General features: G+C 37.2%; 1 protein-coding gene across 1 annotated transcript; it reads right to left on the reverse strand.

The window, feature by feature from the left end:
- Positions 1-8,147: 8,147 nt before the first annotated feature.
- Positions 8,148-100,825, reverse strand: MEGF9 (multiple EGF like domains 9). Its single transcript, XM_090274640.1, has 7 exons — positions 99,992-100,825; positions 95,005-95,010; positions 53,500-53,701; positions 28,825-28,964; positions 14,090-14,233; positions 13,284-13,553; positions 8,148-11,481 (listed from the first exon to the last, which is right to left on the reverse strand). The coding sequence occupies exons 1-7, from the start codon at positions 100,602-100,604 to the stop codon at positions 11,030-11,032; spliced, it is 1,827 nt and encodes a 608-aa protein (XP_090130766.1). The 5' UTR covers positions 100,605-100,825; the 3' UTR covers positions 8,148-11,029.
- Between the last annotated feature and the right edge of the window lie 396 nt (positions 100,826-101,221).

Raw genomic sequence — 101,221 nt, forward strand, 5'->3', positions numbered from 1 at the left:
AACTAATACATCTTAATCAGAATCAATGATCTTATCCCAAACATCTTTCCTCTCCACCTAATAGAATACAAGAGGGAAAAAGGCTCTCCCAGAGAACATTTAACTCAAGATCTTAGATGACTCTGAGAAAAGCTGAGGCCTCAATGGGTTCAGTGGCCTGCCCTAGTTTAATCTGCAAATTTAATAACAGCATAGATTACAACCTAAATGTGCACACCTATACTCACTTCACTTCACAATACAACGGTCCCCCTTGTCCTTGGGCAATTCTTTCCAAGACCCCCAGTGGAAACCAAAGATATACCAAACTATATATATACACTATGTTTTTTTCTATATATCCATACATACCTAATATACATACATACATGCATACATATGGCACAGTAAGATATTAATAACAATAGTAATAAAAACAGAACAGTTGCAGGGATGGGTAAAAATAGGCCTACAGTTGAAATACAAATAAATGATGCAATAATAAATAATATAAGAAAACTGTTTCACGTACTCACAACTGTAAACCTACTTCTACCAATTCCCTGTATGACAAAATACTGTAATAAAAGATGTGAATATTCTCTCTCTCTCTCTGTCCCTCTCTCTCCCTCTCCCTCTCTCACAACTGAGATGGATACTAAGTGACTAACGGGAAGAAACATTCAGGCTGTGGATATGCTGGACAAAGGGATGACTCACATCTGGGATGGGACAGAGCAGAGTGGTATAAGATTCCAACACTACTCACCACAGCACACCATTTAAAACTTATGAATTGTTTACTTCTGGAATATTCCATGTAATATTTTCATACTACAGACGACCACAGGTAACTGAAACCACGGAAAGGGAAGCCACAGATAAGGGGGCACTGCTATGCCCGCTCCCCACCCATTTCCCGCAGGCAAACGTGGCAACTCTCGTGACTCCCTGTAGGGCCGCAAGAACGCCTACAAGATGCCAGGCTGCCTACCTCAGCCTCCCAGGAATGCTGTGTGATCCCCAGGCCACCCCTGAAAATACAAACAACAGCAGTTCAACTTAGAAAAGCATCTCGTTTCATTCCAAGTTTACCTAAAACTTAGCAGAGGCCGTATCCCAATCCTAGTCAGAAAACAAGCCATCGGGTGCCCGATCCAATTCTCCCCTCTCTGCATTTTTTTAAAGCTTTTACTGAAGATCGCTAAAACAAAAGGCAGAGTGGAAGGGAATCATTCACTGTAGTCCTGACGTGGGCTGGGGTGCTTCACGTACAAGATACCACTTAACCTCAGAAGCGACCCTAAGAGGCCAGCATCACAACCCCTTTTCCAGGTGAGGACAGTAGTATTAAGAGCCATCTGATAACTTGCACAAGGCCCTGTGGTTGTACACCCCGCACTGGAACCCGTGTCTCCGCTTCTGAAGCCCACACGCTCTGTACTGCAAACTATTGTTTTTCAGAACTCAGTTAAAGAGGTTTCGTTTCCGTTATTCCGGGATGCATCCTTTAATTCGATAGTAATAGCTAAGTAATCTATGTTGTTGGTTGCTGGGAAACTTAGCTACATTTGATGCCAATTGCTAACGCGACCTTTAGCCCGGGATTGCTGGTGTACTTTTGCCTCCTGGTTGGTATACTTACCTGATACTTTAACCCTCAATTTAATGGTTTAATGGTCTTTTTTCATACAACCAAGTGAGGTATAGATTATAAGTAAATGAAGTTAATTCTTTACCTGTTAATTCTTAACAGGACCAATACCTGTTAACATTGCTACCTTTTCATTTTCACTAAAGCAAAGTCAAATGTCACTGTTGTTAAACTCTGATCCTTGCTGCAGAATTTGAAGGCCTCTCCATTTCACAAGATTCCTGTGGGGGTTAATGGCCAATTGGAGTCTATCCAATTTGCTTAATTACCCCAAAATTATCATCTCAACTAAACAGAATCTTAATAGACAACCATTAATGTCTTTATCCTTGTCTGGAAGAATCTCATCTCTTGGTAAAAAAAAAAAAAAAAATCTTCTTAAAATGAAGCTCCATAATCCCCTAGCTGTGGTGATAAAAGATAGCAATGGCTCATTTAGAAAATGTTTGGGAGAAATTATGAGGCTGCGCTGTAGGCTGTCGGTGCTGCAGCTACTGAAAATAAAGGCAGGAAGGGGAGGGCACCAAAGGCATCCATATAGCAGACTAAGCCAGCTCCCACCATGTCTGAGGCTACACAATCCAGTCTGGGCGAGATCTCTCTGCACTGAAGGAATGAGCTTCATCAGCACCATTTCAGCTGAAGGAAATGTTGTGCTGTTTGCTCCTAGGGTCACTCAAAAACATCCCTACTTACCAGTGACTTTGGAGCTGCCAAAATAACAGTGTCTTTGTTTTTTGTTTTAGGACTGCTCTAATTCACAGCCTCCAAACTGCAGTACATGTCTTCACCATATTTACCAGTGAAAAACTACAATAGAGCTGATTCAATCACTCATTCATTCAATAATATACTTTGAGCTCTTTTTGGTACCTAGCCTGTGCTTGGCCATGGCGTTATAAGATGGAGACAGTCCCAGCCCTCAAATTGAACAGATAACTTGATAATAGAGAGTCTCTTCTCCTTCTCCTTTCTTTCTCTTCTTCTTCATGATCATCATCATCATTTTATCATCAACGAATATTGGATTTTGTCAAATGCTTTTTTTCCTGCATATACTGATATGATTATCATATGACTTTTCTTTTCAGTGTGAATTACATTGATTGATTTTCAAATATTACACCAATCTTGCATTCATGGCATAAGCCCCAGATGGCCACGAAGTACTCTTTTTTAAAAAAAATAATAATTAATTAATTAGTTTGTTTACTTATTTATTTTTAGAGAGAGGGGAAAGGAGAAAGAGAGGGAGAGAAACGTCACTGTGTGGTTGTCTCTCACTCACGCCACCAAATGGGGACCTGATGTGCAACCTAGTCATGTGCCCTGACTGGGAATCGAACCAGTGACACTTGGCTCGCAGGCCGACGCTCAATCCACTGAGCCACAGCAGCCAGGGCTTTTTAATATGTTGTATTTAATTAGCTTAAATTTTCTTAGAATATTTGTGTCTCTGTTTATGAGGGACATTGGTCTGTAGTTTTATTTTGATGTTTTTGTCTCATTTTGGTATCAGGGTAATCTAAATGGTAGTCCCATAGAATGAGTTGGGAAATATTATCTCTTTTTTAATTTTTCTGGAAGAGTTTGTGTTTAATTGGTATTATTTCTGTAAGTGTTTCATAGACTTCACCGGTAAAGCTATCCAGACTTAGTTTTCTTTGTGTGAGGTTGTTAAACACAAATTCAATTTTTTTAATAGACATAGGGCTACTTGGTTTTTTGTTTGTTTTTGTTTGTTTGTTTGCATGAGCTTGGCTAGTCTGTGCTTTTCAAAAATCCATACATTTCACCTAAGTCACCAAATTTATTGGCTAAACTTCCCTTATTACCCTTTTAATGTCTATAGGATTTATAGCAGTATCACCTCTCATTCCTGATATTGGGGGGGGGGGGGGTTCTCTCTTTTTAAAATTTTCCTGATCATTCTGGCTGGTAGTTTACCAATTTTATTGAATTTCTCAAAAAAACAACTTTTAGTTCCATTAATTTTCTCTTGTTTTCTTTTGTATGTATTTTTGCTCTTTATAATTTCTTATCTTTTGCTTGTTTGGGGTTCTTTTTGCTCATCTTTCTCCAGTTTTTTAACATAGAAGTTTAGGTCATTGATTTGAGATCTTTCCTCTAATATAAACGTTTCCTCTAAGCACGGCTTCAGCTGCATTCCACAAATTTGAAATGTGTTTTCATTTGAGTTCTGTTAAAAATACTTTCAATTTTTTTTATTTCTTCTTTGACTTATGTTATTCAGAAGTATATTGGATTTTAAATATTTTAGAATTCCTCAGATATATTTCTAATTTATCATTTAATTCCATGTAGTCAGAAAAACTTTTGTATGATCTGGCATTTTTTAATTTGTTACTAGATTTTATGGACCAGTGTATGCTCTATCTTGGAAAATTACTGGTATGTACCAGAAGTGGGTTGCATGCATGTGTTCAAAATATCCTGTTTTTCTTCACTTTGATTCTGTTTTTAATCATTCTTATTTATTATTATTTTATATATATATATATATATATATATATATATATATATATATATATGGAGAGAGAGTAAGGGAGGGAGAAAGAAAGGGAAAGAAACATCAATGTTAGAGAGAAACATCGATCAGTTGCCTCTCGTACACACCTTGACCGGGGACCAAACCCACAACCCAGGCATGTGTCCTGACCAGGAATTGAACCCACGACCCTTCGCTTTGTGGGGCAACACCGAACCAACTGAGTCACATCAGTCAGATAACGGCCTTCCTTGTTCTTTTTAATGACTGTATGTTATCTCAACAAGTATATGCACTAAGCCATATCTCTGTTGTTAAACACCTAGAGTTTGTCCTGGATTTTTTTGGTTTTTTTTTTTTAACTTTATATATAACATTGGGAAAAAACGACGTTTTTTGCCCAGAAGTCTCTGCTCTTTAGGTCATTTCATTATAAAGGATTCCCAGAAGTGGCTTTCTCGAATGAAGGCTGAACTGATTTTTATTCAGTGGGAGGGTTTTTATTGCTGAAATACACTACATCCAGTTAGTTATTAATCCTTTGGGATCATAGATCCTTTGGAGAATATGATTAAGGTTATGGACCTTTCTCCAGAAACACACACACAAAAATTGTTTGTATTCACAAACCAAACAACATACAATTTCAACAGGTTCTCAGACCTTCTGACGCCCATGTGCTGACATTGCTATTAAATTAAAAATATTATCCCCTGAACATGATTTTTCATAATACTTCTCCAAATAAGTTCACATACCAACTCTGTATCTGTCAAGTACCTTGGGCTCTAAACTACCATTCACTGAGCACCCACATGTGCCAGCACTATGTCAGATACTAGAGGTAGGGGAATAAATGCCCCTGGCCTCAAGGAATACAGAGTCTCCTGGGGAAGACATAAAATAAACAATATTTACAATAAAATATGTACAATTAGGGAAGTATTCATTGGACAAAATGGAGATACAAAGTACAGATTGATCAGCTGGTTTTTTTTTTTAATCAAGGGGTTGCAAAGAATGAAGAAACATTCTCCAGGATGTCATAGATAGAAGAAATAGCAGCAGCAACAGGAGAGAGACATCACTTAACCTGGCATATACAGGAAATTACACAGGACTTTAACATGACTGGGTCAGAATGGTAGTGAACATAGGAGGGGCTAACGTTCTTCCTTCTTTGCGCCGGAGATTAGGGAAAACAAACCTGACATATAAGACTTCAGCAGTTCGTCTGATAACACAAAGGAAACCACAAAAGATTTCCTTCCAAATACTTCCTCTATTACCCAAACCTACTCTTACTACATACAAAAAAAAAAAAAAAAAAAAAAAATTTTTGACTTTTTTTTCTGCAGCTATCTGAAGTTCAGTGCTCAACATGCAAGGTTTGAAACCTACCTATTAATACAAACTGGCAACACATTTTAAATGTAACATTGCCTGATGGCTTTCATTTTGTAAGTGGAAGTATCAGCAAGCCTGTACAATAATACCAACAACAATTTCTTCATGAATTTGCCTTGAAAAACTAACATAGGTACAATTATGATTTAACTTTCACCGAGAACGTTGCTTTTCAACCTGAAAGTTTACACTCCTAATACTATCATCTCATGAAAAACATTTTGTTGTTTTGAATTTAACTTAACTTTTTAAGTGTAACTAAGCATGCTTGTTACTTTGAAGTTACTGATTTAATTATAGTGAAGCATGTGTAATTTTTTAAAACATTCATCTTATACTCCTGTGGAAAATAAATACAACCTATTTTGATAATGAAATCTAGTACAGGACTTTACTTGATAGACTTTCATCAAAAGTATGACTACAATATTATAAAAATAATGTTTTATCCTCTTGCTGTGGTAAATTTGTAGAATAATTTACTTTCTCTTAAATTTTTAATTTGTTTAGGTTTCTGCCATGCTTATTTTTCTGTTTTCTTAAAATACCCAATTTATGTACATCATAGATCTACATGCATAGATAAAACCCTACGTATAAATTATAAAGTGGGATTATGAATGAACAAAATTTGTTTTCTTGTGTGACTAGAAAAGAAAAACAGTGTTTTAAAGTTTAGATATCAACAACTGACATTGAATAAACCATTTGAAATTTATAAAGCAGTCATTACAAAGAAAGGCCTTAGGTTTTCTTATTTTTCAAAGTACCCCTTAGGTCTCCAAGTGGCATCCCACTAACCACCACTTAACTTTGTCAAAATAGAGGATCTTCAAGGTCACCTTAAAATAATAAAAAGAGGTACTCTCATTATGTTATCTAATAAACACATAGAACGTGGTTGTGGCCCTTCAAATGTATACTAGCAAAAGGAAATGTTTTACATGAATGAAAAAGGAATCCAAAAGGAGCAAGTTTTTTCTATAACATTTCCATGGAAATCCCAATAGATCTGAGAGGACAAGCAAAAGCACAAACTAGAATATATGTTAATATGTTTTCTTTTCTCAGGACATGTTGTTTTCTTTTGTTCTAAGAGAGGGCATCTTCTTCATGTGGCATTTTATTCCCAAGTGGAAAACATTCTTTAAAGGAACTTCTTAAAACAAAAGTATAGTCAACAAATGAAGGGTTCAAGATTTTCACAAGGTGGTTGGAAAACAAATTATCTGTGACATGTGTCAAAAGACTTCCAACCTCTCTGACCACATAAAAAAGTAAAACAGCAAATCTACAATAGGTACAAATTATATACATTTATTTTTAATAATTTTAAATAACACTCTTGTATAAATTCTTTTATATATTCAAATCATACACAAATTTAGAAATGCATCATGAAGCCTAGTACAACAGATGTATGAGAACACATTTTAAAAATTTGTGTTAGAATTTTAGTGACATAAATACAAGTTTAATGTTTCAGAAACATTTCCTAATTGCTTGGGTTGAAATTTAATGTATTACAGAGTGCTTGCGCCTAGCATTACAATTTAACTTGACATCATTTAGCTTTTGCATTAACGTAAATCTGAAGCCCTGGGTTCACATTCTAGGGCTGCTGTTGCAGTTACTGCACGTAAGACAGATTCCCAACTGCCTTCGGAAAAGCATCATTCAGCCACTGACATTTTAATGATCCATAACCGTTAGTCCATTGATATTATTTGACTTCTTCAGATGAATCAGCGTGTTCTTCCTGCTTTTCTCCTTGGCATAGTCACTGGCTCGAGATTAAAGAGAAAACTTGCATTAACCTTCCATTATTACTCCCGCACTCACACCAAACTCATTTTAGCTCCTAAACTCTTTAGTATCAAGAAGATCGTAAGAGACCAAAGGTTCTCCGTGGCTGGGGCCAGAAATGCTTTCCTTACTCTAACCGGTTATACTGGGTTGCTTTTTACTTCTCTGAACTTTTGTCAGAGAACTTTCTTTGAGATGTGTACATACAACTCCTATCCATATACTTCAAAATGTATGGACCAGGGAACGGCCATTACAAGTGGTGTTGTGTTCGCCACATGTCCTACAAAAAAAATATGAGACTAAGGTAAATAACATAATAACCCAACCCCAATTGAGGCTGTCCGAAGGCAGTACTGTTGTTTAGCCTTCTGCCTCCAAAATGACCAACTCGGCTGACCAAAATGAACTCAGGAGTCAGTGAGTGTTGTTTTAATGGTCAGTTTTCCTGGAAATACTGGGCTAGAAAGTAGCCATGTAGTTTGACGCTTCTACAAATTCTCTCCCCCACAAAATTCTCTCCTTCCTCCCATGTCTGCTCCGTTCTCCTCTCTTAAAATTCAGGTGACCCTAAAAGTAACAAATTAAGTCCATAGGACCTTAGTATAGATGAGGTTTAGTTTTTATTATCATTTTTCTTTATAACAGGAGAAATTCATTAGTAGAGGGAGGGAGGGAAAAATAAGAGACCACAGACATATTTAATAACACTGCCTAGGGCATCTAACTGTCAGAAATGCTTAAGTGCTTGCAAAAATGAATGAAGATAAAAGTATCACTTATCATTGTCATTTATCAATAAGATTCACACTAGTCTTATTTGAAAATAAACACATTTCTAATCTTTAGACAAAACTTCTTCCAATATTGATCTTTCTAAAGAGCCGATGGGATCCTCATGCTGAATGCCATAGTTCATGGGATCATGCTTTAGAGAAATGAATATTGTATAATGCATTTCATAGTAGTCTTCTAGTCTGGTTTTGGTGGTAGATCACGTCATGATTGACTTAAATTTTAGAGCAATATTATTTCCACCAGAAAAAAGAGGGGGACATGAAATAAAATTTTAAATGCTGAAGTCCCTAATTGTGTTCCATTGGGAAAAATGGACTGTTCCTAAGTATTTAAAGATAAACATTCTTTGTGATTCAACTTCTGCAATACCTTCTAAGGTCTGTTTCAAGGAATCTACATGGCCAGAATCTGGGCAATTTGGCTTGGCTCTTAGACCCCAATAAACACCCCTTTCTCTATTGGGTTAACTTCTGTTTATCAAACGTTTATTTCTTGCCCTCCTTGATCCCTGGCTTTGAGGGGGTGGTCACTGGAGAAAGGCAGATATACCTTAGAATTGTGCAGTGCACAGTCGATGCACACATGTATGGCAGCTGCTGGGGAAAGGAAGGCAGGTTCTCTCTCCCTGCGTGGGAGGGTCAGTTCACTTTAATGAAGCACGAACTGATATTTTTATTTTCTTGTCACCAATACTGGCTTCAGATAGTAATCTTCCTGTGTTCTTTCCACAAAGTCCTTCATAGCCGTATGGCCCTGAATGACACCTTATAATTAAACAATTAGAAACACTCACAGGTGGGACTCCTCCTCTTAGCCTTCCTGTGTCTGTGGCTAAGCAATTTCTACATTAGCATATAATTGAAAGAATATGTGCTTCAGATTTAGGAGTCCTAATTCCAAGCCTAATAATGACATATTGTGTAGCCTCAAATAAGACATTTAGCCTCATCTATAAAATGGGGACAGCAATTACTTCCTCGGGGGGCTATGGTGAGGAACAAAAGAAGCACATATGGAAAGATGCTTTGCAACCTGCAAAGGGCTATAGAAATATAAACATTTTAATGTAATATTACATAATGTAATCTCTACTCTCATGAGCAATGGCCAAGTATCCGAAGCAGCTCAGGTTGCCATAAGTAGATTATATGCCTGTACATCCTCCAGAGCATCATCTTCAAACCCTGAGAACAACTTAGGGGTCTACAGAGAGGCAGCCAAACTCCAGGTTTTCTTCTGGGGAAACTGGCAAAGTTGTCAGCGTAGATTTCCTAGGTCTAATAAGTCTTTACTCTTTTTCTAACCACTTGATAGCTTGCTGTTCTAATATATATCTCTAATTGTCTTCTGGCTGCTTTTCCTAACTTGTTGAATCCATAATCTGTCAATATAATAATAGATGAGAGCAACAGTGAATGGCCTCTAGGAAAAAACTGCCCCTAAAAACAAGGACTAACCATATCCACTCAACTACAGTGCTACTCTTAACTGGACAAGAAGAAGATAGGATAACTGTAGCACTGCAGAGAGACAGTTCATATCTCATGGTGTATGAGTGACAGGCTACGTCCAAATGTAGGAGATTGGGGGGTGGGGATATAAATATTTCATAGGCATGAAAATGGGATGCCAAGTGATATGATGGCTTTTCTTTTGGAACTAAAGTATTTCTAATTCCTTTGGAAGACCATCTTTTACTTTAAAACATTTTTAATGAGGATATGTCCTACATTAATCTATATAAAATATAGAGAGTGGTTAATGTCTAATTAGGTGAGTAGCTTGGAGAGTACAGTCTGTGTCCCAGCTTAACAATTACCAGCTTCAAAATCTATTGCTTGAATCTATAATAAGTCAAAGAACACATAACTCTTCATTTAGAATGAGAAAGGGAAAGAAAGATTAGAAACATTCACCCTCTTATAAATTTCAACAATGTCCAAAGAGGGACTAAAAATGATTTATGCTCACCAGAGTCCCAGCTCTAGCAGTATTGCCATCTATTTTACATTATTTTAACCAATCCCCATATTTTTTATGCCATTAACTTCTGTACAAATACATTCTAGATGATAAAATATGACATGATTTTTTTTTTTACAAATAGATACAAATACAATGCTGACCAGGTATGCTACATTAACTATATACACCTTATTTCTCTAGAGGCAGGAATATTTTTTATTTTTAGACAATTTACACTGAGACCCTAAGGAGGACTCTATCTGCTTCCTGCTCCCAGATGTTGCCTTCCTCTCTGTACCATTAGAAGCTTATCCCATGCTTTAATCCTATCATTCAGCAAGAATTCTGGAAGAAAAAATCAAACCCTTCTAAAGACCTTCTTGGGATTTTTCTGCTCCATTTTTAGAAACAATCAAGACTGTTTATTGTGATATAGCCCAGACATCAGCTTTTCCTCAGTGATCTTTCAGTACAGAAAAATGAATACCATCCCTGACCTTCCTTTTAAAAAAAACGTTTCAAGAATGGAGATGAAGTCTTCTGGCAGTCCTCTCCCCCTCCACATCCATCATCCTGTTTCCGCTGGTTGAGTGAACACTCCCAAGGAGTCTGTTTGGACGTCAAAGTGGACTAGGGCTGCACTATGGGGTTCAGCCTTTCTATACTTCCATGTGGTTTTGTACAAAAATATACTTTACATCAAGTCCTTATTGACAGTGACTGCTTCAGATCTTCATGGCAAAACTAAAAATAATAGGCTAAGTGCATTATGAATTTGTACCTGAAAACTTTGATGCACTATATGCCTTTGCTTTCTCAGCAAATTCTACCCAGGCTTTGTCTGGCCCAGGGCCTGATGCTGTCCTAGTCAGCACTGTGGTCTAACAATCCAGGAGAACAGCTCTAGCTCCTTAGGCTTTGTAGTTATGCATGGGTGTCGTCAGGGTCAGTTGCCCATTGGGAGCCACTTCGTTGCCATCATCTTCCAACAATCCTGACACGTCTGCATTGGGAATGCTGTCATGGTAGCTGCTGAAACTGATATTGTCTTCTTTTAGCTCGATGGTCCAAAAGGGGGCATTGAGCTTCCGGTTTTGGTACTCCCGGTACATATATACAGCCCCGACAAATCCCATCAGCAGCACCACCACAATGATGATGACAGTCAAAATGATGATGTTAAACTGGGTCCATGATACATCAGCTAAAGCTGATGTGCTGTTTTCGGCAGAGCTTACTGAAAAGATAGTTTGCAGGGTTGTGGGGGTAAGTGTACTATTTATAACAGGGGTGGGCACTGATGTGGTCAAAGAGGCATTGGAAACCAAAATGGTAGAACCTTCAGGTGTTGGAACAATAACTTCTGAAAATAAAAACAGAGAATGAAATGTAAAAGACAAACTTATCTAGTTTTAAGAAACAATAAAAGAAATACATGGGAGTGGAAGTTGATATGGCATGTTGACATGATACTCTGCTTCGAGGTCATGCAAGTTAAAAATAATTTTAAGAGAAATATAGTGAAAAGAATCAGGGTCTAGAAAGCTTGATAATTATATCCATGGCTATTATTCAAAATGTATAATATCTATATTAAAATCTTCAGAAAGATTATCATGTTGGAATTTTCCATCCTTCTTTACTCTTGGGTGGATTCATACAAATTCCTGCAAAGGCAGTAAATATGTCACTACTGAGTTCTAAATCACTTGGTTAAAAGTGACAGGGATAGATGACAATCATTTGAACTAAAATAAGTTCAGCATGTCTGACGGCATTTCATAAGGCAAACTTCTCTTCAAAGGAGGCAAAAACAAAATTTTTAAAAATTATATTTCTAGTTACTTTTAAACAACACAATTTAAATGTCCAAAGTTTATGTCAGTCCAGAGAGAAAAGAGACCCACCCCCCTTTAATTTCATGTGTAGAAATTCTTCCTTTGTGTAGACATAGCTATTTTATAATTAACATACTATACTTTGTACTTCCAATGCAGCATAGCTCAGTGGAAATACCAAAGGTTCTGGAATTAAGTAGAACTGTGTGGTTATATATAAGTCATATAATCTTTTTAAAACTGAGGTTCCTCATCTATGAATGGGAATAATAATATATGTTATCCAAAGTTCTTGGGAAGGATTAAATGAGATAACATATTATATAACATTATTAATGTTAACAGTGCTTGGCACATAGTAGTCATTCAATAAAATTACTACTTTTATCATTATAATTAATTACCACTATCAGCCACATCAATTTATCCTTAAAAGGGGCATGTTTTACATTATTTAGTAACTAGTAAGAAAAATCATCATAGTCCTTACAGCTAAGAATAGACAAGATATGCCTCCGAATGGGAAAAAGAACTCAGTGACAGGATGTCCAGGCCAGTAATAAGGTTCACTCTGAGTCTTTTAGCCTTGGTCACAACAGAATAAAAATATCAAGAAAATGGCACAAGGATAGCCCTTGCCACAGGCCAAGTGTCCCTCGGCCCAGCATCCAGCATCTGTCAGAATATCAAAGGGGGGGTTTATAGAAAAATGTGGTCTAATCTCTCTGTGACCCAGTAAGGCCTGGATAATCTTAACTTATCCTGAATTTGTAATCATTTATTTGTATCTAAACCCTACTGAACTTCCCTGTAAGAAACATTTTGCCATATGAATAACCATTTCTTTTAAAAATCAGAAGGAATATTATAAGTATCTCCCCCGTCACACTTGGGAAAAATTAGGTCCAAAGTTAGGACAGATGCTAGAATGAACTCTTGTTTCCCAGATGGAACTTCTACTCAGGTTATAGTCCCTATTTCAAAAGACCTTTGGTGATCACTGGAAGTGATGAAAATACAGGAAGCAAAGGATAAAAAAAATGATAGGACTTTTAAATTATTAACATAAATATAAAAGTAGATGAAGAGAAAATGTGAAGACACTGCAATGACTTGGTCTTGGTCCTCAAATTTCTGAAGTTGACTTTGGAGTATCAGGAGAGCAGCAGAAATAGAAGGAAATCTCTTTAGGCAAATATCTATCAAAATCTATTTCCAGAAAGCTCCTCTTGTAGGATTGGAAGGTTTTATAAAGCTAAAGGTAGCTGTCCTGAAATTTTCAATGCTAGGCGTAGAGAATAAATGTACAAGCTTAGGTGAAGTTTACCTTTCTTGATGCAATTTTCTTCGACGTCTCGAACATAACCTTCTAGGCAGTTCTCACACCAAAACCCAGTGGTGTTATGGAGGCAGCTGATGCACTCTCCACTCTCGGGCTTGCAAATCTTTGGAGTTTTAATTTTGTCCACGTGGCCATGACATTGGCACTTCATACAGATGCTGTCATAATTGTAATAGCCATTTTCACATTTATTGCAGTTCTGGCCTGTGTAACCATCTTTACACTGGACACATTTAGGTTCCAATTCACCCGATTCTAAAACAGAGAGAACACCAAAACAATTCAGTCCAATCTCAAGCTACAGTTGAAAATGCAAAACAACCACTGGTTCTCAAAAGGGTTATGAGCTTTCTCTACTATCTCCTCTCAAACTTAAGGGACACATGGAATCAAACCAAAAATCTACACCTTATTTATTAATTGTCCAACTTATTGTGAGACTGATGGGGCCATCAGAGAATATATTCAGGTAGAAAACAAAAGAAATATGCTTACATAAGAAATATGAATAATTACAATGGCTAGGCACTCCATTTTTTTATCCCTTACTTTTAGTCATGACAGATGAAATAAAATATGGTTTTAACAAAAAACTTCCTCTTTCCTCCAAGTCTCGTTACACATGTGTACGTGGATATGACTGCAAATTCCGAGAAGGGAAGTCTTTGCTGCTTTTATAACTCCCTTTCACCCACAGCATCCAGAACTTTATTTATCGACACATTTTATACCTATTAATAACTGATTCACTCAGTTTTCCTTTAAAATAAAGATTTAGAGAAAGGTCTTACTTATGATACAACTGCCTGTAGATGTCACTGCTGAACAAGGGCAGCGAAGACATTCTTTAGTGGCGTCAGGACTCTGGTAATATCCTTCTTTGCATTCTTCACAGTGAACCCCTTTGCTATTTCCCTGGCAGTTTAAACAAGCACCTAAAAGAAGCAAATTATTTTAAGAAGTTAAATATTTACTCTGAAAGCACAGTAACCTTATATAAATCATACCTGCAACCAAAAGACCTTAAGAGTCAACCAGAAAAAGTTATCCAGGAGAGATTGGACAGAGTTCAGTTTCTTCCCCATCCCAGTTCTACACTGTAAGTTTGGGGTCCCCTCCTGGACTGTAAACTCTTTAGGGAAAGGTGACTAGAGTTGCAATTAGCCCTCGTTGATTGACTACATACTGAAAGTAGGTCCATGATCTGCAAAGAAAAAAAATTAAAACCTAATCATTGGGATACTGAGTTAAATAAGTGAACTAGACCTATATGCTATGAACATATATAAATCTTAAAAACAATGTTGGTCGAAAAAAGCAAATTGCACATGATGCATAAAGAAGGAGAGTACTAACTTATTTTGAAAAATTTAAAGAACCACACTAAACAATACTAAGCAAATAGATACAGAATACACTAAGCAGATGGATACATACATGTGCAGTAAAAGTTAAACGTAGACTGAGAGGGTACAGGCAAACTTTATGCTCTGCTTGTCTCTGTGGAGGAGAAAAGTGAGACCAGGAAAGAGAACAGAGAAGACTCCAACTTTACCTGAAATTCTCTATTTCAAATGTATAACTATATACACATATGTATACCTATCAAGCAAAATATAAAAATGTTAATATTTATTATTTCAGTAGTAGGTATATGGGTATTTGTTATAGTGTTCCCCATACATTTTCATATTTAAAAATTCAAAAAATAAAATCAAAATAATAAGAAATAAAAAGAAAGAAGACAAGGAAAGTTATGTGTTTTGTAATGATCCTCCTTTGGTGCCCTGTTAGTAGGTATATTCTATAGGCACTGAAGCAGCATAATGTGTGAAAGAAGGAAATGAAAAAGTACAATGTAATTTACATTCCTTCTTTAGGGGCCCATAGAGATTCAAAGGACACTCAGAACTATTACAGAAATAAGTGAGCAGACCCTACATAGAAAGCTAGAAATACAATGAAATTATACATGATATACTAAATACAGTTCAATACAAAACTATTCATAAACAGTTTTTTAAATTTTCCTTTCTAGTAAAATATTTACAAAAGGGGGGAGAAAGAATGAAATTGTGAAATAAAATAGTCTGACAACCAGAGGAAGATTTGAAGAACAAAAATATTAACATACATGTCAAATCTCAATTGTTTTTTATTGACATATAATTGATTACAATATCCAATTAGTTTCAGGTGTACATCATGGTTATTTGATATTTATGATCCCCACAATAAGTCTAGTGACCAACTATCACCATACAAAGTTATTAATAATATTTTAACTATATTCCGTATGCTATACGTAAGTAACATCCCGAGACTTACTTATTTTATAACTGGAAGCCTGTACCTATTCAGCTCCTTCACCAATTTCACCCGCTCCATAATCCCCCCATTTCTAGTAACCACCAGTTTGTTTCCTGTTTCTATGAATCTGTTTCTGTTTTGTTTTGTTTGCTCATCTGCTGTTTTTTTAGATTCCACAAATAAATGAAATCAAATGGTATTTATCTTTCTTATCTCACTTATTTCTTTCAGTATAATACCCTCTAGGTCTATCCATGCTGTTGCAAATGGCAAAATTTCTTTCTCTTTATGGCTGAGTAATATTCCACACATGTATACATATAACATCTTTCCATGCTGTTTATCTACCGATGAACACTTAGCCAGCTTCCATGTTTAAGCATTGTAAATAATGCTACAGTGAACATGGCAGGGGTGCATATCTCTCTTCAAATTAGTGTTCTCATATTCTTTGAATAAATACCCAGAAGTGAAATTGCTGGATTATATAATAGTTCTAGTTTTAATTTTTTAGGAACTCCATTTTACAATCCCATCAACAGTGTACAAGTCCACATTCTAGACAGCACTTGTTATTTTTTGCCTTTTTGATAATAGCCATTCTGACAGGTATGATGTAATATCTCATTGTGGTTTTGATTTGCATTTCTCTGATGATTAGTGATGTTGAGCATCATTTTATTCTTTTTTTAAGATTATTTATTTATTTATTTATTTATTTATAATGAGAGGGGAAGGGAGAGAGAAAGAGAGGTAGAGAAACATCAATGTGTAGGTGTCTCTCACGCATCGCCAATTGGGGACCTGGCCTGCAACCCAGACATGTGCCCGGACTGGGAATCGAACTGGCGACCCTTTGGTTCACAGTCCAGTGCTCAATCCACTAAGCTACACCAGTCAGGGATGAGCATCATTTTATATGCCTGTTGGCTATCTGTAAGTCCTCTTTGGAAATCTGTCTATTCGAATCTTCTGCCCATTTTTCAATCGGGTTGTATTTTTTACAATAAGTTCTTTGTACATTTTTTATAGTAAGTTCTTTGGATATTAACCCCTTATCAAATGAATGACTTAAAAATAATCTCCTTCCATTCAGTAGGTTGTCTTCTTTTGTTAATGATTTCTTTCACTGTGCAAAAGTTTTTAGTTTGATGTAATTCTATTAGTTTATTTTTGCTTTTGTTGCCCTTCCTTGAAGAGACTGGTCTAAAAAAATATTGCTAAGACTGATGTCAAAGAGCCTATTGCCTGTGTGCTCTTCTACAAGTTTTATAATTTCATGTCTTACATTCAAGTCAATACATTTTGAATTTACTTTTGTATATGGTATGATAGTGGTCCGGTTTCATCCTTTTCCATGGTCCAGTTTTCACAAAACCACTAATTGAAGAGACTGTTTTTGTCCCCATTGCCTCATTTGTCATAGATTAATTGAACATTTATGCATAGGTTTATTTATGGGCCCTCTATTCTGTTTTTTTAATCTATGTGTCTGTTTTCATGCCAGTACCATAGTGTTTTGATTACTATAACTTTATAGTATAGTTTGAAATCAGGGAGCATGATACCTCCAGCTTTGTTCTTCTTTCTCAAGATTGCTTTGGCTCTGTGAGGGCTTCTGTGGTTTCATACAAATTTTAGGATTCTTTGTTCTAGTACTGTGAAAAATGCCACGGGTATTTTGATAGGGGTTGCACTGAATCTGTAGATTGCTTTGGACAGTATGGAGATTTTAATGATATTAATTATTTCAATCCATGAGCATGGTATATCTTTCCATTTATTTGTTTCTTGTTCAATTTCTTTCATCCATGTCTTAACAGTTTTAAGAGTACAGGTCTTTCACCTCCTTGGTTAAATTTATTCCTAGGTGTTTTATTCTTTTTGATGCAATTGTAAATGGGATTTTTTCTTAATTTCCCTTTCTTATAGCTCATTATTAGTAATCAATTTCTGTATATTAATTTTGCATCCTGTGACTTTACTGAATTCATTTATTAGTTCTAATAGTTTATATGTGTGTGTGTGTGTGTGTTTTCTCTATACAGTATCACATCATCTGCAAATAGTGAGAGTTTTACTTCTTTCTTTCTAATTTGGATGACTTTTTTTTCTTTTTCTTACAAATGCTGTGGTTAGGACTTCAAATACTATGCTGAATAAAAGTGGCAAGAGTAGGCATTCTTGTCTTGTTTCTAATCTCAGAGGAAAAGCTTTCAGCTTTTTGCCATTGAGTAAGATGTTAGCTGTGGGTTTGTCATATATGACCTTTGTTAAATTTTTTCAGATGCTTTTTCTGCAGCTATTGAGATGATTATATGATTTTATCTTCCCTTTTGTTAATGTGGCTTATTGCATTGATTGATTTGCAGATATTGAACCATCCTTGCATCTCTGGAACAAATGCTATTTGACCATGGTGTATGATTCTTTTAATGTATTTTTGAGTCCGGTTTGCTAATGTTTTGTTGAGAATTTTTTATCTATGTTCATTAGGGATACTGGCTTGTAATTTTATCTGTGGGGAGATGGGTGGATGGGTGATGTCTTTGTCTGGTTGTGGTATCAGGGTAAAGCGTTCCTTTCTGTTCAACTTCTGTGAATAATTTGTGATGAGTAGGTATTAACTCTTCTTTAAATGTTTTGTAGAATTCACCTTTGAAGCCATCTGGTCCTGGACTTCTGTTTTTTGGGAGTTTTTAAATTACTGATTCAATTTCATTACTTGTAATCTGTCTGTTCAGGTTTGCTATTTCTTTGTGATTCATTCTTGGAAGGTTGTCTGTTTCTAGGAATTATCCATTTCTTCTAGGTTTTGCAATTACATTTTAATTCTTAAGTTTTTACAACAGAAAGCCCCAAAACTTCATGAACTTAATGGGAAAGATATCTTCAAAAGATTATTATCTGAACATTTACATTTGAATTAAGTCAAACCTGCATGTAAATATCATCAGTTTTAATCATATAATTTTAAAGGCTTCATAGTGTTAATATTTTCACATACACAGCAACATAGTATAGCCTAATACAATGATAAATACTTAAGGTATTGATTACTTTCTAGATCTTCTTGTATTCTGATTGCTCTTTAGGTATGTAGCTTTGTGACAAAAAAAAAAAAAAAAAAAAAAAAAAAAAAAAAAAAAAGCCAAAAGACATACTAGGACACTCCAGATTCTGACTCTAAAAATAAAATAATCTTAAATGTCAAAGTGTTCTGCAGGTTGGAAAAGTTAAAACCTGCATTATATATAAAACTTGTCTACCTGCTCTCTTCCTATTAAAAATGTCTAATGAAAATAATTTTTAAGGAAAAAATGTTCTGATTAAGTATTAAACTTCAGTTTATGAGGGAGGACCCAAAAAATGGAATTATCTTCTGGAGGGCAGGCCCCTTGTAGTATAGACTTGCCCTGCTAGTGAGTGTTCTAGAAACCCATCTGTCTCAATGTACCATCTGGCATTGTTTAAGAGGCTGTGTTTGGCTTCTGTGAATCTTTTTTTTTTTAAGACTCTTTCAAAGAGTCTGCCCATTTCATGATACGTGATTTAGGGGCATACCTGACCACACCGCACTGAGTGTTCAGCAGTTTTTGACCAAAAATGACATGACCCCCATGCCCCACCCTCCCTATTGACCCGATCTTGCCCAAGCAACTTTTTTTGTTTCCATAAATGAAAAAAAGTCCTCAAAGGTAAATGTCTTGCCAATGTGGAAGAGGTGAAACAAAAAACGACATCAAAAGGCATTAAAAGGCATCAAAATTGACAAGTTCAAATACTATTTTGAGCAGTGGAAAAACATCTTGACAGCTGTATTGCATCAAATGGAGAGTACTTTGAAGAAGACTGAAGTTTAAACATATAAGAATAAATACAAAATTTTTTATAAATAAATTCCAGGTTTTCTTGGGTCCCCCTAATAAATATACCTCAAAAAAGTTAACTGTTCTGTAACAGAATATGGACATTTGGGGCAACATGCATTCAAATGGCATGCCCTTTGTAATGTGGCAAGAAAAGGTCATATTGCTACTCTTATTAGAAAATTGTAAATACATATACTTTTAAAACTTTGTTCCTGCAATGCTACTGGCCTACCTGTTTATTATTTGGGAGTATTTTGCTATTCTAGATAAGACCCCCAAGCCTCGTCTTTGTTCCTATGACAATATAATTTTAAATGATTTATGTTAGGATACTTAAATTTTTTCCAAAAGGATTTCTTATTTCCGTGTTTTAAGACACCCCCTCCAGGCCCCCAGTCAAAATGGAGGTGTAGGTAAATACACTTTGCCTCCTCGCGCAACCACAGAAAGAATTATAGCCAGATCTCAAAAACAAATAATAACCAGAATCATCAGAAAATCAAGCTATATGGAAGTCCACATTCATCCAGACAGGAAGGAGGGGCAGAGTCATGGTGACAGTGAGGAGAGGCATGTGGCTCTGACAAGCAGCAGCAGTGGCAGCTGAAGAGATGATCCCACATTCGCATGTGGTAGATAAAGATCGGGAGGGATAACCTGGGAGCCAGCAATCCCAGCCCCAGGCCGGACCACACAGCCCAGGGTACCAGCACAGGAAAGATAAACCCCCATTGACTCTGGCTGTAAAAGCCAGTGGGGATTGAGACAGTGGAAGAAACTGCTGGATTTTCGCTGCCAAAAGGGCTTGCATGGTCTTAGAATGTGCGCGTGGTGCAGGGACTAAGAAGCATAACTGGTAGGAACAAAACAGACACGGGGATGCTAAGAATAGTACAGAAATGGGAGAAACCAAAGAATTTACACACACGAGCCATGGACATGAACTAAGGGGGGGATTGCTGGTGGGCGGAGAGGGGCAAAGGAGGAAAAACTGGGACAACTGTAACAGCATAATCAATAAAATATACTTTAAAAAAGACATACCCTGCAATGGGAAGCCCATAAGAAAAAAACAGCCCTATGTGGTAAATATGTTATCTCTAAAGTCAAGATGAAAACAAGTATAATAATAAAATTCATCAGTTATTTTTATTATTTAGAGAATACTTTATGAGTTTCTGTAATCAAGCCCATATATTTTAAGACCTTACATATTTACTACAGTGTGTTACCCCTGTACAAATAGAAAAAAATTATATTGAACATTTCTAGACTAATATGGCTGTTAACTTCTGTACTATACTGCTTTAAAAAGAGCATGCACCTGGAACACAGCCATAGGGAAAGAAAATTAATAAAAGACAGACCAGACATAAATACACCAGAATGCTAACAACAGTTGTGAGGGGCAACATTCTCTTCACAGTGTTTTGCTTTATTTTTCCCATCTAATTTTCAAATTTTCTCTGGTATACATCTATCACTTTTATTTTTATTATCTTGATCTTTTTCTGATTACAAAACTAATACATTGTAAAATATATGATATGCCTATTGTAAAATACTTCAAGAACTCCAGCAATTTTCAAACTATTCATGCAGAAACTTGAAGATAGATTTTTATAACAAAAATAAAGATCACAACCTTTAAAATCCTCATACAGTCGGAATTAATAATGTGACTTTGTTTTTGTAATAGCTTACAATTCCTCTCTGGGAGGCAACAAAGCATAAGAAAAATGATATGGTATTTAATGTCAGATCTGAGTTCCATTCCCAGCTGAACTTCTTACCACCTATGTGACCTTCGGTAAATAGCTTCTCTGAGTTTCGCTTTTCTAAGCTGTTAAATGGGATAATAATTCCTTAGCTAATGATTTAATATAATGTAAATATTTCAGAGTGAAAGACTATTCTGTAGGATATACTATTTTCTCTTTATGCTTCAAATTCCTCATATGTAAATTAAGATAGCTGACCTAGATGAGATCTAAGTTTCCTTTAAAATTAAAGATTTGAGGAGCTTTCTTTTATGATAAATGATACATAAAAATTAGCTGAAGTTTAACTTTGTTCATTATTCTCTGCCTGGAGCCTCCCCTATGTAACAATACTGTCTTAAAATTCACATTCTCTTTGCTAAAATATAGCCAAAAGAGTGGATAAAAAAAAAATTTTTTTTAAAGCAGAAGCAGTGAGTGTTTCCTGAAGATGATCTCATGCTCCTTGGCTAAGCATCAAAAAATCTGGTAGTGGTAACCAAGAAAATAGCTGGTCAAAGGCAAGAATGCAGGGTTTCTTTCCAGCTAAATTCAGTGACAAAGCTTTAAAAACATAAATTGCCACCTGTAAAAAGACATTTCCTTATTTATTTTGCCACTTCATAGTTTATATATACACCTGTCAGAAATACAGCAAGTTACTGTGCTGTAGAAAAAATGTCTGATCCTCTCTACAGGACAGAAGGCAAACTTTAATCTGTCAAACAGAAAAAAGGCCAAACTTACATGAACATAGAAGAGAGTAAGGAGATTAGTTCAAAGAGAAAGGCAAGGGCTAAAAAAATGTTAAGTCATCTAGGCCATGGAAAGAAGTTTGAATTTTATTCCGAGAGGGGTGGGAAGCTGTTGGAGGGTTTAAGTATGGGAATGGCATGATCTGCTTTTACATTTTACAATAAAAAGATCACCTGTTACATGGAGACTGGACTGTGGTGGGGTGGAGTTTGGGGGATGAGAAGACACAAGAGATCAGATGAGAGAGTGTCAAAGTAATTTGGAGAGAGGACAGTGGCTTAGACAAGGATGACAGCGATGATCATAACAGTGGTCAGATTCAGGGTGTTATGCTGCATGTCAAGCTAATGGATGGGATGTTTACAGTAGGAAAAGAACCAAATATGACTCTTAGGCTTTGGGTCTAAGCAACTGGGTGACTGGTGCCAGTCACCAAATTGAAGAACACTAAGAGTAAAGCAGGCTTTACTTAGAGGAGAAAACAAAGAGTGGCTTTGGATGTGTTAGGGTTGTGATGCCAATTAAAGCATTTAAGGGAGGATGTCAAATGCACTGTTAGATCTTTGAGAGTGAAGATCAAGGAAGAAACGTAAACCTTGTAATCAACACAGGTGTAGACGGCATTTAAGTTAAATCCAGGGGACTAAATGAGATCACTTAGGGAGCATGCAAATGGAGAAGAGAAGCACGCCAAGGGCTGAGCTCTGAGGGCGGGGAGGGGGGCAGGAAAGTGTGATATCCTCAAGTGAAGAAAGCCATTGAGGAGTGAAGGAGTGGTCAGCTCAGTGAAGCTGCTAAGGTCAAGTTACTCTCCATGGAACACTATGAATACATGAAGGAACTGAATTCTTAAAAAGAAGAACTAAGGGAAATGTGTGTTCAATAGAGAAAATCTAGAAAAATACAGAAAGCGTAGAAAAAAATTATCCTAAGAAATTTGTCATGAAGATTTTGAGTACTTTTCCTTCCAGTCTTTCCATGTATAGTTTAGATTTTGCTTTTAAGTAGTCTAAACATGTTCCACATGCCATTTTATACCCTGCTTCTTTCATTCTCTCATATTGTTATATATCAATCTTCAAAACATTTTAATGACAACATAAAAATAGTTGCCATTTATTGATTGCTTATAATGAGCTCAGCACCATATTAAGGGCTTTATAAATATATTGCATTGACTTTTCACAACAATCTATTAGGCAAATACTATTATTATCCAAAATTTCTAGATTAAAAAAAAAAACACAAAAAAAAACAGGTTACCCCGGCCAGTGTGGCTTAGACTGTTGGAGTGTCCTCTGGTAAACCCAAAAGGTAGGGGTTCGATTCCTGGTCAGAGCACATGCCTGGGTTGTAAGTTTGGTCCCTGGTTGGGGCACACAAGAGGCAACCAATAGATGTTTCTCTCCCTCTCTCTTTTCCTTCCTTTCCCTCTCTCTAAATTCAATAAGCATGTCCTTGAGTGAAGGATAAAAAACAAACAGTCTAAGTAACTTACACAGGTAAAGTCAAGATTGTACTTTCTGTGCTCTAAAACATGTATTGCCTAGATAACATAATTTGTTTCATTCCCTGTTACAAATAGGTGGTCTAATTTTTTTATAATTATGACTACCACTTTGATGAGCATCTTTGAACATAAAGCTTTTTATTAATTGAGAATTACTTCCTCAGGATAGATTCCTGGAAACAAAATTACTGCATCAAAGAAGAACTTTCAAGATTTCGGGTACACATTGTCAAATTGCTTTCCAAAATGTTTCCCGTTATATATTATCACAAAAAGGTCACTTTAAAAATCTACTTCAATCTAAAATACAAGGTATAGAAAAGCCTACAGCAGGGAAAAATAAGGACTACGAAAACATCGTAAGTGGCCACTAGAGGGCAACCGCATCACAGCACTGTTGAAAAAAATCTCATTTGAAACAAAAGACTGATTTTATATTAAGCTTACAGTTTTAAATCAAGAATTGGCAGTCCTTCATGTTGGAGTCACTTTTATTATATTTCAAAACAGAGAAACCATTTACTTCTCTTATTACTAGCTGCTTTTAGAAATCATAATCATGAAAAGGATTTCTTTTGCCTTAAATTATCTCCAGAGCAAGGACAAATTGGAATTTATTTAACATTAAAGAGAGCTAGTTCATTGCTGCAAGGAAAATGAGAAGTGACAACCAGCAATGTAGACTGTTTCCTTGTACCACAAAAGATGCAGGGAGCAATTTAAATCAACTCAGTATGATGAAGTATTTCTTTCGGTACCTAAGATTGGAACTCATCTTTCCTCTGTGTGTATTTCCATTCACTTGTTCATTTACTCAACAAAAATTTAGTGAGTATTTACTATGTGCCAAGTTCCATGCTAAAGATTGTATATAATGGTGAACAAAACTGATGTAGAACTTATAATGTAGTGAATAAGCCATGTATGACTCATAATCACAAACAAATATACAGTCACAAACTGTGGCAAGTGCTTTAAAAATAAAATGTGTATTAAGAGTGTATAATTGGGAATTATCATTACTCCTGGATCATCAGGAACTGCTTTCTAGATAGATAGATAGATAGATAGATAGATAGATAGATTCCTTCCAGAGTGAGAGGAAGAGGAAGGGAGAGAGAGAAACATCTGTTGGTTGCCTTCTGTACACACCCCAACCGGGCACTGAACGTGGAACCTAGGCATGTGCCCTGATGGGGAATCGAACCCATGACACTTCAGTCCATGGAACAATTCTCCAACCAACTAAGTCACACTGGCCAGGGCTGGGAACTGCTTTCTAGTAAAGTAACCTTTAACTGAAGGCCTAAAGGAAGGATATGATTTATTAAGGTAAAGGGTCCAGAGTTGGGGATAGAGGTGTATTAGAAAGGCCATTCTAAGCAAAGAAAAGATCACATATGAGAACCTTGGGACAAAGGAACACAGCTTGTTTCAGAAATAAGAAGCTGACATGATTGGATTACAGACAGTCAAGAAAAAGAATAGCACAAAATAGAACTGGAAAGCAGGTAGGGACCAGATCCCATAATAGGGAAAAAAAACCCCACAATTTCTTCTAAATAAATTTGTTTCACCATAGAGGAGTGGATTAAAATGAAGAATAAGCTTTCAGCACAGATTTTTCCAGGGTACCTTCACATTTTCAAATATTCTGCCACCTTGCTCTCATAAAAACGTTGTACTTGTCAGACTGGTATGTCCAAAATTTTTTGTTGGGGGAAAAAAAAAGATTTCTAAGGAAGTCTCTCTAATCCTTACACTTACAAAAACTAAAGACCAGAAAAGTCAATTGTTTTTAGATTTTTTTTTTTTATAGTTTGACTAAGATTGCCTAAATGTGGTTTTCTTGTTTTTATACTGTTGAGTTTTTTGAATCGAAGAGTTGATATATTTCACTAATTTGGAAAATTCTTGGCCATTATCTCTTCAGATACTTCTTCTGCTCCAATCTCTCTCTTTCCTGTCTGAGCCTCTAATTACATTTATGTTAGACTGCTGGCTATACCTCACATGTTTTTCCTGCTCTGTTCCTTTCATTGCATTTTTTCTCTCTATGCTTTAGCTTGGATATTTTTAATTGAGTTATATTTGAATCTATTGTACTAACCTTCTCTTCACTGTGTACAATCTGCTGTTAAACCCATGTAATAAGTTATTAATTTCACATTTGTATTTTTTTTGCTCTGGATTGTCCTTTTCATTTTTTTTTTCCATAGATTACAATTCTCTTGAAATAATGCCTCATTTCATCTATTTTGTCTGGTTTTTCCTCTATATTTTTAAATTGAAATTTTTAGTTATTTTAAAGCCATTGTATGCTAATACTAGCATCTGGATCACCTATGGGTCTCCTTCCATTGTTTTTCTCTTTATTATTGGTCATATTTTTCTACCTCAGACTCGGTTAGTATTTTTTATTGTTGCCAGATACAGTTTTATATATAAAAGAGCCACAGATGACTCCCCTTTCCTGTGTTAGGCAAATACAATAAGAGGATCACCTCGAGGACTTTCAGCCAAGATGGAGGCTTAGACGGACATATTTGGCCTACCTCTACAACTAGAAAGGAATACAACTACCACAAAACAAAAGATAACCAGAAATTCCAGAAAATAAAACTACATGGAAGCCCAACATATGAAGTTATAAACCAGCGGTTCTTGTCCGGACGGGTAGGAGGGGCAAAATTGGAACCGGAATGCAGAGGTCGGGCGGAGCTGTCTGCAGTAGCAGCGGGGAGAGCGGCAGGGGGAGCAATCCGGGCTGCAGTCGAGTCCCGGCAGCTCGCGACCCCAACGCTAGGAAAGGCAGCCGCCGCCATTGCCTCGGATGGAGAGGCCCAGAGGGTAGGGGGACGGATCCTGGTCTCCCAGCGGAGAATAACGGCAGGAATCCAACTTGGACCCCCGCCCCCACACAAAGCGCCACAGTGCAGCGAAAAAGGTTGTGGACCGCCGCGGGTCACTGGGTAGTGACGAGTGCACAGGACTCTGCCCCCTACAGCCTGCCCAGGAAGCAAAGCGAAACACAAATCTGTAAAAATGAAGCAGACAATGACTGAAATCGTGGTGATGCAGCTCACCAGGCAGCAGATGAGGAACCTGACAGATGAACAAATAGGAAACCTTTCAGGGACTCAGTTCAGAGCTATAGTTATAAGGTGGCTTACAGAATTAACAAAAGATTTGGAACAAGACAGGGAAGGAATGAAAGCCGCTCACACTGAAACAAACTAAAACACATACGAGACAAGTGGTGAGGAAATAAAATCCAGAGATCAAATCAACAAACCAGAACACGGGGAAGGAACAAACAGTCAACCAGTGCAGTTATAGGAAACAAAAAGTAAGGAAAGTGAGGAGAGGATCAGAAACCTCTGGGACAGCTATAAGAGACCGAACATTCAGAAGGTGCCAGAAGGTGAAGAAGAAGAACTAGAAATTGAAAAATGTGAAAAAATAATGAAGCAGAACTTCCCAAACCTGGGGAAGGAAATAGACTTACAGGTCCAAGAAGCACAGAGAGTTCCAGAAAAACTGGACCCAGGGAGAACCACTGCAAGACACATTATAATCAAATTGTCAAAAATTAAAGATAAAGAGAGAATTTTAAAAGCAGCAAGAGAGAAGAAATGAATCATGTACAAAGGGGTCCCAATTAGACTATCAGCTGATTTCTCACGGGAGACCCTGCAGGCAACAAGAGACTGGCAAGAAATATTCAAAGTAATGAAAATCAAAAACCTACAGCCACAAATACTCTATCCAGTGAAACTGTCATTCAGAATAGAAGGGCAGAGAAAGTGCTTTCAGGACAAAATAAAACTGAAGGAGTTCATTAGATCCGAACCACTATTATATGAGATGTTAAAGGGACTGGTTTAGAAGAAGGAGGATCAAAACTACGAACATTAAAATGAAAACTGTATCACAACAACCAACAACAGAAGCTAGGGAACCGAAACAAAGGCAAACTAAGTAGGCAACGAGAGTGGAAAAAGAACTATAGGTATGGGGAACATACTGGGGGGAGGTCAGCAGGTAGGGGAAGGGGGTGAGGGAGGGAGATAGTACAGGAATTAAGAAGCATAGTAGGAGGGAGTGGAGTAGACAGGAAGAGGTTGAGAAGAACTATATGCACAACCAATGGACATGGACTAAAAGGGGGAGGACAACTGGAGGGAGGGGGGCCACCGGGTGGAGGGGAGCAGAGGGAAGGGAAATTGGGACAACTGTAACAGCAAAATCAATAAAACATATTAAAAAAAAAAAAAAAGAGGATCACCTCAATCCAAACAGAAATTGAAACGAGTTAAGATGAACTGCAATATTAGTTCACCAACAGTTCATCACAAGTCCTGGTCATGGCATTCTAAGGCTTTTAACTGAGAACCTAATAAGCCTGAGTCTCCTCAGCCCTGAAAGAACTGCAACAGATTCAGTACTTCCCTTTGTTGATTTGAGCCTAGGTCCCACTCCATGCATCTTCAAAATCTGGCACTGTCTTGAGAGAGAGATGGCTGTATGTTGTAGCAGGCCCTCTCTAAAGAGATATTTTTTATCCTTACCTGAGGACATGCTTATTGATTTTAGAGAGAAGGGAAGGGTTGGAGAGAGAGAGGGAGAGAAACATCCATGTGAGAAACATCAATCGGTTGCCTCTACTACACATTCCAAATGGGGACGGAGCCTGCAGCCTAGACATATGCCCTGACCGAGAATCAAATGGCAACGTTTAGGTCTACACTGGCTGGCGCTCTGAAGAGATTTTTGGCCCCTAAGCACCACAAAACTGAGAGATTTCTTTCTACTTTTCGGGCCACCCTTCCATCTCCTACACAGTCAGCTAAGGCCCTAAGAGAAAACCGGCCTTGTATTTAGGGCTCCTCCAGTTTCCAGTCTGCCCTACAGGCCCCAAATGACCGCCAAAAGCTCTTCTTGTAGCTCTTTCCTCAAGAAGAATTCCTTTGCTTGGGCCAACGCTGCTCCATAGCCTGTGCCCAGAATCAGCAAATGTCCCCTGAAAGGGAAATGGCTGTGATCATCAACTCACTTAGGAAGAGTTCTAGCCTTTTTGGAATTTTAGTTCAAATCATCCTCCTTGTTTCCATAGCTCTCCAACCAATATAATTTTTGAAATGTATGTGTGTTTTTTTCAAGTTGTTGTAGGAGTTTGGCTTGCTATAACCTATCACATCCCACTTAGAGGAGAAACACCTTTACAAACTATGTGGAAAGAATCAACCTATAGATGAAGGACCTCGGAATTTTTTTTAAATGGACTAATTATATAAAAAGGTAAGGAAAATGTGTACCTGTGAGGGCATCACAACTGGCAGACCGATTACTGCATTGGCAGGGTGAGCAGCCACTCTTACTGAAGCCATAATATCCATCTTGGCATCGATCACATGCAGAGCCGGTGACACCCACTTTACACTGGCATTTTCCAGAACTGCAAATAAAAGCAAAGACAATAACCAAAAGTAAATCAGTTTGAAAATTTTGTAGCCTAACATCCCAACATATGATGATCTTAATGTAGAAATTATTTCACCTAGGTTCAAGAAGTACTGAGTAATTTTTATTTTCAATATAATAAAAATTGAACAGTTTCATGACCATATAAGTTCAGTTAACATACTACTAACACTAATTGTAACAATTTAATCCTCTGCACTCAGATAGTTTAAAATAAATGATAAAGGAGCCATGGAGACTATAAGTCCCAGTGCTTAGAAATCTTTGTTTATTAAGCACCGGGGCACAGAACTGATACTACTGCTACACCTCATTCCTGAATGATTCCAGAGTTCCATCAGCATCCACACTGCCCAATCTGGAGGTGAAAAGCCTTCACCCAACCCATCTTCTGGATGAAGAATATGAAGACCAGGATCTTAATGAATGTGTCAACCAATTTCATTTAGATGTTGGAAACTTGATACAATCTTCTTCTTTAGGTACAGGCTATATTAATATATATCTGGTAATCAAACGAATTCACAGCTATGTAAAATGATTATAATGATGACACCTGTCACTTTCTGAATTAAATCCATATAAAAATTCTAGATTGTCAACTCAAAAGGACTAAAAATCTAAAGTAAGAAAAACAGTTTATTTAGTATCCCATCTCTTCCTATTAACATATTTTCTTTTCTTAGATGTTCATTGCATTAATATCACCTCTTTCCAATCAGTGAAATTTAAACCTCTGTTGACATTTTCAAGTCCTCTCTGTCCCATATGCTCTTAGAATCACTCACTCGAACCTATATATGTCACTGATCTCTGTCAAATATCTCTTGGTATTTTTATTTCCTCTACAAACATCTCTCTTAGAATGTCTTTCCTCCTACGCCTCTCAAAACTGTTCCTGCTTTCAGCCTCATCCTTTTCTATGAAAGTTTTCTCTGAGTGGTCTAAAATGATCCTTTGGCTTCCTAACTTCATATTCTCTGCACCATAATTTTTAACCTTAATTATGGCCTGTTCATATACATAACTCTTGTTTCTCTAGTTACTTTGTTAAACACCTGAGGCAAAGACTGTATCATGCAGTTGTTTTTTACTATCCTCAAGACACAGCACAGGCCTAGGGATAGTGCACTATAACTATTTTCATCCCATACATCTTACTGGGTAACTTTGCTGAGTCCAGCGGCCATATCTTAGCCACCTTAATATCCTCAGGGTCTAGTGCAGTACCTGGTTTGCTGTAGGAACTTAATATATACTTGACAAGTAAATGCTCAACAAAAACACAAACTCGGTTTTAGAGTTAAGTACTGGAAAGGAAAAAAGAAAGATGAAGAGCTAAACTCATTACCAGGATTCTCAGAACAGCTAAGGTTCTTGCCCTCTTTTCCAACAGTGTAACCCTTCTTTATATGTTCATTCTGTACCTCAAATTTTAGGCTTCATCTGAGTATTTTGGTACCAGTTATGCTGAACCGGAGACAAGCTAAGGTAAAACTGCTTTTTAATATAATTTTTAAGAGATTCAGCTCCTAATAATGAGCCTCTATAGTGTTGTTCATTTTAATTCAGGAGCCCAAGCTTAGATTGTTAAATACTTACACAGCTCTTATACATATCATCAGTTAAAGTAATCCCCTCCTACATCCCATATTCCTGTTTCTTTAGTAAAAAATAGAAGTTATAAATTTGAGAGTTATTGGAACTTTGAACTTTGCAGACTGGAAGTAAAGCAACTTTCAACTCTGTGTATCTTACCTGTAGTATGCAAACCTAAGGATCATATTTTTATTATGTGAGATATGCCTCTCTCTTCATCAGCATTCCCTGGGAAAAATAATAAGGCTTTTGCCTTCTGTCCCTATAAACGTATTTTGAGCAGCTGGAGTTGAAGTTTATTCTCTCTTCCACTTGTCATGGTTCTCTGCAATATCTCAGGGTATGCCAAAAAGGAGTAGAAAAACAGTTCTACATGGAATATTTTTTAGGGATTTCCTCAAACAAAACCAGTCCAGAAGGGAAAGAAAGCCAAGCTCATGTTAAGAGTAAATACTTAACATACCTTAAAGTCTTATATCCTGAGAAGTAACCTATCAAAATCTGTATTTCTATCTTAAAGCTGCCTAATATATTGGGTTATTCAATTTCTTGACTAATATAATTTTACAGAAAATATAAACTGTAAGCATCTGAAAGCAGGCATCATGATGATTATGTTGATGGTAAAAAACAATGAGCCATCATTTACTGAGGGACTAAGTCAATAAGTATATATTCTCCCTAATCCTCAAAATAACTTTACTATGCAAAGGCCATAATCCTCATCTTACTACTGAGGAAATTCAGAAAGTTTAAAGTTATTGTGCACACCTAGTAATTCTTTATACAAAGCTAGACTTTCCCACTATGTATACCATGCTACCTACCCCTCCCTAAGTTTGGCTCTAAATTTGTACAAGAAATTTGCCTGCCAAACAACTTGATACTCACTTGAGTATCAAGCCTCATAATGTAGATTCCAAGCACCACAATTCACCAATTATTTAGGTTCATACCCCACTGAGCTGTTTCTGCCTTGCCCAGAATAAATTCCCCATCTCTTTTCTCACTGCCAGTAAATGTCAGGTCTTCCTTGACAAAAGTTAAGAGGTCTTACTGTTTGAAGAGAAACTGCAGCCAAGCAAAGTCCAAGTTTCTCAGAAAACACAAGCCCAAATATTTTGACGCTTAAAGCGTAATTAAAATTTGTATTTAGTATAGAAGATGAGCATTGGTTTTTAAAATGCGACAGAAATGTACATTCACAACCATGTCTCTTAAGTAACTGCAAAAAAATTTAAAAAGAAAAGGAGAAAAATCTACCCACATACATATATACAGCCTCACACAAGACTATCCCAAGGTACTTAGAGACCTAGTAAAGTCAATCTCTATTCATCAAATATGAAGTTCAGGAACATCTTCTGGTTCAACAAGAAGGAACTAGTCAATTTAAGTCTTGCAATCTTGCTACACTGTCATAAAATTTAAAAGGATATGATGTACCTTTTATAAAATGGTTAACAATATTTCATTAGCCAATTTTCAAAGCTTTTAAATTATTAACTAAAATATGCTTGCTTCTCATTTCTCTACAGACATTACTCAGTATACAGAAGAAGAAAGTTACTTTTAATGACAGTTTTCCCAACCCACAACCTATGAGAAAAAGGTATTATCTTGGAATACATAATAATAAATATTAATAATTGTATTAATAATTAATTTTATTGTTAGTTGTTAATATATTGACAATATAAGATATAGTCAGTGTTCTCAAAGTAGATGCTATTCTTTTTTATTTTAATCCTCATCTGAGGATATGTTTTTATTGATATTTAGAGTGAGAGGAAGGGAGAGAGAAAAATATTGGTGTGAGAGAGAAACATCGATTGGTTGCCTCCCATACGCACCCCAACCAAGGATCGAACCCACAAGCTAGGTATGTGCCCTGACTGGGGATCAAAACCACAACCTTTTGGTTTATAGGACAACGCTCCAACCAACTGAGCCACCCAGCCAGGGCCGAGATGCTATTCTCGTACATGGGCTTTCCCTTCATAATTCTTAAATCAGAAGATGCTTTAAGCAGGCATTTTTCACCCTGGAGTATACACTCCTTAGCTGATGATTTTAAAAAATAATCCATGATGGCTTTATGAATCTTAATAAAGCAGTTGGCTAGTCTAGACACCATGCTTTGCTTTTCTTGGGTCGATTTTAAAACAACAGGAAAGGAGATGCTCTTTTCTCTCTTTTTAAAAAAGACACAGAATGGATTGGGGGAGTTTGATTGTGAGGCTGTACTAGTAGGCTTTTCCACCAAGTTACCGTGGCCAAGCTCTGCATGTGTAAGAATTAAATCACTCAGCACACATAAAGCTTTCCCTGTGTGACTTCTTTTATAGAATAAAGGCTTTACAACACCCCCTTTCATAGTCTTCCTCTGTTAAAGACTATTGAATGCTTTTTGAAGCAAAGGTCAATGATATAAATGCAGGAAGAAAAAAAAAGGCCTGTTAACAAATGACTTAACACTTATCCATAGGTCTGAATGAAAGAACCAAAGATTCACGTCTTCATATCTAGAGAATAAGGGCAAAAACTGGATTTTGAATAAAAGTCAGAAATCCATACTACTGAGATAAACTAACAAAGAATTTAAGACAGAATTGCTCATCTGCTGTCACTCTTTACAGATATGAGTTAGCTGATAGGGAAATACTAACATTGTATGGAGACTTATATCAGAAAAGAGATACCGAATTACTTATACAGGAAGCACAAGCCTCGTGGAACTCAGCTGCACTAAGTATAACTAAGCATATACTACACATATCGTGAACTATCCTAAATGGAATTCTCAGATTTTCTTATGGTGTCAGTGCTTAGCGACTTTATCACACTCATAGATATGAGCAGCTATTACAAGGTTTGAACACTTAAAAAATATTCCTTAAAATGTAAACAAGTAATATATTTCTGACATGAAGTTATTAATATTTCAAAAGGAAATTCAATGCTGTGTTATCTCAAGATGGGGAACACATTTATGTCATAAAAGTACTAACCAAATGTCCTTTTAAAGATTCTGTTTTAAGATGAGTGGGTGGAGAATCTTCAGATTTTCCATTATTTTATAATCACACGGACTAGGGTGGGAAGGGTGGAACACAGGAAGGGAGGTATCAGGGTCTATGGAAAATTCATAGCCTGAGGAGACAGAGAGAGAGCTTGGTTCAAATTCCAGCTCTGCTCCTAACTAGCTGGGATCAAGTATTTATTCTGTCTTGGACTCAGTATTCTCATTTGTAAAATGAAGACGATTATACCAAACTCTGCAAGGGTACGTAGCAGTGTCTGGCACATAATCAGTACTCAAAAATGAAAGAATATAAAGATAATGACAACAATTCTAGAGCTTGAGTTTTTCTCTGAAATTTTTAAGGAAAATGGGTTAGAATCTCTAGTAGGCAAAGATAGATAAGACTGTTATTTACTTTTCAAATTCTGTTAACAAACCTAGAAAAGTAGCAAGAATTTATGGGGTAATTACTGGATTGGAGCAAAAATGTGGCTAGGGAAAGAAAGCACATTATGAACAAATGGTAGAAAAGAATTTTGAAAAGATATTTCAAAATGGAGAAAGGAGCCCTGGCTCAGCTGGTTGAGTGTCATCCTGTACACCAAAAGGCTGTGGGTTTGATCCCTGGTCAGGGCACGTGCAAGAAACCAACTGATGTTTCTCTCTCACACTGATGTTTCTCTCTATATCTCTTGTCTCTCCCTCCCTCTCTCTCTCCAAAAATCAATAAACATGTCCTTGGGTGAGAATTTAAAAATAAAAGAAGGAAAAGAATCAGCAAAATCCTACATTACGCAGGACTAATGCCAGCAAGACCTGATGGGCTTTTGTACCAACTAGATAATTGATTTAACATTTTTTCTAAATTGTCGCGTGTCTTGGTATGTGTTGTTATCAAAAACATTGTCTGTTTCTTCCTAAGATTTATTAGCTATAAATTGTGTGTATGGCAGACATTTAGATATCATGTTATCAATTTTATCTCACAGAATAACCAAAGATACTGTTCTAATTAGGGGAAATTAATTTATTCAAAAGCCTTGCTTTTCCTCCTTCCTCCTTCCTCAGATAGTTTACATGTTGGCAGTCTGACATGGAAAGAACAAGATACAGAAGAAAATAGATAATTAAATGCTTCAATTATTTTCTTCTTATTTTAATAAGTAAAAAAATTTTAGTTTAGGAAGAGATTGACAGTACTAGTTAAAATAGAGTCTGATATTACCAGTAAATTGTGGGTAGCATACCCTCTCAGTAATTTAAAAAAGAGTAATTAAAGACAGCTAGAGCTCTGACTGGCATGGCTCAGTTGGTTGGGTGTCATCCCACAAAGCAAAAGGTTTCTGGTTTGATTGTCAGTCTGGGCACAAGCCTGGGTTGTGGCTTCGGTCCCAGTTGTGGAGCATATGAGAGGCAACTGATCGACATTTCTCTCTCACATAGATGTTCTCTCCCTCTCTTCCTCCCTCCCTTACCCTCTCTCTAAAAATAAATAAATAAAATCTTAAAAAAAAGAAAAATAAAAGACAGCTAGAAGAAGTGTTTCTGACCAGAAAAACCTTTTACATGGGAAAATAAACAAAATGAAAGTTATTAATAATTCTTTATTTCATGTTTGTGCCATGGTAGTATAAAGTTAATAAAAAAGTTTCTCCTCTTTTGTTATGAAATAATCTCAATAATTAAGCATTTTGGCAAAACACCACCTGCATTTAGTGTTCCTCTATCCTTCTACAATCATGGAAAAGACCATTATGCAGTGAGCGAAGCTCCTTCTCTGGAGGGAAAAAAGATAGCTTTATTGTTGAAAACATTGGGCTATTATGCTAAACATTCCTTGTATTTTGGGGGGCAAATAGTCTAAAATATATTTAGAGGAAATTCATATTCAGACAGAAATTCTTAATACTCAAAAAGGGTATTGCCTAAGTACAAAAATATTTTTTGATAGCTGATCTTACCAAAATCAAATTTAAACATTAAAAAGTCAGAAGTAAAAATGGCAAAAAAATAAAAAGTGTCATATTTCCCAAGCCACATCTTGGGAAGACTAAGTTAATTCAACTAGGAAAGTTATTTCTTACTTCCTTAACTTTTTTTTTTTAATGGAAGAAATACAGCCATAAGAATTCTCAAACCCACACAATTACTCCATTATTTGATTAGATTTCTGCATTTCAAAAGTTCATTTTGAAAAGAGAAAAAGCATGAGGTCCCAGTATCATATTCTTGAAAAGAAGGTGCTCCTCAAATATGTTAACATTTTAATTCTTTTGTAACCACTGTAAAAGGTTTACTTGATGAAAGGGTAAATTATTAATACTTGATTTGTGTGCATGGTGTTTTACAAAATTTAACTTGTAGTGCCTACAATTTAGAACTCATTTTCTCACAGAAATGACAGCATCAGTGGTGGCTTAGTTTCCATAAGAGCAAACAAAACCTAATTCAAACTGTTGGTATTGACAAGTGCTGAGGACCAAGTCCTTTAAACCCAACTCCTAGGCCTTTGAGTTCTGAACCCTTAGGGAGTGGAATGGTCAGAAGGCAACATCAGCATTTATAGAGTTCCTACTATGGAGTTATAAATAAAATACATAGCATAGTTTTTATATATGCATTACTTAATTTAGTCCTTATAATAATTCTATGACATTCATTAGTCTCAGCTTTGCAATTTTCTAGCTGTTTGATTATGGTGCAAATTTTAATGTCTGAAAAATAAGAATAATAATCCCTGTTTCAAAATATTGTGAAAAGTAGCTAACATTGCATATTTTAGTGTCTTCCAAATAATAGTAGCTCCATCTGTAATAAAATATTAATATTCTCAATATCTCCAATTGGTAGAGCTTCAGCAATGTAAACAGACTATTTTTAAGGTCACACAACTAGAGGATAATCAGAATTAGATCTTCTGCCTACTCGTACAATGTTTTTTTCTCTTTCATATGTTATAGATTACTTCTACGTCCATAATGAAAGCAAACCAGAAGGATTTAATGTGCTCATCTTAATAGACTTGCAACACTTCTAAAAGCTTCTTTTGTTAATCTTCTCCTAGCTCAACAGTCATTTAAGTACCTCTCCAGTGAATTAGATTTTAAAATAATTGCCAAAGAAATGAGAGATTGCTTCTGATTGTCTCAATACAATCCTCAGATCTGAAAATTCTAGTTTCCTGCCAGCATCTAGCACTGCTCGCAAATGCGCCACATTCCAGCCAGTTTCCTTGCAAAACTTCCCCCTACCCCCAAGAACTTGATTCATATAACCTTGAAAACTTTTAAAATCTTCATTTTTAAATTGCGAAATGTATCATTCATTCAGAAGTAAATTTAAAGAAAAATAAACTCAACGCTTTATTTTTTTAATTTAATCTTTATTGTATTTTTTTCCCCTTACCATTTAGTCCGCTTAAACCCCCTCCCCCCAGCAACACCACATTGTTGTCCATGACTGTGAGTCCTTTTACCGTTTTGCTCAATGACAGCTTGGGGGGCGGGGAGGGGGCGGGGAGAAGGTAAAGAGATTGAACTCAACACTTTGATACCCACTAGGGAGACATTTAAAGCCCCTGAGTGGTTCTCCTCCACTACATCCCCTTCTCTTGCCCCCAAAGCAAGTATTAATCATTCTTTAGCTCTTTAAGAGTTTTACAATTTCTATACGTTTTCTTAAATAATATATCATATAGTTTTGCCCACTCTTAAACTTTATATTAATAAAAATCATTGTTTTCTTTGCTTTTATTTACTTTTTACTGCTGTATCATATTTCACTGCATGAAAATCACCCTGTTTACTTATTCATTCTTCTAGACATAAGGGCTGTTTTCACCTGGTACTATGGATAACGCTGCTGTGCATGTCCTTGTACATGTCTTCCAGTCCATGTGAGCATGCTTTTCTCTAGGGTATATGTCAAGGAATGGAACTGCGAGATAAAAGAGTTTGTGCATGATCAACTTTACTAAGGAATGCCTGAACTGTTTTCCAAGGTAGTAGTAACAATTTACACTCCTATTACCAGTGGAATAATGGTATCATTGCTCTATATCCTCACCAACACTTGATACCATCAGCTTTTAAAATTTTTGCCAATCTGGCAGCTTGAAGTGGTATCAAATTGTGGTTTTAAATTCCTTTCTCCTGATAATTAATGTGACTGAACATGTTTTTCATGTTTATTGGCTAGCGGAGCTTCCTCTTTTATGAAGAGCCTGCCCAAATATTGTTTAAAAATTTAACCTTCATGGTATTTTTTTCCATTACCATTTAATCCCCTTATATCCCCCTCCACCCTGCAATCACCACACTATTGTCCAAGTCCACGAGTCCTTTTTGCTCAGTCCCTCCACCCCCTACCACCCCCCACCTAGCTGTCATCTGCTCTCCATCTATGAGTCTGTCCCCATTTTCCTTGTTAGTTCAGTTTGTTCATTAGAGTCCACATATGAGTGAAATCATATGGTATTTATCTTCCTCTGACTGGTTTATTTCACTCAGCATAATGTTTGCCAGGTCCAACCATACTGTCACAAAGGGTAAAAGTTTCTTTTTTTCTACAACCAAGTAGAATTCCATTGTGTAAATGTCGTATAATTGTTTTATCCAGTCATCTACTGATGGACACTTGGGCTGCTTCCATATCTTGGAGACTGTAAATAACACTGCAATGAACATAGGGGTGCTTATGTTCTTTCAAACTAGCATTCTGGGTTCCTTCGGATGTATGGATCACTGGATCGAAAGGGAGATCCATTTTTAATTTTTTGAGGTATCTCCACACTGCTTTCCCACCAACAGTGCAAAAGGGTTCCCCTTTGTCTGCATCCTCACCAGCACTTGTTTGTTGACTTCTTGATGATAGCCATTCTGATAGGTGTGAGATGATATCTCATTGTGGTATTAATTTGCATTTCTGTAATGGTTAGTGACCTTGAGCATCTTTTCATATGTCTATTAGCCATCTGTATGTCCTCTTCGGAGAAGTGTCTATTCAGGTCCTTTGCCCATTTCTTAATTGGATTGTTAGTTTTTTATTTTTTCTTTTTGGTGTTGAGTTTTGTAAGTTCATTATAAATTTTGGCTATTAACCCCTTATCAGATGTGTTGGCAAATATGTTCTCCCATTCTGTGGGTTGTCTTTTTATTTTGTTGATGATTTCCTTTACTGTGCAACCAAATATTTTTGACATTGATTTGTATGCATTCATTATATATTACTGGAAAAGCAATCCTTTGTCGTTTTAATGTGCTACAATTATATTCTCTCAGTTGTGGCTTTTCTTTCCACTCTTTTAAAAAGTTTTATAGATTAACAAAATGTTAAGATATGAACTCTGGAGCTCCAGTACCTGCATTCAAATCCTGACTTCATGACTTATAAGGCATATGACCTTAAGTAAATTATTTAAACCCTTTATGCCTCAGTTTCCTCACTTGTAAAATGGAGAAAATGATGGTATAACTCTCAGCGGTTTGTTGTGAAGATTAACTTAGTTAATATCTGTTAATGCTAAGCATGTAGAACAGTGCCTGACACATAATAAAAACCATGTAAGTATTGTTATTGCATTAATACTATTGTTGAAGAAATCCTTCCCTAAATCAAGGTCATTAAGATGCTTTCCTAAAAGCTTTATGTTTTGCTTTTCATATTTAGGTCTTTAATCCACCCCAAATTTTTTTTTTAATGATGCAAGTTAGAGACAGGTCCAATCTCATTTTCTTCTTTATAGATAACCAAAGCTTTAGTATAATTCATAGAAAAGTTTATCCTTTTATCCCTAAGCTGTAGTACCTCCTCAGCCATATGTCAAATGTATTTGTGCACATGAGTTGTTTCTTTTCTGGGCTTTTTTTTTTTTTTTTTTTTTGATTTGCCCATGAACCAATATCACAAACTTGAGCACACCTCAGAATCATCTGAAGGGCACGTTATAACACTGATCGCTGAGCCCTAGCCCAGAATTTCTGATTCAGTGGGTCTGGAGTTGGGCCCAAGTACCTACATTTTTAACCAATTCTCGGGTTATTCTGATATTAATCTGAGCACCATACTTGGTTAAGAGAACCACTCCACTAAATTAACTTTGCAAATATCATTGTGCGTATTTCACTCTTACTTTTTTATACTCCTAGTCTTGATTAATAAAGCTGCTTAATTTCCACCTCTGGACTTAGTGCTGAACCCTTCATCTGGAATCAGTTCTGACCTAAGAAGAGGGTATTTAACGCATTCAACTTCAGTAATCTGTCTGTCATTAAGTTCCATTTGCTACTGATTCCTTTGATCTTAGCCTCATATTCTCCATGGCTGAACTTTAGCTATTGTTCTAGTTTCTTGATGCCTGGCTCCTGGTCCCAGTTGCTGTCTCCCCACTTCCCACCCAATGGCTCAGTCCATGACAGTTGCTTTCAAATCTCTCACAGGTCAAATGCCTGCCACTTGAGCCCCATCAAGTCAGGTAGACTCAGCTTTGATACACATAATGACCTAATTCCTACTTTTCAAATGATTCTCTATGGATACTCTCATTATTTCATGTTGCCTTCTTCTATGCAATATGTATTTTCCTTGTAGCCTGGATCTGACTCCTAGATTTATGTCTCCATGGGCCAGTTCCTAGGTGGATGAAATGATGATCACCAACACCCAGGCCTGTACTTACTTGAGACTCATACTGCCATATCTAAGCTTGATCATTGTATTTCAGGGTACAGGGGAGAAAGCCTTGGAGTCAGATAGACCTGGGCTAAAATCTAAGCTCTGCCATTTATTCGTTATGCCATATCGCTAAGTAACTCAGCCTCTAAGAGCAAGACATCTAAGTTGCTCTGAGAAGTCAGGTTAAATGTATAAAACGTCAAGCATAGATGTTTCACAGTATTTGTTAATTTCCTTCTGTTCCTCATGCTGCCTCTCCTGGACTGTGCAGATTCCTTAGATAAAGTTTGGTCAAGAAAGCTAATATATTTCTCTGCAAAATTCCTCATGCTGCCTCTCCTGGACTGTGCAGATTCCTTAGATAAAGTTTGGTCAAGAAAGCTAATATATTTCTCTGCAAAAAGTTTTTTTTTTCCAAATACTTATAATACCTGTTTTACCAGGCATTCTTTTCAATTGTAGAATTCTTTAAAAATCTATTGAAAACTAACAAAAATAAAACTTAAAGAAAGAGTCACAGTGTATGTATTAGAAATTGGCAGAAGAGTTAGGAGGCATTCTATTATTGATGTTATAAGCCAATATTACTGTTTTTGGCAATGTGAGAAGAAGTCTATGTCTTTCCTCTATAGTATTTAAAATAAAATGTCTTAAATTTGATGGTATCTCAGATATCTATGAGAATCTATTGAATGTTATTACATGTCATAGACCATCTCCACAAAAATATGTACATATTCACCATTACATTTCATGTGCTTCCCTCCTCTTAGGTTAAGAACTCCTTACCTTGAACATAGGAGCATATACTAGCCCAGAACTGAAAACCATGGGAGTTTAATGTAACAGAAGGAATATGGGATATGGTTTCAGAAGACCTAGAATTGACTCTTCTCATTCTGATATTTAATAGATATCCTAGCTTGGGCTCATCATGTAACCTTTCAATTATTACTTCCCATCAGTAATTTGATAAGATAATCATCCTTATCTACCTCATGGGGTTGTTAGAATCAAATCAGAAAATGTACAGGAGAAAAGAATACTGTTAATTGTAAATGACCTTGCAATTAGTTATTAACATTTCCTGGAAACCTACTGAATTTATAAACACAGAAACAAGCCTGAAAAATCCAAACTATTGAAACACATGGGATAAATAATACCAGAGAATTCATCTAATACATAAAGAACCAAAATAATGAAATTAACAGTTTTTAACCTAGTCCTATATACTTTGAATGTCAAAATAATCATGGCTGAAGCCCTTATGTACCTTTTTATAGGAAATCTAGAGAAACTTCAAGTCCAAATCTTTCTCTGGGATTGAAAAATGGAGATATTTTGAGTGGAAATCAAATCCAAGGAGAAAAAAAATGAATAGTCCCATATTTCTCTATCCTCTAGGAAACACTGCTATGAAAAAAACATCTGAGATGGAAAATGTTATGCTGACTTAATTTTCTTTCAAGGGACACAGGAGAAGACAAAGCCTTCTTTGTGGCAACAAACATTTTTCTATTTCAGCCTAAGTCTAACATTAAGTTTCAGAAGCTCTTCTTTTAAAACTTTAGAGAAAAGACGGTATTTAAAATATTAAAATAGGCTGTGAATTTGATTTAATATTCTAACCACAATGTCATACATCTAAAATGGCAGATATTTATTCCAGCAGAATAAGTTTATTTCCTTATCCTGATTCCTCTTCTGAACCTAAGGCTAAGAATTATCATCAGAAACAATTTTGTCCTCATAATATGATAGTAATATTATCCATATTCACTTTCTAATTACTCCAAATAACAACTCTATTGACTTTTGTTTTGAAATAATACTAGATTTAAAGAAAAGTTGTAAAGATAGTACAGATAGTTGTATATCATTCACCCAACTTCCCTTAATGTTAATTTCTCACATAACAGTGCTATAAATACTATTAACTTAACTACAGACTTTATCAGATTTCTCTAATTTTTATACTAATGTCCTTTTTCTGTTCGAGGATCCAATCCAGGATATCACCTTATATTTGCTTCCCTTGTCTCCTTAGCCTCTTGCAATCTGGCAGTTTCTCAGTCTCCCCTTGTCTTTCATAATCTTACAGCTTTTGAAGAGTACTGGTTAGATAGTTTGTAAAATGCTCCTCAGTATGAGTTTCTCTGATGTCTTGTCACAATTAGACTGGGGTTATAAATTTTGGGGAGGGATTTCCGAGAGGTAATGTGCACTCCTCATTGCATCTTATTAGGGACTATATGATAGCCATATGATATTACTGATAACTTCATTAGTCAAATAATTTTTCATGCTAGGAATCTGTAATGGTAGCTAAACTTAGTACAGTTATCATGCTTATTTGGAAAATAAGTGGACATTCAACCACTCAATTAATAAACCCTGGGACCTACTGAAGGAAGAGATGGGTGCTGGTTTGAGTCTGTTTCTGCCACTTACTAGTTGTCTGTTTGGGGGGAAACTATTCAAGTCTCAAGTTCTTCATTTGTAAAATATATCACTTCAATCAGTTGTTATTTTATTCTTACAAGCACTTAGCCTGGCACACAGTAAATATTCAATAAATGTTAATGCTGTTCAGTCTGGGGTGGATGGTGGTAGTAACCATGTTAGTAGTATTAGCCAAGTTGTGGGGCATTTTCATCTTAGAAGAAAGTCAAACGACAGATCAGAAAAACACTATGTGTTTATAAGATTTTTTAACTTTTTAAGTGTAGTAAAATGTCCTATCAGAGAGATATCTAACTAGAGATTAAATTAGTGGTTTCTTTCTTTTTTAGCAAAAGAAGTTTATGATTGCTTTGCCATTTGAGCAGGGATAGAAAATAACCTTGAAGTAGATCCTCCTGACTGAGTGAAGAATCATTTAAGTTAGGTTTCCCTCAATTATGTAAGTATACAGCAAACAGGCCCCACTGTCCTTAGACAAGAGTTTAACTGGACCTTTGCATAGGGGACAAAGGGGGATTCTATAAAATGTCTTCAACCAGTACTCTTGCAGCTGGCTTCCACACTGGGATGTGGGTGTATGTATGATTGTTAAGATTTATAACTTAGGGAGCCCCAATTTAGAGCATTTTTGAAAGAACTGGCACTCAGGGAGTGGGTTCATACTCCCTCAAAATATTGTTGCTGCAAACAACTCTGAAGCAATAAAAGCCTCATCAGAATATTGAGCAAGCATTGCCAGTCAGGTTACTCAGGCCCAGGCCTCAGCCCAGCAATTCCATGCAGGGGCGACAACCGACAGTGTCAGTGAACTGATCCGAATCACATTCCCTTAATACTTAGCATGAGAGGATTGACTCCTACCTAGAGTTATTGAAAAATTAGTATTTAATTGATGGAGAATGGGTTACCTCAAAAGGAGGGCACTGGATTTATGCTACTGAGGTATATGAGTATCAGAGTAATTGATTGAAAAAAAAAGGAGGTACACCTATATTTGAACCTGTTTGTAGAAAATTTGTCAGTTATATAAGTTTTTGACCTCCCCATATCTATTATATTTGCTACGCCAACAGGCCTCTCTATAAAATGAATAGTTTTTAAAACTCTTTAAAAATGATGGGCTCTTGTATTTATTTTTAGCAACACAAAAGAACACAGTTATGGGGACACTGCTTGACATTCAGCAGCCAGGCTTTTGGGGAAATAAAAATACCATGGGACACAGAGGGTGGGAGCAGCTACTGAAGCACAGGAAAGCAGACTCAATTCGTGCAGCCTGCAACAAAGCACGAATGGTACGTGTAGGGAGAGGGTATGGGCCTGAGAAGGCCCCCTGGGACTGCGCAAATCCCTAAATTCAACTTAGAAATACAAACTACCTTTAGATTTGTGTGTATATATTAACGCAAAAATCACAAATTTTCTAGAGAATTATGCACAGAAACACTGCTATCATGGGCATATCACCATTCTCACTATTCTCCATTCTCTCAATATTTCATCTACTCTCACTGTTACTACTGTAATTTTGGCCCTCACTAGTCTTCATTGTCTCTGATCTCCCCCTATTTACATCCATCCATTCTACGACTGCTAGAACATGATGCTTACCTTTTTTTCCTGCTTAAAAATTGCTTCATGAATAAAACCCAAATCATCTGTCTGGCCCTCAAGGCCTTCTGTAGCCTGACTCCATTTATCTCCCCTGCCCCCACCCCTCTTCCACCTTACATCCTGTGTAAGCACATCTCTGAGAAGTTCATCTTGCTGCTTCCTGTTCTGTGATGACCTTTCACACTTCTGTCTAAATCCTTTCCTTTCTTCAAAACCGAAGTGAAAAGCTATCCTCCTCAATGAAATTATCTCTGATTTTTCCCACTTTAAGTGATATCTCCCAGTTTCTTAATCCTCTTAACATTTTATCTTTATGTTTTATGATATGGGTCTTCCCACTTCCTATTTATTTTGTATTTCCCACAAGGTCTATTAAAGTATCCTGCACACAATTTGTTGACAAATAAATACTTGGTACCAAAATTTGTACAAACTTGGTTATTTGTGCTATTAGCATATGCATAACTACAGATGTGGGGGAGCCTCTCAGCAGAAGCATGATGCTTTAACGTTATCAATAGCAAAATTTTTACTTTAAATTTCAAACTGGACGTGAGAATTCCTGGTCAAGACGAAGGCATAGATAAACACAGCACAACCATAGTAAAAATCACAACTAAAATATGAAACAACCATCACTCAGAATCATCAGAAAATCAAATGTATGGAAGTCCAACAACCAAGGAATTAAAGAAGTTACATTCATCCAGATGGGTAGGAGGGATGAAGATGCGGAGACATGGAACACGCGGTCCCGCACCTATGTGTGTGGTAGATGAAAATCAGGAGACATACCTCAGGAGAGAGGGATCCCAGCCCCACACCAGACCACCCAGCCCAGGGTTCCAGTGTCAGGAAGATAGGTCTCTATAACTTCTGGCTGTAAAAACCAGTGGGGGTTGGGGAGGAGGAAGAAACTGCAGGATTCTCAGCAGAGGAGGATTAAGGTCGGTTGAGGCCCCGTGCACAGAAGAAAATATTGGGCCCCTTAAAAAAGAGAGAGAGAGACAGGAAAAATAAAAGTATTTATTTATACGCACAGAAAACTATTTTTAAAACCATAAATGAAACAAGTGCATATCCACAAACTAACTTACATCCCTGCATATTTGCGTATATTGTTAAGTCTGCACTGCAGGAGAACCTTCGTAAGTACAAAGTAGCAAATACGATTCTATTGCTCGGACGAGCAGTAGCGCAGTCACACGGGGCCTATGCAGCATAGTACGTGTATAGTATGCAGTGTAGTAATGAAATAATGAAAATAAGTGAATATAAACATACTATCAGGTTTTACCGCCAATGGCAAACTTGTGTATAATTAAAATTGCACATATGAAACCAAACATGGTGTCATTAGAAGAAAGTGTAAAGTCGGGGCCCAGGGCGTGAGCCTGGTGCACCTGGTGCACTGGGTGTGCCCACCATTAAATCCACCTCTGATTCTCAGGGTCTCCTCTTAAAGGGCCAAAAACGGACTTAGGACTTATGCAGACTCACTCCTTCTGGGCTCCAGCAGTGGGGCAGCAGCTAGAGAGGCACCAGTGGCACACAGGAAGAAAGTGAAGTTTCTGGCATCAGGGTGAGTGCTGGGGGACAGCTTCCACCTGGGCAAAGCCCCAGAGGCCAGGCAGCGGCCATAGTGCCTTTTTGGAGCCCTCCCCGCCACACAGCCACAGAGCAGTCACATCATATCTGAGACTCCGTCAACCTGGTTCATGCGAGTGGCCCCATCCTGGCAATTACCTAAGGCTCTGCTCCATCCAACTTATGGGGTGTGCTTTTCTACAACAGGCCTCACTACTAAGACAAGGAGTCAAAGCAGCTCTACCTAATACACAGAAACAAACGCAGGGAGGCTGACAAAGTGAGCAGACGATGAAATATGACACAAATGAAAGAACAAAATTCCCAAAAAAGAACTAAAAAAACAAAATGGAGATAAGCAACCTATCAGATACAGAGTTTAAAACTCATTGGGTCCTTCAATAGCATAAAAAAGACCCAGGCAGAAATGAAGGTTACATGAAGCGAAATAAAGAAAAACTTTACAAGGAATCAACAGTGGAGTGGATGAAGCTGAGAATCAAATCAATGATTTGGAACATAAGGAAGAAAAAACAATCAGAATAGCAAGAAGAAAAAAAATTAAAAAAAAAAAACAAAAAAAACAGGATAGGCTAAGGAGCCTCTGGTACAACTTCAAATGTACCAACATTTGAATCATAGAGGAGGTGGAAGGAGAAGAGAAAGAGCAAAAAATTGAAAACTTACTTTAAAAACTAATGAAAGGAAACTTCTCTAACTTGGTAAAAATAAATATACATGCAAGTCCAGGAAGTACAGAGAGTCCCAAACAAGTTGGACCCAAAGAGGATCACACCAAGGCACATCATAATTAAAATGCCAAAGATTAAAGATAAGGAGAGAATATTAAAAGCAGAAAGAGAAAAGTAGTTACCTACAAAGAAGTTCTCATAAGACTGTCAGCTGATTTCTCAGAAGAAACTTGGCAGGCCAGAAGGGACTGGCAAGAAGTACTCAAAGTGATGAAAAACAAGGACCTACAAGCAAAATTACTCTATCCAGCAATGCTATCATTTAGAATGGAAAGGCAGATAAAGTGCTTCTCAGAAAAGGCAAAGTTAAAGGAGTTCATCATCACCAAGCCCTTATTATATGAAATGTTAAAAGAACTTATTTAAGAAAAAGAAGAAAATCCAAACTACGAACATTAAAATGGCAATAAATTCACAACTATCAATAATTGAAACTAAAAAACAAACAAAACAAACAACTAGAACAGAAACAGAATCACAGATATGGAGATCATTTGGAGACTTATCAGTAGAGATGGGGAAGGGGGAGAAGGGAGGGAAAGGTGCAGGGATTAAGAAGTACAAACTGGTAGGTATGTAATAGACAGGGGGATGTTAAGAACAGTATAGGAAATAGGGTAGCCAAAGAACTTTTATGCGTGACCCAAGGACATGAACTAAGGGGAGGGATTGCTGGAAGGAATGGGGGGTACTGGGTGGAGGGGGGAAAGAGGGAAAATATCAGGACCGCTGTAATATCATAATCAATAAATTTCAAACTGATGTAGAAGAGGCTTAATAAAAATAAAACAAGAAGAGTCTGCAACATGGCTTAAGGAAAGTATGGTGTTTGATCAACAGCAACTACCTCAATTCACTGAGACCTGTTAGCGTTCACAAAGGTCATAAAGAGCTGGTGGAACAAAGGTGTGTGTTGTTGTTTTTTTTCATTCACTTGAATGAAGCGGATATCTGCTTAATAATTAGAAGACCAGGAGGGCAGATCAAGTGCTGTACTGAACAGAGGATTTAAGGCAAAAATGCACGGATAAACACACAGAGCTTTCCGAACTATAATAGCATTATTTACATTTAAACCTCAATGCATTCTGTGCCTTTTTATGAATAAGCCCCTGTCTGGCCATTTATTAACATTCCAATTTTTGTCTAATTTGTTTTACTGTAAACTTAACATAACACTCGGTAAATGTGCTTAAAATAGCTTCTAAGACACAAGCCATTTGGCACTGTACAAATATTTATTGAAACAAATGAATCATGATGGGACAGATGCTGAAATCAGTTACCTGCTTTTGACCAAGATGGCTATCTTTTAAGTCTATCTTCAAGGAAAAAATTATTAAAGTGTACCAAAAATAGGTCATTTAAATTAGAGAAATTAGAGATTGTTATGATTGCAAGAATAATAATAGAGGTATAAAGTTATTTTAAAATAAAATTAAAGCTATGAAGACTTTGTTGTTTTTCTCCAAAATAGCATGAAAAAATGTTAGTTAAGATTTCTTGACTTTGGTATACCATGTATATGCAACTGTCTACCAGACTTCTCTATCTGAATGTCCCACAATCATTTCAGAATGAACATGTTTGAAATGAAACATCATCATCATGTTCCTCCAACTTGCTTATCTACCTATATTCTTTATCCAGTTAATGAAATAGCTCTTCACTTGTGTGCCCAAGTCAGAAAGACACATGGGAGTCATTTCTCTTTCTCTCCCTTATTATATACATACATCAACTATCTAGTCTTATAGATTTAATCTTCCAAATATTTCTTACATTGGTTCTCTGCTCTCCAGCACCATTACCAATGCCAATGTCAATGCCTTAGATCAGAACTTTAAACTCCCTTGCTTGGATTGTTATAATAGCCTTCTTACTGGTCTCCTTGCCTGAGATCACTCTCTCTCATCCATCCAACTTCTGATACAGTAATTTTCCTAAAAAGCAAATCTGATGTCATTTCTTACTCGATATTCTTCACTGGATAAAATAATTTGCATGACATAGCAGGTCCTTTATGGTCTGGCCCTATTCTTTATTCATTTACTTTGTTCATTTTTCAAGTGTTTACTGCATCTACTTTGTGCCAGGCACTGTTCCAGGTGTTAGAGATACAACAGTAAATAGACAAAAGTCTCATCCCTTAGCATTGTCCACTCTCCTTCAACCTCTCTCCACCATTACCAAGCATTCCTTGCCTTCAAGAAATAGAGAGCCACTTGAGATTAAAGATGCTTTATTCTTTCACATAAACTTCTACACATCCTTCAAGTCTCAATTTAGATCCAACTTTCTCTCTCAAGACCTCCATGAATTGCCTGTGTACTTTATGAATAGTCATACTTTGTTTGCATTTCTATCTTTCCTCTGTCAGTAAGTTTCTTGAGCATGGGGATAATGTCTTCATTAAATGAAGTGAGTGAATAAAATGACAAAGCTTTTCTCAATTATTAATTACATCTAGTGATCAAATAACTTTTTCTTAATCTCTCAAAATTATAGACAAAGTGATAAATAAAGAGTTTACACAAGCAGCTGTTACTCCCAATTATCACACAGGAGATGATTTTCAGAGCCACATATGAATGTTGAGCTTTGGAGGTTTGTCATCTTTCTACTTGACATTTATTTCAGTATAAGTTTACTTCATGAGTAAAATTTTGCCCTCTGTCCTGGGGCACGGTCCATTGATTAAAAGTGCAAAGTAGCAAATATTTCAAAATATACTGTGTAGCAGCAACCACAGATTTTATGAAAAGGATATTAAACCACTAGAGAACTTCTTTGCTATCTTACCTCTGTAAAATGATGTACCTTATATACTAATATACTATGAATACATTTTTAAATCTCAAATATGTATATAAGTGCCTAGAGAGAAAGTCAGCCCTGAAATACTTTAAGAACTGTATTAAGAGACTCAACTTCTCACACTAGGCATACTACTCTTTGAGACAAAATGCTATGTGATTCCTTCATTCATTTATTAAACATGTACAAATGTAAACCAGGAAAACATCAGAAATGAAATCCAAAGGCAAAAATTAGAAGTTAAGATATTGTAAATCAACTATGTCCCAGTTAAACTGGTTGGAACCCCACTGATGATGTGAGGGGGTGGCCATCTGTCAGTACATAAAGAACTTTGTTTTTGCACACAAAGACATTGCTCAACCCACATCTGGCTCCTGAAGCCAAATTCTACCCTCACTGGGACAACTCCCACTGAAATATATGGGCATAAAGAACATGGACATGAATTTTTAAAAAGCCAGTTGTTTGTTCCATGAGCATTAGATGTATGACAGAATCAGGACAGAATTCAGTCCACCTTTCTATTTTTATTTATTTTTTAAAAGAGAACAGGGAATTTAAAAGAGAAAAGAATTTGAGTAGGTGTTAGAAGATGAGATTTCTCATCTCATTGTATAATCTTATAAAATTCGCTTGAACTTGCATGGTTTTTTCCTCCTGATAAGGTCTTCTTCTCATCTCTCTAACTTCCCAAATCACAACTGGAAGACACATCATAGTTCCCATCTTCTCTTGAAAACCTTTTCTTATTATTTCAGCTCATTCCTGTTCTTTTGCCACTCTAAAATTTAGAAATTTAACACTGTTTTGTATTGGTTTTTAGTAGTTTTGTGTCCTTTAGTCTTGCATAAATTATATGTTTTCTTCACAAGAGCAAAACAATATTGTTTTCATTCCAGAGTTTTTAGTTCTCTTTTGTTAATCACCAATTCTACTCCTCACTTTTTAAAATTAAAACAGACTGAACACAAAAAGATGGCAATATGATAGATATTGTAATCAATAATTATTCATTGAAGGGATGATCCTCTGATGTTCTCAGTTCCTACTAAGCTAAAATGGATTGATTCTAATAAAGAAGTTATTTATATAGCATGAGCATCACATTGGAGTCAGGATCTGATTACCAGAATACAACCATAAAAAATTCCTGAATAGTCTGCACCACAGCATCAAAGTTTTTTATAATACTCGCTCACTTTGCTCAGTATCTGAGATTTTCAAAAAGGCTGCACCAGTTTAGTGAATAGGAATACATATCCTAGATCCTGATTGCAAATGGTTCAATACCAACACTTTTACTTACTGGCTCTTACCTTGTACGTTAGCCAAATTACCTAACCTGCAATATTTTTCCTGTGCAAATAAGAATAATAATAGTGTTGACCTGATATGGTTGCTGTGAGAATTAAATGAATTACTACATTCAAAGGGCTTAGGATAGTGCCTGGCACGTGTTCAATTAATTTTAACTATTATTATCATTATTCTAAAATATAGAATGTCCAATTATAAAAGGTTTAATAGTTTTTTTATAAAAATGGAAGAAAACAATCTAAAATTTTTTTTTGTTAGAATGAACAATCTCTTCTTTAACCTACCAACAAAAACAAATACCTCGACCCCTACTCACAGCCAAGTCTGGTTGACTTAATCCTCCTCATTTGTGAATCACCAATTGCTTTTTTAAAAAATAGATTCAACTCCTAGGAAGTTATAGAGCATAATCTATGTGCCAGTCACAATGTAAGTGGATACATACACACACACACACACACACATTTCTCACAAAAACCCTTGTTATGTATATAAATTCTCTTTTACAGATGAAAACACTGAGGCTTAGAGAGGTCAAACATCTTAATCAAGGTTGTATGGTTAGTAAGTGGCTGAACCAAGAACGGGATCAAAGTCTACTAATTTCAGGCTCCACTTCCTTTCTACTACACGGTGCACTCCTTGCCTGCAATATCCTTTCTCCCTTAACACCTACACATAATTTATCGCAGAGCACAACACAGGGGGTTCATCCTCATGGTTCACCATATGTTCTTGCCAAGGCACATAGTCCTGCAATGTCCCCTTTCTGTTCCTCTAGTCTCAGGTCAACTTAACCTCCTCTGTGGCAGTAAGAAATGTAGCGCTTAGCTCCCATGTTGTCCTTCTAAAGGCTTCTTTTACGTACAGGCTTAGAAGTAAACACTTTTCTATCTCTCCAGAAGTACTCAAGGCAAATGCATTTGCAGAATCTTATGCTAATGTTAGTAGTGAACATGCCATTAGACAACAGAATGAACAGATCTCATCTTTTAAAATGGCAAGAAATGTGAACCTTCTGAATATAACTTGTATAGACATGTTTGGGGGGAATAAAGGAAGCGATGGTGAGCAACTACTATGTTCTCAACCTCAAATAATAGCGTGATTAACAGTTTTCTCAAATAACAGAGTGATTAGCAGCACAGTAATAAGGACACTGGACTTGGAATTGGAAGACCTAATTGGTATTCTTTCTCTGTCACTTACAATCTTTGTGATTTAAGAATCTTCATCAAGTTAGTTGTTGTTCTGGCTGGTGTGGCTCAATTGGTTAGAGCATCATCCTGTAACTGAAAAGTTGTGGGTTCGATTCCCAGTCGGGGCATATGCCTGGGCTGTGGGTTAGATCCCCAGTTCAGGTGTGTACAATCCCCGGTCAAGGTGCAAATGGGAGACAGCCAGTCGATATTTCTCACCTCAATGTTTCTCCCTCCCCCTTCCTCTTTTTCTAAAAGCAATGAAAAATGTCTTTGGGTAAGGATAATAATAAATAAATAAATAAATAAATAAATAAATAAATAGAAGTTGTGAGGATTATGGCAAATAACTATGTAACAAACAAGCATCATAAATTTATTTTTGTTGCACTTGAAATTATAAGTTTCTTAATCAAGTTCACATTTATATTTTGAAGTACATTATGGCACAACATTTTATAATAGTACACTATGATTAAAGCATACAAAAGATATAAAGAATCTTTTCTGTGATGGAGCTAAAAGTTCCTTTAAAATATTCCCTCATTAAGCCAATAATATTCCTTTGAAATTAAAGCAAACCAGAGTTTATTAGGTGATATGTGCTAGGAATTTTATATATGTTATACTCGTATAACCTTCACAACAAGCTTGAGAACAAACTGAGACTCAGAGAAATGAAATTACTTGCCAAAAACACACAGCTCTTAAATGGCAGCAAATCAGTCTACCCAGGTTAGACTGATTCTAAAGCTTGTGTTCTTTTCTTTGTATAATATTGTCTCTTCAGCTTTTTGTGCACACAAAAAGCTACATGCCTCATTCAAGGTCAAAAGAATAATTATTTTCAGTATAGGAGAAGACAAACCCTCATATTTTGGGGCACTGTTTTACTAGTTTAGGTCACCTCCACATAACATACTATTTTAAAGGTAATTTTCAAACAATTACTGCTTAATCTAGTTTTGGTCCCCAAAATGTGCTGGTACATAGAGGGAAATCAGTCTTTTCTACTAGTTAAAGAAATTAACATATTATCAAATTTAAGCCTTAGATGTGCAAAGAAACAGTTCTAGAATTTTGATAAGAGAAAAAAACAAATAATACATTTTCTGAAACTCCAATGGTATGTTAATAAACAGGATTGTTTGCACTGGTCATGCCTGGAATTTATTACTTTCAGAAAGAAGATTGCTTTAGCAATAATTTTTTCCATGAAACTAAGAGAACCTATCACAAAGCAAAAATTGGTGACCTATGTGCTTCTGAAGAACTAAATCTGTAAATTAGAAGCTTTGTAATCTTGACATTAAATATAATATATAAAAGAAGGAATAAAAGTATATGCAATATTTTGTAAGTCTTCCTCTTTATTTAAACCAGTCTGGTCTTGAGAGCAGGAGTCTTCTTTTTGTTGATCATATAAAATTAACTTCACCTCAACCCGCTGCTGCTTACCTGTTGCAGAGTATGCTCAGGGCTCCACGTGGACTACATCCGCATGACAGACAGACCCCAGAAGTGTGATTCAGGTAAAAGCCCTCCTTGCAGGTTTCACAGCGAAGACCCTGATAACTTGGCTTACACTCGCACTGCCCCGTAGTCTGGTTGCAGCGATTCACATCCAGGCTTCCAACCACAGAGCAGTTACACGCATATTCTGCAAAGGCAAGAAGGAAAAAGACATTATTAACTAAGACTTAATGCTTTATTAATAAAATGAACTTAATTTTTCTTAGTAAGTATTCATGACAACTGTGTAAGGATGGATAAAATATATTCTAGTTCAATTCCACTTCCTATTCTACTTAGTTTATTTAAATTGGAAAATAGATACAGTAAAGTACATGAAACTATGTATCATTCATAATGATAAAACATTCTCATTTTCTTTTTGGTACTTTTCATCTCCTAGTTTTTTCACCCTACTATCCTGTGTGTGTGGTCTGTATATTATTAGTTTTTCTGGATTGGAAATCTCCAAAGGCAGGGCCTATGCTTGGTCTACATGGCACTGAGAGCAAGTTGGAAATAACAACATGTTAAATAATAAATAATCCCATTGTATAGCTGCAAAAGCCTAAGGCTCAGATGGTTAACTGTGATAACTTACATAGGTCAGACAAGATTGTGCTACAGCTGAAATCATAAGTTAATATGTTCTTCTCAGGGAGAAGTTAATGGAGAAATGAAACTTTAAGGTGAAGAAATAATAAGAAAAATCCCAGTGAGAAAGTTTACTAGATCATCCTGACCAATGGGTTAAAATCAATCACAATTTGAATCTCTTTCCCAAATTAAAAGGTTTAGAAAATAAACATTTTCTTCAGATTCATTTCAAACAGCTCTTTAGATGAAAATATTTAGAAGTCCTTGGCTTTAGCCTTTCAATACAGATACATTTAAAGGTTAGTTAAGATTTAGTTTGTGCTATTATTAATACCCATTTTATCAGAAAAAAAGCATTTTTGGCATAGTTTTACAGAATATTAACATAGGACTTTGCAAACATGTACAAAGACTTGCAGTTAAAATAAACTGTAGATAAAACAAAACCTGTACATATTGTATAAGAATAGCCCCCATTTCAAAATAATTATGAACCTAGGTTTGAAAAGTCCAGTGAAGTCTATGATACAAATTATACTTCTGAATAGATAAGGCACTGTGTAAAATGGCATTATTCTCATAAAAGTTTAGCTTGAAAAAAAAATCTTTAAGGAAATTGGGACAACTGTAACAGCATAATCAATAATTTAAAAAAAAAATCTTTAATGTAATTTTTGATGATTTCTTAAGTTACTAGATAACTGCAAATCCAGAGCCTTAAACAGAAAGTTATAAAGGAGTTTGTTTCTCTGTTCAAGAAAATTAACCTTCAATTTTTTTATGCCATCACAATCAACTTATTCACACAAAACAAAGGATTCCATAAAGATACTTCCACTTGGCCAACCCTATATCTACTCTATGCCGCCTACATTTCCTCAGTTCCTAATCTTTGGTGTCAGCCGATCTCCCTGTTCCTTCCACATCTTCTAATTTGTAAATTTACCAAATGAATAAATATATTGTATATGGGTGTGTGATTTTTTTATGTGTATGTCAAAACCTAGAAGAGAGTTCAGGTTTCTTCGGCCCTAAAGTTCAGAAAGGAATCATCTTCCCATCTCAATGAATACGCTTATTTTTATTAGGCTGTGTAAGCATGACATTTCATTGACAGTGTTACATGCTTTCACGTTATTTCTACTGTGTGTGTGGGTGGTTTTTGTAAATGAGGAAGCCATGGTTAGTGCTCTGTAAACCTGCAAATGAAAACTTCATGGCAAGATCTTCACTCTACCAAAAATGACCAGAATGCTTAAAATAACATTTTTCTTCCAAAATTTGGGAGGATTTCAACATACATTTCAAATTCCTCTTGCTGGACCAGTTTCATCACAAGTTACCTAACCAAATTCTACTGGTGGGGGCAGAACTAGGCCCCCCAAATTGAACACATTAAAAAATTCAGTAATAAAGGCTGAGAATTTTATGCTATTATTTCCTTACAAATGTGCTTTCATCAGAAACCTGAATTAGTATTCCCAATGAATGAGATTAGTAGTATTTGTAAAAAGAACTCAATCTAAGAACTCTGAGACAAAACTAAGTTGTTTCTTTTTTTCAGAAACTTCTAATGGATAAACCTTCATTACTAACCAAGTTCATTAGTTCTTTCTATAAAACTAATTCAAATTCTTCATTATCCCTTGAACATATTATTTCTAGTCCCAACTCTGAACATTTATTCATTCTGTTCCTCTTGAAATGTTCTCTCTTTCCACATTTTCAAACCTACCCCATATTTCAAGAATCGACTGAAATTTACTCATCTATACATTCTAACTCTACTGTCTTTAGCATGACTCCATAACAGCTACTACTTATAACACATAAGACAATAATTTGAAGAAGCAGTAAAGCAAAGCAGAAATGAGCATGAACTGTAGAGATGGACAGCTGCAGGTGTAAATCAAGCTCTGTCACTTGCTAATTTTACAACCTCAGGCAAGTTAGCTAACCTTGTGCTTTTCTTTTCTCATGGGTAAAAAGGGCATAATATAGAGCCTATAATACTTAGCCCCAACATATAAGCTGGAAGTAGTTTGAAGTACTGCAATAATGAACACAATCATTGGTAGAAAGGGACACCTAATGAAATAACATAAACACAACTCAGATGTCAGATTCATAGGTCACACAGCTGTGTTATACCCTGTGGACAAGATCTGTTCAATAAAAGCCTAGGATTAAATTTATTACCCTGGCAGTTTTGAAGCTGTTTGAAAATAGAAATATCAAGGCCCAAAGAAAAGACAATAAATTCATGTTTTTCTCTGAGAATTTGAACTTATGGGATAATTTTGATATAAAGTTATCCAAAGCAATCATTGCATTTAAATTTAAAGTTATAGGCCATCTAACTAGAGAATAAAATGGTATCCTACATTGCCTGGCTCTATACATTACCTACAGATACAATGACAAAAGCAAAGGTTTAGGACATGGTGTCAGAGAGGATGAAAAAGAGCATTTATCGGTACTAATCATCCTAACAGCAGTGGGGTGAATGGCAAATATTTCAGCAAGACAGACAACCCTAGTACCAGGAAGAGGGCTGATGTATCAAGACAAAAATACACTGTCATGTTAACATGCCTCTCCAAATTAATCAAAGGAAAAGAAGCCAAAGCCAAGCCTGGTAATATGTGTACCTTTCCTGTCTGGAGCTCAGAATCCAAGGCCCTATTCCAGTGACTGACATCAAATGAAATGACTCAAGTTAACCAAACAGACTGAGCAACAGTACTAAACGTAAAGCACCATGAACATCCATTTAGTTGTGTCAGGAAACCGGCTAGCTTGTAAGTAGAGTAAAATCTAAGAGCCTTCCCAGTTCTTGACGTTCATATAGAATCAGAAAGGAGTTAATGCAGAAACAATGCAATTTACCAGGAAGCTGGCAAAATGAAAGGAAAGGAAATTTCAACTGATAGAAGCAGTGGGAAGGACCTTGTAGCCAAAGAAAGGAGATGAAGCACTGATTTTTTTAACGAGACAGAATCATAGACACCAGAGCAGCACAAAGGAGTCTATAACATAACTAACGGATAGTAATGGGAATTAAACAATATGAACAGGACACAGAAAGGTAATCACAGACAAGTCTGAATAATATACCAAAAGCTCATTTGGTTGCCTAAGGGTAAATATGGAATAAAACCTGTTATTTCACTAGTAAGTTTCTTTTCAATGCCCTATAATTCTTAACAAAACTCTAGAGAAACAGAAAAAAAAATTAATGTTAGAAAGTAAATGTCAGCAGAGACTGCAACCTTTCGCAATATTTTTTTTCTTTTTGGCTTCTGAAGAGCAATGAAACACAGTGATGTGAACCCTGAAGAAGATTAAGAAACTAAAATCTGGTGCCAAACTCTTTGAAAATAGACATATAAAGGCCCAAAGAAAAGACAATAGATTTGTGTTTTTCTCTGACAACTTTGACTTAGGTGATGATTTTGATGTAAAAGTAGCCAAAGTAATCTTTGTATTTAAATCAAACATTGCAGCCCTGACTGGTGTGGCTCAGTGGGTTGGGCATCATCCCGCAAACCAAAAGGTCACCAGTTTGAATCCTGGTTAGGGCACATGCCTGGGTTGTGGGCCAGGTCCCTGGTTGAGGTCTTGCTAGAGGCAAGTTTGATATTTATCTCACATATAGATGTTTCTCTCCCTCTCTTTCTCCCTCCTTTCACCTCTCTCTCACAATAAATGAAAAAAATCTTTACATCAAACACTGCACTCTTCCAAACATTCCCTACAAAGGGCCAAAAATGAAAATTTTCAGCACTTAAAAAACATAGGGCAAGCCTTTTGGCTCAGACAAGCAGGAAATCACTGTTACCCCTCCACCAGCAGACCCTCTGCAGATCCGGGTTGGACTGGATAGTCATGCCTGACCCAACCTTCTGTTCAAAATAGTGGCATAGGCTCATCTCTTCACACATCATGTCAAAATTACATCTAAAATATAGAACAAACAAACAAAATAAATAAATAAATAAATAAATAAAATATAGAACAACCATCACTCCGAACCATCAGAAATCAGGCTGAATAGAAGTCTGACAACTACAGAATTAAGAAACCAATCCAACTACAGAATTAAGAAACCAATCCATCCAGATTGGTAGGAGGGGTACAGATGCAGAATGGCTGGTCTCTCACTCACATGTAATAGATAAAAATTTGGGAAGGATATCTCAGGGGTGAGGGTTCCCAACCCCACACCAGCCCACAGTTCCAGCACCAGGAAGATAAGTCTCCACAACTTCTGGTTGCAAAAACCAGCGGGGATTGAGTCGGTGGAAGAAGCTGCAAGAGCCCCAAGAAGTTCCTCTTAAGGAACCCACACATGAACTCACCTACACAGACTCACCCCCTCTGAGCTCCAGCACCAGGGTAGCAGCTTGAAAGGCACCAGTGGCATATGGGAGAACCTGAAGTGACTGGCATCAAGGTGAGCAGAGGCCATTGTCCCTTTCCTAAACCCTCCCCCAAAGAGCCGGCAAGCTGGGGCCATATCTGAGACTCCATCAACCAGACTAACAATGTTTGACCCTCCTTGGAGATCCCAGAAACTCCAAGACACCCTATCTACAGTCCCACCCAAGGCTTCTTTTCCATATGAATGACTGGTCTTGGCTCATGTTTCACAACTTCCTAAATCCTCTCAAATAAGCAACAACTGGCCTCAGTGAGCCCAGGCCTGGCACAAGCAGCAGCAGCCTAGATTCACAGCCTGGCTTGCCTAGGAATCTCCAAGCCCGGCACAAGTAGCAGCCATCTCAGATTGCTTTATAGCAAAACACAGGTGGGGTTTGACCTTGGCCTGCACCACCTGGAAAACCCCAGGACCAGCGCACCCAGTGGACAGCTACAGATCACACTGGAGCACCACCACCCTGCCCCACACGGCTGATCCTCCACAGAGGATGGAGGTTGGTGGTAAGTGGTCACAGACAATTGTTGCAGCTGACTGGCCTGGGTAAATCCCTCTCCTTGATCTTTCAACAGCAACCAAAGTTCAATTACAAGAGGAGGGTATACTCTGCCTACACAGAGAGTGCATCTCAAGTACCCAGCTTGGGTGATAGGGGAGATTGTGCTGCTGGACCCTACAGGACACCTAGTACATTAGGCCACAATACCAAGAAATGGAGTCAAAGCAACCCTACCTAATACATAGAAAAAAAATACAGGGAGGCTGCCAAAATGAGGACACAAAGAAACATGGCCCAAATGAAAGAACAGATCAAATCTCCAGAAAAAGAGCTAAATGAAATGCCGATAAGCAACCTATCAGATGCAGAGTTCAAAACACTGGTTATAAGGATGCTCAAGGAAGTTACTGAGGACCTCAGCAGTATAAAAAAGATTCAGTCAGAAATGAAGGATACACTAATTGAAATTAAAAAAAAATTTACAGAGAAACAACAGTAGAGGGGATGAAGCTGAGAACTAAATCAATGATTTGTAACATAAAAAAGCAAAAAAACAATCAATGAGAACTACAAGAAGAAAAAAGAATCCAAAAAAACGAGGATAGTGCAAACAGCCGCTGGGACAACTTCAAGCATTCCAACGTTCACATCATAGAGCAAGAAACTGGAAATCTATTTGAAAAAATAATGGAGAAAACTTCCCTAATTTGGTGAAGGAAATAGAGATGCAAGTCCAGGAAGCACAGAGACTCCCAAACGAGTTGGAACCAAAGAGGACCACACCAAGACACATCATAATTAAAATGTCAAAGACTAAAGATACCAAGAAAATCTTAAAAGCAGCAAGAGAAAAGGAGAGAGTTACCTATAAAGGAGTTCCCATAAGACTACCAGCTGATTTCTCAAAAGAAACTTTGCAGGCAAGAAGGGACTGACAAGAACTATTCATAGTGACGGAAAGCAAGGATCTACCTCCTAGATTACTCTACCCAGCAATGTTATCATTTAGAATGGAAGGGCAGTAACGTGCTTCCCAGACAGGTAGAGCTAAAGGAGTTCATCATCACCAAACCATTATTACATGAAATGTTAAAGGGACTTATTTAAGAAAAAGAAGAAATCCAAACTATGAACATTAAAATGATAACAAACTCACAACTATCAACAACTGAATCCAAAAAAAAACAAAAACAAACTAAGCAAACAACCAGAACAGGAACAGAATCATAGATATGGAGATCGTATGGAGGGTTATCAGCAGAGAGGGGAAGGGAGAGAGTGGGGGAACAGATACAGGGCTAAGAAGCATAACTGGTAGGAACAAAATAGACAGGGGGATGTTAAGAATGGTAAAGGAAATGGAGAAGTCAAAGAACTTATATGCACCACTCATGGACATGAACTAAGGGGAGGGATTGCTGGAGGGCAGTGGGGTACCATGCAAAGAAAAACAAAGGGGATTAAAAAATTGGGACAACTGTAATAGCATAATCAATAAAATATACTTCAAAAGAGCACAAATAGGTAGTTATGGAATAGCCATGGGAATGTACAGCACAGTATAGGAAATGGAGTAGCCAAGGAACTTATACTCATGACCCATGGACTTGAACAACGGTGGGGAAATTGCCTGAGGTAGTCAGGGGTGCTGGGTAGTGGGGGGCAAAGGGAAAAAAACTGGACAACTGTAATAACATAATCGATAAAATAAAATTTTAAAAATAAAATAAATACTATTTAATTAAAGAAGAAGAATCTTCTTTTCCCTGTAGCTCTCACTTTTGTCAGGCTGTAACCGTTCCAATGTTAAATGAAGGAGAATAGGAAAAAATGAACGCTAAAGATGTATAGGATTCCCACCCTTTTTTCACATACAGTTGTCATTTCCCTTTGAGATTCACCATTAAAAACCCCACTCTATTTACACTAAGGCCAGGAAAATGCTATTAAGTATAAGTCTGCATCTATCAAGTCTATCCAACATAGAACTTCACCCTTTCTAACAAACCTTGATAGCATCTATAAAAATAACATCTTTCCTGATTTTCAAATTGAAAAGAAAAGGAAAATAATTGTCAGAATCAAGAGTAGCATCACTTAATTCAAACCTCTGCCTGTACGTCATAGAACAAAAAATAAGAACGAATTACATTGTCTTGACTAAGCCTGTTTTCCTAAGTGTATGGCATCTTTATTTCCAAAATTACTTTTTATTAGGTCCATATTTCTCTTTGTAGGTTTAGAGTAAAGAAATCTTGAAAAGGACTCATTCTAGGGAAAATGATTTATCAATACGGAGTTTTTATTTTTGTAAAAGGGCTTACTCCAGCATCACACTGATACTCAAATTACATTTCACATTTATGGTATGCCAGAGTGGGGTCACAGATCTTTACAAAGCTGGGAAACTTAATATGAAAGCTGTTGAGTTTTTTGAGTTAAACCAGACTTTGTAGAAATGTGGAAACTTTTAAAGCCACCACTTTTAAAGAAAAGCTTTAAGCTGTACCTTTTAAAATAAAAATATACCCACTAAAATCCCCAACCACAATTCACTACTGAAAAACATTCTTCTACTTTCTGAGAGACATATGAAGAAGGGGCATAACATGACACAGGTTTTATAGAAATGTTTTTGTCTTGCACGTAAGGACCATGCTGTTAGTGCTTGTCATTGGCTCCCTGCCAGGTTTCCACAATCCAAAAACAATTCATTTAATTAAGGAGACCAGATGACAAGTTCTGGGAAAGGTTATAACAACTAGCTCTTACTACTAATAGCAATGAAGTTATTGAACATGTACTACATTAATATCAAACATCATACTAGAAACGTCATACGCATTGTCTCCTTTAGTCCTCACCACAGTCCTGTGAGGTAGGTACCTTGAATGAGGAAAATGAGTCTTAGGTCAAACAAATCATACAACTATCCAGTACTGGAGAACAGAAAAGAACTCAAACTGAATAACTCCAAAGACCACATCTTTTCACCATGAGAGGCTTCTCCCTATAAAAACAAGTAGAACAAAAACACTAGACAGACCCAAGACACCTTAAAACCAGAATTGGCTGCTAATTAACAAGCACCATGGCCTTCAATAAGACTAACTGCTCTGAGTTTCAGTTTCTCAATCTATAAAATGTGGGTGATTCTTGCCATCTGTCTATATGTCTTGCCATCTGTCTATATATACTTAGGTATAAAGCTAAAATAATATGCATGTGATCTTTATGCTTAAAACTCCATAACACTGATGAAAGAAACCAAAAAATCTAAGTGGAGAGACATACCATAACAATTAGATCTATAGATCCAATGAAGCCCAATCAAAATCCCAGCAGGACTTTTTTTGGTAGTCACAAGCTGACTCCAAAATAAATGTGAAAAGGCAAGGAAACTTGAATAGCCAAAAATAAAGAAGTTGGAGTCTTCGCCATACCTGATTTCAAGACTTACTATAAAGCTACAGTTATCAAAACAATGTGTTATTGGTAAAATAATAGACACAATGGTCAATGGAACAGAGCAGGAAATGCAAGATAAGACCCTCACAAATATTATTAACTAATTTTTGACAAGGAGCAGAAGTAATTCAATGGGGAAATGATAGTTTTTCAATAAATGGTGTTGAAACAGTGACACATCCATATGCAAAAAGCTGAACCTCAACCTAACTTCAGATCTTGTACAAAAATTAACTCAAAATAGATCATAGCCCCAAGTGTAAAACATAAAATGTAAAATGCAAAACTATAACACCTCTAGAAGAAAACATAGGAGAGAATCTGATTGACCTTGGGTTAAGCAAATAACTTTTAGATACAATTCATAAAAGAAAACTTTATAAATTGGACTTTATTAAAATAAAAACTTTTGCTCTTTAAAAGATTACTAAGAGAACATAAACACAGCCACTGACTGGGAGACTATTTGCAAATCACATTTTTGTCAAAGACTTGTATATAGAAGAAAAAAAAATGCTCAAAACTCAACAAAAAGACAACAATGCTATTTAAAAAATGGAGGAAAGGTCTGAACATACAGTTAACCAAAGAAAATGTATATATGAAAAATAAACACTTGAAAAGATCCTCATATCTTTTATTAGGAAAATGCAAGCTAAACCATAATTACATACAACTACACACCTAATAAAATGACTAAGTTTTAAAAAAAACTGGCAATACCAAATTTTTTGAAAAGAATGCTGAGCAAGTATAACTCTTACATCTTGCCAATAGGAATGCTTGGAAAACGATCTGACAGTTTCTTATAAAGTTAAACTTATGCTTACCATGTGACCCAGCGATTCCACTCCTGTGTATCTACTCAAGAAATGAAAACTTATGTTCACACGTAAGTGTTAGTAAATGCTTGCAGCACTTTTATTCCTAACCACTAAAAGGTGGAAATAACCTCCTTCAACTGGTGAACTGTTAAACTGTGGTTTATTCTTTTTATATCATATACTACTATAGTTTTCGTATCAAAATGTTTCTGATTTATTAAATTGATCTGTCCATACTTGTACTAGTACAATATTTAAAGTTTTAATAACTGTATCTTTATCGCGTCTTTCACTAATACATTACTCTTCTTTACATTTTCTTTTAGTTGTTCATAGTTATTTATGTTCCCATCAGAACTCTGCTGCCATATTTCCTCCAAAAAAGATCCTACTGTAATTTCCCCAATAATCCCACTAATTCTGAAAGTTAATGCATCAAGAACTGGTAGCTTTACAATATCCAATTTTCCCACCTATGAGCACTTCTTTTGTAACTCTAAGTGAAATTTCATAACTAAAAAATATACGCATGTAAGTTTCATACATACCTTGGTGAGATTATCCCTAACCTTTTCATCATTAGTGGTAATGGGTAAAACTGTGATCTTGTTTTCCCGTTATCTCTTCTAGCTAATATCAGTTAGTAATACTTATTAACTTAGACTTCTTGGTATAAATAGTCATTTAGATGAACTTTCTTATTATTTCTAATGTTTTTTCCCTTTAGTCTTCTGAGTAAGGCTACTATTTTTCAGTTACACAAAATGAGGTCTTCCACTGAAGGTCATATCCTACCTGGCTATCAACAATAAATATAATTCTGAGTTTTTTTCAGCCACAACAGAGTGTTGGTAAAATGGAACAAACCATTTCACACAACTGCTTATCTTAATCCTTAGGTCAGCCTTATTATTTATAATAAAAGTAATTACCCTTTACTATTGCCTACCGTGTCTCAGCCTTTTGTCAGACATTTTATTTGCATGAATATTTTGCTTCACAAGAACCCTGCAATGGTTGTTTACAAATAGGAAGACTTGAAGAAGCTAGGTACTTGCCCAAGACCACAGAGTTACAGTAAGTGGTTGAGACAGCATTCAAACCCAGGTTTATCTAATTCCATGCTGTTCCTCATTCCACTTCACCAGAGTTTTCTTCCTTTAAAAGAAAGGATGGAGAGAAGGGGAGAAAAATCTACCTAGTACTATTAAATACAATGTATTGGGGTTTTTGTTGTTGTTGTTTGTTTTGGTTGGTGTTTTCCTGTTTTCTTTGCAAGCAACATCAACTGGAATAATAAACAAACAACAGAGTGGAGGGAAAAGAGTTGCTCAAGATACAAAAAAATTTCTCAACTGAAGACTTAGAACACTTCACATTTGCTTTTGGATGATCAGTCTTAATATATTGTTCAGAGCCAGAGATACATGCTCATGATTTAATATTTGGGATGTTTATTTTATTTAAATGCATTCTCATAGCTAAAATAATGCTACTAATTAGTATTTCTAATATCTCTATAAATTCTGGATATGAACTGTGCTAAACTGCTAAACTGCTACATGAAACCAGGCAAAAATTTTTGTGTGTCACTATTTTTTCATTTGTTTGCATTTTTCTAGACTTTAAAAAAAACATAATTTTGCCATTTAATTGCTTACTTTTTGAAAGAGCATTTTATTCTATCAGTTCCTATCAAATTTAGGATGCACTAAAAGAATTAACTATACACCTGAAATTAATACAAAATAATATTGATGGTAAACTGCAAGAAAAATAAAATTAGCCCTGGCTGGTGTGGCTCAGTGGATTGAGTGCTGGCATATGAATCAAATGGTAACTGGTTCGATTCCCAGTCAGGGGACATGCCTGGGTTGTGGGCCACGACCCCAGTTGGGGGTGCACAAGAGGCAACCACACACTGATGTTCCTCTCTCTTTTTCCCTCCCTTCCCCTCTCTCTAAAAATAAATAAGTAAAATCTTTTTTAAAAAAGAAAAGAATAATTAAATTAAAAACATAACTAACCAAATACTGCCTGTATGGCTATAAGTACAAACTATTCTATCAAATTTTGAAGTTAATAGCTTTTTTATTTACAGCATTTTTCACAGTACCCTTGAGTTCAAGGAGAGATGGGAGGAGGGGAAAATAGAGAAAATGAATTCAAACAACTTAAAATCTGGCTCCAGACCACAATAGGGAGCCAGATTTGTGAGGTCAAGGGACCTGGGTTTAAATACTGAAACCACTGTTTGTTTACAAAGCTCTATGATATTAAATTTCACACCCTCTGTGTACAGACTTCTCATAAAATAGTGTCTTGCATGTTTTCAATTAATTTTAGCTATTCTAATATTCTAAATTATAGACTGTCCAACTTCATATAATTGGGAAAATGAAATCTAACTTTGGGAGGTGTTCTAAGAAGTAGAGGAAACAAGGCAAAGATAACACTTAGGACAGGACATTCTCTTTCCCACCCTAACTTTTTATTATAAGCAGTCTTTTGAGCAAAGCAGCATTCTTAAATGTTACTACAGATTGCAAACTCTGAAAACTAAAACAGATCATCAGAGATTTTTGAATGCACACAAATAAAAATTACCCTAAATAAATTAATTAATGCCTTAATTTTATAGCAATAGAACACAAAAAGGGTAAGGAAAAGAAGAGAACTTCAGTTTCAAGTACGTATTGCCGATTGCTTCTGCGGTTGGGACTAGACTTGCCTTAATGTCTCTGTTTCCAGAGCACAGCTGGGCGACTTAAAAGCTAGAACGTACTTGCTCGTTTTAATACCTGGAAAATTAATTCAGAGAAAAGGAGTGCATAGAAAGCAAGAGAAAAGGTCAATTTAAAAACACTATCCTCCTTCTGGTCAAGATGATGGAGAAGGCAGTCATGGCTCGCCTCTTCATTCACAACATCAAAATTACAGCTAAAATAAGGAACAACCATAACTCGGAACCATCAGAAATCAAGTTGAATGGAAGTCTGACAACTACAGAATTAAAGAAACCACATGCATCCAGACTGGTAGGAGGGGCACAGACACAGAATGGTTGGTCCCACACTCACATGTGGGGAATAAAAACTTGGGAGAGATACCTTGGGAGTGAGGAGTCACAGCCCCACACTAGGGCACCCAGCCCAGGGTCCCATTACCAAGAAGATAAGTCCCCACAACTTCTGGCTGCAAAACCAGCAGGGATTGAGTCAGTGGAAGAAACTGCTGGAGCCCCAAGCAGTTCCTCTTAAAGAACCCCCACACTAAATCACCTACTCTGAGCTCCAGCACTGGGGCAGCAGCTTGAAAGGCACCAGTGGCACACTGGGAGAAACTGAAATGTTTGGCATCAAGGCAAGCAGAGGCTGTTGTTTATCTAAACCTTCTCTCCACAGAGCCAGCAAGCTGGGGCCATATCTGAGACTCCATCAACCTGGCTAACACTGTTTGACCCACCTTGGTTATCCCCAGAGACTCCACCCAACCCAACTTACACACTCACCCAAGCTACTTTTCCATATGAATGACTGGTCTTGGCTCCTGCTTCACAACTTCCTAAATGCTCTCAAACAAGCAACAATTGGCCTCAGTGAGCCCAGGCCTGGCACTAGCAGCAGCCAGCCCAGATTCACAGCTTGGCTTCACCTGGGAATCTCCAAGCCCAGCACAAGTAGCAGCCATCTCAAATTGCTTTACTGCTCAGGCAGGGTGGTCCCTGGCAAAACACAGGTGGGGGCTGACCTTGGCCTGCACCACCCAGAAAACCCCAGGGTCCACACACCCAGTGGACAGCTATAGACCACATTAGGGCACCACAACCCTGCCCTGCACGGCTGATCCTCCACAGAGGATGGAGGTTGCTGGTACGTGGCCACAGACAATTGTTGCAGCTGACTGACCTGGGTAAATCCTGCTAACAGCAACCAAGACTCAACTACAAGAGGAAGGCATACTCAGCCCACACAAAGGGCACGCCTTGCATACCAGCGTGAGTAATAGGGGAGACTGTGTCACTGGACCTTACAGGACACCTACGATATTAGGTCACACTGCCAAGACAGAGAGTCAAAGCATCTCTACCTAATATATAGAGACAAACACAGGGAGGCTGCCAAAATGAGGACACAAAGAAACATGGCCCAAATGAAAGAACAGATCAAAACTCCAGAAAAAAGAGCTAAAAGAAATGCCAATAAGCAATCTATCAGATGCAGAGTTCAAAACACTGATTATAAGGATGCTCAAGGAACTTAGTGAGGACCTCAGCAGCATAAAAAAGATCCAGTCAGAAAGGAAAAATACACCAATTGAAATAAAAAGCAATTTACAGAGAAACAGCAGAGTGGATAATGCCGAGAACCAAATCAATGATTTGAAACAAAAGGAAGTGAAAAACAACCGATCAGAACTACAAGGAGAAAAAAGAATCCAATAAGTGAGGATAATATAAGCAGCCTATGGGACAACTTCAAGAGGTCCAACATTCACATGGTAGGGGTACCAGAAGGAAGGAGAAGAGAAAGCAGGAAATTTGAAATCTATTTTAAAAAATAAAGAAAGAAAACTTCCCCAATTTAGTAAAGGAAATAGACATGCAAGTGCAGGAAGCACAGAGTCCCAAACGAGATGGACGCAAAGAGGCCCACTCCAAGACACATCATAACTGAAATATCAAAGGTTAAAAATAAAGAGAGAATCTTAAAAGCAGCAAGAGAAAAGAAGTTAGTTATTCAGAGGGGAGTTCCCATAAGACTGTCAGCCAATTTCTCAAAAGAAACTTTGCAGGCTAGAAAGGATTGGCAAGAAATATTCAAAGTCATGAAAAAGAGGGACCTGCAGCTGAGATTGCCCTACCCAACAAAAACATCATTTATATTCAACAGGCAGATAAAGAGTTTCGCAGACAAGAAAAACTAAAGGGGTTCATCATCGCCAAACCATTATTACATGAAATGATAATGGGACTTATTTACAAAAAAGAAGAATGTCAAAACTGTGAACAATAAAATGGCAATAAATACAAATCTATCAACAAATGAATCTAAAAAACAAACTAAGCAAACAAGAAGAACAAGACCGAACCATGGATACGGAGAGCATTTTGGTGGTTGCCAGATGGGAGGGGGTGTGGGGGAATGGGAAGAGGTGAGGGGATTAAGAAGCACAAATAGGTACTTACAGAATAGCCATGGGGATGTACAGTACAGTATAGGAAATAGAGTAGCCAGGGAACCCATGGTCATGAACAATGGGGGGGGGGGGGCGGGGATTGCCTGAGGGATTAGGGATTCTGGGTGGAGAGGGGCAAAGGAGGAAAATCAAGACAATTGTAATAGTATAATCAATAAAATATAATTTAAACACAAATAAAAATAAAAATAATGCAATAAATATGTGGGGAGAAAAAAACAAAGTGGGGAAAACGTTTTGATTGATTCCTGTTTCTTGCAGTGCTGAATTTTCCACTTAATTAAAAAAAAGAAAAAAAATTCTGGCAGGGGAAAAAGTCTCCCTTAATTTTTGGCCCAGGATTCCTCTTAAAGAATTGGAAATCTATGAAAACTAATTCATGCAAAGAAGCAGCTGCAGCTTTTGCAACAATAATCTAAACCAAGATTCTGTCTTTTATAATCTCCACCAGCCAAGAATATTTTAACAAACTTTACATTTTAGTTTGTATTATAAAAACAATTTCGTTTCATTTTCTATACATAAAGTTATATCCTAAGAGTTAATGCCTTTAAAAAAAAATAAAAATATCATCCTAAGTTGCCAAGTGATATAACCTAGAAACTGATTCCTAATTTTCAAAAAAGATAAAGTTGGCCCCACATATTATAGTTTAACTATATTTCTTTTTTTTAATTAATTATTTATTTGTTTGTTTGTTTATTTCTTTAATTTTTAGAGAGAGGGGAAAGGAGAAAGAGAGGGAGAGAAACGTCACTGTGTGGTTGCCTCTCACTCGCACCCCCAAGTGAGGACCTGACGTGCAACCTAGTCACGTGCTCTGACTGGGAATCAAACCAGCGACACTTGGCTCACAGGCCGACACTCAATCCACTGAGTCACAGCAGTCAGGTAACTGTATTTCTTAAAGATATTACCAGCTGGGTGGTTTGTGGATTAGTTGGAATAAATATGTATTTGATTACAAAATTATGCTAGACCATCACAGAAAAACACATGAGGTACACAGGGAAGAGTGAGTACAGAAAAAAGTCTACTCACTATGGTTGCAACAAAGACTGGCAGGGAGTAATGGAAGAAGAAAACACATAGAAAGGTATCCTGGGGTCCTGATTTCCAGTGTAAGGAGTTCAAACTTCATCCTACATGGAATTATTCTCCAAATAAGTACCACCTACTTCGAAATCACCTGAGGAACACAGCAAAATACTGATTCTTGAGTCCCATCCTACACCTACAGAACAAAAATCTCTGGTGGGGGTACTCAGGAATATGCATTTTTTTACAAGGTTCAAAAGTGGTTCTGATGGACCCCAAAATTTTGCTGTAGCAAAAGGGAAATATGGAAGATTCTTGAACAGAGTTGGGCTTCAAAAGTAAAAACAACAAAAACAAAAATAGCAATAATAGTGATGCCAACAGTATTTATCTTTACTACTATTTAGTATTTGTTTACTTATTTATTTACTTATTACATGCAAGGCACCGTTCTATGTACCTTACATGCATGAACATTACAAATTTTCAAGGAACCGATAAGGTAGGTACAGGTGATAGAGTGGATAAAAATAACAAAATGGAGGCACAGAGTAATTTCCCCAAGGTCAGATAAGGCATCCATCTGGGATTAGATTACCCTTAGCAGCAGCATGAAGGAAGGATTCAGGAGGGACTGGAAGTGAAATATTTATTGATAAACTATTGTAGCAGTCTAACAAGAAAATCTGAAATTGGGCAGTGTCACTAGTAAAGATTGCTTCTGCAAATACGTATACAGATGACTGTCTATATATTATACAGTGAAATTAAGTCTGTTTGCTTTTTGAATAAATAAGCACTGCAAGGTGGAAAATATAACTGTTGCAGTTGTCTGCAGTGCTAAAAGTTTAATTGATTTGGAGTTAAGAGGCAGCCAAGTAAAACAGCTGAGCCTTGCATTATTCCAAAGCATGTTTAAAAAGAGTACTTTCATCTTTTGGAAGTGGAAGTGGGCTATCTTACTTTGTGTTCCCTATCTAATCCCCTTACTCCTCAAAACACGTTGACAAATTCTTCCCACTCTTCTGCCACTCTTCACTATTATCGAACACTTATACAAGATAAACACTGTTTTACACTGCAAGCTGTTAAGTTCTTTGCTTCATCATCATGACTAAGCATTTGGGTAACACCTCAAATTCAAAAATAAGGACAGAAGACAGAAGAAACCCCTCTTCCTACCCCACTGCTCACTCCTGCTCTTGTATACACCATTGGAGGAGCTTAATCAGCCCTCCTTATACACATACACACTCAGAGGGTTCTTAAAAGATAACCAAAGTGGTCATAAGTGGTTTAAACATAGATTGGAAGTCTGTATTTTTTAAAATAAGAATTTGTGAACACCAAGATGTTAAAAGACCTTATTCAAGTTTGCAAACAATACAAAAGACAACCTTCAAATTTCCCCTAATAATTGCTAAGAAACTACTGGAAGTTAACAATCTCAGAAATTCTCAAGGACCACTGGTCAACGACAAATCAAATTAAAAAAGAAATAATTTGTCTCCCTCCTCCACTCCTGAAGTAATAGTCTTGGAGAAGCGAGCAATGTTAGCTAAACTATCTAAGGAAAACACACTCTGGCTAAGTGAAATTTATCTCCACACCAGTGGAATTTACCTGTTCTTCTTCCTACTTCACTTCAGATTTCATATATCCCATTCACCACTTTCTGTACTAATAAAAGCTATCACCATACTGTCAGTGGGACTATAAAATGGGGCAACCACTATGCAAAACAGTGTAGAAGTTTCTCAACAAATTAAGAATAAAACTATCATATGATCCAGCTGTTCCACTGGGTATTTATCTGAAGAATGCAAAAGCCCTATTTCAAAATAACATGCATCCCTATGTTCATTGCAGCATTAGTCACAATAACCAAGATATGGAAACAACATAAGTGTCCATCTGCAGATGAATGTCTAAAGAAGATGTGATTGATACACACACACACACACACATACTGTAATACCACTCAGCCATAAAAAAGATAAAATATCGCCATTTGTGACAACATGGGTGGACCTTGAGGGTGTCGTGCTAAGTGAGGTAAGTCAGAAAAGGACAAAAACCATATGATTTCATTCATATGAGAAATATTAAAAAAAAAAACAGACAAAAAGAAACAGATGAACAAACAAACTAAAAACAAATTCATAGATACAGATGGCAGACTGGTAGTTACCAGAGGGGAAGGTGAGTGAGGGGAGGTCCAAATCAGTAAAGGGGGGTGTCAAACATACAGTGATGGGTACATACTAGATCTGTGGTAATGAGCACACTATAGTCTACAGAGATATCAAATTATAATGTTGAATATCTGAAATTTACACAATATTATAAATGAATGTTACCTCAATTAAATATATATTACATTGAGTTCTTTATATATTTTGGATATTAACCCCTTATCAGATATATTGGCAAACTCATTCCATGAGTTGTCTTTTTATTTGTTGATGGTTCCCTTTGCTTTACAAAAGTTTTTTAGTTTTATATAGTCCCATTTGTTTATTTTTTCTTTTGTTTCCCTTGCCTGAGGAGATATATCAGATAAAATATTGCTATGAGCAATGTCTGAGATTTTACTATGTTTTCTTCTATGATTTTTATTGTTTCATGTCTAACACTTAAGCCTTGAATCCATTTTTAATTTATTTTTGTGTGTGGTGTAAGAAGGTGGTCTAGCTTCATTTTTCTGCACCTATCTGTCCTATTTTCCCAATACCATTTATTAAATAAACTATCTTTAGCCCATTGTATGTGCTTGCTTCCTGTGTCAACTATTAATTGACTATCAGGCGTGGGTTTATTTCCCAGCTCTCTGTTCTGTTCCACTGATCTATGTGTCTGTTTTGATGTCGGTACCATGCCATTTTGATTACTATGGCCTTGTAGTATAGTTTGGTATTAGGTAGCATGATTCCTCCAACTTTGTTCTTCTTTCTCAAGATTGCTATTACTATGCAGGGCCTACAAACAATCCAATTAAAAAATGGGCAAAGGACCTGAATAAACACTTATCCAAAGAGGACATACAGATGGTCAATAAACATATGAAAAGATGCTCAACGTCACTAACCACCAGAAAAATGCAAATTAAAACCGCAATGAGATATCACCTCATACCTGCCAGAATGGCTATCATTACTAAATCAACAAACAAGTGCTGGGAATGATGTGGAGAAAGGGGGACCCTTTTGCACTGTTGGTGGGAATGCAAATTGGTGCAACCACTGTGGAAAGCAGTATGAAGGTACCTCAAAAAATTAAAAATGGCTCTGCCTTTTGACCCAGTGATCCCACTTCTGGGAATATATCCAAAGAAACCCAAAACACTAATTCAAAAGAATATAAGCACCCCTATGTTCATGGCAGTGTTATTTACAATCGCCAAGATATAGAAGCAGCCCAAGTGTCCATCAGTAGATGAGTGGATAAAAAAACTATGGGACATTTACACAATGTACTACTACTCAGCCATAAAAAAGAAGAAAATTTTACCTTTTGCGGCAGCATGGATGGACCTGGTGAACATCATGCTGAGTGAAATAAGCCAGTCAGAGAAAGGCAAGTACCATGTGATCTCACTCACATGTGGAATCTAATGAACAAACTGAACTAACAAGCAAAACAGAGACAGACTCATAGATACAGAGCAAGATGACAGCTTGGGGGAGGGGCAGTTACGGGGTGGAGGGACTGAGTAAAAAGGAAAAAGAACTCATGAACATGGACAATAGTGTGTTGACAGTGGGGAGCAGGGGACGGGGTATAAAGGGAATAATAGTAACGGAAAAAAATACAGTAAAACTGATGGATAAAACTGAGGAAGTAAATTCCTCATGAAAATCAAATATATATATATTTTTTTCATTAAGTACCCACACAAAAAAATTTTAATAAATCAAAAAAGAAATAATGTGGCTCCCTCCTCCACTGCTGAAGTATGAGCCTGTTAAAAAAAAAAATCATGGTGAAAGCTTTTCTGAAAGGATTTATTGAGCCAAATGCTAGCCAGAAAGGAACCTGGTCCCGGGGCATGCAGTCTGAACCACCACCAGCAGCACAGCTGGGGAGAAAAGACAAACATGTCCACTGTCATGGAGTTGACGAGGCTCTCTCAGGCAAACAGTTTGGGGAAGAAAGATGTAAGTTGTTTTGAAAGAATTTACATTGGCTATAGTTAAAAGGGGTGGGAAAAGGAGAAGCAGGGATAGTTCTGAGATAGGTACAAAGTCTGTAAGGAAGAAGTGTTTGTTCTTCAGGATTGGTTGTGGGCAACAGTCCAGAAAGTTCATGTATAAGCAAGAAGCAGAGCCACCTGGCTATTCTCTTTAGATAATCACGGAAAAAAGACACCTGGTAGTTAATTTGAAGTTTCAACATATATTCAGGAATGTAAGCAGTCTTTTGTTGGTTTTGCCCTGCAGTTGTTAACTGATTAACCTTTCTGTCTCTTCCTTCCACCCTCCTGGTTGCTGTAATTTAATTTAGGACATCTCAGATATTTTTTGTCAGCCTTAGAGTAGCAAGCAATGTTAGCTAAAATATCTCACAGAAACACACTCTGGCTAAGTGAAATTTATCTCCACACTAGTGGAATTTACCTGTTCTTACTTCACTTATGATGTCATGTGTCCCATTCACGACTTCCTGTGAAATGATAAAACTGCTGTGAAAAAGTCTAGGGGTTCCTCAAAAAGTTAAGAATAGAACTACCATATGTCCCAGCTTCTGGATTGAAAGCACTGTCTTGAAGAAACATTTGAACACCCCTGTTCAGAAAGCACTATTCATAATAGCAAGATGTGGAGGCAACCCAAATGCCCATCGACAGATAAATGAATACACAAAATGTGGGATATACATACAATGAAATATTATTCAGCCTTTAAAAACATGGAAATTCTGCCACACCTGAAACATAGATGAACCTTAAAGTCATTATGTTAAACAATGTGACAAAAGGACAAATACTACATGATTCCACTTATATGAGGTATCTAAACTAGTCAAATTCAGAAAAACAAGGAGTAGAATAGGGTTTGGGGTGGGGAGGGGAAAAGGAGTTTTGCTTAATGGGGACATTTTTAAATGCATAGGACCAACTTCAGAATAGTGATTACATCTGAGTAGAGAAGGAAGAAAATTGGGTAAAGGAGGAATGCTTGAGGCTTTAATCCTATCTAGTATTTCATTTCAAAGTGAAAAAAAAAAATCCAAAGCAAATGTGGGAGAAAATTCAGATATTACAAAGGTGAGTTGTAGGTATACATTGAATGCTCACTAGTTTCTATACTTTTTTGGAAGCTTGATATATTTCATAATTTTTTACAAGATATAAGTTTCTCCCCGTTAACATTTCTCACTAGTAAATATTATCTTACCCAGCCGTTTACTATGGTTACTTATCTACCTGTCCTACCTAGGTTCAAGAAGAACAGGTTTTACATCTGGCTTGTTCCTGAATGCATCCTCACCCCTCCCCAAAATACACATACATGGCTCAGATACCAGGTTAGACAATATAGAGGCCATGCTTAAGCTGAGTGATAGTTACCTGAAGCAATAAAATGGAAAAACAGAAACTTTGCCTGGGGTATCCAAGAGTATGGCCTCAAAATAAAACTACCCTCAAAGTCTGAAAAAATGAAACAAAGAAAAGAAAACAGCACAGTATTAGAAGCAGAACTAAATCAGGTGTATTAAAAGCTTTAAAAGAAAAGATACATATATAAGGGCATGAATTTATTCATCCACTCAGCAAATATATATTAGCTTAATAAGTGCCAGACATTGTATTAGGTGCTGAGGATGCAGCAGTAAATAACATACACCAAAATTCTTGCCCTCAAGTCCCTTATATCTTGGCCGGGGGAAAGACACGGTAAGTGACTTAAGCTAAATATCTAGCATGTTAGGAGATAGTTAAATGGTAAAGGAGAAAAGCCATGCAGGGAAGGAAACCATGGGGTAAGAGGAAGAGGAGGGACTATATGTGTGTGCGTTGGGGAGTGCAATTTTAGAGAAGATGGACAACAGAAGCCTATAGTAAGTATATGCAAGAGTTTTCCTTGTACATGTTCTTTACATGTGCTTCTGGGCAAGGTATGGGGATTTAAAGGGCCCAAAGCAACATTCTGTTGAATAATTCTATGAATAAATAAATGAGTGAATGAATATGACTAGAAATGGGGAGAAAAATATCAAGAAATGAAAACAGAAAATCCAATTTTTTCTCTGAGGTTATTAGAGAAAAGGTTCTTGGTAAAGCACATGATTATTAATTCAACCATTCAACAAATTAGTATTGTACCAAAAATGGGTAGTATAATTTCTACATGCTATGCCGGAGATACAACGATGTGGAAGAAAGACATGGTCCCTACCCTCATGAGAGCCATATAGCAGAGAGAAAAACAAAGAAACAATATAATGTGATAAGTACTAAAATGGAAACATGCACACCATGTTTTGGGAAAATATGGTGTGCATGTTTGCACAGGAAGAAACAAGTAAAACTTTCCAGAGGAACGAATCTAAACTGGGACACAAAACATGAGAAGTTTAGCCAAACTAAGAGTAGAGGGGAAGAATATTTCAAATGCAAGGGGGTAGCGTGTGAATGACATGGAGGTAAGACAGAGCATAGTACCATAAAGAACTGAATCAAGTTCATTTTGGCTCTGGCATAGAGTAGGAGGCCGGAGTGGTGACAAGCGAAGGACTTCCTTAAGGGCACTTGGGTAGTGATGGAGAAATTTTACACAAGACAGAATGACATGATCACATCTACATTTTAGAAAGATAACTGACTGTAGTGTAAAGAATGGACTAGAAAAGAATGAAGGCAAGGAGACTGTTTAGGAGCCTGCCAAGAGCATGTGTTTGTTACTAAGACAACAGGATATTTATTGTTACCTGGGCCAGGTGGTATGCTCATGTCCTTAAAACTTGTTTTTCTATTGTAGCAAAAACAAATCATGTACCAATGAATTATCACTGTCTCTTCTCTGGAAGGTAGGAAATCAAAGACCCCAATAAAACCCATAAAAATGCTATTACAGCTGTGCTTTATAACCACCTACAGTCATTATGCTGTTCCCTAAAAGAGCATCTTCACTATATATTATGTCACTATCTGATAACAATTTTCATCCTTTCCCTTCCCAAAACAATTTTTCTGCCCATTTTAACAGCTTCTGAGACAGTGAGATCCACTGGTAAGAGACAAGTACAGCTTTTCAGCTGAATAAACAAAGACAGACAATGAGGGCAATGTGGCAAAATGAGTCTGCCCACTCAGATATTTTCCAAAGTAGGAGTTCATGCCCAGCTTCCTCGGTTGGAAAGCTCAGGGGAATAAACATTCCAGATAAACCAATATCAAAGACATATTTCATCAGCACTATCATTTCTGCTAATTGTTCAGTAGACAGTATACAAAACTTTAGGGAAATTATGAGGTCCAAAAGGCTTAAAATTTTTCAAATGGTAATGAAAAAGGCAGGTACACTGGGGTATTTTCTTGACAACCCTAGACCTGACATATTAAAACAATTTTACTCCCTGACAGAGACCAGCAAAGCAATGAGCTTTCATCAGTGCCCTTAGAACTCATACTGTATATATCAAGTGTATATTTTAAAACTTGTGGTTTTAGTCAAAGATAGAACCACTCAAAATGAAAATTATTTGTTTGTTAAGGTATACTTTAAAAGACTAATGTTTTTTATTAACTATATAACAGATGTACAGTGTTTGATTTGGGTGATGCAATGTTTGAGGCAGCTTCTCTATCCTCTTTTTCATTCCGTATGAACAGGACATTCCTAACCAGGTCTGTTCAGACACCCAGGGTGCCAGTGAATGGTAGTGCAGACTCGTCAGTGGCCAAGCAACCAATATCCTGGAATTTGCAAAGAACTTTTTATAATGAAAAGTTACACTATCAATAGACCATTTGCCTGACTTGTTTTCATAGTTGAAACTGACCCTCTGCTGGAGACCAAAATTTCCCCTGTATTAGGCCTCAAGGCATACACTGGCTTAAAATTAGGATAGGACAGATGAGGAGGAAAGTATTTTAAAATTCTAAGACAACAAAAGATGGAAGAAATTAGGTGATCAAAGAGAAGAATGTTCTTATTATAAAAATAATGTGGGTCACAGACATTTTAAAAGAAATATAAATAGTTTCTTGAATTCAATAAATATTTATGAAATGAGCATAGTTCAAATGACAAATTTCAGCTCAAGTTGTCTACAGTTTATATGACCATTGACAAATTATTTCTTTGAGTCAGTTTACTCACATGTGGAAACTGGATATTAATCAATAACCAACCCTACCCAAACAATGCAAGGAGTCCTTATATTGCTACTTTTCATCCTCAGTTGAGCTATACAAAGTATTTAGCAGTGTCAGAAACAACAAGAAAGCTACCAATTTTCATTACCTCTCCCAAAAAATAATCAAGTCTCTCAATTTTTTTTAAAGAAAAGATTTTCCCCCTAATCATAAAGAAAGCATTTTGCTGATTCTGTATTTGATGATGATAAGAAATTGCTCAATTTGTTTTCGTTTAGGTATGATAACAGCATTGTGGCTATTTAAGAAAAATAGGAGAAGTCTTGTGTTTTAGATACACATTCTGAAATATTCATAGACAAAGTGATGTCTGGAATTTATGTCAAAATAATACAGGAGCAGGTAAATGGATGGAGGAATGGATGAGGCAGGATTGGCACCGATGGTGGTCCCAGTGGGTGGTAGGTGTGAGAGAAGTCATTACACTATTCTGTTAACTTTTGTATATTTTCAAATTTTTCCATAATAAAAATAATTTTAAGTGTCCTATGTTACTTCCACAGGTATATTTTCTCAAGTTTTTGTTTGTGATAGCAAAGTCATTCACTGATCCCCTGAACAAGAGGTCAGATTTTAAATATGTATGCTAGGCAAAAGCTCTTCACCAAGCTTAATGTGAATAAGGTCGGTCAGTTTAAATGCATTTTAACAAAACTTCCTGAAAGTTTGGAGAACAGATGAATTGCTATTTTAAAGACAATTTTAACAGCTAACATTTATTGAATTCTCTCCCTGTGCTTTCACTGTTTTAAGTGGTTTAGCAACATTTTATCATAACAGTACCCATGGCACCATGAAATAGACTGACGGAAAGGTAAGAGATACAGTGGGGATTTAAATGCAGACTTTAGAGCCTATACTTTTAATCACCAATGACTGGATTCTTCGAGGCTCAACAATGCTGGTTTGAGTAGTATTGGAAAGCATTAAGAGAAGAGAGGGAAAAAACTACTTTAGACTCAAAATATATATATGCATTGCCTGTGAGAAGAAGTATATTTGGTAGGGTAGGGAATGGAAAAGATTTGAAGTTAGGTAGATCAAATATTGAATTATAGCTAGTACCATTCATCATTACATGACCTTGACTAAATTAAACACCTCTCTTAGTACAGTTTAATATTCTCACCATAGAAACAAGAATAACAAACTGACAATTACGTGAGGTGAAGGATACGTTAACTAACCTTAATTGGGGTAAACATTTTGCAATGTATATGTGTATCAAATTATCACAGTGTACATCTTAAATTTTCTCAGTGTTATCTGTCAATTATATGACAATAAAGCTGGAGGGAAAAACCTCTCTTATCCTTGGTTTCCTTCCTCATACTGTGAAGGTTTGAGGTAAGGATAGAAAGTGAAAGTGTAATCTAATACATAAGTATCCTAAAGCATTTACATATAACTACATCCTTCCATCAGACTGTAAATGCCTACATCATTCACCCTTCTATCCTCAGCTCCCAGCACAGTACCTGGCACACAAGAGGCACTTAGGTTTGTTTAGTCTAAAAGCAGATCCATTAAGAGCTCCAGCATCAATTGCTGGCTTTATTTGTCAAGTCTGTGTGTTATACCAACAAACAAAATAGGTTTCAAATGTTTGCTTAATAAGAGAGGACAGAAGGCTAATTCATATCCCCCTCCTATTCTTACATTATCTTAGCATGTAAGCCCTTTAACCCAAAATTAATGCTGGAAAAAAAAATTTAAACAGAGAGTCAGTGCCCTCTAATTATCTTTGCTGGGGACCATTTACTCTTTCAGGAGTGCACTGTAGTCTCCAGACTAATCTAAAACACAAACCTTACCATGTCACTTGTGGCTTATACTCCTTCGTTGCTTTTAGAATAAATTTCTGAGCATGACATATAAAGCACCTCATTATTTCACAACTGCTAAAAACGCCAGCTTCACATTTCACCATTCCCTGCTCCACCCTCACACACCCTCTCCTTGCCTATTTGAGCCACTCAGGCCTTCAGTCCCTGAACAGGTCATGCACGTGCTTCCGTACCTCTGTACTTTTTCACATGCTGTTCCCTTTTCCTAGAGTGACCTTCCCCCTCCTCCACCTCAAGACTCAGCTCAGAGAAAACCTCCTCCAGAAAGCCTTCTCTGACATTATCCTGCTCCCCCCCCAAAAAGAGTCTGGGTGAGGAGCCCCCTCTTTGCTCTTGGAGTATGTGTATACCACTGTGGTGGAACTTATCATTCTGTAGTCTAATTTTCTGTACCCTCCACTATTTTGCCAAGCACAGAAACCATCTTATTTGTCTCTGCAGCATCTCTCTAAGCAGCACTAACTACCTAGCAAGTTTATTAACAAAGATTTGATAAACAAATAAAGGAACCCTATTTTGTTAACATGGAAAGCCCACTGTAAAGTTATTGACATAGTCTTTTCCTTACTACTTAAAAAAAATGAATGCAAAATCTTAAGCTGAACCATATTACCAAAACACAGTTGACGGCCAGTTCGAACATAGCAAGACAAAATAATACCAAGTGAAAAGAGGATCTGAAATCTTGTCTGGTTGAAAAAAAAAAAGAAGAAAAGAGGAATAAAAGAAGACTAATTAAGCAATAAGGAAATAGAATAATAGCTTCCTGACACTTGTGGCTTTAGTCCTTGAAGACTATTTAATCACTAATTTTAAGTGTGTGTATTTCTAATTGAGTGATCTATAATATGATTATCAACTAAAAGAAATAAACAAAGGTAATTTCCCATTTTCTGATAACTGTTATAAGTCCTGTTGTTAACAAGTAAGGTCATCCACTAAAAGAAATAATTCTCTAAAACAGTAAGTTTACATAAACATACTTTTGCAACAAATGTCTGGAGCCCATTTGGAATTTGTCAACAGAAATTTTATGCAGAAGTCAAGCAATGATTAAAATACACACAAAAGTACTAAGTGGCTAAGTTTTTGTAGCAACTCGGTATCATTATTTGATATTGTCTCTGTTTCTGACAAAATTGAGTGTCATCTTTTATAATGACTGAAATGGTCCTAAGTTTTTGGAATTATACAATTTGCCCTTAAATGCCATCCTACCTAATGTATAAAATTACTTATCTGACTCATAGCAGATATCTGTCTTCTCTTTTGGAAACCAATCCACTGTACAGATCAATTAAGCTAACAAAAAAATGAAAGGGAAATTAAAATAAACGGTCATAGTCGTACGTGAAGATCTGCTTTGGTCTTTCAGGTAAAGTACATACTTTCTACTACAAATCCAAGGAATTAAAGGAAAAGCAACAAGGGCAGTAAACAAACCTATGGTATGGGCAGAAAAATAATGACTACAAATCAGAAAAGAGAGAGGAGGTGGCAGAAGAAAAAAGATGCTTTAAAATTAACAACAGTGGTTAGAAAGATATAATAGAGCACATTTAACTCAATCTACTTTTAGCATGTTAATTTACCATGATAGGAAGAGCTTCAAAAATAAGATAGATTTGGTTTTGAATCTCATCTAACTAGTACTTCCCAGCTATGTGACTATTGGGCAAACAATTTACCCTCACCTCAGATTCAGGTTCTCTGTAATAATAGGGTAACACTACTAATTCACAGATTAGAGACAGTGAAGAATCAAAAAGAATGGAAGTAGTGAAAGAACAAAGATATTCAAAATATAATACTGCAAAGAACAGCTAACACTTAGAAGGCCTACTTATGCCAGGCATTCTAAGTACTTCATTTAATCCTTAACATAACCCTGTGAGGTAGATGCTATTATTATGCCCATTTTATAGATGAGAAAATCGAGGCACAGCCCAAGGTCACACAGTTATTCGTCGTCGGCAGCCGTCCGTCTCGAGAGACGATGGTGTAGCTTCTTAAGAGTCTATCTGCACCGCCGAGAATGGTTGTGCAGTCCGACTCGGGAGTGACACGGTATCTGTCTCCTCCCGTGTTGAATCGACATCTTGCGATGACGCTGGAGTGTCCTCTCCAGTGAAGCTGAAGCTACAGAGCCTGGGCAGGGTGATATGGAGGGTCTGCTGTTGCCCATGCAGCAGACCCCCCCTCTCTTCGCAGCTGAAGGGTCCAAGGGAAAGACGGAGTCAATACAGCTTGGCTTCAGGTGCGCCGCAGGAGTTGCCGGTGTTGACTACAACGTCGAACCGCCTTAGGGACTCCGGCTCCAGATTTTCTGTCGGGGTTTACTCCCTTAGCCTTTCCCCTGAAGAGGTATGCCGCAAGGCAGCGGAGGTTTTTTGGAGTCAGAGTTTTCCTTCTCTGATGTGCCCTGACTGGAAGATCGAACCAGCGACACTTAGCTCGCAGGCCGACGCTCAATCCACTGAGCCAAACCAGCCAGGGGTAACACAGTTATTAAGTGGTAGAGAAAATGATTCAAATCCAGGCAGCCTGGCTCCAGAAATAATTGTTATCACTAATATAATAATAATTCTTTAGTTTACTTGAACAAAAGTTCTTTTTCAGATTGACCTAACTGTGCTATGTTCCCTCGAAAAAGCTAACCTCCAAAGGCTACAGTACGTCTGATCTACAGTACATTTCTGCTACTCTACTGCTTTTGTACAAATAATTTCACAATTATGGGCTTTCATTTCCTCATTTCTCTAAAGTAAAATACTGTTGCCCTAGGTTATTATACTTTTTAAAACAAGATACAAGATAGTTTATCCAGCTGTCTTTTCTTCCAGGAATAGATGTAATCTCAGGATATATCTGGTTATACAAAAGCAGACAATAAAAACAGGTTTTATGTCAAGCAGGTATGGTATTTTAGGCCATTTTTGTGGCTAGTGATTATGGTGATAGGTCTGGGAAAGAATTTCAAATTTCCAAATTGCCCTTTTCTGATTATGCTTCTGGATAGGAGGAAGAGATAACCAGAGAGGAACAAGACAGGTTCTGGCCTCTAACTGTAATACGCAGTCTAGTTGGAAAATACCATATAGTTCTTTGAATCTGCCATTCATAATCAAAGGTCTTTCTGACCATATCATTCTCAGAAATAAATCATTTACTATTTAAGAGTATTCATTTATTCAATAAGTATTTACTGAGGTCCTACCAGATACTAGGAATTAATCAAGGTGCTGGGCATATAGTGGGGGTGGGCGTGGGGGTGGGGGGGAATCCCTGCCTTTATGGAACTTACATTCTAAGAGTGGTGGGTGGAGAGGATTTATGTTCAGTTCAACTATTTATTGAGTACTTACTATGTGCTGAACACCATCCTAGGCAGATGTTAGAATATAGTACAAACATCAATAAGACAGTCAATAAGCTACTTGAGAACAAAGTATAGAGGAGTTAGTTACATAAACTAATACTTTAAAACAAGAATTCTTTAAAAGCATGTAATCAAAAAAGATAATATGTACAGTAATATTATAATATATAAGGTACAATAGTATAAGAGGCTGCATGGATGTTTTTCAAGGACAAATAAGTTTGTCAGGTGAAAGAAAGGGATGTGGTAGACATCTGTGTCATTCTTTTTGGCAGCTTAGTGTCATAATCTAATTCTCTACTGTTTCAGAATTTCTTCCTATGTGAGGAAATTCTCAATCTTTTAAGCTTTGCTATCCTACCACAAAAGTTCAGAATGCCAGATTTCTCCCCTCTTGCCTTGCCTACCTCCAGAGCATGGATGGACAAATGATTGAGGCTCTAACAATCACATGCACCCTCACCTGGCTTGGAATTAGAAACGAATGATTCAAAGCAGTGAGCACGAGGCTCTAGGGGCAGAGGGCAGATGGCTGCAGTGTATTAAAATGCAGCATCGGTACACAATGTTTACAGCTATAGCCTCTAATGTTCGGTGGTGGTATCAGTGGCATATTCAGTGGAATTCTCTGGCATACAACAGGGCATTATGTCTAGCTCCATGTACTGAATTTTGTTCCCCAGGAGATTCTGTGAACTCTTCGGTATCCTTTTAATAAATTCCATTTCTGTTACTTACTTTTAAGGCCCCTATTAAAACTGAAGAGAAGGGAATCCCAGGCAGAGGGAACAGCATAAGCAAAGTAACTAGAGGCCAGTTAGCCTAGTGATTAAGAGAGGAAGCTTTGAGATTAGATAGACCTGAATTTGAATCAAGGTTCTACATTTTACTAGCTATGAAACCTTGCTCAATGTATTGTATTTAAACTCTCAAAGCCTCAATTTCTGCTTAGTAAGTGGGGATAAAAATACATATTTCTTGTTAGGTTCTTGGAGAATTAAACGAGGTCATGATACTTCATTTAAAGCTCTTAGTATCTGACAAAGATTATTTCTTCACTAATAATAATAAGCATAGTATTTGTGGGGAAATATAAAAAATTTGTGCTGGATTTTAGAGCATAAGGAGAGGGGGTGGTAGGAAATTATTACAGAGAGATTATGAAGACACTTCAAGTCATCTTCAGAAACGTAAGATTTATGGGCTGGAATCACTTATGTGATTAAATAGGAGAGTTATATTAAAGTATAATTATCACATTAAATTATTAACTAGGAGAATTATATGACCAGGTTTTGCACAGTGTATGTATTCTCCACAGCTGTAGTTGTATAGTTCAAACTGACTACTGCCCTTGCATACTTGCCGAATGTTATTGTTGAGTCCTGATGCCATACAAACTGAAGTTATATAATTCTGTCTAATAAACAAAAATTCTCCACGACTGTGTATATCATCTGTTAACATCTATTCTGCAACTGGATCAGAAAGAAGTAGTAGCTGGGTCTATACTTAAAATAATAGTTTCTACTTTGTCTGATCTTTGAGAAATGAGGGAAGTTTATAAAATGAGGGGCGGGGAGGAATGCATCCTCAGATAACTGGCAGAACTATGAATTACATTCACTAGTCTGAGATTCTTCTATGATTTTTTGTAAAATCAAATATCACCTGCTACTTTTCACAACATATTGTCTTGCATCAGCATCTTGATCTAAGAGTTCCTATTAATTTAAAGATGAAAGGTTTTATTGTCAAGTCAAAAACAATCAATACTACCATTTTGAAGTGTCAGGTATTTCTTGCCAAATGCTAATAAGCATTACAGTCTCTGTTAGCACCAATCCTTCTGGCACTGAATAGACAACCTCATAGTTACTGTTCAGTTCTGTTTTACATACATCACAGTTGTCTACCTATTTACTCTCAGCTAATTTCCACTATTATCGCCTCTCCCCATCTCCAATCCACACCCATATCTACCTACCTGTGAGAAACACACTTTGATCTAATTTTGATTTTCACAGTAGCTACTGAAATCAAATCTGAGTCACTGTGTAATTCAGAATGAGTGCTTAGAAGGGCAATGTATGGGCTTGCTGGGGTGGTTAGGAAAGGCAATAAAAACAGAACCCTAAATGTGCTCTGTATCACTGACTGCTGAATTCCGTTTTCAGCTACTCCCATCTGCTTTGGCAGTGCAGCAAGCACAGTTTAGTCAAAAGAAAAAAAGGGAACAGACTTTTAAGTCAGACAGAACTGAATTTAAGTTCTAGGTCAACACTCAAGAACCCTATTAGGTTGGTACTATTATAGTCAGGTTACAGACGATGATGGTATAGAAGCCAAGGGAGACTATGTGACTTGCAATGTGTATGTGCATGTTGTATCTGGTAGGCCCTCAAAAATGTCAATGTGTAACCAATATAAAATTGAGTGGTCATGTCTTTCTATAGGCCAGTCTTATTTTCACTTTACTGGGTCACTTGTGGCTCAGGCCTTATACCTACAAAACATCCCAGAGGAGTATATATCTGCCAGAACTGGACAATGGCTATTTCAGGGAGTCCTATCTTTGCATTTGCTTTTTGAAAACAGCTTCCATTTAATCTCATTCTGAGCAGTACAATTACTGTTGTATCTGCAACATGTCACAGGATAATTCTGGCTTCACCTGGACCACTCTGACAGAATAGGATGTGGTCAAGCTGATTGGTCCTACCTGTTAGAAAGGATGACCTGTAACAATGTGCAAGTCTTCCTGATTACCAATGCGTTGCCAGTCCACAGACTATTTCAAGAAAGCTCATAAATTTATTAATCTAGAATTGACAAAGTTTCCTCTGTTATTTTTCAAACACTGTGAATAAATAATAAAATCTATTAATAATGATAGCTAACTTTGAGTGTTTACTATGTGCTGATTATTAACTACTTCTGAAATGTTTTACGTGCCTTAATAATTTAATCCTCTCTCAATAACATTATGGTTTGTTATTGTTTTGATTTGAAAGTTATAGCCTTTTCTTCACAAATTTCAGAGAACAGAGATCATTGTGTAAAACAGATACCAGTTTCCTGAAGGCTAGAGCCATACTTTGGCATATTCTTTAGCCCAGCATCGAGGCCTTTTTTGGCAATGTATGACCTAGGCAGAAGGGTACCTTGACTTCTCTCATCACAGAATTGAAAACACTAAATGCCTGGCTTGGTTCCAGACTGCTTTGGGCTTTCAGGGCCCACTTGAACCCAAGAAATAGCATGATTGTGCTGGAACAGATACAAGAAAAATAATCACTAGTTTGGTTCTGCCAAGAAGTACCAAGTCTCAAGTAAAGCATCGTATGAAGTCTGAGATTTCTATCCCAAACAGATTTATATTCTTTTTGGTGACATGACAAATAATTTAAATGTGGTTAATTTTTTTCCCATTTTAATCTGTTATATACTTGACTTCATAAGAATACTAAACCCAACCCACATCGCTGTTTTCATAACAAATAAGTGATCTCATTTATTGCTGTGAGAAATGAAGCAATGTATGCAGTAATAAAATATTAAACTCAGTCAGTGATTAAAAAGCTAAAGTTTTTCTGTAACTATTAAGAGGCACCTAATATAGTAACTTGAACATAGTAAGTACCCAAAGTTGATCATTTAAGTTATAGTAATAGAACCAAGAGTACTACTTTCAACTTCATTTGAAAAGTGTCCCATTTCACAGCATTAAAAGATTTGAAATATATTAAAAATCTATATTGGAAATATATTATATTAAAGAGCAATTTCAAAGCAATACATTCATACATAATTATCTCAATGGTAGGGAGGGGGATAAAATAAGTATTGATATAAAAAATTCTATAGTTACCACTAAAATGTTAACTTTATATCTGGGTTCATTATTGTCTTTATACTTCTTTGTATTTTCTAAAATGAACATATATTATTTTATAATCATAAAAATATTAAGTAGAACCCATTCTAAAGAGCTCAAAAATAATATTAAAGACCTATAAAAGCACAACTTATTTATTTTATGAGTTTAATATGAGATAAGGATTATTTTATTTTCTCAAGGTAGTACAAGAAGAAAAATAATACTGAAGGATCCCCAATCTTTGAAAAACACCATAATATATAATTGTGTATAAACTACATAAATATGCTAACTATGAAATAGCATAAAAATATTTTAGCATAAAGAAGTCACCTATAAATGCATGTTTGCTTCTTTGTTGTGTTTAATCAAAAGCTACATAAGCTGTGTAATTAGGAAAGAATACCAGAAAACAGTTTGAATTCTATAAAGCCCACCATTAATTTACATGTGTAGCTTACCAAAAAACTTGGGAGACTGGAAATAAATAACAAGCTTCACTTTATAGTCAGAGAAACTAAGTCACAGAGCCATTAAAAAATGTGCTGAAGAACTCATGAAGTGAACGGAAATAAAGACTGGAATTTAGTTCTTCTGACTGCTATTCCACAGATTAGCTAGACTGTTCAACTCTGCCTTCATGGACAAGTTGGAGCAACAAGCTCACTCAAAAACTAAAACCAGTTGAACAGGATAGGTTTGCAGGCAATATACCAACAATGCAGTATAATAATACCCAACAGCTAGATTGCTTTGTGTTTTTGGTACACTTTATAACTACTCATTAACCCACACAACCTCAGTGGTTGGTGGGGCCATATTGTGAGTGCAGTTCATATAGAATGGATGAATCAAAAGACGCTGTAGGATTATAATGAATATGAAGGCAAATGAGAAATCTATGGCAGAAAAAGCTCAATGCCTTCCTCTAATCAAGCCTCAATAAAAAATAAAACAAGATAAACATGTTGGAACACTACGCATCCCCTCTTATCCCCCATTATTTCCACTAACCCTTCCCAAGCTGCCATTACATTCCTATAAGTGACAGATAGGACTGAAGATAATTTAAAAGCTACTCAATGCATCCTATTTCCTTCAGAGATGCCAACATCCAAACTTTCCCTAGAATATTTTAAAGGAATTTCACCTTTAAAGACCATTTACAAAATTAAAATGGTCAGAGAGAATATATTCTCCTTATACTTAACAATGCTACTACTAACCTCTTCTTTTTGCTCACATACATCAAATAAAAACACTAGATTTTTAAAAATATGTAATAAAAACCTAACAAGATCCCTGATAATATACCTGTTTCTAGGAAGCATGCAAGACTAAAACAAAAGTTTTCAAAATCAGTCTAAAACTTACTAAATAATGGTCATTTAACATTTCTCTAGCCAGGTTGAAAACATTCCTACTCCTTATCATTTTCCCTGTGACTAATCAGAATACATTCCTTTTTCCAATCGAATAAATTTCCCTTTCCCTCAGAACTTAGCTGTCTCCCTGGCAAGGATATCATAGAACAGCTGTTATATTACCAGTGTAAAAGCAATCCTATCTGATTTAATTGCAAAACATAAGGACAGATAAACAAACTTTTGAGAGCTCTATACCTTTAAAGGAAAATCTAATCAAAGATCTTCTAATGGTAGGGGGGAAGGGGAAAGGTGGGAAAAGAAGGGGAAGGGTCTATCTAGTCAAGGAACGAGTATAAATGACCCACGGACATAGACAACTAAATGGGGATTGACTGTGGGAGAGGGGGGAGGTAGGTGGGGCAGGAAAGAGCAATCGGGGGAAAAAATGGGACAACTGTAAAAGAAAAACAATTTTTTAAAAAAGATCTTCTATTAGTAAAGGCTGTGGACAATGCCATAAATTCAAATTTTGCACAATTTAAACATGAACTATTTTAATAAGCTATTCTAATTAAATTTAAGTCATGTTTTAAATTCCTGAAACAGAGTAAAATGGATTTTAAAAATCAGCTCTGTTTTCAGTCTCTTCTAAGATCTTAAACCTCCTCAAAGGTACCAAATCTTAGACATGTCATCCCTACCATATGTTTAAGATTTGTCAGGCCTCAGGAAAGTTTCCTTTCTTAGGTATTATCTTCAGCAATCTCCTTTCTTCAGAACCACAGCTCACTGAGACTTAAGCAACTATCTCTGATGCAAATCAAAATTGCTAAGGCAATGACAGAAATTATAGTTAAGTAGCCCTAGGTAATAATACCTAACATGAGCTCAAGTAATTAAAGGCTTACCGACCTTGTAACAACATTTTTTTCATTTTATTTATTTACTTTTATAATTATAAATTAAAATTGGGTATATTCATTGGAAAATTCAGAAAAACACAAAGGCAATTATTGTTTTGATTTTTTTAAGTATATTTTATTGCTTATGCTATTACAATTGTCCCAATTTTCCCTCTTTGCCCCCTTCCACCCAGCAACCCCCACTCCCTCAGGCAATCCCCCCAACATTGTTCACATCCATCGGTCATGCATATAAGTTCTTTGGCTACTCCATTTCCTACACTGTACTGTATATCCCCATGGCTATTCTGTAACTACCTATTTGTACTTCTAAATCCCCTCACCTCTTCACCCATTCCCCCACACCCCCTCCCATCTGGCAACCATCAAAACACTCTCCATATCCATGATGCTATCTCTGTTCTTCTTGTTTAGTTTATTTTTAGATTCGATTGTTGGTCATTTGTATTTTATGATATTTATTGTTCATAGTTTTGATGTTCTTTTTCTTAAATAAGTCTCTTTAACATTTCATATAATAAGGTTTGGTGATGATGAACTTCTTTAGTTTTTTCTTATCTGGGAAGCTCTTTATCTGCCCTTCCATTCTAAATGATAGTTTTACTGGATAGAGCAGTCTTGACTGTAGGTCCCTGCTTTTCATAACTTCGAATATTTCTTGCCAATCCCTTCTAGCCTACAGAGTTTCTTTTGAAAAATCAGCTGACAAGTCTTAGGGGAACTCCCCAACAGGTAACTAACTTCTTTTCTCTTGCTGCCTTTAAGATTCTCTCTTTATCTTAAATCTTTGGCATTTTAGTTATGACATGTCTTGGAGTAGGCCTCTTTGTGTCCATCTTGTCTGGGACTTTCTGTGCTTCCTGGACTTGCATATCTATTTCCTTCACCAAATTGGGGATGTTTTCTTTCCCTACTTTTTCAAACAGATTTCCAATTTCTTGCTTTTTCTCTCCTCTTTCTGGTACCCCTATGATGTGAATGTTGGACCTCTTGAAGTTGTCCCATAGGCTGCTTATACTATCCTCATTTTCTGAATTCCTTTTTCTTCTTGTTATTCTGATTGGTTGTTTTTTGCTTCCTTATGTTCCAAAGCATTGATTTGATTCTTAGCTTCATCCACTCTACTATTGCTTCCCTATAAACTGTTGTTTATTTCAATTAGTATATCCTTTGTTTCTGACTGGATCTTTTTTATGCTGCTGAGGTCCTCACTCAGTTCCTTGAGCATCTTTATAACCAGTGTTTTGAACTTTGCATCTGATAAATTGCTTATCTCCATTTAGCTCTTTTTCAGGAGTTTTGATCTGTTTTTTCACTTGGGCAATGTCTCTTTTGTCTCCTCATTTTGGCAGCCTCCCTGTGTTTGTTTCTATGTATTAAGTAGATCTGCTTTGACTCCATGTCTTGGTAGTGTGTGGGCTGGAGACCTAGGAAACCACCAGAGTGGGGCCACCAGCTTCACTGCTTTGTGGCTCGGTGTGGGAGGAGGGCTCAGAGAGGGGACATGCTGCTGCCTGGCTTCTGGAGGTTTGCCCAGAACTCACCCTGTTGGCAGTCACTTCACTTAATCCCTGTATGTGACTGGCGCCCTTCCAGCTGTTTCCCTGGTGCTGAATCCCAGAGTAGGTGGGTTTACTTATGTTCTAAGATCATGCAGACCCTTTAAGCAGAGTATCCTGAAAATCTGACAGTTTCTTTTGCCACCCCAACCCCCACTGGTTTTTACAGTCAGAAGTTATAGGATTTATCTTCCCAGCACTGGAACCCTGAGCTGTGTGGTCTGGCCTGGGGCTGGGATTGTACGCTCCCCAGGTATCCCTCCTGATTTTCATCCACCACACATGAATGTGAGACCGCCCATTCCACGACCTCTACACACTGCACGGTGTGTCCCCGCCTCTTCGCATATCTCCATGTATCAGCCCCTCCTACCCATCTGGATGAATGTGACTCCTTTAAATCCCTGTCTTACTTCCATAAAGTTTGACTTTCTGACAGTTCTGGGTGTTATTTGTTTTTGAGATTTAGTTGTAATTCTTTGTGTGGTTGTGCGAGGAGTCAAAGCGTGTCTACCTACACCTCCATCTTGACCAGAAGTCTCTAATGTAAGTATTTTAATGCCTGCATAATGGTTCATAAATTACTACACTTTCTTTATCATAGAAATGTAGAGTACAAGAATTTCTATTTCAAAAATATTTACTCAAAGAAACCAGCATATAAACCATATGAGAACTGAGCTATTTAAAGTATGGGTGGTGATGTGGGGGTGACAGTTGGGGGTGAAGGGCCCAGAAGTAACCCACTCGGCTTCCACAGTCCTATACTGCCTCCCAAACACATCCAAGGAACCCTAAGTCCCAAAATAATACAGTTTAGAAACCGTCAATCCTCTCACTCTCTCATTTTACAGATGAAATTACTTGCCCAAGATCACAGAACTGGTGAAAAAAACTGAGAAATAACTTAAGGTTCCATATCTTACAGACAAGTGCTCAGCTTTTCCAACTTAGCAACTCTTTCTACAAAAGTCATCAGGTGTTTGTCTATTACTGTTCTTCCTTTAGCTTAAAAAAAAAAAAAATAGAAGGGATAAAGTTATGTAACAAAAAATAAACAAATAATGTGATTTGCTAGATTTCAAGGACTCCTACTTGCCATAAGTAATACAGGGGAAATGAAAAGGAAAATTTCATTTCTAAACTAAGGGAAAAGACCATGAGATTACATTATTTTCCTTAAGAATACACTGCAACTGTAGTATAGCAACAAACCTTTCCTTCTTTTCTTACTCATTCAATCATCAAATATTTATTAAGAACCTATTTTAGGCTGAACACTGGGGATAAAATTGTGAAAACAAACAGAAGTCCCTGCCCTTATGGACTTTATAAACCTGATAGGTGTAAGCAAGCTACTCTACATTTCTAAATCTGAGTATTTTCCATCCATAAGGTTAGGATAATAATATTTAACTACTGCATTTTCTAAGAATTAAATAATATGAAATATGTTTTTTAAAATCCTGGTAAGTAGGCATGTAATATGTCTCAAGTAATATTAATTACCTTTCCTGCCGAAGTGTTAAGTTATATTAAGTCAGAAATGAGAGGTGAGAGTACCATGTCTCTTTGTTACTGGCACACTGATTTGAGGCAATACAACTAAAATAATGTTAAGATAATTCCAAAAACTTCATACACTAGGAAAGAAGTAAATCATATTTCAATACGAAGAAGTGAGATGTACATGAGCCCTCCCAATCAAGTTCTGTAGTTCATCTTTGTTATCTCTATCAGCATTTTTTTTTAATCCTCACTCAAAGATATATTTTATTGATTTTTTTATTTATTTATTTTTTTAGAGAAAGAGGAAGGGAAAGAAGGATTTAAGAGGAGAGAGACAGACAGACAGACATCGATGTGAGAGAGAAACATCCATCTGTTGCCTCCCAGACGTGTCTCACCTGGGGATCAAACACACAATGTGGGTATAAGCCCTCAGCCAGAACCAAACCCACAACCTTTTGGTGAACGGGAGATGCTCTAACCAACTGAGCCACCTGACCAGAGCACCATTTGCTTTCAATGAATACTGGGCTCTTTCCATAAGATTCAGCCCCATATAGTGTCTAGGAAAGAAAATATAAAGTAAGCAATCCTCTTTTCCGAATACTATTTTTCCATCCTGTAAATATGGGTAGCTAAAACAGTCAAAGATTTACATTCAATGAAATAAATTTAAAAGACAACAGTTTGAAATACAAGATATCAAATGTGAAACCCACCCAAAACCTATAAAGATGTTGTCAATATTCACCAATAAAAGTATCAACAGAGGACAGAACCTAAGCCTTTATTTGTTTATATAATGCCCAGAAATTAACAAAATATGGATGTCAAAGTCTTGGAGATTCTAAGAGCACCTTGTAAACTGTAAAACACTGCACACTTGTTCATTATTAGAAGCACTCTGTTCATTATTAACTTTAATAAGACTTCTACAGGGGAAATTCTGTCATTCAAAAGATCAAACATTTGTTTCTCAACCAATTAAACCCTTTATACTGCTATGCAGTCCCAATCCACCTACCCCAAAAACACAGCTTACATTATTCGCGAATAGAAAAGGAAATTTGCTACTTACTCAAAGTATGTGATTTTTTAAAATTGAGACAGATAACTTCTGTTATGATAGTTTTTTCTGTTTTGTTCCTCAGGAAAATGGTGGGGGGAGAAGCTCAACAATAAAGAAAATCCCAGAGCAAAAACAAAATCTTTTCTCACATTTTTTAAATCTTTTTTTTCTTTCAAAAAGAGAGAGTTAATACCCTGTCCTGCATATTGTACAAATGATGACATTTTCTTATCAAGTGGGTTTAATAATCTAAATGAAATAGACTGAAAACAAATTCAAAGGAAAAAAGTCAAAGTTACAGAGAAAGACAGGTTTTGTTCTGAGTGCAAAGTGTTCAACCCTGTACACCCTGTTACCAGGACATCTTCAAGGACCTTTTGTTCCTCTAAAAAGACTTCTTGGAAGAATTGGGCTTTGAGGAGGCACTGAAGAAGGACAAAGTGGTAAATTGTTAAATAGGATAATTTGGTTCCTTAAGTAACATGAAAGAATGGATGAGGCTAAGAATAAGAGTGAGAGAAATATACAAGAGTTTAAAGTGAAAAAATGAGCAACGGAGACAAAAGAAATATATTTTTTAAAGAAAGATCTTTTTTAATGAAGAAAAAGTAATAGGGAAAGATTTCTCCTGACAATAACAATGATCTATAGAACAGTGGCATTACCAGAGGAATTATTTTGACACAAACTTATCAAATGTACTTAGATACATCTAAAAGGATAACTATTTTGAGTAAACCTTTACTGTGATCAAAATATATATGTATCCAGACATAATCTTTATCTCTTTCATCACAAATTTTAAAAATCTCCCTTCAAAGTTACCAGTATAATTAGGGTAGTTGTTTCTAGTGAAAAACAGATAAACCAAAATGTATTCTTGAAAAAAGATTAAGTGACCACAGAAAAGGTGTCTCAACAAAATCTCAACAATAGTAATAAACGTTTTTATATCATATCTAAAGAAAACAAACAAAAATCAAGATCAAGACAAACAGAAATTAAAGCTATTTATAACTGAAAATATCATCTCTGTCTTTCACCCAAACACAATCTTATATTTCTATTCTCTTCTGATCTATTAAGTGCCCTAGAGCAGTAATCTCTCTACCCATAATTTACCCATCAGTAAAAAACAGCACTTAATACTTTTCTTCCATTTTTTTATAGGGGTGCCAGGACGTCTGGAAGTTAATAGATACTTGTTTAGAAATGCTGAGATGAAAGTAATGCACACTTTAATTTTATGGTTCTTTTAAAAATCAAGATAAAAAGACCTAGTTAGATCATATCAATGTGTAAATTTTCAACTAGCCAGAAGGCTTCCTGGAGACATAACTCAGAAAAATTGAAATTAATGTTCTGGAATTTAACTACTCTGCTCTAGAAACTAATCAGACTAGGGAATTTCTACAGAAAGCTAGGAATTTTGGCAAGGAATAAGATACAGTGAATTTGCAAAGTCCCTGGACCTGGTCCTAAAAAGACTACAGTCAAACTTTTCTCTATCACAGACCATATTAGAGCCAAATCAAAGGAAGAACTAGAGCTATAATTTAAAATCACAGTTGTAAAACACTGTAAAAGAGAAAATTTGAAAAGGTGAATGAATAGTGCACAATGGAATGAAGGGAATAAATGCCAAAGAAGAACAGAAATTTTTTCAGATTAATATCCAAGACCCAATAATTATAGTAAAATAGTTTCCTTCTCTTCTCTACTATGTAACTACTTCTTTAAATGCCAATAATACAGATCCTGGAACCAGAATTACTGGGTTTGAATCCAGGCTCTGCCACAGCTGAGCTTCTCTGAACTTCAGTTTCCTTATCTATACAATGAGAATAGTAATAACTTGATTATAGCTAATTGTTGTGAAAATTAAAAATTCATACATGTGAAGCAGTTAGAACATTGCCTTTAACACAGTCAGTGCTACATGTGTTTGCAATTATTATTACAGTGGTCCACAATCCCTCAGACCTGATGCTAAATACCAGAAGCTCCAAAATCCAAATTTTTTTCTGTAATTCATTTTGCAGCAAAACCTGAGCTGAACAAATGCAAGGCTATTTATAGTCCTTATTTATCCGACTCAGTGTGAATATATATGCATTTTGCTGCAAATATTTTCATGTGTTTGAGTGTGCTGTCCCAATCTTAACTGTGGTATATTTATTAACTTCCTAAAACCTGAAAAGTTCTAAATCGTGAAACACATCCAGCCCCACATGGGTAAGATTATGGACCTACATTACCTTTGAAGCCTGAATAATTTCTCTTTCCTTAAAGTGAATGCCATATGCCATATTCTTAATTAACTACAAGCAAATAAGACCGTGAACTTAGCAGCAGCTAATTTTAGGATGAAGAAAACATTTCTCAGTACAGTGAGGTGGATCCTGCATTCCCAGAACATTCCTTTCAAGTAAAATCCATTCATAATATTTTATGTACGGAGCACAGTAGTTAGATTTTTGAACTCTAAATTTAGCACTTGCTTAAACAAAGCCTATTCTCTTAACAGAGATTACAAATAAATGATTAAGGCTCTTTGAGGGGCCTTAATGTGTCCTGAATCATGCATACCAAATCGTTACAGAATTTAAGAGCTGGCAGAGACCCTTGAGAACTGATCTAAACAATTACTCCTTTCCTTCCAAACTGTTTAACATCCATAAATTTATTCTTCCCTATGAGGTAAGAATAACCTGCTCTAACTTGTCCTTAGACTCTGTCTATAGGAACACCCTGTAGGTGAATATGAATAAACTGGGTGGGGTACACCGACAGACCTGGGATCTAAAAGGATGGCTTGAACCTAGCATAATAAATCTTACATGTTTGACAAATCTCTCAGCTTATACTTTAAAAAATAAGAAGAATTTCCAAATCTAGAATGAAGGAAGACTCATCTACTACATGTTTAAAAAAAAAAAAAGAAAGACGACTATCTTAATGGACTCGATCAGTCAACAACATAGTGTGGCTGCCAGAAAAGCTACTCTGATTAGAAAGAACTACATCAGCAGTAGTCTAGCATCCAGAAAGAACGAGGTAACTGTCCTCTCAGCTACAGCTAGCTGGAGCACATCTGGAGTATTAATGTCAACTCTGTGTTCCACACTTTGGGAGAGACACATAAAGACTGAAAAAGCCCAGAAGAAGGATGACCAGGATAGTGAGGAAATTTGAAACCATGTCACATAAAGAACAGTTGAGGGAGCTGAAGGTATTTAGTCCAGACTCAGAGGGAACATGATCAGTATCCCCAAATCCCTGAAGAACTGCCATGACACAGAGAGCAGACTTATTCTGCATGGCCCCAAAGGGCAGAACCAGGACCAGTCTGTGTTAACTACAGAGAGAAATACTTCAGCTAAGTCTATGAAAGTATTTCCTAAAAGGTAGAGCCACGTAAAGAGGTAGTGGTAATGTTCTATCTGGCCCTAAAGGTACATATTTTTTTCTCCTGTAGTTCCCCATTCAACTGTGGCTGCCACAATCAGAGAGGCAGAAAGCACAGGATTCTTTTTTCTTGCATCTGCATTAGAACCTTAACAGCTGACAGTAAGTACTCTGTCCAATAGATGCATTAAAGGCCCAAAACTTTAAAAATCCAACATTTGTCATCACCTCAGTCTCTTACTGCCAATATAACTATTATTCTGTAGTATCACAGCCTCTCCCTTCACCTTCCTTAAAATGTCCTACCCAGCAAACCGATGAGCCAAATGTTTTGCCAGGTCTGCGGGAGGAAAGTGCCTGCTAGCTGGGCAATTAGTTTCAGTTTGCGATCAGTGTCCCTGTAAATAAAAGAGGGCCCTAATTGAGGGGCAGGCAAGAGCTCTCAGCAAGACCTTCACAAAAGAAATTCTTATTAATTCAAAGAGCAGCTAGAAGACCCATCCCATCACATAATATATTATCAAAGGTACTCAGTCCTTAGAGGAGCATTAAAATAAAACACCCTGTACAACCATCTTCCCAAATGCTGAGAATCCAACTTCGCAAGTCAAACTACGTCTTCTACTTCAGGTAGAGGTTTTCCTTGTGTCAAAGAGATATGTTTACTGTTTGAAGTAAACTAGAACCCAAGTTCAGATAAAAAGGTCACACTTGATTATATCATTATAAAGCTAAGATGGCCTATTAATGTGCTGAGAACTAGACAGAGGCAATCCATAGTGAATTCACAGAAAAGTACTAACTACAGAAAATTTAAGACACAGAGTTACCAAAGTCGGGCACCCTCCTAACACTTTGTAACCCAAAGACCACTACAGACATAGGTATATGTTAGTCCATGAAAAGCCTCGAAAAGTTCGGGTTGCAAATATAATCAATCCAGCTTTACTTTATCTAAAATTCATTTGGAGTGTATGAAACTCCAGCCAAACCATTAGAGAATGAAATATGTACATTATGGACTCAAAAGAACACATTCTTCTCTGTTCTTCTTAAAGTGAAGTGCAGAAGCAATCTAAGTGTCCATCATAACAGATTGGTTAAATTATGATACAGTCCTACAACAAAAATGCAACTGTTAAAAAAAAATAGTAAGGTAGACCTTAGCTACTAACGTGGGGAAGGGGGGAAGCCCATGATACATAGTTAAGTGAATATAGCAAGTTGCAAAACAATATATATAGAATTATTTCATGCTGAGTTTTTAAAAACCTGTGTGTATGTTCACATATGCCCAGAAAAAATGTCTGAAAAGAGATTAAACTGCTAACAGTAGTAACCTCTAGGGACTGACTGGAACCTAGAGGAAGTAAAGGAGTGACTTTCACTTCTTCCTTTGAGGACTTCTGGTTGTTTGTAGCTTTTTTTTTTTTTTTTTTTTGCCAGTAATGGTTACTTTGTGATTTAAAAATAACAACATAAAAATAATAAAAGTAAAACAACATCAATTACCCAGACTTATTTATCATATACTAACCATTCAGTAAGTGACCTTGCTACTTAAATGCTACTGTGTGCTTCAAATTCCAGAACGCCTAATTCATCCTTTTTCTATTATATTTTGCTAAAACAAATCAAAATCACCACAAGTCCCTACTAGGTTCTTCAAATGTTTTCTATCCCAGAAAAAACAAAACACCTAGTCATATACAGTCTTCACAACAATCCTATGAGGTAAGTGCTATTACTATTTTCATTTCAGAGACGAAGAAAGGTTAAGAGACCTGCCCAAGATTATACAGTTAATAAGGGGCAGAGCTGGGATTCAAACCTAAGAGCAGGCTCCAGAGTCCACACTCTCAACCACTCTGCTTCCTGTCTCTCAGTAATACCTCAGTCTCTCCACACAAGGCCAAAAAAGGTCACAGTCAAAACCCAGTTACAAGAGATGCAAACCCAGCTTTGTATGAGTGCATGATCTGCCTTCCTACTAATGACAATGCCAAGCTGGAACCCAAGATTCAAGACTGTGGAGACTAATAACCCTGTGGAGAAAGTCTCTGCAAACTCAATTACAGTCCAAAGTCCAAACTTGACTCCACAGCAGATCACTGAACCCAAGAATTAGGTCAGAGATCCATTAATGTTAAGTACATCTCCGCAAATGGTTTGGACAGGGCGGATTTTATTTGTTTCGTTCCAAGCCCATTTCAGATCGAAAAAGGGAGAGAATGGAAGTCGTCTCTGACGTCAACCAGCAGGAAGAAGAACCTTATTTTTTTTTTTATGTGGACTCAAACATAAATTGGCATTTATCAGCATCAGCAAAATTTAACATTCTAGCTTAAGAGAGAAAAAAAGGGAGGGGGGAACATCCCTGCTTAAATCGTCAATTTGTCCAAAGATATTGACCTTGTCATTGAGGGACCGGGGGAAAAAAATGGTGCAAGGAAGGGATTTAACCTAATTTATAAGTGTGCTCAACCTAGATACACACCTGTCCCAAATGACCGAGTGAATCCACTTACTGCCGGGGAAACACGGATTACAACGTCTCTTTTTTTCGTTTGGCCTCAAGTGGTCTGAACTACTGTTTGTAAACGAAATGCTTTCCGTGTCCCTTCCACCTGTCACATGTCCATCTGATATTTACATAAACAAGGAGAACCGAGCCGGGAACGGGAGCTCGGGGAGGAATCCCTGCCTCTCGGCTTTGACCCGTTGGTTGAAGGAGGTGATGGGCTGGCTCTCCAACTCCCCCCAGTAACCCCAGCGGAGGGGCCGGCGAGCGAGCCGAGCCCAAAAGTTTGTGCCCCTCGTGGGTGTTGACAAAGGCCAGAAAGCCCCGACTGGAGGGGGTGCGATGCCTCCCACGCAGCAGCTCCCTCCGCCAGGAGGTACAGCCCGGGGGGCACAAAAGACTTTCCAGATTGGGGGGTGGGGTGGGGGTGGGAAGCAGGCTAGCTGAGACAAGACACGGTCCGGTCTCGCCAAGAGCCCGATCCTAGGGGCCAGGGGCTGGGGTAAGGGTGGGCAGCCGCTGGGACTCACCTGGGGGAGGCGGTGAGGGGGCCTCGGTGGCAGGTGGGGTGGGCGGGACGCTGCTGCTGCTGCCGCTGCTGCTGCTGCGGCTGTCGGGGAGAACGGGGGTCGGGGTCAGCGGCGTAGTGGGCGGCGGAACGGTGGTCGCTACCGGGGTGGTCGGCGCCGGGCCAGTGGCCCTCGCCACGGTGGTGGGCGCAGGTCTGGTCGCCGCCCGAGGGGTGGTGGGAGTGCGATCCACCGCCGGAGGGGTGGTCGACGAGGGGCCGAGCGGCGCTTGAAAGGTGGTCAGAGCGGGTCCGGCCGTCGCCCGAGGAGGGGTGGTCTCCGGGGATGGAGCTGAAGAGGATGCGGTCAGGGGTCGGTGGACGGTAGTGCGCGGAGGTCCGGTCTTCGGGGCCTGGGTCGTGGGAGCCGTCGCCTTAGAGAAAGGGGGAGTGGGCTCGCCTTCCGGCCACGGGCTCGGCGACGCGTCCACCTGCCCCGCGGCCCCGCTGCCACCGGTGACATTCCCCGCCGCGGTTGCTGAGGCGGCAGCGGCGGCGGCGGCGGCGCAGCACAACAGGGCGAGGCCGCCCAGGCTCGGCAGGCTCCTCATGGCGCGCTCGACTCCGCCATTCATTCATTCAGTCAGTCGGCCGGTCAGTCATCTTCTCCTCCCTGCAGTGGGACCAGGGAATCCGCCGCAGCCGTCACCGCCACCACTACCGCCACCGGGCGCACCATCGCCACCTCCCTCTGACAGGCGGCCGGCCCCGCGGGCGGGCCCCAGCACCAAGGGAACGACCCGGCCGAGCGCGGACAGCCCGCCCTCTCCGATTGGCAGCTTCTCCCGACCAATGGGAAGCCACGCTGGCCCACGTGACCCAGTCGCTCTCCGGCCTCTTTGTAGCAGCTCAGGCCAATCAGAGGGCGTCAAGGGGACGGGGCGGTGCTAAAGCAGGAGGAGGGTGGTGCGCGCCCTGCTCCAGTGGATCCGGCTCGCTGCAGCCCGGGCTTTGTCTACCCAAGAAGCGGGGCGCGGGCCTCGGGCACCGGACGCCGCGGAGCAGACAAAGGACGCGCCCCGCGCGGCAGACACCGAGCCAAGTCGTCTGCTCCATTGAGCAGCGAGCACGACCCGGGGCGGGAAGTAGGCTCTCGGGAGCTTCCCCGCCCTCTTAAACAATGGGGCGCCAGCGCCGCACCCGGGTGGGGATTGGGCTGGAACCCCCGCGATGTTTAGGGCGACGGCAGCAA

This window comes from Furipterus horrens, unplaced genomic scaffold (genome assembly GCF_987537825.1).
Source record: "Furipterus horrens unplaced genomic scaffold, mFurHor1.1.pri manual_scaffold_4, whole genome shotgun sequence".
Taxonomy (NCBI): Eukaryota; Metazoa; Chordata; class Mammalia; order Chiroptera; family Furipteridae; genus Furipterus; species Furipterus horrens.

Excerpts from the sequence above, each read along its gene's own strand:
- MEGF9 (XM_090274640.1), bottom strand. The coding sequence starts at position 100,604 with ATGAATGGCGGAGTCGAGCGCGCCATGAGGAGCCTGCCGAGCCTGGGC. Across the intron at positions 14,234-28,824 it reads CAGTTGTGATGCCCTCACAG|GTGCTTGTTTAAACTGCCAG; the intron begins GTACACATTTTC and ends TGCTTCTTTTAG. Across the intron at positions 11,482-13,283 it reads AGAAAATTGCATCAAGAAAG|AAGTTATTGTTCCAACACCT; the intron begins GTAAACTTCACC and ends TTTTATTTTCAG.